The sequence below is a fragment of the Canis aureus genome, chromosome 3, assembly GCF_053574225.1.
Source record: "Canis aureus isolate CA01 chromosome 3, VMU_Caureus_v.1.0, whole genome shotgun sequence".
NCBI classification, from domain to species: Eukaryota; Metazoa; Chordata; class Mammalia; order Carnivora; family Canidae; genus Canis; species Canis aureus.
In genome coordinates, this window is record NC_135613.1 from 74923203 (window position 1) to 75063797 (window position 140595).

The window sequence follows — 140595 nt, forward strand, 5'->3', positions numbered from 1 at the left end:
AGGCAGAGACACAGGCAGAGGAGAAGCAGGATCCCTGCAGGGAGCCCGATGTGGGACTCAATCCCAGGACCCGGGATCACAGCCTGAGCCGAAGGCAGACACTCAACCGCTGAGCCACTCAGGCACCCCTGATAGGGACCTTCTGACCATAGAGGCCAGGGCACCCCTGGGGCCGTGGCTGGGGACAGGGAAGGGCAGCAAGGCTTCTGGAAACCAGCAGTGGCGGCCCCGTAGCCCTGTGGCCTCAGCATCAAGACTAAGGTCCGAGGCCCCCCGGGAACTCCTGCGGGGGCCCCACCTCCCTTCCCACGCGTGCCTGACTGTGCATTCCAGCTCGCTGCAGCCCCTGCATCTGTCTCTCTTTCCTCAGTTCCGTCTGCCCAGGTCTCCAGGCTGGGTGGCTGCTGTACGATCACACTTGGAGGTTGTAGAAATCTCCTCTCCCTTTGCCCAGGAGTGGACATAACCCTCTCTTCCCTACGTCGGGGGGTGGGGGGGCACCTTCCCCTGAACCAAGGTGGTGAGGGAACCCACCCAGAGGCCTGAACTGATGCGGCCACCCTGCAGCGACCAGGCTAGGGTGGCTCGGCCTCAGGGTGGGGCTTCAGGTCAGATCTTCTCCATCTTGGAAATGAGGTCATCACAGATTGGGGTTAATTCTTCATTTTCCTTAGTCTTCTGCTTTACTGTCTTCTCCAGCGACTGGATGCGCACCTGCTCCTTCCTCAGGCTGGCCTGGAAGGCCAGGGCCTCTGCTTGGACCTTCCACGCACCTGGGCGATCTCCTCGCTGGCCAGCTTGAGCATCTCTTCTGCGTGGGCCTTCAGGGCCTGGTACCGCTGGCCCTCCTTCTCAATCCTCACTATGTAATCTTCGACACACTTCTTCAGAGATTCTTCATTCGTGTGATACCCCTCGATCACTTCCTTCTGTTTCTCAAACCGCTTGAAGAGGTCAGAGAAAGACTTTTCCATGGAGCTCAGGTCTGTAGCCAACTGGTCTTTTTCCTTTAGAATCTTCTGGATCTCAGCTTTTGCTAGTTCCTTCTGTTTCTGAGCCTCCTCCATCCCCTGATACTCGATCCCCTCAAACTCGTCCATTATCTTCCCCATTTCCAGATTCTTCGCATGGAGTGTGTCACACCTGCTCCTCAGCAAGGAGTTCTTCTCCAGCAAGGCCTCTGCCTTCTTCTTCCCTTGGGCTGGAGAGCTAGGGGGCCTGAGTCTCTAGTCCACAGCCTGGGGTGGCCCTGGGCGGGTGCTGGGGGTCAAAGCTCTGGACTGGGTTGTGCTTCGAGCCCATCTCTTCTCTTAGAAATCAGCGTTAGTGTCAACAGCCTTTTCTCTTTGGCCACAGAATTTGCTTAGGCTCCAGACTCAAGTAGGGGTCCCTTTGCAGTCACCTGTTCAGACCTCCTGGATGGAGATTGAAGGCTCCAGGTGTGCAGCCGGTCCTCCTGTCTCCCTAGCCCCTGACTTCTGTTCCATTTGGCTTGGGCAGATGTAGATTCCGGAAGGGGCCTAGCACAGCGACTGGCACATAGCATGTGTAATAAATGGCCACTCTTTTCGTCACTACTATTCATTAAGTGTAAATCGATGGTGGTGATGCTGCTGCTAATAATGGTGATGATGCTGGTCCCCGAAAGTTTGGCATCTCTCGCTGAAGTGTGGGCCAGGGTCCACCTGGGGCCACGTTGTCATGATATCACTTATATCATACATGTGCTTTTACCTAAATTATCTCACTTGATGCCTGCACCCCTTTGCCTGTTGGTCAGATGGGTAGGTGGAGGCTCAGAGAAGCTTAGTAAAATGCTCAGGGCCACACAGCTCACTGGTGATGGAAAGGAGACAGGAACTCAGCCATCCCGATCCTCAGTGCAGTGCTCTGACCGGCCCCCTTGAGGGCCCTGCCTGGGGGGTTTTCATGTCCCCTGCTGCCTCTGGTTCCAGGGTCATCTGCAGAGGAGGACAGGCCAGCTCAGTCTTGAGTTTACCACTTAGGTAGCTGTGTAATCCCCAGCAACTCACTCAAACCCTCTGAGCCTCAGTGTCCTCATCTGTAAGATGGGACTAACAGCAGGGTTGTTGTCAGGTGTAAATGAGGTGAGGCGTGTTCGGGTATTAGCATGGTGCCTGTGCTTAGTCAGTGCTTAGTAAGCATAGTTTCTAGCAGGTCAGGGACATGACTGCTCCTTGGGCAAATCCCAGGCAGCCGGGGCTGGGGCCCCTGCCCTAATCCTTCCTGTTGGTCTCTCAGCCTTCCCTTCAGCTTTTCCTAGTCCTTTGCTGGTTGTGATCCATAAAGCCCAACTTGTCTAGACCTGCGTGAGCTCTGGGACAAGGGGTCAGGGTCTCCCAGCATGTGTGTGTGTGCGTGCACGCAGTGTGAGAGGCTATGACACTATTTTGCACAAGGTGTTCTGGCCATCTGGAATGCTCTCCCCGGTGTCTCCAGGCCTCCCAGCCCCTCCCATTGGCTCTTCACACTTTGAGTTGTTAGGAGAAAAAAGGATCATAGAAGAGGCTGACTTTCCCAGAAGCTCTCCCCCTGCCACTGGATTTGTTTCAGAGCCCCCTCCAAGGTCAGGCCCAGCTGGGGAGAGTTACAGGATTTCACGCACATTCCTGGAGGGGGAGGGACTATCTCTCTGATGGGGATCCCTGATGGGGATCCAGGCAGGGGCCTGATGAGCGAGGGGTAGGGGTATCCAGCCCCAAGTAGGGCTGGGGGCCTGGGGAAGCCATTTATCTGCCTCCCCCCACAGGGCATGGTCTGGGGTGTAAGTGATTTCACCAGCCCTCCCCCACTGCAACATGCACGCTGCCCCAGGTCTCAGAAACAGCTTGTCCTCTGAGCCCCCTGCTGCCTGCTTAGGGGGGGCCATCACTCCCTCCTAGTCTCCATGGTGCCCAAGGAGACCCTCACCCACCCTAGCAAAAGGCCAGGGCTTCCCCTGGATTGTTTGAGGATGGCCTATGAGGGGTTATGCCTCCAGTTTTTATAGGCTCTTGCCCTCCTTGGTGCCCCTCTCCACAGGCTATGGCTCAGTGTCAGGGGTCAGGGAGGGGGGCGTACAGGGGTGGAGGCAGTCCTCAAAGCAACCCCCCCATCACCCAGTATGTGGCCCTGCTCTCCTAAACTTCTTGCCACACATCAATCACTGTCCATAGGGCCAAGTCATTCTTCCACTTTATTTCACTGGGACAAGCCGAGCATTTTTCAAAAGGAACATGGCTAAGAAAATAAGAACAGGCAATATAAAAACACAGGAGTGGCCGAGTTCATGGAGAACCTATTTCTTATCCTAATGCCATTTGTCATCCAGTCACAGACTCCTGAGAAATCTCTTGAAGGTCAGCACTGCAGGCAGAAAGCTTGGGCTTCCCTGGAAGGAAGTGAGGTCCCTGTCCTTGGAGGTATTGAGGCAGGGCTTTGGAGGCTCCTTGGTGGGAGATGATTCTGAAAGGTCATTGCACCATGGTGATTCTTTATAATCACATAGAAGTTCGGGCTTTACAAAGGGCTTTCACCTGTGTTCTCATGTCTTTGGTACAATCGTGGGAAACAGGCAGACTGCTTTACAGGTAAGAAGACTGAGGCACAAGAGACAAGTGGCTTTTCCCAAGTGTCCTCGAGGTCGTGACCACCTTGCTGGGATTCACATTTCGAGCCCCATGGGGGCAGAGCTGCTTCAGCTTCAGGGCACCCATGGTCCTGCCCCGACTAAGCAGGAAGTAGATTTGGCTCACACTCGCAAGGCACCTAGGAGGTGGCCAGAGGTGATTCTGGAGTCAATGGGCCTTCAGCCCTGGACAGCATCACCCCCACAAGGACACATTAGCATGAGAGGCTGGGGGGGAGGGTGTCCCAAGGGAATCAGAAAGAGTAGAAATCCTAAAACAAAGGCAGGGCGCTGAGGGGCTGTCTCCCTGGGAGTGGTGAGTGTTGATGGCCTAGCTGGCTGTCTATCCTGGGCAAGGGGCCCTCCGTCATCCCAGGACCCCACATCAGGGCTTCTCCCTGTAGAAAATCTCCCAAACCAAATACATATCGAGAGTAATCACAGCACAGTCTGGAGTTATTGAAATGAGAGGGGATTTAGATGTGAAAACGCTTATGTTAAAATGTAATGAAACTTAATGGCTTTTCTCTGGGCCTTGCCAAGGTGGCAGGTGCAAATCCCCTCCACTCAGGAGGGGCTCTGATTCTCAGATGGGGTGTGTGGGGGCGGGTTGGCAACGAGCTTTAAAACCCAAGGGGGTGCAGAAGACTCAAGAATTCTGGAAGACTTCAAGACCTAGACACATCTAGGGAGGGGAGGAGGAGCGGGGCAGTTTAGTTCTGGCAAGTTCTAGGAGCAGCACCATGGGATGCCTCAGAGAGAGGATTTGGTTCATCTGTTTTTCCCTCAGGGGAAAACAATCTTAAGAGAAATGGGGACACCTGGACTCCAGGTCCTCCCCGGAAGGGGTGCCGGAGGACGTCTGATGGGGACAGGGGCTGAGCATTTAGGTGGGCGTGTGGGGCTGGGTGGGGGTGGTATGGAGATGGTGTGTCCTGTGCACAGGCTCCTCGGTTGTGCCCTACTCGCCCCTCTCTGTGGCCCTCGAAGTAGGCGTTATTGTCTCCATATTACAGCCCTGGCCTCAAGCACCAAGCCAATGAGAGACAGATTTGGTGGCTGCACCCAGGCCTGCATAGCTCCAAAAGGGGGACCGCCCACCAGTGTTCTGGGTGGGGAGAGGGGGTGGTCTGGGCTAAGCTTCAAGACTCCGGAGCTCTACCTCACACGGGGCTGTGTGTGTTCAGTGTGTTTTGCAAGTTATAAACCATTGCGAAACTGTGAGCCGTGGTGGCATTTTGGTTCTTTTTAATAAGAAGTTCGCTACATTGCAAAGAGCACTTGGCTTGGAGTCAAAAGGCCTGAATCCAAGTTATGAGTCTACTCCTCACCACCTGTGTGACTTTGGGCAAGACATTTAGCTTCCTGAGCCTCTGGTTAATCATCAGCTAAATGGGGCCAGGAAGACCTGCCTCCTGCTTACCTCCCCAGCTGGCCGTGAGAATCCTGGGGCACACAGCTTCCCTTCCTGCAGCCCAAGGGGCCTGGCCCAGTCTAGTTGATTCCTGCTGCAAACCTTTACATGGACGTCCTCTCTGGGTGCTGGGTTTTCAACAGGCTTTTCCAGATCACTTCCGTTTTACGAAGTCATCTTTGATACCATCTTTTCCAGGAAACCTTTCCCCCCCGGGAGCCCCACCTGTCTCGGATGACTCTATCTGATACCAAACGAGGTTCCCACACGCTCAGTTGTCCCCTGCCTGGGGCACTTGCTATTTCATGGGCATACTGAAACTTGTTTCAGGCCCAGGGTCTCTCCACCCCTCTATGAGTGAGGCTGGTGTGGCCCCTCTCCTGGCTCTCTTCCAGCCCTGTGGTCAGGACATAGCTCTGCTCCTTAGAGTCTCTATGGTTTCAGGCAGTGGGCAGAGGGTACAGTGGTTAGAGACACAGCTTCTGAAGCCAGGCTCCTCCCTACCCCTAAGTGCTAACTCCATGACTTGAGCAGCTCTCTTCATCTCTTCACTTCTCTGTGTCTTGGGATGGTGATAATAATACTGCCCACCTTCTGAGACTGAGGTGAAGATTTATTTTTTAAAAAGATTTTATTTAAGAGAGAGAAGCAGAGACATAGGCAGAGGGAGAAGCAGGCTCCATGCAGGAGCCTGATGCGGGACTCGATCCCAGGACCCCGGGATCATGCCCTGAGCTGAAGGCAGGCGCTCAACCACTGAGCCACCCAGGTGTCCCAGTGATTTGTAATTCTAAAGCAGGCAGGTGAATGTCTTGCTTGGGAGCTGCATGTGTTGTGCCGTAGGGCCAAAAGCTTTGGGCACTGGGTGTGACACCCAAGGGCCCAGGCTTGGGGAGGGAGAACCTGATTGCTGGAAGGTGATGGCAGAAAACACAAAAGAGGATGGGCAGATGTTGGATGGTGAGTTTTCCCAGCCAGGCTGTGTGCTGTCTCTCTCTAGAGCCTGTAGGAAGGCTGGTACCAACCAGTGGGGGGCCCTAGATCCCTTAGAGGGCTGGGATGCCTCCTGAAAGAACTCTGTGTAGGGATCAGCACTTTTCATTGATCAAAACCCCCAATTTTTCCTTCTCTAGAGGAAAGCTCTGGAGACAGCAGCCAGTCTTTCCTGGGGTCTGGCCATCCCCCTACCCTGGGACTCCCTAAGTGGCCTGCCAGAAAAGACATTCTCATTGTGATCTTACCTATTGGGGACTCCTTCTCTGCTCAGCCCATGTAGAGGCTTGGATCTTTGTTAGTGGGACCAGATTCTTCACTTCTGTGTGGAGGAGGGCAGAGTGGGGGGTTCTCACCAGTAAGCGGGGTGAGAACGCCCCGACAGGCCGCTGCCCGCCCTCCCACACAGCCAGCCAGGCTCCTCTGAGAGCTGCTCTGGCCACTGTCACCCCGGACATCTAGTCTCTGGATCGATTGCAGTAGATGGAGGTGATGGATGGGGTGTGGTGACTCATCAGTATTGGGGCTGCTGAGGAGCTCCGGGGGACCTCCTACTCCAGCCCCACTTGGTGTCCAGAAGCAGCCCAGGAGAGGCCAAGGCTCCCAGCTTCCAAGCTCTTTGTCCCACATGCTGATAGGGACCGACTGGGAGGTGAGGAGCCTTGCTTGAGAAGTGGCTATGATGGAAGTAGAGCCCCGATTCCCAGTCTGGCCTCTTCCCAGCCCCTCCCTGCCTCCTGCCTGCCATCCAGCTCTGACCACCAGCCCTTCCCTCCAACCTTCACAGTCCTCAGTGAAAACGGCAGCTGGGTGTGGCTCACCGTCCCCTGCTCTTCTTGTGAAACCCTAGGATACGTGCATTGCTTAAGTGTCAGTCTGGGCAGCAGTGGAAGGTTTCCCAGCCAGCCTCACCCAGTGTGGCCACTGTGGTGCTCCACACCTCATTGAACCACAGGGTGTTACTCTGTTTTGTGTCAGGATGTGACTCTCCTGACGGCTGGCCCTTCCTGAGGCTCTGGGACCCGTCCAGAGCGCATGCCGTCCTCCCTCCTTCTCTGGCTCTCCCCAACCCATCCTGCCTCCCCAGTGCCTCCTGGGCCCCCAGAACAAGGACCTGTCTGAGGAGGGCCATGGCATAGCTGGATGGACACTAACCCCTCCTCCTGGAAGTGCATGACAATGGGCTTTCAAAATTTTCTTTAAAGCCTAGGGTCCTTTCAAAACCCCAAATCTCAGTCAGTCATATGAAGATGTGTTTGACATCCTTAGTCATCAGGGAAAGGCAAATGAAGTCACAATGGGATGCCACTCTGCCCCCACCAGCACAGCTACACCTGAAGGAACAGATGACAGCGTGCATAGGCAAGGAAGCGGGGTAAGAGAACCCTCGTACCCTCCTGGTGGGGGCATGAGTTGGCACAATCACTTCGGAAGACCGTTCGGCTGGATCTGCTAATCCCCATCCCACTCCCAGGTTTATGCCAAACAGAAATGAGTGTTGTGTGCCGCAAAGTTACATATGAGAATGTTGTAGCAACCTTAGTCATAACTAGCCCCAACTGGAAACACCAAACACATCCGGGGAAAGAAGCAATGCATCGCAGCAGATTCACACAACGCAGTATTACACAGCAAGCAAAAACACGCCTCATGGGTGCATCTCACAGGCATCATATGGGATGAAAGAAGCCAGACACACAGGGAGCTTGAGTGAGCATCTGTGTCTTGATGTGGGGTGGGTGGTGGTGACATGGGTGCATGTGCCGCTGCACCCTTAAGGTCGGTACACTCTATTGTTTGTACAGTGTTCCTCGATTAAAAATATATGTGAAGGTAAAAGCAACAAAATACTAAAATCTTACACGGAATCCTGGTAGGTAAAACAGATGGAAGCTGAGACCCATCCTTTTGCTTTCCACCTCAGGAGCCTCCTGGGGCATTTTGGCAGATGCCACTCTGGAGAACACATTGGAAGCCTTTTCCTTGGGGTAAACATGGCCTCAGGGATCTCCATCAGGACCATGCCTCAGAGGGACACATCCCAGCTCCTCTACACCTGTGTCCCTCCCACCGGATGGGGGGGTCTTGTGGGACAATGCGAATCATGGTGGTTGCTGTGTAGCCAGAAAGGCACAGAGCTAAGCCCCTAGCTGGGACTTGGCAAGTGTCCTAAGGCCTGATGTCATTTCCATGACAGGTTCCATTTCCCTGCCACAGTTTGCTGCGTAGGGCAGATAGGCAGTGGGGAAAATAATAGTAAGAGATAATTCTAGCCTAGCTTAACTCGACAGAGCCCTCGCTCTGTTCCAGGCATTGTGTTAAGTACTTTACAAAGGGATGATTCGTCTTTAATCCCTACAGCAGCCCTCTGTGGTAGGTGCCACTATTATCTGCTTTACAAATAACTTTCTCTATATACAACTGTTTTTATTCATCTCAGCAGTCTATTCTTACAGCTTGAATTATAAAGCTCAGGGAAGGCAAGCAACTTGCCTTAGGTACACACAGCTGATAAATGGTACAACTAGGGATGGAATCAAGGTCAGTTGGACCCTAAAGTCTGCCTCTTTCCTTTCACCAGGGTTTCAACAAATGTCTGCTGTGAACTGAACTGTTAGAATCATCTAAAAGGACCGCAACGGGCTGAAATACTGACCCCGATCATTACGATAAATGGATAGCAGAGAAAAATGAAAATTACCACATTTAGGGGAAAAAATTGACAGCTCAAGTACTGGGTGAGGGAGATCTGCTTAGTAGTAGCACACATGATAAAGATTTACACATCCACCCACCCACCCATCCACCCACCCATCCATCTCCACCTATCCTTCCATCTACTCATCCATCCATTCATCCATCCATCAACTCATCTACTCATTGTCTCATCCATCTACCCACCCATCCATCCATCCATCCATCCATCCATCCATCCATCCATCCATCCTTCCACCCAGAAATGTAACCACCAGGACTGAGCCCATGCCATCAGGTGTTCCATGTCACTACTGAGGTCAGATGGGGTGGCTGTATCCACCGTGTAAGAGAGAATAGGGCAGGTTCAGGGAGGACATGCAGGTAATCCTCCCACCCTTCCATCTTCCATCCCCTGCTGGTCAGATCAGTTCCAGGGAACAGTATTTTATCCCTGGTCCTCAGAATGAGAAGGAGCTGGTTATGTGTTGTTGTTTTTCCAAACAGGGACTTTAAAAAAAAAAAAAAAAACATTTTTAAGAGCAGTTTCAGGTTCACAGCAAAATTGAATGGAAGGCAAAGATATTTTCCATATACCCTATGGCTCCATTATGCACAACATCCTCTACTATCAAAATCCCGCACCAGAGTGGTTCATTTCTTACAATCCATTTTGTTACATTCAACAAACTTCTGTTGATACATTATGACCACCCAAAGTCCATAGGTAGAGGGGGTGGGGGAAGGGTGAAATAGGTGATGGGGATTAAGGAGCACACTTGTGGTGATGAGCTCCAGGTGATATATGGAGGTGCTGAACCACTATATTGTACACTTGAAACTACTAACACTGTATGTTAACTAACTGGAATTAAAATAAAAACTTAAAAAAAAAAAAACCAAAGTCCATAGATAACTGGGATTTTTGATGTGGCTTCGAGAGCTTGCTCTGTGCTGGGCATTGTAATAATGCTTTTCCATAACTACTGGTCAACTGAGCCAAGACTTGAACCCAGGTTTGCTGGACACTCAAGTTCAGGCTCCTAACAGATGTGTTGCTAAGAGAGCAGAGGAATAAATATATGAAGAAGAGGTTTAGCTTGGACCAACCATCTCCAAATATTTGAAGGACTGTCCTAGGAAGGTCAAGGAATTACCTAGACCAGCGAGTGAAACTCAGTGGGGGGGAGTTTTATCTGAATAGAGGAGTTGCCCTATAATGGTAGGGCTTACCTCGAGAGGTAGTGAGCTACCTGGGATGCTTGAAGGAAAGCCCTGCCTTGAGGGAGGTTGGTCCATTCCACCTGCAAGGTCTTTTGACTCTCACTTTGATAAATTTGGTTTAAGCTTTATTGGGCACCCACTGCGTGTCTGCCCTGGGATAGGTGCTGGGGATGAATTAGACATGATCCCAGCCTTCAAGGGGCTCACAGCAGAGTAGGGAAGGCAGCTTGTGTGGTTCTAGTACCTGCTGACTCTTGTTGGCCCTGGAGGGCTCAGGGTCCTGGGAGCATTGCACAAGGGAAAGGAACTGGCCCCTGAGTGAGGGGAATGGGTGTGATGAATTCAGGCTGAGGGGACCCCAGTGTGTGATGTCTGAGTCAGCCATCCCTTCCTCAAAGGACTGCTCCCTGTGGAATAGAAGACCTTCCTCAGAGAGGCCTCTATGGGTCCTTGTGGCCGGTCCTCAGACAAAGGGCACAGGCCTGCCCTTCTCCCCTCTGCCTCTCTCAGAGAGTCCCATTTATCTAAGAGGACTGTTAGTGGCCTTCACTAAAAAAAAAAAAAAAAAAAAAAAAGCACATCTACTTCTTCCAAGGTGGTAATACAATGGAGCAAGACTTTCCACTGGAGGAGGGCCTGTTGGACCTCTGGCCTGGGCTTTTTTTTTTTTTTTTTTTTCAGATTTTATTTATTTATTCATGAGAGACACACAGAGAAAGGCAGAGACACAGGCAGAGGGAGAAGCAGGCTCCCTGCAGGGAGCCCGATACGGGACTCGATCCCAGGACCTGATCACGACCTGAGCAGACGCTCAACCACTGAACCACCCAGGCATCCCTGGCCTGGGCTTTTAACTCAGAATCCCGCTTTGCCTTCTGGCATGTACCTGGAGACCAGGTGCCCAGGAATGGCCTCAAGCCAGAAAGCCTGCCTCGTGAGGGCTACAGGTATTGCTCCATCCTGGCTCCTCCCTGGCCTCCACCGCCACCACCAGCAGCCAGGGTCCCAGGTGTCTGAGGTGATGGTGGCGGCGATGGCAGAGGTGATGGATGGGGAGCACAATAAACAGCACGTAACCAGTGATGTATGATTTTGCCAGATGACATAGAATGCTATCACTCATAAAACCGTTCCATTTTGTGGTTAAAGAAGATGTGGCCTATGTATACAATGGAATATTACTCAGCCCTCAGAAAGGATGAATGCCCACCATTTACATCGACGTGGATGGAACTGGAGGGTATGATGCTGAGTGAAATAAGTCAGAGAAAGATGATTATCACGTGGCTTCACTCATATGTGGAATATAAGAAATAGTGAAAGGGGCCATAAGGGAAGGAAGGGAAACTGAGTGGGGAAAAATTAGAGAGGAAGACAAACCATGAGAGACTCCTGACTCTGGGGAACAAAGGATTGCAGAAGGGGAGGGGGTGGGAGGATGGGGTAACTGGGTGATGGGCATTAAGGAGGGCACACGATGGGATGAATGAATACTGGGTGTTATACTGTACGTTGGAAAATGGAATTTAAATAAAATTAAGAAAACAACGACAATAAACAGCATGTTTGGCACCCCAGCTCTTACTTGCTTAAGCTGCCAAGTCACCCACCTAGCCACCCCTCATTCTAGTTTCCTATCTCAGGGCCTGCTTCTTCCTCCTGCTAGGCACCTGGCATGACCTCTGCTCCACACCACTAGAATCTCCAGGGTAGCTTGTTGTGCATGCATCTGTCCCTGTCTGGGTCAGCACCCCAGAGGCTCTGATTCTATTAATCCAGGGTGGGGCCTGGGTATTTGATTTTTTAAAGTCCTAATCGATTCAGCCGTGTGTGTGTCCCGGGTTCAGTTCTCTGACTCAATGGAGCCTGTGATGTGTGTGGATGATGCCCTGGAACTGGTTCTCCAGCCAAGCCAGGCTGTTCTGTGCCCTTCCTGGAGGAGCTCAAGATGAGCTTAGATGCACCGGCCGGCCTGGAGGGGCCGGCTCAGATGAGGCCCCAGGCAGTGGAGTGTGTGTGCCAGGGGGTGTGTGGTTGGCAGAGGGGAGGGAGAGGAGGGGGCAGTGCCTCAGCCACCCATCCAGTTGTTGGTGGCATGGAGGCAGAGTGGGGAATGGCCTGGCTCTGCCATCAAGGCTGTAAACCAGCAAACAGTCTGGGGGCCACAGAAGCCAGTACCAAGGCGGAACGCAAGGATTGCTCCCCAGAAGTGTCGGGCCATGGGGGCAGGGCCGAGGTGCTTCCAGGAGCAGGGTTCCCCCTCCGGCTTTCACAGAAGCCTTTCCTTGTGCACCTTTCCCTCCCCGCCCAACACCTACTTCCCATTCTTCAAAAGCATGGCGGATACCACCTGTGATCATTGAGATTTATAGTAAGAAGCATGTGTTCGGTCTTTGTCCTGGTTCCTGGCACAGAGCTCCTAAAACCCTTGGAATTTCCTAAGTGATAAGAGCTCTAAAGGTGGCTTGATACTCATAAGGAATCCTTTCAGCCACACCTGGGTTTAAGTTAATGAAGTTTGGAAAACACCTAAGAATGGAGGCTGGCTGCCAGGGGAGCCGACTGTGTGATTAGAAGGTTAGAACTTTCCGCCCCACCTCTGACCTCCAGGGAGAAGTGACAGGCTGGAGATTGAGTTCAGTTACCAGTGTCGATAATTTAGTCCATCACACCTGTGTTCTGAGGCCTCCCTAAAAGCCCAAAGGGATGGGGTTTGGAGAGCTTTCAGCTTGGTGAACACACGCAGGTGCTGGAAGAGTGGCCTGCCTTGAAGAGGGCCTGGAAGCTCCCAGCCCCTTCCCAGGTGCCTTGATCTATGCGGCTCTTCCATGAGTTATATTCTTTTTATAATAAATAGGTGATCTATTGAGTTAACTGTTTTCCTAAGTTCTGTGAGCCACTCAGCAAATTAATTGAACCCAAGGAACCTCTGATTTATGGTCAGTGGGTCAAAAACACAGGTGACAACCTGGATGTGACCCTGGCATTGAGGTGGGGGACAGTCTTGTGGGACTGAGTCCTTAGCTAGTAGGATCTGATGCTCCCTCCAGGTCAATAGTATCCGACTGATTTATTACTTGGTGGCATGGAAGAAAATGCACATTGGAACTGGTATCTGAATCGTACCATCTTTTCCACTCAACTCCAAAAGTGGCTCCCACAAACCCAATTTATCCCCCACGGGGGTTCACACTGCTCCATGGGTGAATTGAAACCCAGAGGACACCTGAGTGGCTCAGTGGTTGAGCGTGTGCCCTTGGCTCAGGCCTTGATCCCTGGGTCCTGGGATCTGCCTGTGTCTCTGCCTCTCTCTGTGTGTCTCTCATGAATAAATAAATAAAATCTTAAAAAAAAAAAAAAAAAGAAAAAAGAAAAAAAGAAACTGGTGTCAGGTCTTGCATTCTCCAGAGTTAGGCTGGCACCACCACCTTCCCTGGCTTCCTCCCCTTCCTATGGCTCAAGACCTGCCTCTGGCCCTGAGCATGTTGAGCGCATGCTTTCTGATGGTCTGGTTGCTAAGCCTCAGTTTCCTCACTGGGCTTCAGTTCTCATTGTGCTGAATAAGCATTGGACTAGAGTGATCTCTTATAGAACAAGTGATATAAGATGCTAAATTCTCACGTTAGCCTGGGGTACTCTTAAATGCTTCTGGTCTGGAGAACTCTTACGCATCCTTCAGGCCCAGAGGAAACACCACAAGGCTTTCAGACCTTCCCAGGCAAAATGAGCCATTCCTGTTCCGTGCTGCTGCCACAGTGCTTTACGCACAGCTCTGCTTCAGCCTGTGGCCACCAGGCACTGGTTATTTTGGAATTCAGGACTCCTGGAGGCTCTGAATTCTTTGAAAGCAGAGACTCTGGGTGGGACCATCACAGGATCTCATGGAGCGTGGCCCACAGTGGCCAAATGAATGAATGAATGAATGCATGAGTAAAAAAATGAATCCCTCAGTTTGTCAAGTTCATTCTCATCACCATCTACGATCAGAATGGTCAAGGTAAGGAGAGAGACCTCTGTGGTATCCAGAAGGGAGCTCTGGCTGCCCAGCTATCTTAATCCTGGGCTCACAGCTGAGGTAGGGCAGTGGCAGGCATACCCCAGGGGGACCTTAGCCACTCAGATGGGTCCTGTCCCCAGGCCATCCAGCGCGTTGTGCTGTGCTGAGGGTGGGGATGCGGGGATAGGGTGGAGGGTTGAGGTTTGGGTGGAAGGAGCCTAAAGGGGAAAGTTCTTGCTGAACCTAACTCAACTAGCAACTAGAAAGCTAGGTGTGCCCTAGGTGTGTCTCCTGGGACCCTGGGGGAAAGGGGCCAGGTCTGGCTGGTCCGGCCCGGAGAGCCTGTGCCTGGGACTAATTGGCTGGCCCTCCTTCTGCTGCTGGAGAAAGTCTTGGCTAATTTGCCGGAACGCTCTAGTTAAATGCCAATTAGGACGTTCTGTCCACTGCTCTCTTCCAATATATTAATAATATAATTAAGCATTTATTGCCTGCGCAAATTAAAAATTAACTTAAACGGACAGCCTGGAAAACTGAGGAAGTGACCACTTACGCCACCAATTTGCATCTCATTCGAGAATCAGCATCCAAACAGTCTAGGGTGCTGGTCTGGCCTCCCAGTGAGGGGCCCAGCCAGCTGCCAACAGCTGCTGGCTTCTTCTCCACGCCCAATTCCCCGATTCCGCCTGGCCTCCCCTCCCCACCCCATCCTAGGTGTGGAGGATGGGCTTCGCCCCAGATGAGTAGGAGGGCTTTCTGCTAAGCGGCCACCTTGGCTTCCAGCATCCCTACCCCCTTTCCTCAGGGGCGTATGGTATGGATTTCAGTGAAAGGAGATGCTACTGGGGGTGACGGGGGGAGGTGAAGCCCCTGCCACTCCCACCCAGGATCGATTTGTCCTGCATTCCAGCCCAGGAGATGGGAAGCAGATGGTGCTGGAGTGGGGAGGGGAGGTGAACAAGGGACCAGGAAGGAGCCCTTCCCTGCAACCAGCCCTCTGGAGAGATGAGGGGCCGGGTCTCTGGGAGAGAACTGGCAGGGGACAGGTCCTGGCAGTTTCCTGGAAACAGGAGATGAAAGGATAAAACTCCCCATCTCTTCTCTGTCCCCAGTGTGTCTGACACGACAGGTGTGACACTGCTGGTTTTCTTCTCCAAACAACCGCAGGAGGGGACTTGGCAGGAAGGAGCAGGACAGCAGGGAGTGGGCGAGAAGGGGGAACTGGAAGCAGCCTGAGCTGAGCTCTGCTGCTGTGGGGCAGGGAGGCAGGGACTCGGGCCAGCTGGGGCGGGGGGTGGGGGGGTACTGTCTCAGTGAGCCCCCCACCTCCCAGGCCGCCTGCCCTGAAGCCCTCCCTGCCTGTGCTTGCGGAGCCCAAGCCCTCTACTGCCCACGGTCTTCCGGTGTGCGGGCGAAGCTTTGTGGCAGCTTGCGAGTTGGGGTGAGGTCCCAGGCAGGACCCTCACCCCCCACCCCACCCCGGGGCGAACCCCTACAGGCGTCTGCAGGACTGGGGGACCTGGGCACAGGGTGGAGGCTCCCTTCCCTTCCCCACCATGCCGGCTCCACCCTGTCCCCGTGCCCACAGCTGTGAGAAGGGCACAGCGACTGCGGGGAGATGACGAGTGACGCAGGCAACCAGGGTTGTTTTAAACACTTTATTTATAAAAAAGTACATTTTTTTTCCTCAGTACATTTTTCAACCCATCATTTTTTTTATACAAGTAAAAGGGGGTGATGCAAACACCCCCTGGGTCAGAACCAGGAGAACCTGCGCTGGGCTGTCCCCGGGGACCAAAGACGAAACGGTGACAAAGAAACCGAAGCCAAGGTAGAGCGTCGCACTCAGAGGTGAGGGGTGGCAGCTTCTCCTGGATTTTGTTTCCATTTATACAAAAAGAGAAAACCTTTTTTTTGTTTGTTTCTGGCCAAGAATCCCATTTCCTCACAGCAGGAGTTGGAAGAGCAGCAGGCTGGTGGCGCAGGAGCCCCTCTGGTCTTCCAGTCGGGGCCATGAGGGCCCAGGAGCCCCGGGCCGGGCAGAGGCACAGGCCTGTCCCCCAGGTGCTCAGGGCCGGTGCAGGGCTCCCTGTGGGTGCGGGGACCTGGGAGGGACCCACCTGCTCCGCAGTAGGAGAGGGCTCCTGGTGGCAGTCGGCCTCCAGAACTCTCTCTGGGCCCCCAGAGGCCTGCGAGCGCTCCCTCCCCCCAGCGAGCTGCCCATATCCCCCAACACAATTCCCCCGATTCCTCTGCTTGGAGGATGGCAGAAAAATTATTGCACCAGTGGCTTGGGCACGTGGGAGGGGGTTGGCAGAGGGGGCTCACACCCAGGAAACAAGGCCCCTGTGAGTCTCTGTGGTGGCCTGGGCATGGGGAAATCACCTCTCTCCTGTGTTCTTCCAGCAGGACCAGCCCGGTCCTCTGCTGGCTGTGCGTCTGCGGGTGCGCACCTGGGCTTGGGTCTGCGTGTGTGGGGGTGTGCCCCGTGGGTGCGTGGACTGGGCCTGAGCTGGCCGCGCTTGCCTGCTCGTGATCACCGATTCCATTCTGCTGCTTTTCAGCTCCTTCTGATGAAAGGGGACTCGGGTGGTTTGTGTACACATTAGAACAATATCAAAATCTTAAAGAAATGGGGGTGGGGGGTCAAGGGAGTTGGGGGGGCCAGAACAGGGAGGGTAGCAAGAGGCAGGGGGACAACTGGGGGACGCCTTGGCACGAGGAATACCAAGTTTATTTCATTTCCAGCAAAGGCAGAAGCTCAGCTCATGCTGGGGGCGTGAAGAAGCGAGACGTCCTTATCTCTCTTCGGGGCCAGGCCTCCCCTCGGCCAGCTGGGCTGTGTCGGAGGGCCCGAGAGCACAGTGCCCAGCTTCCCGCAGACTGGGGCGCCGAGAACCCCACCCGCCCCGGGCCGGAGTGCCACCCCCTGCCTGCCTCACTGCTCTGCTGGGTGTGCTGTTGGGCTCCAGGCTAGGCAGGAGCCTCCACATGGCCCACGCTCGTGGCATGGACTCCACAGTTTGTGCTTTGCTTGGGGGGAGGGTCTGGAGGTGTCTGAAGGGGGACTCAGTGCTTTGGCTGGGCCCAGGGGCCCTCCTAAGTACATCATAGAATGAGGAATAGCGGGTGGCAGTGGGGGATGAGGGAGACACAGGAGGGGAGAGTTCTTTCAGTTTCATGGTTTCAAGGAGACAAAATGCCTTTATCAGGCAGGCCCCTGGGATTTCCTCCTGCCTGGGGGCAAGGAGACCAAACAGAGGGCCCAGAGCGCTGTGAAGTGGGACTGGATGGGGCAGTGATGTAACATGGGAAAGGTCCTCTGCCCTGGGAGGGGAGACACTAATACTGCTAAGAGAAGCAGCCCAGATCCTCTGCTCCCCCCCTCTGCCCTGTTGGCTAGAAAGACCCCAGAATTTTCTCCCCCAACTCCACCCCATCTGGTACCCCCAATGCCAAGAGGGGAGAGCTGCCCCAGGGCTGGCATGGCTTCAGACTTCTGCTACGTGGCTACTGGGCAGCCAGGGCTGGGGCTAGGGCAGTGGGGGCCAGGGGAGGGTGGCCCAGCTGCTGGGCCCCGGGGTTGCCAGGGCAGAGACAGGGCTGGCTGGGGATTCAAGAGCAGCACCAGGGCGGGGAAGAGTGGGGCTGGAGGCTGGGGCTCCCTTGGGAAGCCTATGGCAGGGTAGGTCAGTGCCCGTGGGGCACAGAGTGGTCTGCTTCCCCCCTCCCCCCAACACTTGCCATCCCACAGAGCCCCTGACAGCCTAGGTTGAGTTAACTAGAACCCTAATGGGCAGGCATGAGCCCGCCTCTCCCATCCCAGGGTCTTTCCTATCTAGAGTGCTGGGGGGGACAGAGTGAGCAGATGGAGAGACTGAGGCACTTTGAGCTGGGGAACGGAAGGGGCTGGGAGGGGCCTTTCCCCCATTGTACAGACAGGAAGCCCTCGTCTTGGGGGACTGATGGGAGCCCAGAGCCCCGTTCAAGGAGGGAATCTATTATAACTCAAAGGGAATGCTTCCCCAAGGGTCCCCTCCTGCTGCCCCCCCATCCCAGAATGGAAACCAGATATAGCTGAGCAAGGGGTGGAAAGTGGCAAGCAGGAGCTTCTGAGTCAGGATCCCTGGCCCCCCCACTCCCCTTGCACTTTCTGGCAAGCCCAGAACATCTACATTGGCCTTGGCAGGTGAGGTGCCACCCGTCCGCGCTCTTCAGCATCTGTATTTGCCAAGCTTCTGTGGGGAGGACTCCCTTCCCCATTGCCCTCCGTGGTGGTACTCGGTCACCTTGGACACCTGGACATCTAGGGAGCCCAGCCCTGACTCCCCAGGAGAATCAAGAGCTGCTAGCACTTGACAGATAAGGGAGAAATCTTGAGAAACTCCCATGCTGAAAGAAGCAATTTAGGGCCAGCCCGAACTCCTAGGATAGGGGCACCAGGGGGCCCTGGTCTCAGCAGTCGCTGGAAACTTCTGAAGGCTGGCCTCACCCTCAGCTGGGAGGGGAAGAGGTGGAGCAGAGAGGGGTGGGCCCCGGCGGTGTGCAGCCTGGGAGGGCGTGTGACCCCAGGGGAATGAGGGGTGGACATGAGTGGGGAGTGTGCATGTAGGTGTCTGTGTTGGTAGAGGTGTATGGGAAGTGTGGGCCAGAGTCCACCCGGAATCCCACTACGTGGGGAGCAGACAGGGGTCAAGAGGAGAGACACACCAGAGCTGGGCCAACTTCACTCTCTGTTGGCCAATGAGGAAAAAAAATGTAAAACCAACCTCACCAGGAAAATACACTGCTCAAGGCCCTGGGTGGGGACCTCCACTCGATTCACTTTAGAAAGGAGACAACCCTGGGTGCTTTGGAGAAGCCTCTCCCTGCCTCTCGGGTGCAATGGCTGTCTAGACTGGGGGTCCAAGGCCCCGGCTGCTCATGGCAGGGGGTGCTGGGGTCCCTCTCCCTGGGAAAAGAGGAGCAGCATCTGGGGGTGGGGTGGGGCTTTCCCCTTGGAGCCCCCGGGCCCTCCACCCCCAGTGGAAAAGACACAAACAAATTCCAGTGTTGGGGGCGAGGGAGGGCGGGCTCCCCAAGCCCTGCTGGGACGCCCAGGTACACAAGACGAGAACAGGGCTCCCCGCACAGAGGGCAGGCGGAGGGTACAGCAACACCAAAGCCACAGTGAACACAACACCATGGGGAGGACAGGGGTGGGGGGTAGGGGGGAAATTGTAACAAAGCCAGGTCGCACCTGCCCTGGGCTCCCCGCTCCCCAGGGGTGTGGGGCTGGCTTTGGGCAGCTGGGTGAGTCTCTGTCGAGCTCCTGGGGGAGCGGGCTGGGGGGGCGGGGGGCGTGCGGGTGGGGGCTCGGGGAGAAGGGCGCAGACGAGGCTCTGGAGACGGGGCGCTACACGTACCACTCCTTCTTGGAAATGAAAGACCCGTCGTTCTGAGAAACCATGTTCTCGGCCAAGTCCAGCTGCTCGGGGTCGTACTGGTAGCCCAGGGTCCGGTCCCCGTAGCCGTCCTGCCGGGCCTCGGCCTCGTCCACCGTGAAGTAGGGCCGCTTGGCGTCCTCGTCGTACTTGGGGTGGGGGCCGCCCACCTTGCGCTCGCCCCCGCCGCCCCCCTCCTCCTCCTCCTCCTCCTCGTAGCTGCTCCCGCCCAGCGGCCCGGGCTTCTTCTCATCGTCCGAGTCGTCGGGGTACTGCAGGTTCTGGGCCATGGGCGGGTGGTGCTGGGGGATGCCCGCCTTGCTGTAGCCGTTGCCGTACACGTGCTTCTTGGTGCTGTAGTCGCCCTTGAAGGTGTGCCGGCGCCGGCGCAGGGCCACCACGATGCCGCCCACCACGATCGCCACCAGCAGGATGCTCCCCGCCACGCCCCCGATGATGGCCGTGGGCACCGGCCCGGCGCGCCGCCCGTGCTCGGGGGGAGACGGGGTGTAGGGGAACTCTGGGCGAGGAAAAGACATGGAGGGGGACAGTGTCAGTGTCTGCTGGGGGGGCAGGGGGGCAGGGAGGCAGGGGAGGGAAAGGCCAGGGCGTGGGCAGCTCCAGATCCGCAGGCCCCTCCGGGAGCCCCCATCCCCTCCAGGGCCCCCCACTCTAGGGAGCCCTCAACCCCTCCAGGAGCCCACACCGCGGCGCCCTGCCCTCTGGGAGCCTTCACCCCTCCAGGAGCCCCCTGCCCCTCTGGGAGCCCCCACCCTCTCCAGGGGCCCCCCACCCCCTCTAGGGAGCCCTCAACCCCTCCAGGAGCCTTTACCTCCTCCAGGAGCCCCCTGCCCCTCCGGGAGCCCCCACCTCCTCCAGGGACCCCTACCCCTCTAGGGAGCCCTCAACCCCTCCAGGAGCCCACACTGTGCGGCGCCCTGCCCTCTGGGAGCCTTCACCTCCTCCAGGAGCCCCTGCCCCTCCGGGAGCCCCCACCCTTCCAGGAACCCTGCACCTCTTGGCGCCCCGCCCCTCCAGGAGCCCCCACTCCCTTCAGGAGCCCTCACCCCTCGGCGCCCCACTCCTCCGGGAGCCCCTACTCCCTCCGAGAGCTCCCACGCCCTCCAAGAGCCCCCACCCTTCAGCGCCCCACCCTTCCTGGGTGCCCCCTAACCCACCCTCTGGGAGCCTCCAACCCCTCCAGGAGCCCAGTGCGCAGTGGTGTTGTAGTGGAAGTGCGAGGAGAGGCAGAGCCCTGGAGAGCCTCCATGCTGGCTTTCTCCTTGGCTGTGGTGCCAGCCCACCCGGGTCCCTGTGTCCCCTAGCCGCCAGTCACTGTCAGGCACCCGGGGAAGTAAGTGTGCTATTAATTTCTATTCAACACACGAGGGAAGGAGGCTTAGAGGGGTTGAATAACTTGCCCGAGGCCACCAGCCAATGATGCAACGTTGGTTCTTTTGCACGGAAAACCAGTGTAAACGTTACCCCTGCCCCTCTGCCCGACCCTGCTGCTCACTGGGCGCCCCACGTCTGCTTCCACCTGCTCCCCAGTACACAGGGAAGAGGATGGGTTCCCAGAGCGGCCCCGTTGAAGCCCTGTGAGTCTCAGAAACCAGGGCTGTGGTTCTTGGCTGCCGCCTGGACTGCAGGGCAAGGTGGGTGCCCAGGGTGCTGGCAGCCCGGGCTGTGAGCAAGATGCTCAGCATGGCTGTGCAGGAAGGGGGCACGAGCACGCGTGAATCCATGGCAACAATGGTGTGTAGGGAGCACGTGCCGGGGCACACCCTGGCCGTCTCGGCCAGCCCGCATGCCTATGCTGATGGGCCCGATGTGTGTGTACCAACCTGCACCCTGAGGACAGGGTGGAAACCAGGAGGCAGGAAAGGTGGAGAGAAGAGAAGGGAAGTAGGTAGGAGAAAGGGAAGGCCGGGTGGGTGAGTGCCAGCCTCTGGTCAGTGCTGCCCCTGACTCTCCCTCTTCCTTCCCAGCCAGAGGCCAAAGGACACCCTCCTCCCCCAAGGGGAGGGTGAGGGAGGCGGTTCCCAGCACCACCACAGGGTGGCACCGGAGACCACGGCTGACCACGGTCAGGGCAAGAGTCCTGGTGGGCAGGCCCAGGGGGAGCCTGGGAGGGCTGTCCGATTGTTCTAGGCCCTCCTCTCTCAGGCCAAGGCAAAGGTGTACGGTTTGGACATTCCTTCCGGTCTCTGGGAATCGGTTTCTGTCAGCTTACTCCCTGAATGAGCATCACTCACTCCAGGGGAATCCTGCTCCTCCTAGAAGCCCATTCCCTCCTCCCAGAGGTGAAGCTAGCCCCGTGTGGGAGCGGGTGGGGTGCTGTCTGCAGCAGGCAGGAGCAGCGCAGAGACTCTAGAAGAGGAAAGGACTTCTGGGAGTCCGGGCTGGGAGGGCTAATGAAAACACGGGGGCCCGAAGAAGGGATGGCGATCTGCCTGCAGGCACATGGCTGAGCAGGGACCACCCAAATGCTCCTGTTCCTGGCCTCTCCACATGCAGGAGTTGGCAGAGCGAGCAACAACTACTTGTCACCACTGTGTCCTCAATGCAGGTCAGCGAGTGGCTGTCCAATAAATATTTATTGAATATTTGTCCTCACCGCCTACTTCCAGAAGTTTCCCTGAAACCTCAAGCTTCTCCTGCTTTACCAGGTCCCATCTGTTTACTGCCTTTAAAAAGCGCTGCACACCTGCTCCCCACGAAGTGGGAGCTGCCTCCACAAGGCGTGCCCCAAAGGGCAGCTAGCAGGAACCTAGCCTCTGTTGTTTTTACCCTGCCTGCTGCCTCTTCAGTTCTTGCCCAGATCTGAGTGCTCTCCTCTCTAACCTGCCTCATCACTTCCCCCATCCACCTACCCATCTACGGATCTATCCATCCACCGATCCATCCGTCCATCCATCCATCCACCCATCTACCCATCCATCCATCCATCCATCCACCAAGCCACCCACCCATCCCTCTACTCCCTACCCAACTATCCATCTATATACCCATCTACCCGTCTACCAATCCATCCATCCATCCATCCATCCACCTATGCAATCAAAAAACATCTACGGAGCATCTATTTTGCTAGTCACAGGATACAAGAAACTCATAGCCTATCTGGGGAACCAAATGACACCCTTAGGGACAAAGCAGCACACAGACATTCAAGGGCACTGGCAGAGAAGTGCCTCAGGATTCAGGGGAAGGAGAACAGTGTGGACTGGAGTTAGCCCAGGCTCCTTGGAAAAGACTTATGCCATGCCTTGAAAGATGGCAAGGACTTGGAGAGGCCAAGAGAATAAAACAGGCATGCAAATGAGGGGACCTACCTTTCCTTTCAAATCTTTCCATCAAATCTTGTTGACTCTTCCTATTCAATATTTTATCACTTCATGCCAGATTTTACTGTCTTTGATTCCCGACTCTCCCACCTCCATCTGGTCTCTGTCCCCTTTCAGTCACTCTATCCATGGTCAGGAAGTTAATTTCCACTGTGTAGACACTACCACTCCCTTTCTCAAAGATGAGCAGTGATGTCCCCACCGCCCACTAGACAGTGCCAGTCTGGGCTTCAGAGCTTCCATCATGCCACTTGATCTTGGCTTTGGCTAACTTGTCCGCCTTGTTGTCCAAGTTCATTCTTTACTGCAAATCTTTGCTCATGCTGTTGGCACTGCTAGAAATGCCCTTCCTCATTCCTTCCTTTCCATTCTTTCAGTTTTCGAATGGCTAAGGTTCTCCTTTTCTCGAAGGAATGAGGAGAGGGGCTGGGGAAGTGGCAGCCTCAGGATAATTCGGAACTGTTTCTAGTCAGGGTGTTACGGCTGTGTGCAGTCTAAGTTCTGATGCATTTATTTTTATGCTTTCTGCGACAGCGGAGACCCAATGAAAAAATAAAGCTCTCCTACATCGTACTCGACTAGATTGAATTTTGGGGGCCCCACTAATCAAAGTATGGTAGAGTTTGCTGTATTACCTGTTTCATGAGAGTGGCTTGTGTCCCAAATTAGTCCATAAATTCGAATTCAGAGTAAATCCAGAACCTGACCACTTTCCACCATCGCTCTGCCCCTAATTGAAGCCACCATCACCTGTCACCTGCATTATTGCAGTAGCTGTATAACTGGCTTCCCTGATTATAACCTTTTCCTTTTATAGACGATTTTGAACACAGCAGCCACAGAGCCCTGTTAAGTCTGGAGAGTTTAAAATGGCCTACATGACCTGTGCCTCCACTCCCTACCTCTGATTTCATCTCTTGCTTTCTTCCTGGCTCACTCTGCTCCAGGCTTACTCAGGGCCTTTGCACTGGCTGCCCTCCACCCAGAAGACTCTTCCCCTAGGTGTCCTATGGTCCCTCCCTCACCTCCTTCAGGGCCTGGCTCAAACTTCTGAGATCACCTTCTCACTGAGGCCCTCCCTGACTGCCCTATTTCAAACCACAGCTCACGAACCCCACCCTGGCACTTGTGACCCTTTGATCCTGTTCTTCTTTTCTCCATGTCACTTTTTTTTTTTTTTTTTTTTTAAGATTTACTTGACATGGAGAAAGCACAAGCAGGGGAAAGGGTAGGGAGAGGGAGAAGACTCCTTGCAGAGCAGGGAACCTGATGCAGGACTCAATCCCAGGGCCCTGGGATCATGACCTGAGCCAAAGGCAGATGCTTAACCACTGAGCCCCCCAGGTGCCCTTCCATGCCACTTTCAAAATGATCATATATTTTTTCCAATGTATTTCATCTGTTGGTTGCCATCTGTCCTTCTGTATTAAAACATAAACTCTAGAGGGACAGGGACATTGTTTGGCTCATTGATATATTCCCAAGCATCTCCCTGCCTGGCATGTGGCTGGAGTTCAAGAATATTTGTTGAACGAATTCTGTTAAGGCAAAGCTTGTCTCAGAGGTGAGCCTCTGGGTGTCTTTCCTCCTCAAGGTCTCTTCTTTTTCTTTTTCTTTTTTTTTCTGTTTAACTCCCCCCCCCACCCCCCCCCACCCCCCGCTAAGAAGGTTTACTCTTCCCTGGGGATCTGTTGGGACCCAAAGGGAACGCTGGTTATTTTGGCTGTTTTAGGGCCAGGCCTGCCCAGAGGTAGAAGAATGGCTAAGACGACCTTCTGGCACTGTGGATTTCAGAGTGCAGATGCCGAGTGAGGGTGCAGGAGGAGAAGACAGGAGGGTCTCATTCACTGGCAAGTGGAGGTGGCTGTGTGGTGTGGAATGGAGCACCTCACTCCCCACCCCCCATCTTATGAAGGGTGCAGCTTGGCCTCCATTCCTGAAAGACCATGGCCTCCCCTCTGGGATGGCAGGCTGGTCGGGCCCCTGGAGGTGGTGAGAGTTTGGCTTCCCCTTGGGGGCTGTGAGTGAGGGGGTAGGCAGGTACAAGGGCTGTGGGCAGACCAGCTTAGGGTTTTTGTTTGATCTAGGATCTGGAGGAGGTTTGGGGTCAAAGAGAATGTATGGGCTTGCTTCCAAACCAATGTCTGGGGCTTCCCCAGGCAGGCATCCTGAGATGAGGCCAGGAAGCTACGAGAACTACACCTCCCAGTGTGCAGTGCTGTGGCTGCAGGGAGGGTAGGAAGGCCCGAGGTTGGACTCTGAAAGCCTTCTTGTCCTGTAGGAGCTGCGGCAGCTGCACAGCGAGTCAGGCCACTGGACAGGGCCTCATCAAGCTGGAGCAGTACTGAGTCCTCCCAGGGGCCAGGATGCAGCTGCCTTCACACAGACTCCGCAGCACACTGCCATTCACCAGCCTGGAGAAAGGCATGTCTGCCCATGGCACGGCCAGGGCTCCCGTTTGCACACTCAGTATGCAGACAGGCGCCCGCCTGCTTGCCAGTGCACATTTACACACTCAGGACCACACACCCACACTCATGCCCCGGTGTGCATCGTGGCAGGTTCACACACACCCTCCCTTCCAGATGGACCCCGAAGCCTCACTGACACTTGTTCCTGAGAATTCCCAGTCTAAGAGAGAGACCTGTTACCCTCACCCTCAAGTGGTCATCCCCAGTGGATGAGCCCAGGACTTCAGTGGAAATAGGAATTGGGGCAGACACCCTCCCTGCTCTGCTCCCTGAGTGGCCTGGATGCTCTCTTCCCCACAGCCCCAGTCCCAGGGATAGATGCTGTCCCATTTGGACCCTTTACTCTGGTCAAGGCCATACCCTGAGCACCTCTCCCCACTCTCTACATTAGAGGGAGAAGGGAAGGGAGCTCACTGGTTTGTTTTGTGACTACTGGCCGGACCCCATGAAATTGCTCTTGGCCACTTGGATCTTGGAAATGGGCCTCTCTGAGGGCCTCAGGCCCTGAGGACATGTACACACAATTCTGGTGAGTCTGTCTCCTTGTCCCCATGGCCACAGCCCAGGCCTGTTACTTCCCACTAGGGACACCCTCACTATACAGCCCCTAACTGGTCCCCTGGTGCCATCCACACAGCCTCCCAAATGCTTGGTCTATATGACCTGCCTCGCCACACTGCTTCTCCGCTGAGAACCCTTCAGAGACTTGCCTTTGACAACACAGAGAAAGGCTGGTTTCTCCCATTCCTGCCCACCTGGCTCCCAACATCTCCTTCCTATGAGCTTCCCTTGCCTGCAAACCCCACCTTCTATCATCCTCATAGGAACAACTCAAACACCACCTCCTCCACCTTGATCCGGGGCCCCAAGAAGCCCGTGCTAAAGTGTGTCTGTGCAGGTGCAATGCCTCGCATATGTGTGCCCTGCACACACACGTATCTTTGGCACACACCCCACCACACGCCTCCTCCCCCTCCTGCCCCAGCTGCTCCTCATTTTCCTCTCCAGATGCGCCCAGGGCAAAGCTATTACCCGAACGGATGGCCAGAATGAAAAATTAAATTTCCACTTATCCGTCTCACTCATGCATTCCCTCCTGACTGGGGGGCTTGGAGCCTGGGGCCTGGCCGTGTCCCTTGGACTGGGCCCCCAGAGACAGACACGAGGTGAGGTGGGACTGGGGCTCAGACGTTGTCTGTGAGCTCAAGAACACACAGCTCTGCAAGGCTCAGACTTCCTGGATGGGCTCTCCAGGGGGGCAGAGAGAGCTTCCCCCCTTCCCTTGGGACGGGCTGGCTAAACCGCTCCTGGGCACATCGATGATTCAGTGAGCGTCACGCCTCTCTGGCTTCTGCCTCACTGGGCTGTCAACAAGAGTGGCCTATGCAAGGCCCTTCTCACCACCCATGTGTGTGACTTGGTTACCACCCCTGTCCCGCCCCGTGTCTCTGGGAGCACAGGAGGATATGCCGTGTGCCTCTTCTAGCTGGAGCCCAGGCAGCGTGGCCTACCTGCTCACAAGGCCAGCTAGGCCTGACCACAGACCCCATGCAGGGTGCCACTGCGGCCTCAGCCCCAAGGAAACAGCCCACCTTCATGGCTGGCTTCTTTCCTCTCTGTTTTGTAGCCTGGGCCTGGGAAGTGCCCCCTTCCCTTCCTCCCTGCTCCTGGACCTGATGTGACTCCCAGATGAGCAGTCCTGGACTCTGGTCATCCAGCGTCCTCCTGAGCTTTGGGAAAAGGGAGGCCCTGACTTGGCTCTTTTGACCCTGCCCTGAGGGCTGGGTAGCACCACCTGGCCCCATAGGCCTCAAAGGGCCCCTTACTGGTCCACTCATGCCAAGGGTAGAATCATGGGGGAATCACTGCTCCCAGTTTCTTGACCTCCTCCCTGATTTCCCGTCGCCCCCCAGTTGGGGGGTGATGCAGCAGTGGTGTTGGTGGCCCACCACTGGGGAAGGTACCATCACACAGGGGGGCTCAGTGTGTGCAGCCAGTGGCCCATGCCCCTGGCCGGAGGTAAATGGGATTATTTCTGTGTTACAGGCTGAGAGGTGAAGGCCACAGAGCCAGGAAGAGCCAGGATGTGTGCACAGTGAGGCCAAGTGTGTGTTGTCCCTTGTAGGACATGCCTCGCAGTGGTGCGGTCACACTCTAAGTCTTATGAATACTTCTCATCCTGTCTGCTCCGTGGTCCCACGGCCAGAGCCTGGGCACCCATGAGGCTCCTACTGAAATCTGGCCCAGATTTTCTCCAGGAGGGGACACGTGTGTGACTCTACCCACTGCCCCACCCCGTTTCCACCCCAAAGCCTAGCCTGGAGGATGGGTGGCCTTAGCTTTTCCCAGGCTCCACCTCGGATGCTTCTACTACTTTAACCAGTCAGAGGGCCAAGGGCAGGGGGTTGAAGAAAGTGGCCAATGACCAGAGACTCCACCTTCCCTGGGTGAGGATGGATGGAACAGCCCCAATGGCAGGTGGTGCAAATCCTGGACGCCTTCAGGCGGCTCATTTTGCAGCTGTGCCTTGGACGTACCCACAAACATGGTTGACTTCTGAGACGCTGGCCCAGAGCTAGTGCGTCTTCAGAACTGTGCTTGCCCTGCCCAACTTCTGATACTCCAGGGCCTGGCTTGACGTCTCCCTAAGGTCACTTCCTGCGCATGACACGTACCCTGGACACCACACTTCCTGTCCCGGGTGGTTCTTTCTGTCACTTTCTTATCCTGCAGCCAGCTCAGCTACGATGCTAAAGACACTCCCTCTTCCAGCTTGTGAACTTGTGATGGCTACTGTACCCCTCTATTGGCTTGTTGCGACCTTTCCATTAATAATGATAATGATAGAGATCAAGATGATAATCACAGAGCACAGGCTATTTGTTGACAGACTGGTCTGTGCTAGGTACTGGGCCAACATGATGCAAATTCTGACAACAAGCCTTTAAGGCACCTTGTCTCATCCCCATTTTCACAGGAGGGCTTGTCCGCGTGCCAGCTGCCTGACAATGAAGCCTATGCTCCTTTCGTGGCCCTGTGCGAAGCCTCTCCCAGAACATGCTAGCTCCTGTGCTCCTTCCCTTTGCCCTGAGACGTCAGGTGGCTGATTCTCCTCATCTGCACTGACACAGAGAGAGATGCAGGGAAGATAGGAATTCAGTCAAGGGTGCACTGCCATGGCTTTGGGCTGTCTCCTTGTTTTCCCCCCAGGGTCCCCGCTTGGGATAAGCCTCGCCCTTCTGCCCACGTGGGGTTCCTGAGCTGCAGGATTTGAGTTCCACCTGCAAGCCCCCCACGCCAAGCCAGCATCACAGGATGCGGGCAGGCTCTAACACCTGTCCTCCACCGTCCCCCGCTCCCCAACCCCAACAGCATCCTCCCAGATAGCTCTTCCTTCCTCCCTGCTGGAGCCTCCCTCTGACCCCTCTTTGATCGGGGGTCACCCTGTTTCACACACAGCCTTATAACAGGGGAAAGAGAAAAGCAAAAGCAAGGCCAATGAATGGCCAGAGCTCAAGGGGGATCCAGAAGAGGAAGAGGAGACACAAACTTCCTGCAATAACAGAACCCGAAGGTTGCGTTGCGTCGACAGTGGAGGAAGCAGTGGTGGGGAGAGAGAGGCAGGGCCGGGCGCAGCCTCCTACCTGTGATATTGACCTCCACCTGGCCCGAGCGCGTGCCGATGGGGTTGGTGGCCTCACACACATAGGTCCCTGCCAGGCTGTAGTTGATAGGCCCCCTGAAGAAGAGGGTTCTGTTCTGGGCCTCCACGCCCTTGGGGAGAGAGCCGTTGAGCCTGTAGGGATGGGGAGACAGGCCAGATGGTTATGACTCTGGCTCAGAAGCTGCCCTGGTGTCACCCACCTGCCTCCAAGGGTCCCCACCCTTTGGCCGAGTTAATAATAGGCAGGGTCTGTCTTGGGAGGAGGAGAAGCAACCACAGCAATAACCTATTGCATTTCACAGTTTCCTATTATTCAGCGTTTCATGCTTGATGGTCCCAGCACTAAAATGTAGACAGGACAGGAAGGGACTGGTCCCACTGAACAGGTGAGAAACTCTACGTTCAAGGTCAAGGAACACAGCCTCTATGTGATAGAACTGGAGCCTTAGCCAGGTCTTGGACTCCTGGCACGGTGCTTTTCTGACCACTCTTTGGTTTCTTGGGTTGCTGGTTCATCATAGAGATGTCTGGGTCCTAACCCCGGATCTACTGAACCTGGACTGCTGGAGCCATGGCCTGGAAATCTGTATTTTGACAAGTGGCTCGGGTAACACGATGTGACCCATGTCGAGGAATCGTGTTCCATTTCACTACCTCATTTTCTCAGTGGGTGTTATCACAGGCCTTTTTCCTGGGGAACATCCTTCTGATCCCCGAGGCCTCGAAGCTATTATTCTCTTGGACCTAGCAGCTCCCAGGCACACTGCTGAAATTGGCAAGCAGGCCCTGGACAGCCACTTGCACCTTCAGAGGCACTTCTGGTTCTAGGAAGTGGATGGAGGGTGAGAATTAGCTAGGGCATGCCAGCACCTTCCACTTGGACAAAGTGGACAGAGACTATAGACACAATGTGGGCACAAGCTTCTGGCCATCAACATCAACCTGCTTCTTGGCTTCCCTACGCCCATCTTTCTATGTGTTCCATCCAGCTCTTCTCTGGGAAGAACCTTGGCTCAGGCCATCAGAGCAGGCTGGAGGGGCAGACGGGACCTGTGAGAGCCAGGCTCAGAGACTGTCATCAACAAGATGACAGGATGTGGGGCAAGCACTCCATGAACACGGGTGTTCTGGGCTGACGGCTGCCCTCTCCTTGAGAACCTGGGGGTGCCGGAGAGAAGGAACGGGAACAAAGAAAGATCTGGGATGCTCCAGAAAGCCAGCTTCCCTGGGGACACCTCGATAAAAATAAATAGCGGGGGCTGGGGTGGGAGTGACTCAGACTGAATCACCAAAGGGAAACGATAACATTCTTTATTAGGGAGAAGGCAAGTGGATTATGAGGGAATCCCCCTCTGGCAGAATGGTTTGGCCCACTGACCCTGATGCTGCCAGACATGGGGTGTCTGTGCCTGGGATCTCCCCATCTCGCTGAGAAACCTGAACCAGGATCCTCATTTCCTCCTGACACGATGCTCCTGGAGGTGGTGGGGGAGGGGTGGGTACCTCCCTGTGACCAGCCAGCCCCAGAGCACTTACGTGGTCCAGTGGTACTCGGTGGCAGGGGGGTTGGCATCGGCTTTGCATGTGAGCTTCACATCCATCCGCTGAAGGTACCAGTTCCCATCAAACCCCTCGATGGTCACTTCGGGCTCATCTGTGGGGCCGGGGATGATGTTTGAGAAGGGTAAGGGCAGCCGTGGCAGGGTGAGGGGACCTTGGCCAGGGAAGGAATAGGAGGTAGCAGTGACGTGGAGACAGCTGGAGAGGGGGAGAGGGAGGAGGTGGATGGGGATCACGGGCCCTCAGAGCAGAAGGAGCGAGGAGGATGAGGAAGGACAAGGACAGATGAGCCAAGGGAGATGGAAGAAGAGAAGAGGGAGGACAAAGCACCCCCAAAAAGCAAGAGGGAGGGGGAAGGTCAGAGGGGTGAGGAGGAAGGAGTGGGGGGAGTGGCAGGAGGAGAGAAGCAGAGGAGGAGGGAGGGCTGGCATGGGGGAGGTGGGGGGAGGGACAGGGGTGCCCACCCCGGGTACCCGGCCCACACCGCGCCCTGCTCACACTGCACGTTGAGGGTGAGGCTTTCCCGGAAGCGATCCATGTGGTAGTTGACGATGCAGGCCAGGGACTGCTGGTGGGCCTCCCGGCTGGGCACCAGGCGGTAGCGGCTGATGACGGTCACCGTGCCGTTGGGGTTCCGGATCTCTTGGTACTCCGCTTCGCCCTTCAGGCGGGTTTCCCAGGACACCACGCTGGGAGGCTTCCCATTGGCGGAGGTGCAGGTGGCCACCAGGACCTTGTCGTCCTGCCCCTTCTTGGCTCGAAGCACAGCCTGGGTACCCTCCACCCAGTTGGTGGGTTTGGCTGCGGGGAAGCAGAGAGAGCCATGGCACCAGCTCTACCGCCCCGCTCAAGGTGTGCAGGCCCGGGATGTGGCCCTCGCCATCCTTGCCTCTCAGCTGTGCTGCACCAGAGTGGCTCCCATCGCTTCTCATGGGACTGCTTCATATCTAACCTACGTCCTTCCTGCTCTACGACTGGTAGCCGATCTTGTCAAGCCGAAGCCTTCTCAGAGCCTTGGCATGCTCAAGGCAAGTGGCTCATGCGGCCCTTTTCCTTACCTGGTGTCTGAAGCTTCTGGCTACTTCCCGGTCATCCACGAAGTACCCAGGTGGGCCTCCAGCCTGACTCCTAATCCTCAGCTCTGTCCACAGCTAAGGCCCTGCTCCCGACCCCCAGTGAACTGTGGGACAGCCCGGCTGGAAGGGACTGGAAGCACCAAGCCCGGAGCTTTGGGAGCATGTCAACCCAGGGAGAAGGTCTGGGGCCACTGAGGCACACGGTGAGGATGGCCAGGCCCCAGGCCCCAGGCCCCTGCACAAGCAGGGAGGGAGGGGTCGGGCCAGCTTACCCATCACGGTGAGGTTGAGCTGGCTCTCCCGATTGCCGGCGGGGAAGGTGGCAAACTCGCAGATGTAGACCCCCTCATCGTCCAGCTCCAGGCGGGAGAGGCGGATGGTGCCGTCGGTGAAGGAGGGCCGCAGGAATTCCACGCGCTCGCGGTAGGGAGCCAGCACCGAGACGCCCATGGCTGGGTTGTAGATGGCCACGTTCTGCTTGGAGCCATTGGTGGCCTTCTGCCAGGTGACCTGGGTGATCTTCACGCTGGGCAGCGGGTTGGTGAAGCTGCAGTGCAGCACCACATCCGTGCCGATGAAACCGTACATGGAGTCGTTCACCTGGACCACCTGGGCGTCGGTGCCTGGCGGAGGAGACGCGGGGCTGGTCAGTGACAGGCTCGGCCCCCCGCCCAGGCTCCCGGGGCGCTGCCGCTTTCTTCCTGGCGGCATTTCTCTTTTGATTCTCATCATAAAGATAGTACTCTGCTTGTAATAAAAGCACTCTAGGCAATACTGAAAACTACCGAGAAGAAAAGGCACCACCCATGATCCATCCCGCTGCTCAGAAATCTCACCGCTAACCTCGTAGGCGGCATTCCTCCTCTACTTCCTTCTCTCTACATCCTTTCTCTAGATGTCTCTGCATGACCGTCTCTTCCCTACACAAAGTCAGAATCCTATTGCACGTATTGTTTCCTACGTTGCCTTTTCTCCATGGCAGGAATATACACCTCCACCCCGGTTTCTGAGGAGGCTCGAGGGCACTGCTCTCCTAGGAGCCGCCAACTGCGTCAGCCTTCCTGGGCCTCAGTTCCCTTTTGGCAAATGGGGCATAAAGATCCAGTCCTCCACCTCACCGGGGTTGCTAGGAGAACCAAATGGGACTAACGAGAAAGTGTGTCAGGAGACAGGAAGCGCTGCCCACATGGCTCACAGTGGCCGCCATGATGGCCACCCCCATAGGTCTTCTCCCTTAAGACTGGGTGCCCACGCCCTGGGGGCACCGGCTCCGTCCCTGCCACCCAGCCAGGCAGGTTGAAGTAGGTGCTGTGCAAGGCCCTACTGGCTGGCTCCTGACTGCCTTACCGACCTAGCCTAAAAATGTCTGGACATTCGACATCCTGGTTATCTGGGCCCTGCCTCTTGGTCCACGTCTCTCCGTACATGATGCCTTCCAACTGTGTCAGACGGGGCCCCTCCTCAGAACACGCCATGTTCCCGTGTTCCCTTCCTCCCTCTCTCCCTCCTCCTAACACTCCTACTAGACTCTTGCTCATGCAGCACCCTAGAAGGCCCTGGAAGGCTCTTCCCCTTTTCCACCGAAGGATCTCCCACTCAGGCCACCTCTTTTAAGAAGCTTCCCAGACCTTCCCCGCCACCTCTGCTACAGATCTTTTCTGCCTCGGCATGTGGTTGTTCGCGCCTCTGACTTCTCCACCAGAGCAGCATCTATGCGCTGCCCAGCCCAGCCCAGCGTCTGGCACACAGTAGATGCTCAGTAGATCTTTGTTGCCAGACAAATTGCAACGGAACCCGTGAGAATAGAGATTTGCAAGAAACAGGGAGTGATCAGTGGCATCGGATGAATGAATCAATTCCCCCCAGTCTCCTCACCGATTGCTTTATTCCCACTAGAATGACTTGTTTGAGCTCTGCTCTACCCCGAAACTCAGGGCAGCCATCCCCTCCGGTGGGTCTCTCTGGCCCCGGCTCATTACTGAGCTCTGTTACTGGCAGTGCCTCTGCACACTTTGTTTGGTCACATCTTTACTGCACTCAATTTATTGAGCACCATTGATAATATGAATGCCAAGGCCTGTACTGACCCAGTGGCAGGGGGATGGCCTTAAGGGTCTCCCAAGGGAGACTGGGGTTCAAGACTGGAAACGTGGGGCTCACATGTCCCTCTGCACATAGGCAGGGCACACTCCTCTGAGGGGCTTGGAAGACCACAGCAGGTGAAAGCTGCTGCCCCCAACTCCTGCCTTCAGGAGGGTACACAGGCCATCTCCTAGGTCACTGTAGTATCCTCTGTGTTTGGCATACAGTAGGTACTCAAAAATGCTTGCTGAATGGATAGATCTTTGGCCCCTTTGAGCCAGGCCCTTGCCATGCTCTGAAAGCTTCCCTGATGCTCCTCACTTCTCTATTCTCTATTCATATCCACACAGCCCTGCAAAGCTGACCTGGGGTACCCCACCCCTACCCCTCCAGCTGTCCCCTCGGCTGGTCTATGGGGCTCTGACATGTCCCTGGGCAGAGAGCACTGTGGGCTGGTGGGAGTACAATGGAGGGAGCATCCATCAGGGAATCGGGAGAGCTGGGTTCTCTCGGCTCCCTCCTGAATGGACCTTGGGACCTTGGCCAGCCACTTCCCCCTCCTGAGCCCTATTTTCCTCCTCTGTAAGGGAACAGGACTCCCCCAGTTCCCATGGTCCCTTCTGGCCCTGAGTCTGTTTCCCTGAACTGCAGCCCAGCCCAGCTGGGGCCCCACCCCAGAGCGAGTCCCACGGTGAGGTCAGTGGGCCAGACAGCCTAGTGCTCCTGCTGACTGGCCAGTTGGCAAGCGGTTAAGCCCTAGGCCCTCCCAGCAGGATAAGTGGGTGCTCCCTCCCCCACCCCCCTAGTCGCCACTCACCAACCTGCTGGAGGTTGCCCAGCAGCTGAGATAATGTGGGTATAATTGGGGAACTTTCACCACACAAAGCCAGAAAACAGGAAAAGCCAGTTGGGAGGGCTTGGGCCATAGGTTGGGGTTGGGGGTTGGGGTGTGGGCACCAGGAGCTGTCTTGGGATTGGTGCCCAGGCATGGTGGGGCCCATAGCGGGACACAGCTCACCAAGCCTGCCTCGACCCCATCTCTCATCTCAGTCCTCAGCAGGTGTGGGGACGGGCAGGCTTCAGTGCCTGGCACACACGCTGCCATTCATTTGCTGTGTCTTCAGCGGTGACCTCACCCTTCAGAGCTGTGAATGCCAGGAGGGAAGATCGCTGACAGCGGCCTGGGCATGGGGGCGGGGCGAGTGCCGCCAGGGGCTCGGGCGCCCCAGCAGCCCTGTCTCGTCCATCATTGCCTAACCAGACCGAGGCAGCCCTCCCCACCCTGATGTCTGTTTTGGGGTTAAGGCCCCTCTCTCCTCTCCAGAAGCAGCCCCATGGGGGGCTAGCAAGGAGAGTGCCTGGCATGTCAGCTCATTGCACACAAAGCCAGTTCTCCTAGCCCTTGCCCCTTCTCTCCTAGTGATGAGTGGGCAGGTGAGAGTGGGGGAGGGCCTCTAAGGAGGAGGTGGACTCATTTTGATGTTGACCTCTCTGTCCACAGTCCACTGGGAACAAGGGAGCCCTCGGGGTACAGGGTTTGGGGTCATTCCCCGCTCCCAGAGTCCTGGAACTGGGAGGGGCTGACGACACTGGCAAGGTCTGAAGACCCTCCCTAAGCCCTCCACCCCACTCCAGGCTCAGAAACTCAGAACCCAGCTCCCGGTTTGGGATTGCCAGTCTTGGCCTGAGGATGCAGGGTGGGGGAGATGTGCCTCATGCTTTTGACTGGGCAGACTGGGAGGCTTTCGGAGAGGGGGGCACACCTCCAGTGATCGGAGAGGCAGGAGCAGAGTGTCGCAGGGAATGGGGGAGCGGGGATCACTGCTGCAAAGGCGGAGAAAGGGCTGGATCAGGGTAGTGACCCAGGAAGAGGGCCCTCCTCCACGCAGGAAGAGGTGGGCCATAAACCTCCTCTGGAAGGCCCGGGAGAGGGGGCGGAAACAGGAGGCCAGGCCTTTCCAAGCTTCTCCATCAACCACTCAGGCCCTGATGACCTGGAAGCTGACCCTTGTGTCTCCCCAATACTGCCTGAGCTCTTCCCCTTCTCTAAAGGGTTGTCCCATCTCTTCCCCGCCTCGGGCAGGACATGGGCTTGGAAAGAGCCAGACAGTGGGGATTTGCATCCCCCCTCTGTCACGTACAAGCTGTGAAACCTTGGGCAAGTGACTTGACCTCTCTGTGCCTCAATTTGCACTGAGATTGCACATCTGTAAAATGGGCATAACAGTCATACCTAGACCATACAGTCGTTCTCAGGATTAAACGAGTACATGCAAAACTAGAAAGCAGCACTTAGCACAAAATTAAGTGTGCAGTAAACGGTAGTAGCCACCATCACCATCACCACCGCCTTCATCGTCATCTGTATCCCTTTAACTTCTCTTTTCCTGGTGTGTGTGTCTAGTGTGTCTCTTGGTGTTGTGTCCTGCCTGGCTTCCAGCAGATTGTGAATCCCTGTGTGAGAGGGAAGGCACGGGTTTGCCTGGGGTTGAGCTGACCGCATCATGGCTCGCTGGCAGGATCCAGGACTCAAGAGACTAGCCCTCGAACCTTCTCTGGTTCCCCAGGCCATTAGGGCTGCTCCACACAAAGCATCATCTGTCCTCTCGCACAGGCCCCCTCTTACGTGAGAAGCAGGGGCTGTCCCACATGTCGGGGACGGGACCACTAGAATGGTAGCAGATTGGAGCTCCATGGACCACATAATCTGTCATTTTACAAAGGAGGAGTCCAGGATCCGGAGGGGTTGGCTCACTTGCTCAGGGACACAGAAGAGCAGCAACCAGCCCAGTGCTGGTTGGGAAGATCCCACTCTACTTTTTTATAAGGGACTCACATTCTTCATCTAACACCCCAGGGTGCCATACTGGGTGGCATCCGTCCTTCCTGAAATGTGATCTCACAACCTCTCTTGCTCCTTTTGATAAATGGCAGGAATACCAGTTATAAAATGCAGCCACGGTGCCTGCAGGTCACCCTGCGCTGGGCGCAGCGGGCGGGTGGGGCAAGAGGTTGGGGGCCAGGGGTGAAGCCCAGTGGGAGCCTGGGTGGGGGCACCTGCAGGAGGCACAGAGCAGGAAGGACCCAGAGAGGCGGGAGTGAAGGGTAGAGAGATCCATGGGAGCCTCCGTCCTCAGCAGAGAGGTTCTGGTATCCCACGGATACCAAGGAATGTGTTTTCCTTTTCCTGACCTCAACATTTTCCCTGACCACCCTGTGAGCTTGTGCCAGGGTCTGGGATCCAGGGCCCTGCGGGCCTGGGTGCAAGTGCCTCAGTTTCCCCATCAGAGCTGGGGTTGGGCAGTTTGGACTGCCTTCATGGCTTCGCAGAAGTGCTGAGCCAGGCATCGGCCGGCCCCCCCAGACGTCAGGAACCTGTAAAAGCCCGAGCTCAGCAACAAAGCACAAAGGCTCCTCAGTTGTGGCCGACAGACCTGCTCCCCAGGGCCCCGCCCCCTGCCCTGCCCGCCACGGAGCTAATCCGAAGCTGAGGCCATGGGTTCCCACGCAGTGGGGTGTGGCCCAGAATGGGGGGCATCTGCTCCCCACACCCACCTTGAGCAGTTTCTCTTCCCACCCTTTGAAACATCAGACCCCCCCCCCGCCCCTCTCTGGCCAGGCAGGCTGGGACTGGGCCCATGAGGGCGGGTGGGGGGGCACCGGCAAAAGGAGGGGGTTCTGGGATTACTAGCACAGACCAGCTCTTCCTCTGGCCCCCATCCCTGTTCAGAGACTCGGCCTGGGTGCCCTCAGTCGGGTGGACAGCAGGCACAGACCCGGCTGGGAGGACCACTGTGGGAGGAGCTCTGGGCTCCCCACCTACGCCCTCTCAGAGCCCCAAATCCTTTGGGATCCATCCCTAGGGCTTTCCAGGGATCTCACTCCCTGCCACCACCACCACCACCCCAGAACTGGCAGAAAGGAAGAGGACATCCGGTTAGCAACCAGCTTAGTGGTAAGTGGGAATGACTCACCTGGGGAGGGAGGGTGGGCTAGGGTGGGGGGTGGGGTAGGGCCTCCGGCCGAAACCCTGCTGAGTCAGCACAGTGAAAGGTTAGAGGGCCCCTCCTCCCAGTTGGGCAGCTACTTCCCTAAATGTCAACTCCCAGGGCTGGCCAGCTCCTCACTTTCTGATGCCAAGGCCGATCGACCTGGGGGAGAGGCTGGCAAGGAAGAGGATATGATCAGAAGGGAATCCCGTTTCTAGGGTCCCCTCCTCTGGGAAGGTTTTGCCAATCAGTGTTGCCCAGACCCAGTCTGCCAGCAAGAACCCACAAGAGCAGGGTTCTCACCGAGATCCTTTGAACTTGTCTCATCTTGTATCTATGCCCCAGGGAGGTTTCCCCATTATTCGGGAGCCCCCGAGGGCCCAGGCTGCATCTCTACCCTCTGAGGTCCCTTCCATGCCCAGGACGGCGTCCAGGGTGACCCAGGTCAGAGGGCTCAGTGAGGACCCAGGAGCAGCAGCTGACCCAGTCCTTGTCCCCATCCCCCTAGGTCCCCGGTCACCAAGGCTGAGTGCCTCCTGCACTGCAGGTGCTCTGCCCGGTGGGAGTGGGCCCTGGGGGACTCTCTCTGGGAGCAGTGCCTGCTGGGATGGCTCCAGGTGTCCCGGGGCTTTGAGTCCCTGCTGCATCCACCTTGCCAGCAGAGGTGATAACATCCCACCATCCCACAGTCAGGGGCTAATTGCTACTGTCCAAACCCAGGCGCCTCCGCCCCTCATTTGGGGTCACAGAAAAACTGCCGAGGTTTTCTTCTTGGCTGATGACCCCCCTCAAACTCCCGACATGGAGCTGGTTTAATGATGGGCTGTGGGGCTGGCGCCGGAGCCTTGGGCGGGTGAGCGCAGTGCGTGGGAGAGGAGGGGGCGCGGCAGCCTGGGAAAAGCTCGGTGGAGAAGGAGCCCAGGAGCTTCCAGACAGGCTGGGCCGGCCCGCTCCCCAGCAGCCCCAGCAGCCCCAGCAGCCCCAGCAGCGTGGAAGCCCCGGGGTTGTGGTGGTGGCGGTGGGGGCTGCTCCGGCAAGTCTCAGCTCTCTCTGAAACCTAGCAGGACAGGTTGGGGGACCGGGATGAATCAGGGAGCTGGGTTGTGCCTTCTCCCGCTGGGGAGCAAGTGGCCAGGGACACCTGGACCTCTCCCGCAGGCCTGTTCCTGTTGGCTGCCCCCTCCCCAGGGCCCAGGGCAGGGCCAGGCCAGAGCAGCCCCCGACTCCCCCAGGACGTCCCAGGAACAGAGAGGCCTTCTCAGTTCTGCGGCTCTCTGGCTCGAGCCTTCAGACTCCACCTGTTGATCCTCTCTGGACTGCTCGCCCTGCACCTGCAGCATTTCCTCTGGCCCAGTGGTGGGGAGGAGTATGTGCTGGAGGTCAGGAGAGGAAGTCTCTGGTCCCCATGACCCGGTCACATGTCTCTATGTGGCCTCAGGTAGGGCTGTTCCCTCTCTGGCTTCAGTGTCCTTTTCTGTAAAATGAGAGTGTTGGACCCCATGACCCTGGAAGACTATACTTCGGACATCACCTGCCTGGTTGTCTCTCTGCCCTAGGTCTGCACCTTCTAGGATCAGACTCTAGGACTTTGTCACCAAAGGGCTGCTCCACCTCTGTCTACTGCCCAGCTCCTCCAGGAAGACCTCCCAGATTAGGCAGAATGTGGAAAATCCAGGCTGCACAGCAGCAGAGCGGGGTGGATGCTAGCTCCTATACGCTTTGGAATTCATCTTTGTTCTCCATCCCCACTGGCCCCCATCCAGACTCCCCATAAGCCTCCCCCCCTCAACTAGCGCAGTCTCTTCCCCGCCCCCCACCTCCAGCAGAGTCTCACTTCCTTATTTTCTCAACACCCTCAGATGGGACTCTAACCACCCCTACCCCCATTTAAGTAAATCCTAAGCCCTTCCCTTCATGGCTTAACTTAACACTCAGCATCTTATTCTCGCCGCTGCCACCACTGCCACCACCGCGTCCCCTCCTCCCCAAGCTCCGCCCAGGCGCAGGCCACAGCCAAGTCCACATACCTGCCTCCAGGCTCTCCTCCAACCCATTCACCACTTTCTAAAACATAAATCATTTTCTATTTAAAATCCTTCCATGGGTTTCCTGCAGCCCTCGGGATCAAGTGCAAAGTCCTTTTGGGCTCCAGACCTCATCTTGGGCGCCGGAGCCCGCAGCCACCTCCTTCCTCCCTGCTCTGTCTCTCTCCCGCCACAGGGAACATCATCCGTTGCCTGCCAAGTTACTCCCTCTGCTGCAAGCCCATACCCTGTTACCTGTGCCCCAGTCCCCTTCATCCTTCCTGAGTGACCTTACCCTTGATTTTGAGGAGGAGGTTTCCTGGAGCACCTGCCCCCCGCCGAGTGAGGGATCCAGCACCCGAGGGCCCCAGTACGATACATGTATCATAGCATCTCTCCTAGTGCGGGCAAAGAGTAGGCATACGGTAGGCAGAAGGGAGCCCTGCGTGGTTGGTGGAGGAGGCTCCGGGCCAGCTGGGGTTCCAGGCCAGGCTTAGCCACATCTTGGGTCTGAAATCGCACATTGGTCAAGGGCAGGGCCTACACAGGAGGACACAGCACGGTGTCAGCAGGTAGGGTAGGAGGACAGAGCTGGAAAGCGAGGCCTCCCATCTGCACCCAAGACAAGCAGGTCAGGGCTGGAATCTTCTTGACTGAAATCAGGAAGCTGTACCCCAAAAGGTATCCTGCTGGTCTCACCACAACCCCACATCCTCTGCTTGCTTCCCACTTGCCACGTCTCGGTTTCTTTCCTCTCTCCTCTGCCCCAATTCCTAGCACACAGCCCTGCCTCCTTCCTCACTCTAGACCAGAGGTGAAAAATATTCTTCTCACCCAAGCAAGCTGCAGAGGAGGCCCTGCTCCCAAGGTCTCAGCCCTGTGAAGCCTGCACGCCGCGCCCCCTCCAGCTCTGCACCCCTCCCAACACAGCCTGGGTTCCTCCTGGCTTAGCCCTTTGAGGCCTGGAGGAGCCTGGAAGGCCGGGCTCGAAGTCTGGGGTTTGCACAGGTCCCATCTCTGCAGCCCACGCCAACCGTGTCCACCCCACCTGCACAGACGACACACCTCCCAGCAGACAGCCACGGCAGCCAGGGCCCCCCTCAGCAAGGGTGCGTCTTTAATGACACATTTTGGGGAGTGTAGGCAGCAGCCTCTCCAGAGAGCTGGTGTGGGGGTGGGAGAGGCGGGGGGCTGCCATGAAAACAGAGGGAGAATCCCTTAGGCCTCCCCAGGAGAACCTCTTGAAAGCTCCGTATCAACATATGCATTGTCTCCGTCCTGCCGCCTGTCTGGAAGTGGAGTCTCTAGATCTGCCTCTTGCCAGAAGGGACTTGTCGGACCACCCCAGTGCCCAGCTCTGCCCACGCCCTGTCCGGCTCCAGGCGGCTGTCTGTACCCGAGCCTGGGGGCTGGGCCTGTGTGGGGAGGGGCAGCGAGGGGTGGGCATGGGGCAGGGATGTCCTGTCTGCTTCCCGGGAGGCTCATTCTAAGAGCGGAGGGTTGGGTGGGAGACTGACGGCCTTAAGAGGGCCAGGGTGGGGGTGCAGAAGACAGTAACTCATCCACGAGCACTGACTTAGAGTTCAGACGGGCCTGGGCTTGTGCGCACTCCTTACTGGCTGGGTGACTGCATCACCCTCTCTGCGCCTCAGTTTGTCATGTATGAAATGGGTACAATTATAGTGCTGTTGCCTAGGGTCGATTTGAGGATTAAGTGAGATAATTCATAGAAGCTCTTAGCACAGTGCTTGGCACATAGTTATGCTACATAATGGGTTGTCTAATTGTTATTACAGGCTCGGGGAAAGAAGCCACCTAGAAATCAGGCAAGCTGGTTTCTATTCTGGCTCTGCCAGCCTCCGCGTGATCTTGCGCAAGCCATCGCTGTGATGAGGCCGCGGTCCCGGGGCAGAGGTCCTTAACCTTGGTGCTATTGACATTTAGGGCCTGATAATTCTCTGTCGTGGGGGCTATCCCACGTGCTGCAGGGTGTTCAGTGGCATCGCTGGCCTCTGCCCATCCTTCCTCCGCTGGGACAGCAAGAAATAGTTCTAGAAATCGCCAAATGTTCCCTGTGGGACAAAACAGCCTCCAGTACAGACCACTGGCCTAGAGGGAAGGGCGGGGAGCTCAGGCAGGGGTGCTGCAGGGTGTGGGGATGTGCAGGGCAGACCTCGGCGTGGCTGGTGGGCTCTCAGGAGGGGAACTGTCCTGGGCCCTGGGGCCCAGCGGCGGGTCAGAGCCCGGGTGCAGGCCTTCCTGCCTGGAGAGCCTGCTGGGGGCTGTATAGGAGGAAGGGGGTGCATGAGGTGTGTTTGGGGAAGGCAGGTGGAGAGGACCAGAGGCCCCCGGGGAGCCTGTAGCCCACCGCCCTGTGCTGTCAGAACACGGTGATGGAGCAGTGGGGGTCCTCGGAGGACAGAAGGGCAGCGGAGACACAGCAGTGGGGGTGCGGCTGGGCGCCTCGCACAGGGAGGCGGAGAGGCTGCGAAGACAAGGCAGCGTGTTCCTACGAGCGGAAACGAGGTCGGGCAGCGTCTTTCTCCGGCTGGTAAACCGCTATCATTTCGGAAGGTTTGCACCTCATTTGGTTTCTGCTTAAGTGAAATCCACAACATGTGTTCCCTGCATTAGTGGAGTGTTTGTACTTAATTAGTGGCAAATTCTTTCATATTAAAGTCATTAAGTTTTGCCGTTTGCTCTTCTCACCCCGGGTCTGGCTCTCTCCTTTTCCCTTTTAATGCAGGCGGCCTATTGCCGGTCGTTGGGCCGCAGGAGGCGCGGTGCACGCACCTCCCCTCCCTGTGGCACTAGGACCCTACGACCTCAGCCCCCGTGCCCGTCCAGCCCTGGGCTGGCATGTGTCGCTCCTAGCCCTCTGGTCCCCGGGCCAGGCCCCTCCGTGTGGCCGGCAGCTCTCTCTCCTGCCTCTGGGGCTCCTCCTAGGGCTTGACTGTCCCCAGCCGACCGGGCTTCGGGCTGTGGGCCGGGGCACCGCTGCTGGCCGGGCAAGGAGCGACCGTGGAGCTCAGGAGGCCGCCCTCGCACATTCGGGGGGAAGATGGGATGGGGCGGAGACCGCCCTGTGAGCCCCCTCCCCTCACAGACACAGGAAGGCCTCGGTCTCAGTGGTCCCTCGGGCTGGCGCACACGCTCTGCAGCCACAGCACAATGGGGACGCTGGCCCTTGGGCAGGAGGGCGGGTCGCCCGTGATCAGAGGCCAAGACAACCTCTCCTCCACCTGCATCCGATGCGGCCTATGAAGCAGCCGCCGGCTGCAGGCCCCACACCTATTTCACTTTTAGGTTAGATAGAACATTCCCGGGCAGGGCAGGAAGGGCTGGGTCTTCCACGCTGCCCTTCACAAGACCTTGAAGCAGCCCCGACCTGGACTCCTGGGACTCCTCCCGCAGACTCTGCAGGCGGCGCTGGGATGGGGGCTCGGGGCCTGGCCTCAGGAGGTCCGAGATGGGGCAGGAGCCCTCCCCTGCTCAGTGCCCCCTCCTCCATGAAGCCCCTCCCGCAGCATCTCTAGTTGCCACAACCTGGTCCCAGCCCTGCTGTCTCCATCCCCCAGAAAGCCTTCCTTGCTGCCCTCTGAACTCTGCTCCGGGCTCTGGGCTTTCTCTGCACTCCAGGCGGCGGCATTCAACCTCTTTACTGGGCACGGTCCGGGGAGCCCACGAGGGGACCAAAACTGGCAAAGTCTCGGGGTCTGTCACGTTTCCTCTTTGACCTTCTGCAGCTAGTGACACCCCAGAAGCCTCACCTACGGGGTCTCCAGCAGGAGGCTGGAGGTGGGCCGGGGGAGGCAAATCCTTTGTGCTCGAGCTCCCTGGGCGGATGGGCGAACCCAAGCCCTGCAGATGAGAGCATCTCCCAATGTCTCAGAAATTCAGGTTACGTCTGGGTGGCCTCCCGGGGGGGCCTGGGGTGCAGTGGATCACAACAGAGGCGAGCGAGAGCTTAGGGAAAAGGGAAGGGGGAGTCTTGCCAGGGCCCTTCCATCATCTTCAGAACCCGCCTCTTTTTCACACCCCTACACTCAGCCCGCTCTGGCTCGGCTGCCACCTCCGCCCCGATTCTCTCCGCAGGCCAAGGCTCAAGCGGACATTTTTCTTCCAAATAGAAGCCACAAGGTGTTGAACTCTTCAAACCCTTCCAGCCTCTTGGATAGCACCAGCTTTAGCTGTAACACCCCCAGCTCACTGTATCAACCCCAGTGTTAACCCCGAGAAGCATCCTCCTCAACCACAGTGTAAACCCCAACATAAGCCCCAGTCCGATCTCAATGTCAATGCCAACCTAGACCACAAGACCGGGGTTATGACTCTACTCCCATGCTAACCTCTTCCTGGTTTTAACCACAGAAGGCAGAACCTTCCATCGTTTCTGTCCTAATCTCCTAATCTGCCTCAGCTCCATGGCACCCCAGGAGGAAGCAGTTTTTTTTTGTTCTACCTGACAGTCCTCCCCCTTGGGGTGGCCACAGGAAGAGGGGTCTCCAAAAGATCCTGACATCATGTTGCAGGGTGTGGCTGGCTCCCCTGTGTGTGTGGGAGGGTCCACCTGACAGGGGCACCCAGCTTCCCACGCAGTCCTGCGCTTCCTGCCGTGCCTCCCACGGCAGGGCCTTGTGGACATATGCAGTCCCTGGAAAGTCTGCCCTGGGCTGTGCCTTTGCCTGGCGCCCGGGAGGCTGAAAGGGGATGGTGGGCAGGCCCACGCTTTGTAGCTTGTCCTGCTGCTAATTTCAGCTTCAGCTCTTACTAGCAGTAGGACCCACAAACAAGTCCTACAACCTTCCCGAAACCCAGCCTTCCCACCCATAAAATGGGCCTAAAGCGAGGCCACCTCATTTGGTTGGGGTGAGGAGGGAGGGAGGGCATCTATATAAAATGACTTCCGTGGTCCTGGGGTCTTCGGGGACATGTCCTGCCTGGCCTCACTGCTCCTGGCCTCAGGCTGTCACCTTGCCTTCCCTCCTCCCTTCTCTCCTTTCTCAGCACTGAAATCATCACCCTCTTCTTGGCAAAATGCTGAGGGGCGCAGGTCCCTGCCCTTGCCACAGCCTGTCTTCCTGCTCCACAGGGCAGGGGTGCAGCGGCTGAGCGGACCTAAGAGGCAAGAAGGGGAAACCCCAAGTCCTGGCCATTCCTCCCAGCCCTGCCCACTCTCCCCCAGCTCCTTTGCCACCAGGAGTGTCCGAGTTTTGAGGAAGGGGGGGTGTCTTTCTCCTACTATCCTCCCCTCCTCCCTGCCATCCCTTTACCCAACACCAATCTATCAGGAGCCACACCCAGACCTGCTTCCAGCTCAGACTTGTTGGGGTTTCAGAGACTTGTTGGGGTTTCAGGAGTCACTGGGTAGGGGCCCAGCATGCCAGGACCTGCTTCTCGTCCTGCCTTGCAGAGAGTGCGCGCACGTAGGCAGCGGGGCACGGCGCCCAGCTGCAGGGATGCAGCCCAGCCTCCCGGCCACCTGCTCCCCCCCCTTCCCTCTCCTTCCCATTCTCATGCCCTGGTGGCCCTGCCCACCGCACTGCTCACAATGGCCCCTGAAAGCTGGGGAGCAGCTGGTGGCAGAGGTGTGGGGGTTCCACTGTCTGAGAAGGGTGTTGCCTGCCTCAAGATTGGGTCTACCCGCTTAGCAGCAGAAGCTGGGCGTCCCACGCGCTCCCCTCCCTCCCTAGAGGAGAAAGGACAGAAGGATGATGTTCCTTGACAGACCTTTGCCAACGGATGGCAAGAACAGTAAACACATGTGTATAGCTTAGGTGTTCCTGAATGTTTACTTATATTAACTCACTTAATCCTCACAACAACTCCGGGATCTGGGTTGCATTACTGTCTCCATTTCAGGGATGAGGAAACAGAGAGGTCAAGTCACCTGCCTAAGTTGCACAGTCTATGAAGCCGATTCACCACGCGCAGCCTCCGTGAGGCTCTGTTCAGGGTGAGGATATGCTCCTCACCACCACATGGGCTGCCCAGGGCCCCCCTTTCTCCCCTTCCTGGGGGATGAGCGGCCAGTACACCCTTACCAAGCCCCAGAATCACAGGTAAAGGTGAGACTCGATACGTGGGACCCTTGCCTGTCGGCAGCCAAGGTGATGGGGTTGGATTGGGTTCTTTTTTGGGAGGGCAGATGCCATCCCCTCACCCTGGCTCCGGGTGAGGGTGAGGCTGAGCCCTCCATCCCTACACCTGTCAGGATGACAGGGCTGGCTGGGACCAGGGCATTCCCAGCCAATGGGATGTTACTGGGCATCTCAAACGCATCAAGCCTCCATTCTTCCCTTGTTCCCTTTGCCTCCCGATCCAGGAGTTTACAAACCTGACCCCTAGTCTGAACTCTGCCAATCTCCGGCTGTGGATCTTCCTTCCTCTTTCTGTAGCTGGGATTCTCCAACTAAGAGATGCTGGTGCTCACATCGACCCCATTGCCTCTGGGGCCCTGGGGCCTGGGAGGGCCAGGTATGCCAAAGCTCCAGAAATGCAAATAATGGCTACCACCACTAAGCACCTATGGCGTGTCAGTCATTTACATAGATAACCAGCCCACGGTTTTTACAACCATCCCATGAGGGGAGTCCCCTCAGCTCCAGGGCCAAAGAGGAGAGGGACTGCCAACCTCTGTCTTTTCCCCAAACTCCAGAAATGGATGGTTATTCTCATTTTTCATCCCTGCCCTGTACCCCCAGCCCAGCCCCCACCCCTGCTCTGGGTTATTAGCTACCTTGAAGCCCAGGAAGTGGGCAGCAGGTGCTAATGAAAAATCTAAGGAGACTCTTCACACCCCTCCCTGAGCAGGGGACTGGAGGCCTGGAGGGGGGGTACTTTGGGGCCCACTCAGTGCCTAAGATGTACAGAGAACTCCCAGCCACCTCTGCCGGCGGGCTTCCCACCAGAGGCTGCCGGGATAGCATGTCAAATTAGCTTAATGAGCAAGGCCCCAGCTTTAATTGGGGCCCTCTGCTTTGCTGTGCTGTCTCCTGCTTTCATTTTTAATGCTGGGAAACGGTGGGTTTTCTTCCTCGCGCCTATGCATTTTCACCCTGGCTAATGGCTCCTCGCTCAGAAAGGCCCCTACAATGCTAATTGGGTTTAATTCCCAGGGTAATTAATGATTCTATTGGAAAACTGAAATATTGTGGGTGAATTCTGTGTATAAATAGATAGGGAAGTCAAAGGGACAGAGAACTCAGAAGGAGACCTTGGGAGAGACCGGGGCTGGAGGCAAGGCGAGCCTGAGAATCTCAGCTGCTGGATCCCTTAGATGGTGACCATCTGGCCCAAGAGCTCCCCGTTTATAGACGAGGGAACAGAGGTGCAGAGAAAAGTAGAGCAGGGACGCCTGGGTGGTTCAGTGGTTGAGCGTCAGCCTTCGGCTCAGGTCGTGATCCCGGGGTCCTAGGATTGAACCCCCATATTGGGCTCCCCACAGGGAGCCTGCTTCTCCCTCTGCCTGTGTCACTGCCTCTCTGTGCGTCTCTCATGAATAAATAAATAAAATCTTTAAAAAAAAAAAAAAAAGGCAGAGCAACAGCAGGTGGCCAAGAAGTTGGTAGGGATGGGGCAGGAGCTCGGCCCCAGAAGAATAGGGGTGGGAGCGTGTGACTTCAGCCTTCGATGGTTCAATAATGTGATAATGGACGTGAGCGCACCTGGGAAACAGCTATCAGCCAGACGCCAGCCGTAGAAATGTACTGTGGTTGTTTCTCTTGTTGTAGTTACAAAGGCCTTGCCTCTGGGTCAGTAGATAAGCAAATAGCTCATCAAGCCAGGAGGCAGCCAGGTGTAGAAAGGCAAAGGGGTGGGCGGGTGGTGGAAGGCCCTGGAAGGCCATGGCCTCTAGCCCACCTCTGGCTCTAAATTTTTCTCCTCTCTTGTCCTAAGGGAAAGAGCTGGATGGGGCGTCTCTTGAGGTACCATCTGTATCTTTCCTGCCTGGCCTGTACCCACGAACCTGATGGGGAGGAGGGAGAGATGGAGGAGATATCTGCCCCTTGAACTTCACGGTGACCTGGAGGTTTGGCACCAGTCTGGGGAGGGAGGAGACGGGGTTGGAACAGGAGATGAGAAGCGGGTGGGAGAGGACTGGCTGCTGGGCTGTAGGGTGGGTCCACATGCCCCACGGCCTCGAAGCCGCCTCCGCGTCGAGAGCCCTGAATCCAGCCTGTCGGTCTGCCAACTGGGCACCTCACCCTCCCCGTGCCCCACTGAGCTCTTCTCCTTCCAGCTCCTCCCTCACCCCCCTTCTCTTCCTGGGCTGCACTGCATCAGTCACCTCTTTCCATCTCGTGGCCTCCCTCCTCTGAGTTTCCAGAACCTAGCCTTGGCCTCCCCATTCTTACAGCCTCTTGCCTGGGAGGTTAGGCCCGTATCAGGTCCCATCTGGAATCCTGGCACCAAGTACACCAAGAAGGGTGAGTTTTTCATGAGCACTTACAATCTAAGCGGTATTGTGAGGCAGCAACTCTCCTTTCATTCTCATAAAAATCCTCCTCCAGGAGACAGGTCTCAGTGGTGCTGCTGGGAAACAGAGCCAGACCTGGCCGAGGGTCTGTCCGTGCTGCTGAGTGGGTCTGAGCACGAACCTGATCCTGTCACACATCTGAGCTATTCATCAACCTTCACCATGGGTCCCTGTCTGTGTCCCCAGCTTCCTCTCCTGTCCCTCCCAGGTCCCCGCCCTCCACACCAGCCACCGAGGGCAACTCCCACCCACACGGCCACCAGCTCTCGGGGGTACGGGTGAGGGGATCTGCAGGAGACACACTATCTCTGAAGCCCCAGCGCCCCGCACGGGGTAGGACCTCAACCCGTGTTTGCTCAGCGACCTGCGAGCCAGGCTGCAGTCAAATCTCAGAGAGCACACTCGGGGGATGGGACGTGGGGCTCTGTCAACCTCTCCAGTCATTCAGATTCTTTAATCAAGACTTCTCAGGAAGCTGAGGATCAAAGGAGGAGCAGACTCCCTGGAGAATGCCATGACTGTGCAAAGGAGGGCTTCTCTGTTAAGAGAAATGCTGAGAGGCCCCACGCGTGGAAGGAGCATCCAGCTCCACTTCCCCCCAGTGGGGAAGGCGGGAGGCCCCCTCCTCAGCTTTCCAGTGTGGCCAGCTGGGGCTAATCCCATAGCTTGGCTCTCCCAGCCCCCTTTAACCTGATGATCCTCAATTCTGGAATGATTTAAGGAAGGGGCCACCCATTTTGTAGATGTAGAAATGAGACCCAGAACAGTGAGGTGACTTGAGACTATGCAATCTACTAACTAAAAAGCCAAGGACAGAATCCAAGTCTCTTGCCCCTTCTTTTCCTTTTCCTGGTTCCAAAAGGATGAGGAAGACAGAGTAGAAGCTGCCCCTGGCTGAGGGAGGGTAGGCCGGTGTCCCATGTCTAGTGCTCAGGGACCAGGCTGGCCTAGAAGAAGGTGAAATGGGCACCCTCCCCACCCCACCCTCAGCAGCCCCAGGCTGGGCCCCTGGGTGGGTATAATCAGGAGGTGCTCTGGAGTTCACCCCAGCCTGCTCCCTGGGAAGAGGGTAGAGGAGGGAGGGAACCCTAAAGAAGCAGGTCAAAGCAAATCCTCTCCACATGTCCCACCCCCACTGAGGGCGGGCAGAGCCGGAGCCTGTACGACCAGAACCCAGGCGTCCTGTCCTGACACGTCCCAGGGAACAGCCTGATTGGGAAGTGAGGGAGTGAGTCCAGGAGTTGGGTGGGGGGGGGGCATGCAGAGAAGGGGAGGGAGGGCAGAGAGGGACAGGCAGGGGGCTGGGTGGTCTGTGCCACCTCAGGGGACTTGGGGACAGGGGCTGGTAAGGAGCCAGGGCAGGGGTGGGTTGAGAAGGGGTGGAGGGGATGCTGATGAAGCAGTGTTGTTGGCTCAGCGGGTCTTTGGCCCAAGGCCCCCGCCTCCCTGGTCACAGGCTTAGACAGGTTCGGGAAGCAGGGCTGCCGGCTGCAGATGGGGGCAAGGTGGGAAGAGGTATGTAGCCGCACCGTCTGGGGAAGAACCTGGACAACAAGCCATAATCAACAGGAGGCCTGGCAGGCAGGGGTGGGGGGCTGCCTCACCTCCCATCTCCCAGCCCCCTCCCAGCACTCTGGGTGCTGCCCTGAGCACTGCCAGTCGGCCCCAGGAGGGCCAGTGCCCACAGTGGATGTGGGAGGTGGGGATGAGGGCGGGGAGATGCTTTGAACCCAAGAAAGCCTGGTGGGAACTGGTTCTTGACTCAAGGCAGAGAAAGGGTTGGGATGGCCAGGGCTGGTACTGCTTTGTTTTGTTTTCTTCCTTTTATGAGATGTGAACTCAAGCAATTAAAAATACTCATTTTATTTTACACAATCTGCCTTGCTGTATCTCTTCGTCTTTGCTCCATCTAGCTCTGGTGCCCTCAGAATGGCTGGCATTCCAGTCACCTTTTTCATCTGCGAAGTGATGGGACCGATGGAATGTGTCCTCAAGTTTTTACAAGGCTCAGCCCCCTTCCTTTGTAGGTTCCCTCAATCTAATAATAAACACTGGTGGACAATATCTGTGCTCCCTGCCTCCCAGAATTCCAGCGGCAAGTTATTTATTTCCACCCCTGTTGACCGAACACCTCCTCTGTACCAGGCACTGGGAAGTGTTTCCTGCTTCGGGTCTCCTACGATTCTCGCTCCCATCCTTGGGAGCCAGGATGGATATTCCCATTTCACAGAGGAGGAAACTGAGGCCCAGGGATGGAGAAGGTTGCCAAGTTGCATAACTAAAGAGTGGTTGGTCTGAACTTGAGCTGCCGTCTTCTGGCTTCCGTACCCTGTTACTTCCTTTCAGAAGGAGAACGCCCCTTGTTTTTGTCTGCTCAGTTACAGCCTCTCCTAAGACCAGATTCCAGCTTTCTATGCATGCAGTGTTTAACTCAGGGCCCAGCCAGCAAATCTGTAGATTTGCTTAAGAGGAGAGGATGAGTTTCCCTAGAGGGCAGGGCGGGCATCAGAGTTGGTAGACCTGCTGAGCCTGGGTCTCCTCCCAGCCCCTCTGGGAGCAGGGAAGGGAAAGGGAGCAAAGACTGGGGTTTTGGAAGTAGCTGAGCTCTCGCTGCAGAGCCAACTGGTGCCTGGACAGGTAGCTGGGGACCACACCTGCCCAGGCCCGGCCCTGCCCTGCCCAACATGCTGCCCAAGTTGGCAAAGGGCTACCAAATGGACTTGGGCAAGAAAGCATGTCCTTGGAAAGGCGACATCAGGCTTTACCCTCTGGGCCAGGTGGCAGCAGCAGAGGCATGCCCAGCCAGAGCTGGGGGCCTGGGCCTCTGAACCACCCAAGCAGAAGTTAGACAGAGGGGCTGGCATATACTATCCTCTGCCCCTAGCAAGGTTTTACCCGAAACAACTTCACCCAGGAGACTAAAGAAATCTTTCAAGGTCTACATAGCAGGAGATCCTGCCTGGGAAACTGCTAAGTTCTATACTCTTCCCCGATGGACAAGTTTGTCCTGGGCTCTGTCTTCAATTTCTGTTGCTGCAATAGAAGCACATTGTGTCCTGTGGTGTGCTTGGGGCTGCTGGCTCAGGTTCCAGAGGTGGAGATTGGGCAGGTCCTCCTCTTACGGAGAACATGAGGGGTAGGGAGGCCAGACAGACCTGGGCTGGGCTCATTGACTCACTGGTAGTGGGCCTCAGTGAGCCTCTATCCTCATCTGTGAAATGGACTTAAATCTTTTATTGACAAGTGGCTATAAGGATTCAATGAAATCATGTATGGACATGGTGAGTGTGACATGGGGAAGGTGATCATGAGATGGCAGCTGGTATGTAGATACCTGGGAGGTCATGACAGAGCTAACAAGCTAAGATCCCTCCCCAGGACCTGGGCAGGTCCTTTCTAGCACCCCAAAGGCCATGGAAGCTGCCTTGTGCCCTCCCACAGAAGAATGAGCAGCCTTAAAATTCCACATCAAATCTCAGTCAGCTAATTGCTTTTTGCCCCAAATCAGCACCCTCACTCTGGCCTATCATGCCTGGCCTGGTCCTGGAGTCCTATGGCAAGTAGGGACCGAGGAGTGCTCTGCAAAGTGCCCCTGTATGCTCCCTGCAGAGGGTTAGCAGTGGCGTCCCTGTGCCTCTACCAGCCGGCCTTCTGGGTGGGTGCCAGCACAGACCTGTATTCACACCATGGGCCTTGAGGATGCAGAGAAAAGAAGTACCAGAGTGCCAGAGGTTTGACATGGACCGAGGGGCTTCCTCCAACCTCCTTCCCCAGGTCTAGAAGTCTAAGAAAGTTCTGAGTGTCCTTATGGGAACTCTGGGACTTTCACCCATCCGGCCGGCAGATGCCAACTATGTCAGCTCCTCCTTCTCCCTGTGTCCTTCTCCCCATTACCCCAGGCCAGCCACACCCAGCTCTGGCAGTGCCCAGCCTGAGTCCTGGAGAGGAGAGGCCCCGATCCCAGCTGTCTGCCACACCCCTACACCCTAGTACCTCTGGCCGGCAGGCATGGCCGGGCCTCTGGGCCTGGAGTCACAGGATGGCTGGGAGGGCCTCATTCCAACAGTGCTCCCTGCTTGCTCGTCACCCACAGATGCGAGAGGGAGTGTGGCAGGAGCCTGGGGTAGGGCCTTTTGAAAGACACTGGGCGGACTCACTGGGCACTGGCTTGCCTGGCTCAGAAATCCTTAGCATGACCTTCCAGAGCAGGTGCTAGGAGACAGCTGAGGAAGTGGAGGCTCGGCAGCACCGGGGCCATGGTCATTCAGTGCTGGAGTCAGAATGAAAACACAAGTCTGTCCCCTGGCTCATGCCTCCTGGGCAAGGCCTCTGGAATGAGGAGACTGCATTTCGGGAAAACCCAGAGTAGCTCTGGATCTGTTCCCTGCCTGTACAGTGGGAACTGCAACCACTAGCACACTTGCTCTTGCAGACTTGTTGGGGACATCCACTAAGACAAGCTCTGCAAAGAGAGCCATGAGGCCAGACAAGAGGTGCCTAGCTACTACTGTTCGTTGATTAGGGTGGGGGGACACAGGACAGGACTGTGTCCCCTGTGAGGGCAAGGCCCCTCCTGAGAGCTTTGCCAGGAGACCTGGAGGGGGTGGGAGTACTGACTCGCCCCTGGACCTGGGCCTTGTGGTCTGCCCAGATTGGCATATGTCCCATCCTGCAGTGACACCGCACTGTCTGGCTGCCACCAGCTCCTCAGCCTGTTCTGGCTCTGAGGGTCCCTCATGCAACAAATTTATTTTGTGTTGATGTCACTTCCCAAATATACTAACACCAAGTTCATGAAAGGGGCCTGGGCTAGAAGTCGGGAGACCTAGATTCTCATTCTGGTGCTGCCATGAGCCAGTGAAGCCTGTGACTTGCTCTGTCTGGGCCTCAGTTTCCTCATTTAAATACAGGAACTAGTCAGTTCATGCTTCCTTCAGGTTCCCTCTAGCTTGGCCAGCCTGGGAGTCTCCAGGTGCAGGCTCCAGGTGCAGAAGGCAACAGGCTCTCGGGCCTCAAGGGGATGCTGTTGGGATGGGGGTGTTCATCTCCAGGTCTTCCCAGGGCCCCGGGAGCTGCCGATTGGCAGACGTGGAACCTCTGGGACGCTATTTCTGCACGACGGGACAGAGAACAGACTGGATTTTGCAACTCTCTGAGGCCCTGCCAACAAGGCGTGGCTGGTTCTCAAGGGCTTCTCATGAACCTAGGTGGTGCGGAGAAGTGTTTCTCAGAGCCGGTTAGTCGCTGAAATGGCAGGGCCGGGCCCTGTTCTGGGACAGGGGTGGGTGTACCAGGGAAGCCACCAACTCCACAACATGAACCCAGGCTCTTGGCCAAGAAGAGGGGCAGCCTGCACAAGTGCCTGTGCTTTGGTAGCTGGGAAGGCTCCCGGGCTGGAGCTCTTGAACTCACACCCAGGAAGTGAGGCGTCTATTAGTAAGTGAGACTTTGGCAGTGACTCAGGGGCTAGGTCCCTGCAGGGCCCGGGGCGGGGGGCACAGGCCAGGAAACAGAGCCCTTGCCCAGCCAGCTAAGTTCTGATCCTGCCTCTGCAGTGATTCATGCTGTGGTCTCAGTAAGGTACCTGCCCACTCTGTTTCCTTCCTGTCACCCATGACATAGGAATACCAGTGGCTGCTCTTAATGCTTCCTGATTATTATTGTTAGGGTCAAACCAAAATGCCTTTTGAACATGACGGAACTTGAACACCTTTACGATGCCTGGGCTCCATCTCCCCCAGTAGCACTGATGGGCCGAGGGACGAGCATCAGTGGGCAGCTCTCCCCACAGCCCTGCAGGAGGCAGGGACTGACTCGGTCTCACTGAGGTCTGGAAGCTCAGACAAGTGAGTAACAGAGCTGTGGTGCTGGGGTTGCGGGGCTCCAGCCCCAATCAGTGCCATTCGTGAGGGGACCCGGCACCCCGGGGAAAAGGACAAAGTGACTTCGTGGGGTCCTACTCAGCTGGCAGTCCCCAGATTGGGACCTTGAGGCCCCAAAGTCTGGCCTCTTGCAGACTCCTCTCCTCCTTCTGCTCAGGGGGGCATCTGCAGAGGAGACAAATCTGGGGGAGATGTTAATTAGTTCTGACAAATTAATAAAGAAAGCCTAATTTGTTCTCCGGATCTAATTTCCTTCCCTGTGCTTTCTTTTCCTGCCCAACAAGCTGTTTGCTCGGGAAATGGAGGGAAAGGTGGCGGCGGCGGGGTCATCCGAAGACGGGTCCGGCCCAGATCAAGCTGCCCCCTCCTCGCTGGCTACCCAACGGCCACCCCCACCCTCCCCTCCAGTGCTCCAGGAAGCCAGCCCCAGACACTAAGCTGTCAAACCACTCCCAATTATCTCCCTCTATGCCCGCCGGCTCCAGGGGCGACAGTTGTAGCAAGCTGGCGTTGACTCATTCTGTCACCGGCCTGCCCTGCTTGGGAAAATGCAATTTAATGAAGTCCAAAGGCAGGGCTGGGGCAGACAGGGTCCTAGGCAGAGGGCGGTACTAGCTTGGGGATGGCGGGGAGTGTCCTCTTTCTGCGGGACAGGGTCCCCGATCCGTCTGCTATTATCTCATCTTGAGTGCTCCGCCAAATGCCAGCAGGAGGGGTCATCCTACAGCTTGCCCTGCCTCCACTCACCTCTTCTGCAGCGCTGAGCAACCAAGGCATTGACCTTCTCCACAAGGGCCTCCACCCCCCTTGGCTGCCTGTTTTAATAGCGTATGGTCATGACAGCTCGGAAATTCTTCCTGCTGTTTAATCTTGATCCCTTTTGCTGCAAAGCAAGTGCATTTCCCCATGCCTGTTGATACAGAATCTGGGAGAGGGTCAGCCCCTGCCAGGCACCACCAGGCCAGCCCCGGGTTAGGGAAAGAGGCTATCCGTGCGCTGGCAAGCCAGCTCTGGTGCCCGGAGAGAGCAGGGCTCCCCTCGTCATTTTTGGCTGGGCTGGGCTTGGCCCTGGCAACTGGCACCCTTCTGGTCCTACTAATTGGTGGCATTTGCTGGAGACTCCCGTTCTCTCTAGTTGGATAGCAGAGAGGCCCTAGCTCCGGGCCCCTGGGTTCAAATCCCAGCTCGGCCGCTGGCCTGCTGTGTGACTTGAGATTTTCTGTTTCTGTTTCCTCGTGTATAAAAAAGCAACAACAGTAACTTCCTCATGGGTTGCTGGGAAGATGAAATGAACTTCTGTAAGAGGGCACCACGAGCAGAACCTGGCAAAGAAGAAGTGCTCAGCAAGCATTAGCTCGTGGAGCTGCCGCCCGCAGTGCCTTCCAGACCCCTTGAAGCACGTCGGCTCCTGTTGATGCGGGGCCCCCACACCTGCTCTTCCTTCTCCTTTTTCCTCTTGCTCCAGCGCCTCTCATCCTTTAAACCCACCTAGATGGGGTCAAAGCTGCTTGTGTGTTCCCCCCAGGCCATGCCCTTTGGGAATGGCCACACCTGTAAGAACCTGTTCACTGGCTGTCCCCTACCAGACCATGGCCCCATGAGAACACGGACGGCCCTCTCCCGCTCAGGCTGGGTCCCAGCACCCTGCCAGGGCCCACACACAGCTCCGCCAGCTCAAAGTCGACTAACAGGTGGCACGGCCGGTGGGGCCAAGGAGCATCCCAGCTTCTTCTGCCCCAGTAGAAACGGTCTGTGGGACTGAAGCAGTTTCGAGAAATGCTCCTGGCCAGGGATAGAGGGGGCCAGTTTGGACCACAACCTTCTCCTGCCTGATTCCATTCGGGGTCCTACATGCTGGAGGCCCCAGGAGCAGTTAGGAAGTGCTTTCCTGCTGGATGCCAAAGGGGCAGAGAAACGTCTCACCGCAAAGGCAGTTAGGCATCTCTAAATCTGAGAGAGCAGCCGTGGACCTGACCCAGTGGTGGAGTGAAGCCATGGGTCCTGCATGTATGTGTCCACTGTGCACCAAGGATGGGCCAGAAGGGACCACATGGGAACAGCTGATCTGACCCTCTTGGAGCACAGATAAGGCTACTGGGGCCAGACACTGCCAAGGAGGCCGAGGCAGGACTCCTAACTCTGAGGCTGACACTCTTTCCCTGAAAGCATGCTCGGCTCATGGTAGCAAATCTGCTTTCTGTTTGAGTCCCACATTTGATTCCTGTCACCCTTGATGACTGTTAAAGTTTAAAGTAACCGCCCATACGATGCTCTGAGTGAGGTCCCCAAAGGATCAATCACATGCGGTGTGAGGTGTCTCACTGCCAGGTGAAAGAAATGTGTGCTCGGCTCTTCCAAACCATCCACTCCACTGCATGCACGCCTCTTCTCCAAGACTGGTCACTGATCCCTGCCCCCCAAACCTCCCAGACTCTGCTCCTTCAGGAAGCTGGCGCCTGCAAGTGCCACCAGCTCCTGGCTCGGGGACCCTGCCTTAGCACCCAGAAGGAGTGGCTCACTCAGGCACATAGCTGGTTTTCCTGGTTGCTATCAAGTTCCTGCACTCATGCTAGTGGGCAGGGCTGTCTCCCTCCTCCCTCTGGATCTTTCTTGGGACCACTCCAGTGTTTCTGGAGATGGAGAGAGCCCAGAGACACGAGAGAAGGGCTTCCAGAGATAGAGGGTCATCCTCGGTGTAAAAAGAGGTCCCTTGGGTCCTCCCAGCTTCTACCTCCCCATCCACAATTTGGTTTACTAAGCCTTGTGAGGGCTCAGAGAGGGTCTGAGCACTCGCTGGAGTAAGGGCAGGCTCTGGAGGTGCTGGGCATGTCCTGCCACACGCCCAGCTGGGTGGACGGATGCAGAAACAGGGCTGGAGATTCAGCTGTGTCCATGTGCAAGCCAGGGAGGGAGGTGAGGAGGTGGGAGGAGACCCCACTGAGCTGGGACACGGGCAGTAGGCGGTCAGCAGGAGCCAGGCCAAGACCCAGACTGCCCTTGACTGTGGGTGGAAAGCTACTCACAGGACAAGACAGCATGCATCCTTGGCCTGGTGTCAGACCCGAGGCTGGGGGAGGGCTCGGACTTCTTCCACTCCCAGCCTGGCAGGAGTTTCTGTGGCAAATGTGGACAGCTCTGGCTAAGAGCCTGCCCCTCCAACTGGGATTCTCCTCGAACTTTCCTTGAATGTAAAACAGGGATAACCACCCCTGACCCCTGGAGGCTGCAAGGGGATGAGGTGACCACTTCATAGATGCTATAAAGCCCTGCAAGAAGGGAGGCACTGTCAGGGGGCAGGGTGGCTGGTCAGCATTAGCTCCTGGAGCAGGCTGTGGCGAGCAGGATTTTCAAGGAGAACGTGTGTGTGCGTGCGCGCGTGCATGAGCAGAGGACTATTTAAGATGAAGGGTGGCCAGGAAGGCCTCAATGAGAGGGGACTTCTGAGTCAGGAACCAAATGCCAACCGTGTGTCTTGCCTTGGAGAAGAACATTCTAGGAGCAGAGGCGTGAGGTGGGGGTGTGCCTAGGAAGTCTGGCCGGCAGCTAGAGGGGAGGGGTGCAGGGACCAGAGCACCAGGGCCCAGGGTCCTCCGAGCAGGATGGGAGTAGAGCCCTTGGAGAGCACAGGAGGAACATGGTCCAGGCTAGGTTTGAGCGAACCTGCTGACAACTCTTGAGAAGACGCTGTTGGGACTGGAGGCAGAAACCAAGGTCCCACGGGGTGGGGCAGGGGGTGCAACCAGGTCTCAGGAGCCCACTCCTCCTACCTCTCCAGGTGAGACAGCTGGCAGCTCACTCCCTCTACCTGCAGACAAGCTGTCTTCCCACCCTGGGCCTGGAAGGGAGGTGGGGGGTGGGGGGCAGGGCTGGGGAGGAAGCCCTGCACAAAACAATGGCTTTGAGCCAAGACAAGAGAGATGCTTGTTCCCCTTTATTTATGATAGTTGTTGGGAGAAATAAAGCCAGCCCCCACCCCCACCTCCACCTTTCTCTTCCATCCGCACCTCTTCCCTGGGCACAGGCTTTCCTCTGACACAGAGATCAAATAACTTTTCACTCAAAGGGAACGATATTATCTCCCCATACAATTCAGCACCAACACCAGCAGACCGACATCCCCAGATTAAAAGGCAATTAGGCAGCTTTGTTTTTGCAGGGGCCGAAGGTTTGCTTGGTACCCTCCTTGGGAACCGGATCCCACTGCAGGGAGGGCCAGCGACTCGGGTGACTCCCCATGGAGGAGGCGGCTGATGGAGACCTGGGTCCCCCACCCCCAGCCTGGCCCCCAGAGACAGGAAGGACCCCCAGCAAGGCACTACTGTAGTTTTCCTCTGCGTACCCTTGCCTTTAGAGAGTTAAGGCAAAGTTTGTGTGATCCCCACCCCGAAAATACCACACTGATGGCTTTCAGGCCTATTTCAAATAGCATAGACCTGCCCTCCCCCCATCAGGGTTTCCAATCTTTTGGAAATGACCTAAAAGGCGGGGAGAGAAGGGGCTCGGCTTCTTCACTTGGTTAACTGTGCTGATACCACATGTGGGGTTAAGGCCCACACAGCCCCTTCAGAGCATCCACAGTCCCATCTCATGGAATCCTCGGAGTGGGTAGTATTTATTACCCTGCTTTTATGCCCAGTTGTCCTATACTCGCAGAAGCAGAAACAGAGGGCCAGAGAGGCAGAGGAGGTTCTCCAAGGGCACAAAGCTAGTAGGTGGTGGGGAACCCAAATCCACCTCGCTCCTCAACTCCTCCCCATGGGGCTGGCTGAGGAAGGGGAGGGTTTTAGAATCCATCCTTCACCTTCCAGTAGTTTGTTTGATGAGGACGGCAGGATCACTGCCACCCCTGCCAGCCGGGGTGGTCAGGGAAAGTCCACCCATCCACAAGTGGCCCTTGAAAGACGGGGGAGGCTTTCATTAGACACAGGTGCAAAGGCCACCATCATGCTTAGCTTGTCGTAAAGCTCCCTGGGCAACTGGGCTCTTGCTCCCCCCACCAGCCCAAACCTCGTGCGCCCCCTCCCTCTGCTTCTCCCATGCTGAGCTCTCTTCTCCAGGATATTTTAGGCTCTCTCTTGCCTTCGGGTCTTTGTACAAGCTTTTTTTTTCTCCTCTTTACGATTTTATTTATTTATTCATGAGAGACACAGAGAGAGAGGCAGAGACACAAGCAGAGGGAGAAGCAGGCTCCCTGTGGGGAGCCCGATGTAGGACTCGATCCCAGGACCCCAGGATCATAACCTGAGCCAAAGGGAGATGCTCAACCACTGAGCCACCCAGGTGCCCCTTTGCATAAGCCCTTGTGTCTGCTCGGGGCACTGTCCTCTCCTCTACCCATCACTCCCCTTTCTAGCTAAGGGTCACCCTCTGCTCTCCTCCCTGCCCCTCCCCCATCCTGCCCCACAGTTTTGCCAAACCTTCCACCCCATCTCTCATGCTAGCGACCATGGAGGTGCTTCACAAGGGCTGTCTAATGGAGGGAACGACCCCTCCCCACCTTCTCTCACCTCTGAGCATCCATAAAGGCAGCTCTCAGACCCAGCCATACCCACCCAGTCTCTGCTAGGTCAGATTGCTGAAACCTCCCCTCCTTTCCAGGCCCTTCTCCGGGGTCACCTCTCCCAGATGAAATCTGCTGGCCCAGGTTTTCCTACTTTCCTACTTTCCATCGCCGAGTGAATACTGTGAGTCAAGCACCGTGCCAGCTTCTCCGGGCAGAGGTGACAGGGGTGGTGGTGAGAGTGGGAGAGCAGAGGGATAAGAAAGAATAAGGCATTTTCTTTTTCTCTAGAAGCTCCGTCTAGCAGGAAACTCAGACATGAAAACAAATAATTACCGAGTTAAGTTTGGTGTTTCGTTTGTTTTTAAAAGTATGAACCCAAAGTGGCGGGAGTCCAAAAGGAGAAGTGGTCCTGAGAGTGATGGTGGGATCAGAGAAGAGTGGGATTTTTAGCTGGGTCTTACAGGATAAGCAAGAGTCCCTCAAGAGAGAAGAGGCAACAAGAGAAAAGTGTCTCTTAAAGCTCAAGGGCCTGGGGCATCTGGGTGGCTCAGTGGTTGAGCACCTGCCTTTGGCTCAGGGTGTGATCTTGGGGTCCTGGGATCAAGTCCCACATCAGGCTCCCCACAGGGAGCCTGCTTCTGCTTCTCCCTCTGCCTGTGTCTCTGCCTCTCTCTTTCTGTGTCTCTCATGAATAAATAAATAAAATCTTAAAAAAAAAAAAAAGCCCGAGGGCCACGAAGCGTTGCCTATTGGTGCAGAGGTGAATGGCAAGGGAGATGTGCACCAGTTTAAAAATAGCTCTGCCTGAGACAAGGGACTGCATGTCCCCCTGTAGCGCCTGGGAGCCACCGACATTCTTTATTTAAGCAGGGTGGTGACACAGAGCATGGCGCCAGCCACAGAAAGGCCACATGGTGTGATTCCATTGATATGAAATGTCCAGAACAGGCAAATCCAGAGACGCAGAAGTAGATTAGTGGTTGCCAGGGGCTGGGGTGGGGGTGGGGTGGAGAGAGGAATGGGAGTGGCTGCAAATGCATGCAGCGTTTCTCTTTGGGGTGAGGAGAATGTTCTCTGTCAGCAAGTGGTGATGGTCACCCAACTCTGTGAACATACTAAACCCCACTGCACTATATACTTTAAAAGGGTGACTTTTATGGTGGGTGCATTCTATCTTGAGGCCCATGGAGAAGGATGGATGGTGGTGAGCCGGAGCCCACCCCTGCCCTGATGAGGCGGGCTGGCCACGGAGGGACCTCTCCAAGGCTGCAGCACCCCCAGAGGTGGGGGGACCCTCCTCAGCACAGCTGCTCGAAGTAATGACCTATGGCCCCAGCCTCTCATCTTCCTCCTTGCCTTGCTCAGGATGGATTCTGCGGGGCTGGAGGTCATGGGAGAGAGCCTGGGACCACCTTCTCACCTGGAGCAGGCTCCCCACCCCCCCACAAGGGGCAAGGGGCGTGGCTGGCATCTTAGGCCTGGGACCTAAGCGGCAGACAGGTCACCTGACAAGGCACGCCACTTATTTCTGAAGACAGGCAGGTCCCCTGATAATAGAGCAGGCAGGGAAGAGGCTTTGCCATAGACGGGGAAATTAGGGCAGAAAATAACACCATGAAAACAGAAGTGTCCAGAAATAGGAGAGGAGGAGGCTTGCTCACATCCCAGTGTGTGAGGGCCTGTCTGAGCTCCTGGGCACCCAGGGACTGTCCAGCTGCAGGGCTGCCACAGTTTCTCTGCTGGGTTCCCAGCTCTTTTAGGTACTAGGCATGTGCTGGGGGCCCACTCTGTGCACCAGGGATGGAGGGAGAGTCCTCTGTGTGGGGTCCTGAGCATCCACAGCAGGGCTGTGAGGGAGCATGCATTCCCAAGGACCCCATTCTCAAAGCCCTGTCACCTGGAAGGTCTGGGGACGGAGATTCCCTGGATACTGGCATGGGGGGGCAGTGCACCGGCGATCACAAGTGGGTTGAAATTTCCGAGGCTTGTACAGTGGTGTGTGCGTGTGTGTGTGTGTGTGTGTGGGGGGGGGGGGGGGTCCTTGGTTCAAGATTTTGAAATGCCCGGATGGGGTGAGGAAGAGGCTTGGAGGCAGGGGTGCTGAGGCTTGAAAGTATAGGCAAACACTGCAGCCTCTGACGTCCTCAGAGTTCCCTTCCGGTCCCGGGGAGGGCAGAGGGTAGGGCCAGCTCCCCAGGTCTACGCGGGCACAAGTGCTTCTGAATGGAAGTGGGTGGAAGCCCAGAGCAGCCTGGGACGGCAGGGCTGGGACAGCAGGGTGATGCCGGGGCTCCCAACTCCCCAGTGGGCAACTTTATTCTTCCTCTGGGCTTGGGGACCAGGGCAGGGCAGAGAGGAGAAGGCGAGGCAGTGCAGGTTTGAGGGGGAGGACCTCACTGATTTTTCCCAGCATCCCCCAGGCCACTTCTCTCACCACAAACCTCAGTCTCAAGCCACTTGGTTGTCATGGAAACAAGCAGAATAGAACAGATGGTCTCCACTAGCCAAATTCCAATTAAACAGGGCAGAGATGGATCGAGAAGGGGTTGTGATGTGACTAGGCCACTGAGGGCTCTGTCCCCAAACCCAGCCTGACCACCCTGGGCAGCCCAGCGGCCGGGGTCAGAAGGACATTCTGGGAGGTGGGTGGAGAGCTCTGCAGAGGAGCGTCACCACCCAGTCCCCTCTTTCCTTACCCCTTCTCAAGGTGGAAAGTGGAAGGCTGCAGGTTGAGGGAATGCCACCTTGGAGGGCAGTACTGGGGACACACTTAAATCTACAGAGATACCTCAACAGAGACACACGCATGCATTCATGTTCACACGACTACACATGTGCAACCCAACAGTGCCGTTTGTGTGTACACACGTGTACGTACGTGCCCATCTGCTGGCACAGAAACACATGAGGGCACGTGCAGAAAGGTTAGGCAAAGCCATTAATCAGAGGCACACTCTTAGAACAAAGCAAAGAAAATGCTTTGAAAGACAAAATAGGCAATTTATTTCAATTTATTTAATAAACATGTATTAAGAAAATGGGAATTATAAACACACACACACACACACACACACACACAGACGCATGCACAATACAGTCCCAGGCTCAAGGACACACAGGATACATTAACTAATAACACGATCACTGTGCTACGGCAGGAAGGCTCACGAGTGCCGTGACAATACTGGGGAGGAAATGATGAATTTGGGGCGGGGGATTAGAGAAGGAAGGGTCTTGAAGGATGAGACGAAGCTTGCCAGGCCGGGAGGGAGAGCAGGAACAAAGGCCGGGTGGGAGGAAAGGTGAGAAACAGCGTGCGGAGGGCACAAGCCCAGCGTGAGTGGGGTCCGGATGCTACACACACAGACGTGTCAGCACACACCTGCCTGTGGAAACCACACACCCAGGCACAACTTCACACGCACAGCCACAGAGCTCCCCTGGTCCCTAGAGCTCGATGCATAGGAGATACTTAGTAAGTAAACGTGAACTACAGAAGAAAAGATGCTTTTGTTTGCTGCAAACAACATGAGGTGGATATGGGAGGTGTTGGGAGAAAGGGAAGCGTCACAAGTTTGCACATCTTGGCTACGGCAGTTACACAAGGTGCCAGGAAAACAGAGAGGTGTGCAGAAGAAGAAACCTCATAGCTTATGAGGGGCTGAGAAGGAGGGAAGCCGGCCAGCTCCCATCAGCTTACTGTGCACTTATGGAGCACCTACTGTGTACAAGGTACTGAGCTAGAGCCTGCAGAGATCCTAAGGCTGAGTCCTCTCCTTCAATGAGCTGTGTCTGGGGTGAGGGGAGGAGAGAAAGAAAGTACTAGACAACACAGTAGGTTCTGGCTACAGTGAGACCCTAGTCCAGTGGTTCTCAACTGGGGGTAACTCTGCCTCCCAGGCAGGGGACATTCAACAATGTCTAAGGACATTTTTTATTATCACGTGGTGGGGGTGGGGGAGGATGCTGCTGGCATCTACTGGGTAGAGGCCAAACACCCTCCAGTGCACAAGCTAGCCCCACATGAAAAAGAATGATCTGGCCCCAAACGTCAATAGTGCTGGCTGGGGTTGAGAAGCCCTGGCACAGAGCATGGCGTCTGCACTTAAGTGAGCAGCACTCCGGACCCTGCGAGAGCTTCAGACAGAGCAGGTGTATGACACGCTCAAACCTCTTGCTCTGACAGTGGCGTACGGGCTACGCAGGAATGGGGAGAGGCCCCCAGGGTGGCTCAGAGGGTGATGGTAGTGGGATGCGGAGGGGTCCCACAGATATGGAACCACTAAAAAATTGACAAGCCAGGTACAGAGGATGAAGGAGAAGGAGTCCCAGCTCCAGAGAACAGCAGAATTGGGGTTCTGAGCCCAGCGAGGGCTGCCCTGGGGGGTTGGGGGGGGGCGAGGGTGGCTTTGGGCTGCACACAGGGCATGAAGCAGGAAGGCCCAGAAAAGACAGCCTGGGGTGCAGGCGAGGCTGAATTTGGATGGAACAGATTGGGGGGGTTGTTCCTTAAGTTCAAAACCCTCCATGTGGCCTTCCCAGGCCCCTCCATGGCCAAGGGGTCCCATTCCCCATCCAGGAGACAATCTAGAAGATGCCATCGTCCTCCATGGGTGCCCATGTGTGGCCACCCTCAGGCTGCCCTGGTCACCCTCTGCCACGGCAGCCACTTCTGCTCCAACTCCAGGTCTCAGCCTCAAGGTCACTTCCAGGGAAGCCTCTCCTAGGTTAGGGCCTTGCTGGCCCCTTCACAGCCCTGTGAACACTTGAATCGCCCAGAACGTTCTCTGGACCACTCTGTGCATCAGTCCAAAGAGCAGGGAGGACCTGTTTTGGGGACAGTGCCTCACTGCCAGCTCGTGCAAAGAATTAAAACAGGGACAAGAGGCTCCCCGTTTCCCTGGCTTTGACCCTGCCTCCTTTCCCATCTCCCTATTTCCTGACCACACGACTTATAAAAACAAGTCTAGAAGGAACTGTTCTGGTAGCCATCAGGGTAGGACAGCATCAGGGATCCTGAGGGAGAGGCATGGAAGCTTGCACAACACAAGAGCAAGTTTCCTAGCAGTCAGGGATGAAAATGTCACCCCAAAGCCCAAACTCAAGGACACATGGCCTCATCTGCTCCTCACCCTGACTCTCCAACCCTGTTCCTGCTGGGGGAGTTACCTGGTCTGCAAGTGCCCCCTGAGGCACATTTGCCTTTGAATAAAGCCTTTAGCCTTAGTTTGAGCTGCTTAAAGTACTTTTTCTCAACACAATAAAGTACCTGGCAGCTAAAGTACAGATGCAGATAAACATCTGTTGACTAACTGACCCCACCTAACAGATTAGGGAAGCATTACCTGCAGGGTCACCCTACCTGGCCAGCAGCAAGGTCAGCCAAGTGAGTCAACAGGGGTCAGTGGCATTGCCAAGGAGAGCAGCTGGGGATGCCTTCTGGGGTGGTCGCAGGGCCTGCTCTTCAGCAGGAAATATCCAGGGGCATCCAAAGAGCCTGTAGGGCGGGAGTGGGGTGGGGGGAGGCCAGCTAAAGCAGGCCACTAATCTCTCTTGAAGATTAAATACCACCCTGGCTCTGGAGACCAGAAACCAGCTGGGGGAGGGGGCGGCCCAGGGCAGGGGTGGAGGTGGGGGGTGAGGGAGCTGAAATTGGGGAAAACCGCCAATGATTAACCAGAGCTACTAATTATTAACCAGCTAGACTCTTGGACTTGAGGACCCCATTTCTGGCTTCACCCATCCGCCAGGGTCGAATCCCCAGCGTCCCTAGGCCTCCCTGCACCTCCCCCTCCCCCAGAAACTATCTCCAGCCTGGCCTTGCTCTTTATCTTCCAGTGCCCTCCCTGGTGGCTGCTGCTCCTGAACATCAACCCTACTCCCCACCTCAGGAAGGGGTCAGGGAGACACTGGGATGACAGTGATTGAAACTACACTTTGGGCTGGGTCTGGACAACCCAAAGGCAGCCTCCTCCGTCCTTGGGATCCATCTCCTCATTTCCAACCCCAACCCCCACCCCACCCTCTGGAGGGTAGCACTGGGCCTTATCTGTCTCCCTGTTCAGCCTCAGGATTTGGCAAGGGGAGGCCAGAGGAGCAGAGAAATGGAAGGGAGGGGTCTGATGGCGGGAGGGGTCTGATGGCTGGAGGGTGGCTAGGAGCCGCAAACCTGGGGGGCGTGGGGGAAGGGGCTCCAAGCTGAGCCTCCTGGGCTCAGGGCAGGGGTGCTGGGCTGAATAGGGCAGAGGCATGTTGGGGATCAGGAAAGAGCCTTCTGGGTTACCTTTAGGATAAGGAGAAGTCCAGACTCTCCAGGGGCAAAAGAGTCCTTTAAGCACTGGCCACGGAATCTGTGGCTGAGTATCAGAGCAGCAGAGTGGGTCACCGGGGTCTGCCCCAGGGTCATTTCAGTGTCTGGATGGAGTGATGAGCTGCCTGCAGGGTGGTGGACGACAGCACATGGCTGACAGTGGGGTGCCTCACCCTGCCACATGCCCTGGCTTGCCCTCCTAGTGCCACGACATGCACGAAGCCACTGCCCCGTGTCACAAAGCACTAATCGGCGATCGGAGAGGCTGCCAGGAGATCACGCCACGTGGGTGTCCCTGCGGTGCACTACCTCCCACGGGGCCCCCCACCCATTCCAACTGGTCTCCACCCGTCCCCATCAGAGCACAGGCTGCTGGAAGAATGAGGGGCTGCTCCCACAGTCTCTAGAGTTAAGAGACTGCAGGCAGAGAGAGGGTCCTGCTCCTCCACCCCTCCCCGCTGCCCCCTTCCCCCAACTGTCCTCTCTATGCCCTGAATCTGTGCAATATGCTCCCTTTCTCAGGCCCTTCTCTCCCCATCACCAACTTAATTCCTTAATTCCCACTGGAGATAAGCGGATCTTTCACTGCAATTTATTGTTAATCCAAAGGAAAACAGGGTTCGGAAGGGGTGAGTTGGAGGTAGGGAAGCATGAAGGCGGCCAGCCCGCTCTGCCCCTTCCCGGATCCCTGGATGGATGTAGTGGCTGGGGAACCCTAGACCAAAAAACCTGGGTCATTTGGGGCCCCCCTCAGCTACTAGGGATCTAGACAACCTGGTTCCATGGAGAGCACCCAAGATGGCCAATGTGGGTCAGACTTGGTCAAAAGCACTCAAGGGAGAGAAGAGTGAGAGCTGGAGACCCTCTTTAAGCGCCGAGGAGACATCATGTGCAAGGTCAGATGCGCTCCACACGATCCCAAGGAGACAGAAACACGATTAGCGGGTGGAAGCTCCAGGCATGCGGATTTCAGCTCCGTGCAAGGAAGAATCTGGGGCAGTCAGAGCTGTGGGGGCTTCCATGTAGGGTGGTGAGTTCCCCGTCACTGGAGGTACTCATGCTGAAGCTGGATGTTCAACCAACCGGTAGGGATGCGGTTGAGGGGTTTTAAGTGAATGGGTGTTACATTATTTGCTCTGCTGCCATCCCCTGCCTGGGGATGACAGCCCAGCTGGGAGGCTCTTCCCAAACCAGGGGATGGGAGGGGAACAGATGGGCTCAGAAGCTTAGCCTGCCTTTAAGGGTGTAGGAGAATGCAGTCCCGGCCCTGTCACACCTGCTCCTCCAGAGCCAAGCAGGGAAGCCTTAGGAAGTGACAGGTTTACTTGGGCACAAGCCTACAAGGGCCCCAGCTCCTCTCGACATCTCCTAGCCAGGCTGTTGTCCTGCGGGCATTTAGAGATGGCACCCTCAGCTGTCACCTACTGTGTGTGAGGCTGGAGGACAGATAACATCCCACATCGGACTGGAAGCTCCAGGAGGCCAGGGAAGTTATGTTCACTGCTCAGCCCCTGCTCCCTGCTCAGTGCGGGGCCCACACTGGTGAGTGAGTGCAGGAAGGAGCCCGTCTACCCCTCCTGCCCTAACACACCCAGGGCAGTGGGATTCCCACAAGTGCTGGCACCCAGAAGCCTACACATGGGGTTCTTTGGTTGAGGGCATAGAACTCTCGCTTCCAGCTACTCTTTAAAAAGGGAGCATGGGACGGCTCCAAAGAGCCACTGGGCATCTTCTGGTGACCATCTGGAGGTGGAGATGATTTTCCAGGAGCCCAGGGGTGTAAGTGGGTGATGCACCCTGTCCAAGTTGAGAGGTGACAGGACCTCAGCTGAGGGACGCCCAGCCCCAGGGAACGGACCCTCCTCTAGATGTCGGCTCCCTGGGCCAACAGCTGCTGATAATAACCAAGTGGTGTGAAGACTCCCTCCGTATCAGGCACTGTGCTCATCACACACACACGCACCATTTACCTCTTCTAAACCTCTCATGATCACGTGCCCGCCTTCCAGTGGAAGGAACCAAAGTTCAGAGAAGACGAGACACAGACATACACATGGGCCCACGTAAGTAATAAGAGACAGAGACCACTTGGCTTCAAAACAAACAGTGCATTCAATTTGCCGGGAAAAAAATAGTCAAGCCAGTTGTTTGTGATCCTATAGACAAAACAATTATCTAAGATTGACCTTCTGCATTCTGTAACTGGCGGCTGGGGGGCAGTGTAGACCCTGCCATGGACAGTCATCATCTTTGATTGCCTGCCTCTTCCCCCCCCCCGCCCCCCCCCAGTACCCAGCCTCTGCCCCTCCCGCCTCTCCCAACTGGGTGAGGGCCCCCCACCTCCGTGGGGGAAAAGATGGCAATCAGAGTCTAATCAGGAGCAGACACACACACACACACACACACACACAGCACAGCACCTCTTGCACACACACACACACAGCATGTGACCTCATGTTCTCTCTCTCTCTCTCTCTCTCTCTCTCTCTCTCTCTCTCTCTCTCTCGTGCGCACGCACACACACACACACGCACAAACCATAAACCTCTCTCATACACACACAGAGGACATAAAAACACTTGTAAAGAAACACATAAAGCAGCACAAATGATCATTACGGCTTGAGCTGTGTACACAAGTGCCGAGGGGGTAGGAGTGATGGAGTGAGGATGGGAGAGGGGAATCGAGCCATTTCCCGGGCAGGGTGCTTCTGGGCAGAGCAGGGGGTGCTGGTTCCCAGGCAAACTGCCTATCGGCCCCTGTTCCAGGCTCCTTGGAGGGAAGGGGGAGCCACAGAGACTCTTCCCAGTTACTGCCACCACCACTGCCGCAGTGCCAAGAGGTGGGTGCTAGGGATGCTGCAGGCTCCCTCCTCCCCCTGTCCCCCACCCCCACCCCAGTACAGACAGGAAGGCCCATCATCTGACTCCTGGCAGGTGATTCAGATTGGAGAGGGTGCTGGGTGTTCAGGAGCAGGCACAGGGAGCAAGGACTGTCGCTTAAGTTCCCCAAAGGCCCATCCATCAATCGAGCGGAGATAATCAGAGTGCTCAGCCGGCCCAGGACACTGATTACTCTCTGGGCACCATAAACACAGGGAATAAATCTGGGAAGGGGCCGGGTAGGAGGGTGTCTCCGTAGCAGGGCTGGCCACCCTGCCTGGGAAGGGAGAGGAGGCCCATCCATCATTCTGAGAGATGTAGCTATCTAGGCCAATGAGATGAGGACAGTTCGGGGGGCGGGGGAGGTGGGCAATCATAATAAAATAATCCAGTGCAGTGTGGCTGTTCTGCTCTGATCTTATTTACACTCGGGAGAAGCCTGTCCCTGCCTCTGCTCCAATTTTTACCCAGGAGCCACTGCAGAAAGCTTCTGCCATTGACTCAAAACTCTTGCAGGGTGCTTGACCCAAGGGGCAGGAAAGTGGCTTGGCCCAAGAGCGCGGGTGGGCATCTGTAGGCTCTAGGCGACAGGGGACCCTTTGTGCACTCCTTAGGTTTGCACGGGGGGTCACATGGGTCTTAAGTCCTCCATTCTACTATTGCTTCCGAGCACTTCCTGGGCGCGGGGCAGACTCCAGCCCCAGGAACCAATCACAGAGTTTGGCCTGTGTCTGGGCCGCAGAGGCTCCACCGTAATTCAAGCTAACGGAGCATGGATAATCTAGAACAGCAGAGGGTCTAGGAGGAATTTCTCTTTGGCGTCGAAACATATCAGATGACTGTTTTGCAGCCCAGTTACCCTCCTAATTAAGCAAGTTTGTGAGGCCCGAGCCCGCGTGGTGACCTGCAGGGTCAGGGTGTGCTGAGTGGAGCATCGGCCCTGGGTCACCGTCGAGAGGACAATCCGCATGTGGGCCATCTGGAGGTCACTTAGTCCTCAGCCACAACACTGGAAAGTGTTTTTGATCTTTCTGCTCCCACGACCTTCTTCCCTGGGATAGTTCTTTACCCCTGCTGCGAGGCTGCGTGGCTGCGTGGCTGGCACGCCTCTGTCCCCAGCTCCCCGTTCTGAACCTGCCTGGGGCAGAGGAAGCACCAGCCCTTTCATCCCAGGGGATCAAAGAAGCCAGTACAGGTGAACACCCTATATCCTCCTCACCTCCCCAGATAAGGGCCCCTCCCTTGCCATCTTTTGGGATCTCCGGGTGTGGGCAAGAGAGGCCAGAACCTTCCAGAAGCTGAGGATGGACCCTGGCAAAGGATCAAGCTTGCTGAGCTCTGGACCCGCCCAGGACCCAGGAGCAGCCTGGGAATGCCTGCTGGGGGTAGTTCCAGGCGGCTTTCTTGGGAGAAGCTATTACACCTGGCCCTAGTCTCACTGTGAACCATGGGAGGAGGCCCCCACGTGGCACCAGTGATCCCCCAAAGCTCAGGGGATGAAAGAATGATGATATCGAGACATTTCTCGCCAAGATAGCCACATCAATACTCCCAAGACGAAACAGTGACTGCAGTGGGATCCACCAGGAGTGCAATGATTGCACTTCCAGTACCTGGAAGGATATAGTGGAAAGGACCACTGAGACTCTGATGATAAGCTCTAAGAACTCCCCACACGCTCTAGGGGTGCACCAGGTTACCCCACACCATCAAAGGGAGGAGTATAAGTGATATATGCAGGGTGGTGGGCATTCTGGATGCAAAGTCCTATGCTTTATTATTTTTTTCTAAGATTTTATCTATTTACTCATGAGAGACACAGAGAGAGAGGCAGAGACACAGGCAAAGGGAGAAGCAGGCTCCCTGTGGGGATCCCAACATGGGGGTTCAATCCTAGGACCCCGGGATCATGACCTGAGCCGAAGGCTGACGCTCAACCACTGAGTCGCCCAGGTGCCCAGCAAGGTCCTATGTTAATCCACGCTTGGTAAGCTGTCTGTCTCCATCGCCTGTCCACACAGGAGAGAGGCTGCTTAGCTAAGTGGGATGATTATGGACACTGGGCCCGACTTCCTGGCTCTGCCACTTACTAACCGTGTGACTACCGGCAGGTTACCTAACCTCTGCAGGGCCTCATCTTTCCACGTATAAAAAAAAAAGGGAGACTAAGAGTTATTATGAAAATTAAATAAGTTATTACATGTAAGATGTTTACAACAGTGTCTGGCACCCAAGAGCTCTCAATAAAAGTTTGTTATTACTATCATTGTCATCAACTCTCCAAACAACCAACCGTGTATTCAGTTGGCATGTACTAGCAGCCCATGATGTGGCTAACCCTATACTAGGCCCCGGGGACACTGAGATCCATCAGTAACAGACCCTGTCCCTCTGGAGCTCTCGGTCTCAGGGAGAAGATAAATCCCAGGCCCAAATAACCATATAGCAAGACGAAGAGTGGTTAGTGCCACGGGGTGGCACGGATGAAGTGTGAGGGGGCTTTGAGATGGGAGAGGTTATCCCCAGCTGGGGGGGTGGGGGTGAGTCAGGAGGCTTCATGCAGAAGTGGCTCTCACCTCAGTATGTATGTACTTATTTATTTAGATTGATTGGATTGATTAGATTTATTTAGATTTTTTTAAAGATTTATTTATTTATTCGTGAGAGACACACAGAGAGAGGCAGAGACACAGGCAGAGGGAGAAGCAGGCTCCATGCAGGGAGCCCGATTTGGGACTCGATCCCAGATCCTGGGATCACGCCCTGAGCTAAAGGCAGATGCTCAAATGCTGAGCCACCCAGGCGTCCCAAGACTGATTTATTTATTGAGAGAGAGAGAGAGAGAGAGAGTGAGCAAGAGAGAGCACAAGAGGGGGGGAGGGGCAGAGGGAGAGGGAGAAGTGGACCCCTCTGCTCCCCATGCTAAGCAGGGAGCCCAATGCAGGGCTGGATCCCAGAACCCTGAGATCATGACCTGAGCCCCAGGCAGATGCCCAACCAACCGAGCCACCCAGACATCCCTCACTTCCAGTATTTAGATATAGGAAGTATGCAGAACTTTGGGGGAGAATGCTGGCATTTGCAAAGGCACTGAGATGGGAAAACATGGGGCATAAATACAGGTGTGCAGCTGGGCAGGCCTGGCATGCGGGGGACCACCGTGAGATGAGCCAGGCAGCGGGCAGCCATCAGGTGCTCCTGGGCCTGTGAGTGTCTTTCTCACACGGACTTTAGGCACGTCCATCTAAGAAGCCGTGTGGGCAGATGGGAGCCAGAGAGCCGCGAGTCAGGGGCCGCTGCCATGGTCCTAGGAGCAAGGGCGTTGCAAGCAGCCCCTCCCGAGGTGGGGCCCACATCAAGTGGTGGCAAGGCTGGCTTGGCTCTGAGCACCTTCTCTAACCTCCTTTGTCCTGGCAGCTGCCAGCATTTGCCCAGAAGCCACCAGGACTGAGGGAGGGGGTGCTTGGGGCACTGCTCAGGGCCCAGAAAATGGAGCATGTAGAGGCGGCCCAGCCAATCCCTCTTGGGGTGTGCACTCCAGACCAGCTGTAGACCAGGGCCTTACCGGGGAGCTCCAGGAGTCCGTGCAGGTCTCCAACCCCTTTCCTCCCAAGCAAGGCTGCCTCGCGTCGGCCCAAACAGATTGGCCCTCCCATCTCCCCTGACTCATCTGGCGGGCACACTAGCTCATGTGCCAAGCGTGGGCTGGCCTGTGTGACCTTCCATGGGAGCACACAAGTGAGCTCGTGTGCCCTTAGAATCAATTATTTAGGCCTGTTGCTCACTTTCCTCCCCAAGACTGAGGTCCAAGAAGGGGTGAGCTTTCCTTTGCTCTGGTCTTGTTTTTCCTGGTGACATCCACTGAGCCCTGGTGGTATTCTGGTGACCAGTGTATGCAGGATGGTGGGGGAAGAGAGATAAAGCAGGAGGGGAAGGTGCAGGCAGAGAGGAGACTGGCTGTTAACCAACAGGCACCAGAATCTGCTAAGCAAGAAATAATCCCATCTTTGGTGGGAAGAGCCCCAAGATGGCGCCCTTGGCAGTCCATCACAGGGACTGTGGGCAAGTTATTCCACCTCGGCAGGATGTGAGACCAGCAAGCCCCTGCTAAGGCTGTCAGCTGGCACAAAGGCATCGTTAGGGGCTGAAAAAGGTTTCTACCATGAGGTCCCCAGGTCACTACCCCCACCTTCCAGGCAGAAAGATGGGCCAGGATTCAGGCCAGGGTGGCTGTGAGGAGTCCAGACTCCGCTACTAGGATGTGTCTCTCAGACCTAGGGATAAGAGAGGGCTGCTGTCCCCCAAAGTCCCTCTTCCCCAGAATGCTGGTTCGCTGAGCTTCTTGGCCAGCTCCTGCCAAACAAAGCGGACTCCCATGAAGAGCCCTGGAGGGAGCTGTGTCCTTCTCCCCTTCAGGCAGGGGATAGAACTGGGGGTTCAAGTGGGCGGGAAGGAGTGTTTCCAGCCAGCTTCGAGGAAGGGAGCACACTTTCGAGGCGGGACTCCATTTAAGCCCAGAGATGCAACTCAAACTCCCAATGGGACATTCTTGTGCCCATGGCTATTGGCCTGTTTAGCTTCCTGGGCCACGCCTGCAGCTGTGTCCCAGTGGAGCTACCAGCCAGCGGAACTAATGTCCTCTAATGAGATCCGGGCCAGAGTGGCCGGGCGGGTTTTATTGTCTGTGGCTTGGTAATGAGACTCCTCATAAACTGGGAATGAAATTGGGGTCTGTGCAGACCAGAGCCGGGTGGGGAGTGGCCCAGGAGAGGGAGTCAGCTCTGCCTGCCAAATCTCTGCCTCCCTTCCCCCTCTGTGGCCCAGTCCAGTCCACGAGCTCTCTCTGTGACTGCCTGGGCCCTGGGGCTCCGTGCTCACCCCTCAGGGCCCTGCCCATGTCTCGGGCCAGATCTCCAGTGGGTGATGCTCTAGGTTCCAGAAGGACATCCTTCCCCCTGTCCCCCTCCCTCCCACAGCTGGGCGTCCTGTACTGTGGTGCGAACCTGGGCTGCTCCATGGTCAGCTCTGGCTGGGCCACCCTCCAACCTACATCCTCAACTTATCCCTCGCTTCCCCAGGGAGCTCCAGCTTGTTGTAGGGGGAGAGTGGTGGTAGCTGGCAAAGTGAAGGACCATTTCACTGGACACATTTTATCCCATGGCCTGGCTCAACCTCTGCTGTATGTGTCCATCTCAGCCTGTTTCATCTCTCTCATGGACAGGATTTGGAGTCAGAAGACCTGGCACCTGACGTGGCCACACTGGCTTGAGGTGGTCAGCAAATTACTAAGCTGACTCACTTCCCTCCTCTGTAAAAGGACCAGGAATACCATTCACATGGGGTTACCGGGAGGATCGGCTGGAACCATGAGCTGTCAAGAGTGCCACAGACATTTTTATTATTAGTGGCAAAAGGATCCCATCTGCAGCAGGAGAAACTGGAAGAGGGTTTTCTAGCAGCAAGAAGGGGGTGACGCCAGGAGGGATTCTCGATCTGGCTGTGCCATCCTGCCAGATGAGTGGACTGCTGGAGAGAGGGTCCCGTTGCCCACCCTTCCCCCAAATGCGGAATTCTGAAGGGAAGCAGGGGCTGAGTCCCAGGCCCTCCCTGCCAGCCCCGGCTTCTACCACAGCCAGAGCTCCAGATGGGCAATGGAGCCCAGCTGGGCCATAGCCAGGGAGTGAGGCGGGTGCCTGGGAGAGCCCCTGGTGACATGCTGCAGAACAAAGGCCACACAGCACCTGCTGCTCGAGAGTACACGACCACCAGGGTCATTCTCCTGCAGGTGCCTGGAACGCACCAGGCCACTTGAGCCCCTGGGACGCTGCGGCCTCCTCCACCATTTCCAGGTGGAGGTAGGAGCTCATGGAGCACCTCCTGGTCGGCGCCAAGGGCAGTGAGGTCAGCACCGGGCAGGCAGCTGAGTGGCACTTTCTCGAGGGAGTACAAAGGTGGCACTGCCCAGTTGGCAGAGGCAGAGGGGGCCAGGATCACTCAGAGGAAAGGCATAGAGCATAGGAGAAACTATCACCACACTGCCCATTTATCACACGCCTGGCGATGCGCTCAGCACTTTTCACACATTACGGTCAATCTGATCTTTACAACCTCCTTTGAAATCTGTATTAACAGAAACCCATTTTACAGATGGGAAAAACTGAGGCTTACGAAGTAAACTTAACCAAGTCTGCTCAGCTAGCAATTTGTAGAGCTGGGAGTCAAACCCAGTCCACCTGGTTGTGCTCTGCTGTCTCACTTTGTTGGGCGGCCAAGATGGGGTACTCTCCAGGCTGTAGGGAAAGGAACCAAGCTGTCTGCCATTCTCTCTTGACTAGGGCCTGGGTCCACTGCTGCTGCCCCGCCCTAGAGACCATAAAAGCACAGATCCCATGAGCAACTGAGAATACATACCAATGACCCCCACCCCCCTCCCCACCCCTCGCCCCAAGGATAAACCTTGGGATTATCCATTGGCCTAAGGAGCCTATAGCCTGTTGTCAGGAAGACTTTCTTTGTGTCCTTGCTGGGTGTCTCCTGTTGCACTAAGTTCACCCTTCCTGGTGGAATGGGTCAGGGTTTGGATATTAGGCTTCACCTGTCTTCTTCCCATCTCTTCTGTCTCCCCATCTCCCAAATCAGCACAATGGAATCCAGAGCTTCAAGGGTTAACTGGTCTAAAGGGTGTTATCTCCAACTCAGGGCATTCCCTCTGCAAGGTGATCCCTGCTCAGATCTTAAATTACCTCTTGCCCCAGCCAGCACATCTGCTGCTGGCTCTGCAGACCTGGTCTCTATGCAGACCTGGTCTCTATGGAGAGGGGCGGGCATTGTGGGGAGAAATAACAACCAGCCATCCTGGGGCACAGGGTCTTGGGCTCTTCCACGCCCCTCATTCCCTCTTCCTCTCCCACCAAGGGGGCTCCTGAGTTCTGCCGCACAAGCCAGGGTGTTTCCAGGCACATGTATGTTGCTGACCTGGACACACATAAGGTTCTACAGGGCTATCTACAGGGGACCAAAAATCCACGCTCATGTCCCTTTTTAAATGCCTGGAATGTGCCCACCTTTCCCCCTAGAAGATCGCCTTTCCCCCAGGTACTCATACAGGAAACAAAGATGCCAAATCAGTAGCTGAAAGCCTATCTCCCGGGGCCCCTCCCAGCCTTGCAGGGATCTTGAGAAGCCTTGGGGCAAGCCAGGCCCCAGTTAGCACGAGGTCCCAGATGCTCTCTGCCAGGGAGACAAGAGAGCAAAGTCTCTCCAGGTGAGCATCTCCCTGTGAGAGTGTGGAGACCCAGTCTAAAGCCAAGGACAGAATAGGAAAAGCAACCAGTGTATAGGCTGCCCCCCCCCCGCCCCGCCCCGCCAAGGACCCAACAGCCCATCTTGGAAGGAACTGGCCGAGGGTGAATCCTAGGTCTCTTCCCAAAATCACCTCTCGGACACTCTGACATCCACACAGGTATTACCAAGGCTCAGTGCTACTCACAAAATCCTAGTTGGAAAGACGTCAGAAATCAGTTATATGTAAATATACACTTGATATATATTTATGGTCCCAGTCCCGTGCTGACCCCACATACCAGTGCACAACCCCTCCTTGCCCTCATGCCCATGGGTCTGCAGGGGCACGAGGAACTGTAGATAACCAACAGAAGCGCACAAAGCCTTGCACATGTGTGTGAGTGTGTACCCACTCGACGCTGATGGCGAGACAATATGCAGACTGTCAGAAACGTTATAGCCTAAGTCCCACAGCTAGCTAGTGTCCATTTCGGCCTGGCACACTGGCTAACATTCAAAGTTCAAAACAAACAAAACGACACCACACAGCATCAGTAAAACAGGGGAATATACAGGCACCATCTCTTGTCTCTCCCCCAGGTAGGGAGCCATTCAAGTCACCAGGTTAACCAGGAAAGATACAATCAGGAAAATCGAAGGTTTATTCACACCTCCCTTGGGTGTTTTCTGTTTGTGCCGAACAATGAACATTAGTCAGCTGCTAAACAATGGCAGTATCATAGACAGCGGCTGGGGCAGACCCACTGCCCGTACCCCACCGCTCTGCGCCGGGCCTGCTGGCTCGGCCGTCAGCACTAGGGTTCGGCTGGCTGGTGTGACCATCCTGGCAGCATTCAGCTGGGTCCTGGGTCAGGAAGTGGCCAACGAGGTGGATCCATTGTGCAAAACTAAGTGGCTTGAAGGGAACGGATGATGGTCTCGGCCAGCATCGGGCAACAAGGGGCCACCCGGCCCCCTGAGCCACAGATACTCAGGCTCAGGGATGCTTTATAGGCTGCTCGGCTGGGGCTGCTGGGCCCAGGCTCTGCAATATCTTCTCCCCTCCAGCTGACTATTAGGCCTCGAATCTGATTCTGAGACACTCTCCATAGCGCAGCCTCCAAAACGGGCACTGAGATTGCTGTTCACACATGCTGTAATCCCCAGGCCAGCAGAATTGGTTCTGCCATAATGTCCTGCCCAGCAAGCCTGAGCACATCACTGTCTGAGAAATGCAGAGAGGGAAAGAGCCCAGCAGCTCTGACACTCCGAGTTTCGAAGGAAACCACCTTCTGCGAGCTCTGTACAGACTGCAGAGAAGGGGTGTGCTGTGGCCCGACAGGTATTCTGAGGGTGTGCACGACACCTGGGGTGTGTGTTCTCTTTCCAGACAAAAGGTTTGGGGAAGCCAATTAGGGAGGGTGTGGTGTAGGTGGGACACCAGTTCTGTGCACCTGCTTCTAAGGCAGGTTCCCTGCCTCCTCCCCAGGGCTCCTCCTGGCCCTCTTTAGGGCGCGGTCCCCAGGCCCCACTGGCCCTCTCCTCTGGGGTGACCTGTAGGAACCACAGACTGTTATCTCAGAAGCTTGTGGGGCTTCACCATCCAGCCTGGTAAAATCTGTGTTGTAAAAACACACTTCTGTGTTTACGCGTCAACAGCCAGATTGGGAGGCTTTTTTTCTTTTTAGTCAGGGGGCTATCACACACACTGGGGATTGCCCCCACCTGCTTCCCCCAGAGAGGTCCTCTGCTCACTGGTCCATGCTCCCCGACCCGGCCCAGGAGAACGCAGAAAAGAGCATCAGGCTGGCAAGTCCCCGGAGAGGAGCAGCAGTGAGCACTCAGGAGCTGGCGGGTGGTGGAAAGCCGGGTGCGGGCAGGCAACTTCTGGGCCTACCAACCTCCATCCAAGTGTCATATGGGCACCACCTCACCCACCTGCCTCCCTCTCCAGGGGCACCAGGGGAAGAGGCACAGGGTACAGGAGCCTGGTGAGTCGAGGAACTCTGGCTGCCCCTGATGCCAGCCAGCCATAACAATGACAGTCAATCGAGGAGCGCTCATTAAGTGCCTGTCTGAGCTGTGGTTCTTGGTCCGCATCCCATCTCCTCAATCTGGATTTTTGGTGGCAGGAGTGTCTACACTTGAGCCAGGTGAGAGTGCCATCTCTCCCTGACTCCACTTCCTGAGTGGGGTGGAGCAGAGCTGGCTTCCAGCCCCCCCCCCCAAAGGAATTAACCACTATGTATCACAAAACTGGGGGAAGAGAATAACAAAAGGAGGGGAGGATGGGGGTGAGTGCATTCTTTTCCCCCCAAACCTTCCCACTCTGTCCGACCAGAATTAGGTTAACCCCTGGTGTGCCACCAACTAGAGCTCCCCTAAAGCTCTCCTTTTTCCTAGAATCCTGGTGTGGACACTGTGCAATTAAGGGTTCCCAGAAGCCCAATCCCCCAGTGGTCAGAGGAGTCCTAGCTAGGGCCTGAGCTCCCGCTGGCTTCCCAGGAGGTCCAGTGTGCGAGGAAGACCTCTCGGTCACCATGACCACCCTGGCCAGGGAGGGACTCAGTCAGGCCCCTTGAAGTGGGCAGTGCTCCCTGTATGCCCCGTCACCCCCACCTAGCAGGACAGGACCCCACAGGCTGTAGGGGTGGGGGCACCGCTGTGCCAGCTTCCACAAAGTGCTTTCGATGCCATCTGCCACTCAGTGAGATCTGTGGAGCCCTGGCAGCGAGCTGCTGGCGGAAGGGGTATAGAATCGAATGGGGCCGGGTTCGTACCTTCCAGGGGTGCACCCCAGCCCCACAACTGGGCAGCCAGGCTGGCCCCTGGGTAACACACTAGCCCGGCGGAGTCTGCAGCATCGCAAGCATCTCCAACCCGCGGCTGCCAGCGGCGCTGGAGATCCGATATTCTAGCCCCACTGGGAGCTGGTCTCTCTGTACTCCGGCCCCTAATTCGGCCACCCTAAGGCCAGACCACGTGCTCCAGCCAACCCCCTCCCTCCCCCTAAAAGCCCCATCTAGCCCGGGCGGGAGACCGGCTCAGGTTTCTTCCCAGAGGGCTGGAGGACCCCCACCCCCACCGGTCACCAGCCGCCGAGGGAGCAGGGCAGCTTCCCGCCGACACAAAGGGTTAAAGCCAGGCGAGGGGACTGGGTCGGATTTGCCTCCTAAACGCATTTTCCAGTTCATTCCCCAGCACAATACGCCGGGCCGGTCCCAGCCTCCGCCCCCACCCCACCCGTCAGATGGGCCACCGCGGGCCACCCCAGGGTCGGGCGTCGGGTTAACCCCTCGGCCGCCGGCACCTCGAGGAAGGACACGCGGGGCACCCTCGGGAAAGTGGGTCACGCAGCCACCTGGCTGGCACCAAGCCCCGGCGCCTCCTCGGGGGGGCCCGCGCCGGGAGCGGAGTTCCGAGGCGAGGTGCAGCCCGCGCAGGGCCGGGGCGGGGGGCGGGGGGCGGGGGGGGGGAGCCCGCGCCGCCCGGCCTCACCCCCTGGGACAGCGACCGCAGGTGAGCGAGGAGCTGCCTCTGACGCAGGAGCCGGCTCCCGGCGGCCGCGTGGGGCTGCGTGGGGCGGGCGGGGGCCCGAGCGCGCGAAGCCGTCTGGCAAGGGGGCCGGGGCCGGCGCCGAAGCCCCCCAGCCGTGCCCGGCACCCGCCCGCCGGCCCGAGACCGACGCCCCCCCCCCCCCCCCCCGGCTGTCGTCTCCCACCCCGGGACCGCGACTGCCGTGGTTCTTTTGCATTTATGTAACATGCGGGGTTTCCAAACTGCTCCCCGGGCTGAGGGCCGGTTATTAAATAAATAGAACGCGATTACATATTATTATCTTTGTGAAAAACTGAGCGGAGAAAGTGCTTTCTGGCTACACGGAGACGAGCATCCGCCTGCTTCCCTGCAGGGCAGGCAGCTGGGCTTCCCATCCTTTCTCCGCCGAGCCTCCCGCGCCCCCTTACCTAAGCCGTGACCCAACTTTTCTGGCTCCTTTCTCCGCCGATAACCCAGCCGTGCCCGCCATCCAGCTCCCGGCCCCGGGAAGGCATCGGACGGGGCGGGTCGCGCTTACCTGGGAGGAAGAACGCGGTCAGGCCGAGAGCGAGTCCCCACCAGCGTCCGGCGGCGCCCGCAAGCCCCATGCGAGCCATCGGGGGCCGGGGGTCCGGCGAGCGGGGCGGCGAGGACGGCGCTCCCCGCGCTCCACGAGCCAGCCCGGAAGACGGAGGCCGATCGCCGGGGCCGGCGGGCGCTGCGAGGATCCAGGTCAGCCGCAGCCGTCGGCCGGGCCGGGGCGGGGCGGGGCGGGGCGGTGGGCGCGAGCGGCGCGGCCGCAGTCCGGGCCCCGGGCCGCCGGCGGCTCAGAGGCTCGGAGGATGCCCGCCGCAAGTTGCTCGAGTCATGCCCCTTCTCCTCCTCCGCTCTCCTCCCCGCGCCGGTCCCCGCCCTCTTCTTCCACGCAGAGCCGGGCTGGGGAGAGGGACCCACCCCCGGCGCGCCCGGCTGCCCGGTGCCCGGCTGCGCGGCGCGGGCCCCCGGCCCCCGGCCCCCGGCCCCCGGCCCCCGGCGCGCTCACACCCTCCCGCTCGGCTGCAGGTCGCCGGCGTCCATGGCCGGCCGTCCTCGGCGGCGGCGGCGGCGGCGGCGGGCGGCGGGCTCGCGGCCCAGGCGGCGGGAGGGCGGGCGCGCGGTCGGCGGCTCAGGCGGTGCGGCTCCGCGCGGAGGGCGAGCCCGGGGCGCCGCGCACCCCCACCCGCCCGCCTCCCGCCTCCCCGCGCCGCCGCCGCCGCTCGCGCTGCCCGGCCCCGCGCCCCGCGCCCCGCGCCCCGCGCCCCAGCCCCGGCCCCGGCCCCGCGACGCTGTGGAGCTGCCCGGGCGCCCAGCCGCGCCGCGCTCGCCGCTCTCGCTCTTTCTCTCACTCGCCGAGCGCCAGCCTCTCCGCCGCTCTCCCCGTGATGTCAGACCGAGGGGAGGGGTTAGCGTTAACCCTCCTGCCTCCGACGCGCCGCCCGCGCCCCCGCCGCCGCCGCCGCCGCCGCCACCCCCCGCGGCCCGCCCGGACGCGCGCCCCTCCCCGCCCCCCGCGGACGCGCGACCCCGGCGCGGACGGCGGGGGCCGCGGCGGCTGGCGGGCTCGGGAGGTGCCCCTCGGCCGCCTTCCCGCCCGGGGAAGGGCCGGAGGGCCAGCCGCCCTGCTCCTCCTGGCGAAGGCAGGCAGTGACCCCTAGCGGCCGGCGCGGGGGGAGGCTGCCGGTGGGGGTGGGGCTGGGGGTGGGGGTGGGATGGGGCGGGGGGGGCGCCGGAGGGGCGAGCGCGCCGCCGGAGACTGCTGGATCCGGCCGAGTCCGGCTGCACCGGCCTCCGCGGGCCCTCTGCCCCGGCCTTGGCCCCATTTTACAGATGCGGAAACAAAGGCCGGGAGGAGGCGAAGGCCGCTCGCCGGGGGCACCGGGGCAGAAAGTGGCCGACTTGGACTGCAGCTCCCCTCTTGGCCGCGTCGCCTGAACGCTGGATGGAGAGGCAGCTGTGCGGGACCGAGCGGAAGCTGCGGGGAAGCCGGGGATGGGGGCGGGGGGCGCGGTGGGCGACAGGGCGTGACATGGGGGCCAGCCACAGAGGCGAAGGTCTTTTCTGATCGCCGCTCCCTTTCAGGGTTTCCGACCCCCCCCCCCCCAAACGGAAGCTCCCTCCCCTCCTGAAATCAGCGGGAAACCGAGCTCTGCTCCCTTTGCCAGAACCTTGGTTTTGTGCGATTTGCAAGAATCCCGCGAAAGTGACCCATCCAGTCAAGTGTCCTCGCCAGGGCAGGACTCTCCGCCCCATCCCGTTCACCACCCACCACATCCGGGTGTGGCTGGCCTCCTGCCAAGGCGGCTGGGCCCTTCGGGGGGCCCTTGGCAGCCCCAAGCCTGCCCGCTGCGCCTTCCCTCTGGATCGCCTGCCCTCATCCTCCACCCCGGGGAGGGGAGGAGGCAGACGGTTTCCTACTAGGGAGATCTCCCCAGATACCTGGCCAGATAACGCTCCCTTTGCCCATTGCTGCCATTTGTCCAGCGGGCGGGAGCCGAGGGGAAGGGCCAGCTTCTGATAACACATACATTCCAGTTTCTGGGTGTAGGAGGAGCAGAAGGAGGACGGGCAAGGGGAGGACCACTTTCTCACCATTGGGGATCTGGCCCTGGAGTGTCTCTTGTTTCCCTGTTGAAGTGGTCTAATTTGGCACTCACATGGATGTTTGTGCACTCACGTACACATCTTTTACATTTAACACATGTAGTCAAGCTTTCTTTGTACCAAGCAGGGTGCCGGGCTTGGGGATGTAGAGACACCGTCATTGCCCTAAAGGCACACAGTCTAGTTGGGGTGCTAAGGGGGAAGACAGATATAGAAACAGATGTTATAAACAAGTATTTAATGTGTGTCGTGTATCGCGGAGGTGCGCACCCGGGATTTGATAGGTTTGGGAGAAAGTGCCCCATTCAGCCTGGGGTGAGATGGGGATCAGGGAAGGCTTCTGGGGAGAAGGGACACAGGGGCTGGGTGAGTCATCTAACAGATATGTGCTGGAGTGGGGAGGCATTCAGGGGGCTGGATTTAAGGTGGGGGGAGGCCCGCATGAGGAAAGGCAGAAAGCAGTAACTGGATGAGTAGGACCCACAAACAGGGGATAGCCTGAGCCTAGGACTTGGGGGAAGGAGAGGCCCGCAGATCTGTGAATGCCAGGGAGCCACAAGGAGGGTTTTATGCTGGGGAATGTCCGATCAAATTTGACTTGTGGTTGCCCGGTCCAGCGGCCAGGCACTTCCCCTCTGGCCCCTGAGTTAAGGGCCACGGCCGCATTGGTTCATTGCCGTGGTCTGCGACTCTGCCTGGCGCATCGTAGGAGCTGAGCAGAGGGGCTTGCAGGGGCAAATGCAGAAGCACCAGTACCCACTACTTCCTGTTCATGTTCCCTCACCTCTTCATCGTTGGGTAAGGCTTCTCTGATCTGCTCTTAAATGAGATTCCGGAGAGGGCGTCTGGGAGGTTGTCGTGGCTGCCTTGGGATGGGTTGGATGGAGAAGATGAGAGCAAGTAAATGAGATAGTATGGTCATTCACGCATGACCTTTAAACAAGCCCTAAAACATGCAAAACACCAACATAGGTGCCAGCTCTGGATGCGTGTGTGTGTGTGTGCGCGCGCGCACGTGCATGTGCGTGCGTGCACGTGTATGTGTGTGTGTGTGTGTGTGTGTGTGTGTGTGTGGTGGGTTACAGCAGATAGGAAAGAGAGTCAGGGAGGCCACAAAGGAAAATAAGATAGAGCTTGTTTACTCAGAGAGTAAACAGATGTCTTTTTGAGTATCTACCATGCGAGTTCCTGAGGGTACAAAAGTGAACAACCAAGACCTTACTCAAATAACTATATTAGAGCACGAAGCTTGGTCACTGCCAAAGGCAGGCCCAAGACCCAGCCATCTAGAGGAAGGAGTGAGTGCTTCTCGTTGTGGAGAGCAAGGAAGGCTTCTGGAAGAGGTGTCATGTGCCCGAGGCCCTGAAGGGTGGATCATATTTGGACCAAGGGAGACCAAGGAGAGAATTTTGGTGGAGGAAACAGCTTGTACGAGAACATGGAGATGGGAGAGGCCGGGGGCCTGTGTGGGGACGGTGGACATTGCAGGGTTTTGTTTTTGCATTTTGGGGATGTGTAGGAGAAAGCGACTGCAAAGTGCAACCAGAATGCAAAAGGCCTGAAAGGTTTCCTCCAGTGGCGGGAAGAAGCACAGGACCAAGGGTCAGGAGATGAGACTCTGGTCCCTCCTCTTAAGCTGGAAGCCTAGGAATCATTCTGGCTTCTTCTTCTTCAGCCACCATCTTCTAACCCAAAAGCAAACACTGTTCATTCTGTTTCCAATAGTAAGTCTAGAAGACTGCCCTGTTTCTACTGTTAGCACTATCCACATGCTCATAATTTCTGCCCAATCCTTGCAACACCCCCTGGCCATGGATCCTCTGTACACCGAGGGGTGGGGGTAAAATGTCACGGTCAGGCACATGGGACTCTGGAGCAAGACTGCCTAGATTTGGATCCTTAAACCCCCGCTTTAGCTGTGTGCCCTTGGGCAAATGACTTAACCTCTCTGTGCTCAGGTTTCTCAACTGTAAAATGAAGGGAAATAGTAGCACCTGTTTCATGGAACTGTGAAGATTCAATGAGTTGAGCAACAGGAGGTGCTTGGAACAGCGTCTGGTGTACGTACCGAACAGTTTAAGGGTCAGTCATCATTATACCTGAAATTTCTTTCCCCGCGTCCAGTTTTGCCCTCCTCTGCTATGGTGCCAGAGGGATATATGAATCTTTAAAAGTTTTGCTTGGTAGTAAGTTTTGGATTTACCAAAGAGTGGCAAAGATGGAACAGTTTGCATGTGTCCTCCGTCCAGCTTTCCGTGGTGTTAATGTCTTCTAGATCCATCACATATTTGCCGAAACTAGGAAATTAGCCTTGGTTTAATACTATTAACCAAACTACAGAATTTATTTGGATTTCCCTTTTTTCTGCTAACGTCTGCTCTCGGTGAGGGGATCCGATCCATAGTACCACCTTGCATTTAGCGGTGGATTGTGTCCTAATGCAAATGAGCAAGTCCCAATACCTGAGAAGGCTTCCTTGGCCTGCCAGCCTGTGAGGCCCGTGGCCAGTCCTCCTCGGGGCCTGGGAGGCCTCATCTCACCCAGATCCAGGGCTTTGAGGAGGAGCCACGGGGCTTTCCTGAGGTTCTGTGAGGCCATCGAACTCGCATCCTTAGCCTTTACCTATGGTGTTCAATCTGCCCTGATGTTCCTCTTCTTTCTTTTGGCCAGACACTTATTTTTGAGGGCTCAGTTTACCCGTGTCACTTCCCCAGAGTGACCCACTGTGCCCTCTAGACCAGGCGCGCCCCCTCCTGTCTGCTCTCACAGCTCCCTTTGCGTGCTTGTAACCCTTCCATAATTGCTTATAAGGCTTGATTCTTTCCCTCCTGGGCTCCTTGCCTGCTCCATCCCCCACACCTCGAATGTGCCTGACACTTGGTGGGCACTCAATGAAAATGCGTTGATTGACTAACTCGCACCCTGTGCCACTTTCTAGCAATCGCTTCTCCTCTCTGGGCTTCATTCGTCTCATCTCGGACTGAGAGTTGAATCTGTTCAGTGGCTTTCCGACTGCATTTTGAAAGCCCTAGAATTGCCTGCATTCCCCACTCGCTCTCTGCCTCATTAAGAGCCATGTTTAGAGAGCACTTTGTTTTCATGCTCTTTCAACATGGGACTTTTGAGGAAGGTTCTTCTTAATGGATTCTGCTGCTTAAAAAGTTTGACCCCCCCTGACATATTATTGCATTATATATTCTGTACTGTGCACACAGTTGACCCTTGAATAACACGGAGGTTAGGGGCGCCAACTTCCCGCATGGTTGAAAATCTGCATATGACTTTTGACTCCCTCCAAACTTAACTACGGATAGCCTCCTGTTGACCAGAAGCCTTACTGATAACGTAAGCAGTCGGTTCACACATTTTTCATGTTCCACGTATCATATGCTGTATTCTTACGATTATGTAGAGAAAAGAAAATGTTATTAAGGAAATCATAAGGAAGAGGAGATACATTGGCAGCCCTGGACTGTATTTATTGAAAAAAAAAATCCATGTATAAGTGGAGCTGTGTAGTTCAAACCCGTGTTTTTCAAGGGTTGACTGTAGTTGCATTATTTCAAACTCCGTGATTTATTTTTTTCTGCAGGCTGCAGTGAGCCATGGAAGGTCTCTGAACAGAGAACCACTTATTGGGGAGCTGCTGGAACTGGGCTTTCAGGAGATGAATCTGGCAATATCGTGGGTAGGACAGGCAGAGGAGGACTGGTCAGGGAGGGAGGAGGGGAGCGCGGAGATAGGGTTGTCATGGGAGCCAAGTGAGGAGAGAATTTCTTGCAGGAGGAGGTTGCCAATGGTGTCTGATGCTGCAGAAAGCAGGCGGGGATCGGGAGGGGGGCTTTGGAAATGGTGGCAGAAGCACGGTTGACCTGTGAGAGTGGTGTTGGCAGTAGGGTCGGGGCAGAACCCAGATCAAAGTGGCAGGAGGAGCAAACGGGAGGTAGGCCAGGAGAGGCAGCAGGTACTTTTGGAGAAGTTTGATGGTGGACAGAATGAGTAAAAGAGTGAGGCTTAGCATAACCGAGACAGAGGGGCTACTTCCCCCCCCTTTTCTGGGAAATCAGAAGCTACTGAGCATTTTGCAGGCAGAGGGAAAAGAGCGAGCAAACAGTGAAATCTGGAGTAACAAGTGTAAGAACATGAGAGAGTGCCCTTCACGGAGCAGGCCCCGGGAGGGGGCATGGTGGTGTGACACAGGAGTGGAAGTCAGCCTGGGGAAAAAAAGGACCTAGCCTTTCTCTGAGCCTGGAGGGAATGTGAGGAGGGAGGTGAGGATGGAAATTTTGGAGTGGAGATCAGAGAAGTTAACGATCTGATCGGGTCTTTGCAGTGAGGTTGGAGGTGAAGTTACCTGCCAGAGGTGAGAGAGGTGGCTTCACACCTTGGGAAGGGGAAGGGCCAAAGGAGGCAGAAAGGAGGTGGAAGGGAGGTGGGAATAGCAATCTTCCCCACCCTGAAGGAAGAGGAACCAGCCTAGTCTGTGTGCCTTCCTCAAGGAGAAGCAGTGCCAGTGGGCATATGTATGGGAGAAGGAGATTTAGTTTAGTCTGGGAAGACTGTTGATGGAAACGTCAATGGGATAGATTCCCTGTCTCTTTTCAGACTGAGACCCTGGGGCCACATATTGGCGTTGCTGGCTGTGGGACTCTTGCCCTGGCGTGGACAGTGGCCCACATGAATTTCATGTTTCCTCCTGGCTCCAAGGCCTGATGACTGCAGGAAATGACAGCCCGCTTGGAGGACAGGCACATGGACTCCCTGTTCTCACTGACCCCATGGCTGGGGGCAGGGACCAGACAGAAATGAGCCCTGAGGAGGGTGCCATCCCCAGGAAACTGTCCCAGAGCCCTCCCTCAGCTTCCACGGGCTCTTTGAGAGAGGCAGCTGTTGGGTTTGGACAAGACCCAAAGTCAATACAATAATGACTTCCCCTCCCGGCCATATTCCAGGCCCCTCTGTGTCATTTAGTAATTGGTTAATAAAGCTCACTTTGATGTGAAGGGAGCCCTATTAAGACGTCCCCAAGATGTCCCAATAACCAGAAATCTGCTGATAGAAGAAGAGAAACTTGAACATATTTTAGGGTGATATGGTCAATGGGGTCACCCTTTCCTGTGATCCTGGTACCCCGTCTAGGGTCATTGGAGGATGAGAGCGAGAAGAGAGAGAAAAGGAGGAGGAACCCCCTAGAGGAAGTATGGCCAAGCCCCAGCCAGTCCCAGAGAGGACTCACTGGCATGGGTGCCCCTTTCCCTAACCTGACAGGCCAACCTCACCCCAGGCAGTGGGAAACCACAGCACCTAATTACTGTTATCATCACCTTGGTAGCTGTGGTGATTATGATGGTGCCTGTGTATCCCACAGTGCTTAGCAACATTTAATTATTGTTATTCTTACAGAGATCACTGCAGAGCCTCCCTATTGCCCTGGCTGCCATTGCTCTTGGGGACGATGGATCAGCTGAACACAGCTGCACCCCAGATACAACGATCTGCCCTATCAGAGTGGTACCAGGATGGCTAACAGGGCAGCCAGCCTCTCCCTCGTGGACCATGGTGTCCCAGGGATCTCCATGGCTCTGGGAGCGGGAGCTCTGAGTGATGATAGAAGGCCCCAGTTCCACCTTGAACCAACCAATTCTCCAGAAAGAAAGGATCCAGAAGGCAAACTAGTCTACACCCTGCCTCTGGTCAGAAGGTCCTCAATGCATCCCTGCAAATCATCACATCCACAATCCTTAGGAGTTCTGGATGGGAGTGGAGGCAGCATTCCTGATTTGGGAATATTAGAAAACTCTACAGTGCTCTGGGGAAGAGGGTTCTGCCGAGGACCTGCATAGACCAGAGAGCTTAGACCGAGACAGGGCAGGGGGCTGGGGAGGCTTCCGCCTACAGTGTACCCAAGGTGAAAGGGAGGAGAGAGAGGAAGAAGACGCTCCCTCGGTGTCCCACCCCCACTCCCTTCCTTTCACTGGTGCCTTCAATTGGGAGTGGGCGGGTGTCGTGGTCAGGATAATTATCAGGCTGCACTCCTTGTCTAGAGGAACCAGATTTTTTTTTTTTTTTCTGGTGGGGGGAGGACCACATGGAAGTCAAGAAATGGAGTTGATTGTCAGGGAGGAACAGAGATCGGGGGTCAGCCCCAGCCATGCAGAGAAAGGGGGTGATGGACGCTTGCCCCAGGACCGTGGGGGATGAGGCCTCACGTTTTTTCTCTAGGGCGCTGTGGAGCTGTAGGTCTTGACCTCTTTGGGCCTCAGGCCTTTTCAGGATTCGATGAAAGCTATCCCCCTCTGCACATGGCACACATGCACAGGATAGTATTCACATGGCAACCCCCCAGAAGCCCCACTGGGCCCCTGAGTTAGGAAGTCCTGCTGAGGAAGGAGTCCTGGGGGAAGGAGGCAACCCTGAGCCCAGACTCCCTGTGATCTGGGCTAATGAGGGATGCTAGTGACATGGTGGATCCAGAATGAGGAAAATCTTTTTAGTGTGAACTAAAAAGAGGCGTGATATGTACACTGCATTGCAATTCTGTAAAAAAGATGTACCTGTAGAGAGAAAAGTGGGAGGTCAGCGTGGAGAAATGAAAACAATTTGCGAGTGAAGTTTTTTCTATTTTAAAATTTACTTACCATCATTATAAAGTTACTTTAATACTAGATTTACTTTCCCCCTATATTACGTAAAGTGCTTTTTCTCCAGAAATGAGCTTCTGAATTATGTTTGATTTAGGTTAATATTAATGTCCTGCACTTCTTAAGCACATGTTTCTGGGGACAGCTGCTCCAACAGGATGTCAAGTGGCCTAGATATGACATCCAAAGGGTAGGCAATGCCCATGCAGTTCATTGCACTTTGAGGAGCCTTGTGGGGGGCAGCCTTGCAGAGAGGAGATATATGATTTAGAGTCAGGATTCCCAGGTTTGCATCCTGGATCTGCCATTTACTAACTGTGGACAACAAGGGTGACCAGTTTTCCCAGTCTGCCTGGGACTCAGGGGGTCCCCAGGGCCTGGGACTCTCAGTGCTAATCACTGGGAAAGTCCTGGGCAAACTAGGGGGATGGTCATCGTATTCGTGAGCCATGCCGCCCTGTCTGTGCCTCAGTTTCTTCATTTGTAAAATGATCTTGATCACTTCCATTTGGAAAAGTGAGGTTTATTAATGAGGGATGGAACAGAGGAGTCAGAGTGGGGAAAGGGGGCAGTTCTCCTCAGCCTTGCAGACCAAGAGCCCATGCAGATGTACCCTGTGATTTAATGTGGAGGACTCAAGGTGACCACTGTGCCCCACGAGGCTTTAATAATGATTCATTATCAAATGTTTATGGAGCACCTATGACTGGGTGCCATGCTAGGGATTGGAATAAAGCCATAAACTACTAAGACATGCTCTCTCCCTCCTGGGGCCCAAGTCAATGGGGGAAGAAAGGCTCTATAAGGAGGTGGCATAATAGGGGAATCTAGGGATCTCTAGGGATGTCAGGGTTGTAGGGACCCTGCCCTACTCTAGGGGGTCAGGAAGAGTGAGGGAAGCATTCCTGAGGAGGTGAACTGAACCCTGAGGGGCAAGGACTGGCTAGCCAGGGATATTATATGGAGAAATAAGACAGGGGGAAGGCAACAAAAAGGCCCAAGGGTCCAGGTGCATTGTGGGACTGTGAGCAGTTGGGTCGACCTGGTGCGTTGCCGGAGGAAATGGGGAGAAGGGGCCGGGAGGTGCATGCTAGGTCGTGTGCACTGTCTGAAGGAGTTCGGATTCAATCTTCAGAGCAGCAAGGAGCCCCGGTGGGGGTGCAACAGAGCAAGGGTGTTTCACCCCACATGGAAGTCAACTGGTGTCATGCTAAGCCGCAGCTGGTATTATGCTATGACGGCATTCCTGAGCCAGTCCCCAGCTTTAGCTTGTTATAGCCAGGTCGTCCGGACCTAAAGGTGCCAGCTCTGTCTGTCCTGCTCCCAAGGTCCCTGAGCCTGGCCCATCTGCCGAGGGCTCCTGCGGCTCCAAGTCCGGTATAGTCAATCTGTACCTTCCCATAGCCGAAGGCGGGGGTGGGGGGCACTGCCTGGCACAGACTATGACTCTAGAGAGCAGAGTGGCGCCCTTCTCCCAAGCCTGCTGCTGTCACCACAATGTATGTGTGGGCTTGATGGCTGCGTGGCAATAAGCTCAGGGCACGCGGGGGGGCTCACATAGCCCAGGCAGCTGATAATACTGAACAATTACACCGATCCGTCCAGGAACAGAGAAGTGGGTGTGTACCCATATGGGTGTGCATGCATACACATGCAGGCATACGTACACCCAGATTCACTGACATTTATGCCCACACTATCACTGAGACTCAGGCAAGCCCACGGAGAGATTCCCTGCTGCCTGCATGAGATGAAGAGGCCTACATTACATTACATTCATCCAACACTGACACACATATGTTGCAAATGCTCCATATACAGCCTCACATGGGTGCCCGCACACCTATGCTGACGCACACCCTATATCAAGGTAGCATATTATTATGTGTTAGTGTGATATTATATTAAGACACTGGGATGTGTGCCCATGTCCCCATTTACTCATAGACACCCATACATTGCCCCAGACACTCCTTTCAAGGCAGGTGCAAACACAAGAACTCCTTTTGTAAAACTGGTACATACGCTCTCATGTACAAAAGCAGGCTCACTCTCTTAGACGTACAGGTTACTCTAATTTGCTCTCCCAGTTGCACCTACACAAAATCACAACAGCAACAACAACAATAATAATAATAATAATAATAATAATAATAGCAAAACCAGGTTGGGCGATTGCTTTATATTTTTCAAAGGGCTTTCAGGTCTATAATCTCATTTGATTCTTACAGCAGCCCGGTGAGGTAGGTGGGTGGAGCAGGCATTTTTACCTCACATTTATGGTTGAAGAAGCAGAAGCGGGAGAGGTGAAGTACACCATCTGGGAGGCGGCCTGGAACCCAGATCTGACTGCTCTGCAGTGAGCTTCGGGGGGGGGGGGGGGGGGCGGCTATTTGACAACTTCCAGCTCCCACTGCACCGTACAAAGCAGCAAGCAGGACATCGGCTTGCTGCTGGATTCTGGATTCCTGGTCAAAACATTTCCCGGAGTCAACTCTGGCTGAGAAGTGGGAATTGGAGGCTGATAAAGGGAAACCGCCATCATTAGGAATCCCATAAAGTCTCATTTACAACTTCAGTCAGATGAAAGGAGCAATTGACCGCGTTGGAGGGAAAAGCAAATACCGATGTCCTTTAGGGCTGCCGCTTCCGACAGCTGATCCTGGGAGGGCACTGAGGTCCTGGGGTGGGGGGAGCCTGTCCCATCTGTATGCTCCCCAACTCTGTGCACTTCCTCTCCCCTCTGTCTGGGTGGGCCTCAGGGCCCATGAGCTCTGGTTCTTGGAGAAGGGGGAAAAAAAAGACCAAAGAAAGTTCCCCCCCACCCCTGCCCCAGCTCCTCTCTCCTCCCAGAGCTCCTCTCTCCTCCCTCCTTGCTCAGTCCTGAGCCTGTGGGACTTCCAGCAGCCTGCCTCCAATTGGCTGGGGCAGAAACAGGGAACAGGCTGCCAGTCCCCTAACACCTGGCCTACCACTTCCATGGGGGCCAGGCCTTTTAGGCATGAGATCCAAGAACTCTGAGGTGACAAGGACAGCTTTCTTCAAAGGCCTGTGCTCTGTGGGGAGGTGCCTCGATGGTAGCAAGCATCAGGAAGCGTGATCTTCCTTCTTTTGCTTCTGCTGCTGTTGTTTCACTCGGGGTCTATCGTCACTGGCACCTCAGTTTCTGCATCTGCCAAATGGGGGCATTAAGACCACCCTTACACTGCCACAGTGAGGACCAGATGAGATGAGGTGTGTGAAGCCTCCTGTACCAAGCCTGGTGCGCTGCCGGGCTCCACGGAGTCAGTCTCCCGAGGAGGGCCTCCTTGCACCTCGGCCAGGGCTGGAAGGGTGGCGTGGCAGGAGGCGCTCCCTCAGCCTCTTGGGTGTGCCCGCTCTGGCTGGGAGGGAGGGAGGGGCAGGGAGGGGACATCTGTTTGACACTCTTGTCAGCATCCGTTACCTGGTGTGTATTTTCCCAGGAGCTGATTACATTACAGCATGTGTTGATAAACATTTGGAGTTGGAGCGGAGTGGAAACTGAGCAGAATGTTAAGCGGGTGGAGGTCTGGTCAGGAGATGCTGAGAAAGGGCTGGCTGTGAAGAATAGGGGGTAGTGGGGGGACAATCTGGTGACTTCTTAGCCTGCTCTGCCCCTTTCTCTTTCTTTCTCCTCCTCTATGCTCCCTGCTTTGGCCTTTGGCAGGGCATCCAGACAGGGTCCCAGAGGCAGCACTTTATAGCAGAGGAGGTGTGGGGTTTGGACTCAGGCAGTTGTGGGTTCAAATCCTCGCTCTGCCACAGACTAGCTCTTGGCACTTTGGGCCAGTTCCTTAACGCCCCGAGACTCAGTCTCCTCCTCTGTAAAGTGGGCTTCGCATACACTTCACCGAGTAAAGATGGAGAGGACGCCAGCCATGCCTGGCACGTAGAACTCAGCACTCAGCGAATGTTGATTTTTTTCTCAGTTTACCTGGAGGGCAAAAGGCTCCCTGACCTTGATTGTGCTTTGGACGTTAGGCAACTGTCTTATGTTTACTTTGGACTAAGGGGAAGCGGGCTCATGTTTTTCATAATGCAACTTCCCTACCTCTAACCCTGGTTAGGACTGGTCAGGTGACCCAGGGTGACTGGAATATTCCGCCCTAAATCTTTAGATACCTGTGCACTTGGAACAGCTGAAGTCAGTTGATTATTTGTTTAGTTATCAGTCCGATGTCTTTCTCCCTCACGAGTCCACAAACTCTCTGAGGGCAGGGGTTGTTAGGAGGCCACAACTGAGTGCTCAGAGCCTTGCCCAGCGCCCAGCGCCAGAAGGAATTGGTGACTGTCACCCACCTGATTGGTTCAGATAACCCCTCTCAGAGGTCCCTGCTGTCTTGTTCCGTGGCTGCTTCTGAATTCAGAGCACTGGCTATGCTTCTCATTGGGCCTTCGGAGTAACTTTTCCTGGGAGCATCTCCTGTGTCTCTGAGCGTGAGTTTCTCCAGGACTGGGGGTCTAGCCCTTCAAGATGCAAGAGGACGCGCCACCGAGTGTGGAGGAAATCCGACAGACGTGCCCAAGCGAGGAGGGACGCTGCTCTCATTCCACCCCCTCCCCCATGCGGGTCCCCGCCCAGGCACCTGCCACCCCAGCCCCCCTGCAGGTGCCCGGGAGGCCTCGGAGGCGGCCGGGACTGCCCCAGGTTGGAGCAGCACGACTGCCCAGCGCCACCTAGCGGGCCTGGGGCCGGGGGAGAGCGCGTCCCGGTCTTCCCGGGTCCGGCGGGACGACCACTGTCCTGCTGCTCAGAGTGGGGGCGAGGGGGGCCGGCCACCGCCCCTCCGGCCCCTTTCTCTACGTGCACAGAGTGTGCAGCCTCCGGGGAAGCGCGCTTCTGCTGGGTTCCGGGAGCCCGGGCCCCGACGGCAGCCGCGGGGGGGTGGGGGTGGGGTGCGCGCCCCGGGCGCCCTCGAGGCGGCCTCCCGCCCCTCCCCCCCGCACTTCGCGGCGTCCTTCCCGTCCTTCCGCGGCCACAAAGAGGCCATTGATTGGGAAGAGTAGCCGGGCTGTGGTAGGAAAGCTGGAGGGGCCGCGCGGACACACACACACACACACACACACACACACACACGCACACACACGCGCGCGTCCTGCAGCGCCCAGCACTCTGCGGGGGGCAGGGGTGGGGGGGCGGCGAGCCGGCTGCGGGGCCTGGGGAAAGCTCTGCGCCTCGCCCCCTCCTTCTCTGCCCCCCCAATTTCTGCAGCCACCACCCACCTCTGGACTAATCTGCTGCAGCGAATGGCTCATCCCAGAGGCTGGCCTCCCTCCCCATCCCCACCCCTAAGTGTGCTCTCCTCCCCCCCGCACCCCCGCAAAGATGTGCGTGGCACTTAGGGGCCCTTTTTAATACCAGGCGAAGCCAATATTGTTAGGGACGAAGAACCGCTGTCGCAGCTGCTGCAAAGACAAATACGGTGCAGCAACGGTGCAGCAACGCATCCCGGGCTGATAGGAAGGCTCGCGCCGCTGCCGCCGCTGCGCTGTCAGCCCCCATCCTCTCTGTGGGATGGCTAATAGATGGCGCAGGGCACCCCGAGGACGTGCTGGGGGCCGGGCGAGGTGGGGTGGGAGACCGGGAAGGCAGGGGCGCGAAGAGTTCTGCTGGCCAGGACTCCCCGAGTCTCTCTTCCTAGCCTGCTCCTGGAGGGTGGAACTGGATTTGAGGCTTGGCGCCAGGCAGGGCTCTGAGCCTTCTACAAACTCCAGCTCCATCGCTTCTGTGATCAGGAAACCCTTACCTCTCCCAGCAGCCCTATTCCCGGCCCCCTGGCCCTCGAGAGGCCAGCGCCGCCCAGGGCTGCCCTGGGTCCCTGGCCCTGCTGGGTCCCTGGTCCCTGGTCCCTGCCCCCATCCTGTCTTAGAGTCCTACAGCTGGGACTGGTGCAGCAGTGGGGACTGGGGCGGGGGGGTAGGTTTGGCAGTTGGTGCCTGTAAACAGAGAACTGGGAGTGGCAGGAAACCGTCTCCTTGAAATCCCACTTGGTGCCTCCCTCAAAGCTCCTGCTTGCCACCTGGATACCTGTGTGTACACAGGAATTGGCTGGGCCCTGGGGGAGGGGCCGGGCTGGGCTGCCGGCTTGCTTGGTTTGAGAGGCTCCTGCTCCTCCGCAGTCCCCAAAGCTGATGTGGAGAGTGTGCACTTGTATGGGTGCCCCCATTTGTGGGCAAAGCTGTGCCATGTGGGTACCTAGAGATGTGGATTTATTTCCAGATTCAGTCCATCTGGGTTTGAAGGGATTTTGGAAGAGACTTCTCTGCCCCACCCTTGCCCCATTTCACTACATCTACGCCAAATGCTTATCTGAATTCTCTTTGATTGCTCCCAGTGACAGGGAGCTCACTACTTACCAAGGCAGTCCATCCCTGCTCTATCCATTGGAATAATGAGCTGGAGACTGTGCCAAGAAACCTAGACCCTTCCCCACCGCCCTTCCCGCCCTGGATTGCAGGAAAACAGGGCCAGGACAGAGCATCAAGAAATAGCAACGTAATATAGTTACGGCCAATGTTTGCTGAGTGCCAGCTATTAGCCAGGCACTGTGCTAAGTGTTGCATATATATCCGCGCTCGTAATCTTCATAAAACTCCATGAAGTCATGTCTGTTATCTAATTGTAGTAAAGAGGAAACTGAGACACGGAGAAATTAAGGCACTTGCCTAAAATCTCACAGCCAAGAAGTGGCAAAGCCGGGTCTCAAAACCAGGAGGTCTGGTTATGCGTGAGCTTAATGGTCACATTATAATTGCAAGCACCACCCAGAGAGACAGACAGAAAGAGCGCGCGTGCGAGTGTGTGTGTGTGTGTGTGTGTGTCTTCACCAGCATTTCTGGCTCAGTAGGATTAGAGGTTAGTGGGAACTCTGGACAAGAAATGAAGACATCAAGCCTAGATGGACATAGGGGACATGCTCACAGTGAAGTAGCACAGGATAAATGTGGTCGGTGGATGGGAAATAAATGGGGATGATCTGTATTTACGTTGCACACCATCCAAGGGTTAGGTGGTACACGGTTCAGAGAGTTTTATGTTCAATTTTATGTCTAGACAGAGTTTGAGATGAGGTTATCACTTCTCTTCTAATTAGTGCAGGAAGGCTTCCCCAGGCACCTCTTTCAGGAGCTCTCCTGCTGTCTTGGCTTTGCCATCTGTCCCCAAGAGTGAGGCACGGGTAGAGTAGCTGAGGGAATAAGCACTCTACTGGGAATCAGGACACCTGCATCTTTGGCCTTGAGTCTGCTACCAGCTTGGTGTGTGACCTTGGATAAATTACTCTGCCCTTTTGGGTGTCCACGTCCTCACTTCTACACTTGATCTTAGCCAAAAGGCCGAGAAGTGATCACTTCCTCACTTCTAAAATGAGGGGGTAAGACTGGGTGTGTGGGGGTCTATCAGGCCCCTTCAGTGGGTATACTGTCTGCAGTCTGTCAAACAGGGCTGCTGTGCACAGGTGGACAGGTTGTGCATTGTGCAAGGACCCTTGGTGAAGAGGTAGATGGGGGCTAAAATCCAGCCTAGGCTCTTCTCACGAGGCCATGCACTGGTGGGGCCTGTGTCCACCTGGGGAAAGAGGTACTTTTTCCTAATTTGTGCAAAGGTACCACAGGGGTCTGTAGTGACCCTGCCAGGTCTCCACGCAGAGCTGGGGTGGTGGTGGTAAAGGGAATCTCTTTATCAAAAAATGAGATTATAGGTTGGGGCTGGAGGGAGGAAGAGAGAAGTTCGCTGGTTGAACAGGGGCAGTGGGAAATCACCTGCAGGAAGCTGATCTTCAGACAGAAAGGGAGGTGTCAGTGGGCAGTGGGCGACCACAGGGGGTGGGTCCTTGGGCTGAGGTCAGGGTACCCCTGGGAGTGGTGGCTCTCCCTGTCCCCTCAGCCTAACTCACTCCTGTCTCCAGTCACCCCCCAAAGCAGCTGGTCTCTTTGAAGTGGCTCTTTGTGCCAAGCTCCCCTTTCCAGGGAGATGGGAAGGGTAGGATTTTGTTTTTTCCAGGGCCCTGTGAGAGGGCTGCAGACTTTTAGAGGCATTCCCTTACCCAGCGCATGGAGGTCCAGCCTGGGCCTGCCCCTGTGCTCAATAGACAGGTGTGGACCCTGTCCTCAGGGAGCTTATTGCCTCACAGTGCTTTTGTCCATGGCTCTAGAAGGAAGTGACCCTCGTTGCCTGAGAGGGAGCAGTCTGTGGACAATGTTGGGCAGCCTGGTGCCTATACTGGGCTTAGTCTGGCCCAAGGCTGAAGACTTTGGGCCTCATTGGCTCTTGAGAAGAAGGGGATCTGGTAGGGATAGATTTCTGAGGCCTCTTGGTACCCAGGGACACTGTGGGGTATCACCGAGGAGGAGAATGGGGGTGGGGTGGGTTGGGGTGGTGAGACGGATGGGGAGGTCTGCAGGCTGGGGGTTCTGGGAAGGGGAAAGCCTCACTTTTGCTGGGTTGGGTGAGTGACAGAGCAGGAGGGGACTCAGGGATGAGCCCCCACGGGAGCTTGTTCTGTGAGGGGGAGCCCACTGCTGATCACAGACCAGGCCTCTGGGGACCATGCGTCCTCCTCGGCCACCTCGCCTCTGGCCCACAGCTGCTCAGGAAGTATCGTCATATCTGGCATTTGATGCTCTTTCACAATGGAAAGTGTCCCCTGCCGTCTAGCTAGCTCAGTCATTCCCCCCACTTGCACACAGCACAGCAGGGACAAGTTTTGGATGCCAGACTGTTAGAATGGCCAGGCCTGTCCTGGTGTTTGTGGGGATGGAACAGGCACAGGAAAGCCCTGCCCGGTGTTGTCATCTCTGCAGTGATGACTGCAGGTGTGCCCTCGTGCCTGGGCCAGCCTGGCCCATCCCACACTCCTGGGGGTACCCACTGGTAGAAAGGCATCACAGGCAGGCCAATCTTGTATCTCTTGCTCACAGGGTGGCAAGTGATACTGTGTTTCGAGGCTGTTCCCTACTCCCTAGCTGCCGTACATTTACTCTCCAATGCTTAGTTGAGCGTGATCCTGGCTCAGAGAGGCTCACGCTGGAGAGGCAGCTGCCCCGGGGGTGGAAGGAAGCCACAGGGTGTCCTCTGCCTCGTGTTGTAACAGTGGTGATGATGATGACAATAATACTGGTATTGCAGAGCTGACATCGAGTTCTGACGACATGCCACACACTGTTCTAAGTGCTCACACACGAGGATGTGTGAGTTTCCTGTTGCTGCTATAATAAGTGAACATAGATAGCTATAGTGTTTTTTTTTTAAGTTTTATTTATTTATTTGAGAGAGAGTGCACATGAGAGAAGGCACAAGTAGGGTGAGGGGCACAGGGAGAGGGAGAAGCAGACTCCCTGCTGAGTAGAAAGCCTGATGCAGGGCTCAACCCCAGGACCCCGGGATCATGACCTGAGCCAAAGGCAGATGCTTAACCAATCGAACCACCCAGGCGCCCTAAGACTTAGTGGTTCAAAGCAACACAAATTAGTCTTGTAGTTCTGTAGGTTAGAAGTCTGTCTCACTGGGTTAAACATTAAGGTGCATGAAGGGCTGCATTCCTTTCTGGTCATTCTAGGGGTGGTCCCATTTTCTTTCCTTTTATAGCTTCCCTGCATTCCTTGGCTTGTGGTGCTTTCCTCCATCTTCAAATCCAGCAATATTGCATCTCCCACGTGCTTCCTCCACTGACCCATCTCTCCCCAGCCCAGCCAGGGAAGATTCTGTGCTCTTAAGGACTCGTGTGATTATATTGGCCCACCTGGATAATCCAGGGTAATCTCTCCATCTCAAGGGCCATATCTTAAACACCTCCACAAAATCCTTTTGCCATGGGACATAACAGTCTCAGGTCTCAGGGATGAGGGCATGGACATCTTGGGGACCTATTTTTCTGCTAGCAGAGCATACTTGCACTTTTTTTAATATCATGGACTGGTGAAGTAGGGAGTGCTGTTACCCCCATTTTAAAGAGAAAGAAACCAAGGCATAGAGAAGCTAAATGATTGTGCAAGATTACCTTGCCAGTATTAATATGTTTGGGATTCAGACTAAGGCAGCTCACCTCCAGAGTTGTACTTGAGTCACTGTGACAAAAGTAGAACCAGAGAGGAAGAGGCAGATGTGCGGGTTGGACAGGGCATAAGGTCAAGTCCCCCCAGATCAGCCAAGCGGTGGAGCAACACGTGTTTGTGGAGCATCTACCCTGTGCCGGGCCCTGGGAGGGGCTCTCAGGAGGGTGGCACAGATCTCTAGTCTGAGCCCGGGTTCAAAACCCATTCTCTTTTCATATCCCATCACTGCGTGTGTGAGGGGATGGGCCTTGTCCTGCAGCGGTTAACTGGGAGAAAGGATCGTGCTCCTGTGGGCCTAGGGCTCGGGGCTCTGGGTGAGCCTGGCTGGAGGACTAGGTTGCCCTGCACCCCATAGGACCCCGCTAGATCAGCCCAGAGCCCGAGGGGGCTGGCTTACTGGGCTGACTATTCCTGCCCATCCATCATGGTGGGGAATGGGCCTTCCGTGAGCTGGGGACCTGCAAATCATGGAAATTAAGACCAATTAGAGGGGGAACCAGCAGCCCCTTGGCAGGGCTTCCGGCCACAGAGGCGGCTCAGGAACTTTATGGATGTTTCCTTCTATTTTGTGGTCCAGCTGGGAGGCAGAAACATGCCAGCTCAGCACAAGGCCTCGTCTAGATGCTTCTGAACAACTGGGAGGCAGGGCATCACCTCAACAGGATCCGCAGCCTTCTCTCTAACTCCCCACGGGCCCTGCTTTCCCATCCCCAGGGACGCTGGAGCCAGGATCCTTCTTGGGGCCCTCCTAGCTGCATACCAGGCTCCTTTCTCTTCCTGCTCAGCTCTGACCTCCACACAAGGCCTCTGGAGAATCAAGCGTCGTGGGTCTGGGGGAGGGAGAGCAACAATGGCAGGTCACCTTGTGGAGTGGGCAGCAGGCTGCTGGATCTGCCCCCTGGCTGTTCCCACCTCCTCTCTGGGCTCCCACAGCACCCAGCTGGAGGCCAGGGCTCCCCACTTCCCCGCCCCCGTGGGCAGCTCCTGAACAAACCCTTCCCTTTGCTTTCTCCCAGGGAAGAAGAGAGTAAGATTTCAGAAAGTGTGCGGACCAAGGTAGTAGAGACCTCATGGCATCTGGGCAGGGAGCAGGGTGGTGGTGGGGCGACAGGTTGGTGCTGAAGGCACAAGGACAGATGCAAAAATAATTCTCCAGCTTCTTGGGTCCTTTGTGAGCTTTAATCCTTGCCCCCTCACCCTTGTCTGTCCCCCCATGCCCTGTGATGAAGGCAGAGATGGGCCTGTGCCCTGCAGAGAGGGCTGGCCATGGCCGATTGTCCCTTTCTCTGGGCCTTCAGTGGGAGGCTGCTAAGGCTGCTCCCAACTCCACCATTCTGTGACTCTTATCTTGGTGTCTCTGCCTCGGGACTCATCCGACTGGCCTTGGGGACCTGGCTTAACCTCTCCATGCCTCAGTTTCCTGAGCTGTAACATGAGATTAACAATAGCACCTACTTCGGATGGTTATCATGCAGGTTGAGTGATTTCAATTTACCATGACACCTGCCACGTAGTCAGTGTTCTATAAATATTAGCTATTACATGCATTATTATTACTCATGTTATTAAAAAAGACAGTGTTCTGTTGCTTTCAAACTGCAGTCTCTGGAGTCAAGCAGGTCTCCGTTGGAGTCCTAGCTGTTCCACAAATAATGGTGAATGGCTTTGGGAAAGTGGCTTAGCCTTTGGGAGCCTCAGGGTCTTTATCTACGAAATAGGTACGATGATGATAATAACAGTACTGGCTTCCTAGAGATGCCACGATGGTTACATGATAGCCCAACACATTTGCGAATGAACTGTAAAGGACTTGGAGCGATACACTGCTTTGTCTTCCTGGCTGAAGGTCAGATTTAGGACCGTCTCTAAGGGCGAAGGGAGGATTCCTGACAAATGGTTGTGACCTTCAGAGTGGCCAGAGTTCGCCACGAAATCCCACAGGGAGGAGTGTCTGCTCCTGGCTGGAAGATGTGAGGAATCGGAGCAGGACTTGTGGTTCTGTTCCCAGGCCACTCCAGGTCCAGAAGTGGGGTGGTGGTGATAGAGGGTGAAGGGGACTCGGCCCTGCCTGGGCTTCTCACATGGAGAGTGAGTGGATACCACACTGCAGCCAGACCCGTGAAGGGCACAGGTGGGCTCCATCCTTGGTGGGCGCCTGCTGATGGCCGTGGTGGTGCCAGGGTGATCAGGCTCAGAGGAGAAGCGAGAGGTAAACATCACACCTGAAAGAGCCTTCCCTGACCTGCAAATCTGTTGGGATCCCCTGTTACATGCTCTCAGAGTTCTCTATCCTTTGCCTTTATGACTATTATTACAGTTTGTAAATACTCATTTCAAATTTTCTTTTTCTTTTTTTTTTTAAGATTTCATGTATTTATTATTTATTTGAGCGAGAGAATAAGTGGGGCGAGAGTCAGAGGCAGAGGGAGAAGCAGGCTCCCCTCTTAGCAGGGAGCCCGATGTGGGGTTCCATCCCAGAACTCTGAGATCATGACCTGAGCTGGAGACAGACACTTAACTGACTGAGACAGCCAGGCACCCTGTAAATATTCATTTAAAAAAAATATTGATTGATTGATTGATTGATTGATAGAGAGGACAAGTTGGGGGAGGGCAGAGGCAGAGGGAGAGAGAGAATCTCAAGCTGACTCTATGCTGAATGTAGAGCCCAAGACTCAATCTCATGACCCTGAGGTCATGACTTGAGTTGAAACCAAGAGTCAGATTCTCCAGTGACTGAGCCACCCAGGCACCCCTCTTTTTAATTTTTGTTTTTAGTAATTATTGAATATTTGTCTCCCTCCCTAAAATGTAAGTTCCCTATGAGTGGAAGCCATGTTTGGATGGCTTACCATGGGATCCTAGGGGTTTTTGTGAAATTTTTAAAATTTAAATTCACCAAGGGTTTGAAATAGTAGTCAGTGCTCAGCAACATTTTGCTGACTCAAGAAATAATAAAAACATCAAGCACTTATTTAGCCTTTATTATCTGCCAGCCATTATTCTAAGTACTTGACATATATTAACCCATTTAAACTTCACAATATTCTTATGAGGTAGTTATTAATATTATCCCTATTTTACAGATCAGGAAACTGAGGTACAAAGAGGTTAAGTAACTTGCCCAAGGTCATGCAGCTGGTGGAGCTGGGATTCAAGCCATCCAGTTTGGCTCCAGAGTCCCTGCTTTTAGCTCGATGCTGTACTGGCTCTCTGAAGAACGGATGGATGAGCCACGTTACATATTTATAATGTATACTACATTTGGACAAATGGGTCTTGGGGGAGGGAGTGAATGGCATGACTCCTGTAGATGTGGCCACGTGGTCCTGAGGAACACGACATGACTGGCCCCTGCTTATCTGCAGAGGGACAGGGGATCCGTGAAGGGCTTTGTTCTTTAAAAAAGATTTTATTTATTTATTCATGAGAGACACAGAGAGAGGCAGAGACACAGGCAGAGGGAGAAGCAGGCTCCATACAGGGAGCCCCACGTGGGACTCGATCCCAGGACCCCAGGATCATGCCCTGAGCCAAAGGCAGGTGCTCAACCACTGAGCCACCAGGGGCCTTTGTGAAGGGCCTTTTGGTGGAAGTCCCCTCCTGTTGTCCACTCCTCCTCAACCAGGTCAGGGGGCGTCTGTGCACATGGGGCCTCTAGCTTGCCATGCTTCCTGGTTCCCTCTGTCTAGGATTAAGGAAGTGCCAGGAGACGGGCATGGACATATGAATCCCGAATTCCCTGTCTTGATCTCTGCCTCCTCCCAGGCCTCCTCCATCCCTGGAAACCCTGCTGACGGGGTCGGGGTCTGGGGACTGTTCTATCACTGCAAGGAGGAGGTGCAGAAGGTGAGTGTGGAAATGCTTCTACCCATCACCCCCCCACCCCCCGCCATACCCACTTCCAGCCTGATATCCCTGCATCCCTTCAGCATTCCTTTTCCCAGCTGCTGGCTTCCTGGCATGTCTTGCTCTCTCTTCTGGCCAAACCTGCCCCTGCCATAGTCATCTCCTGCCCATGCACAAGTCTTCTGTCCAAGGAACCCTGATGAACAAACACGAGAAATGTGACTTCTGGTGTTCTTTTGACAGCCAGCTTTAGCTTCTTTTCTGGGATTTCTGTCCTCTAGGAGGGGGCATATTTCAGCACAGTCCAGCCGGCCCTAGCACTATTGATCTTGCTGGCCATGATTTAGGTGTGATAAGGACACAGAGCTGGGATAAAGGGCTAGGTTTGTAGGCTCCTTGGCACCAGTCTGTGCTACAGAAATATCATGAGGTGGAAAAGATATAATAACTTGAGATCCTTTCTTTTAGGGAGAGGACCGTGTGTGGTTAGGGGAAATCCTTTGATCACTTCCTTGAGGGGGCTACCCCCCTCGAGAGACATATGGGAGGGACCATGGATGGACACTAAATTGCCTTTAAGAGCCAGTGTGGTGAGGATGCCTGGGTGGCTCAGTGGTTGAGCACCTGCCTTTGGCTCAGGGTGTGATCCCAGAGTCCCAGGATCGAGTCCCACATCGGGCTTCCTGCGTGGAGTCTGTTTCTGCCTCTGCCTGTGTCTCTCTCCCTTTCTCTCTGTGTCCCTCATGAATAAATTAAATAAATAAAATCTTTAAAAAAATAGCCAGTGTGGGGAGCAGGGAGGGGATTCAGTTCTCTGCAGAGCTTCAGCTTTACTAAGTGGGAATGCAAGTCCGGGGCCAGAGCTGAATTGCTCAGGGCTCTGGAGGGAGGCCTGACTCTTTTCTGTAGCATCCTCCTCCTCCTCCTCCTCCCTCTGCTCTGCCCATACCTCGGGTCTCAGTGTCACCTTCAGACCAGCAGGAGCCAAACTTCCAAGAATACCACTGTGAAATCCTCTGTCTCTGGCTGAAGGCAGAAAGCTGAAGGCTGATGGTAGTGAAGCAGGAGATCTGTATTCTGGTCCTGGATCCATTATTAATACATGTTACACCTCTGTGAGTACTGTGGGCATGAGGTGGTGCCTGGACCTGGTGACTTCTAAGGTCACTTCCAGTTTGAGGATTTCAAGAAGGTGATGCCATTTGGGAAGTCCCTAGAGCTCTGAGGCAAAAAACCTACCCCTGGGAGCATGAGCCAGAGACACTGGAAAACATTGGTAACTACTTTATGGTTGGCACAGTGCCAGGGGCTTCACATATGTTATCTCCTTTGTTTCTCACCAGAACTTTATTGTTGTTGTTGTTTTTTTTAAACTGAAGAAAGTATAGCTTAGAGAGGCCTAAGTAGCTTGTCCCAGGTCACACAATATAAGAGGGAGAGACAAAATCTAAAGGTGGGTCGTATAACTCAAGGCCTGTGTTTGGTGCTGGGAGACAGAAGTGGGTGTGTGGAGTGGGCAGGTGTTTGGTGGTTGCTGTACGGAGAGCAGAGAGGCTCGTCCCAGGCTGGAGACTGTCATATGCCAAGGACATTCATGCCTGGGGAGGAAGAAGGAGACTCCTGAGCAGAGGGGTGGGGTGGTGAGAGGGGAGGTGAGGGCAGGAGAGGGCCTGAGCAGCCACAGGGGAGGCTGTCCAGGGAAGGGCTGCCCCCCCCTCCCCCCGGAGGCTGTCTGGTCGCCAGAAGGGTGAGAGCACCTCTGAGCGGTATCCGGTCCTGCGGGCTGCTGGCTGTGCAATGCCATGGCTGCTCTCCTCATTGTCCCTCTAGGTCCCTGGGGCAGGTCCCAACTGCACACATGCACAGACACGCTCCATCGTCCTTTGTCACACACCCCATCAGACACAAAAAGGCCTGCACCCTGCCTCACTCGGAGGGCTCTTCACTTCCTGGCACTCACCTTGGCTCTCCTGTTCCCAGCCCCCACCCACATCCAGTCTGTGTGTGTGTGTGTGTGTGTGTGTTCCACCTCAGCCTGCATAGTGCACTGCTATCTGATGGCTTCTCTCGGGTTTGCACAAACATACACACAGTATGATGATCTTTGTTGAGTGTCTACACACACACACACACACACACACACGTGCGTGCACACACACATACACACAGCCTTCTGTCTCTCCCCCCTGCTTCTCAGCTGGTCTTTCTCTCCAATCCATGCACATCTCTGGGTCCCGGAGAACCCCATTAATTTTTAATGGGTCTGGGCTCTTTTTCCTCTTGTTTTTCTCCTCACGGTTCTCTTTGCAGACTCCCTACCACCCCTGAGGCTGCAGGGCTGGGCAGACCCCCTCCTGCCAATGGCATCCCCAGGAGCAGCTGGCTGAGGAATGGCTATGTGGGTGGGGGCAGGCAGTGCTGGGAAGGGATTTATTTGCCTTGGATTCTTTTCTGTGAACATTTTTGTCCATTTGCCACGATGTTTCATTGATTTCAGCTGATGTCATTCTGGTGCGTGGGAGAGGCTTTGACACCCACATGGCGGGGGGTGAGCACTGACCCAGGAGTCAGAGAACCCTGGTGCTAGCTCCAGAGGAGCCTCAGTTTCTCATCAGATGAGGGGTTTGGAACTGATGGTCTTTAGTTTCATTCCAAAATGTTGAGATTCTAGGAGACTTCTGCTCTATTTAGAATCTGTCTACACCCTGATCATTTCAATTAAAATCTCTTTCAGTTTAACTCATTTGTATGCACAGACATCATACATGCAAACATGAAGACACACACACATACACACATCCAAGTGCAGCTTAGCTACTGTATGTTTTCCAGGAACTTCTCCAACTCATCTGGGCCTCAGGCCCTTTGCAGGGTGGGGGCTGCAAGCACAAGTGTGTGTGTGTGTGTGTGTGTTCATGTACATGTATGCACACACACATATCACACCATTTTGAGCTGCATCTCTGGGTTGAAATGTGCCTCCCGATGACAATGACCCGTGCACCCATCAGCTTCCCCACCATCCCCACAACCCTTTCCTAAGAGTTAAGACCCAAATCCTCAGCCTTGCTCTTGCTGCTCCCATCCTTGTAAGAAGAAATGAAAGGCCTACATAGAAATAGAAATAGCAGAGACCTGAAAGGGGGCTTGGGATGAGCTGGGGACCCTGGAAAGTCAGTGCTGGAAGGGACCGCCCTGACTGCTTAATGTAGTGGACAGGTCTTGAAACACTTCACTTAAAGCATGGAACCTCGGTTCTTTTTTTTTTTTTTTTAATTTTATGTATTTATTTATGAGACACACAGAGAGAGGCAGAGACACAGGCAGAGGGAGAAGCAGGCTCCCCACAAGGAGCCCCATGTGGGACTCGATCCCGAGACTCCGGGATCACGCCCTGAGCCCAAGGCAGACGCCCAACCACTGAGCCACCCAGTTATCCCAGAACCTCGGTTCTGACCAACTCTTACCTGGGCAGGCAAATAAACAACACTGATAAGCCAAACCGCTCAGGGCAGGGTGGGTGGGGGCTGGCGGCCAGCCTCCTCAGCATCCCCCAGCCCCCACCCGCACTCCCACATGCCCCTTCAGGGAGCGAGCTTGCCTGCAATCCCTTGGAGCTTTGACAAATACAGCTTAAAATCCACCCATCTACCGGTGAGCTCTCCAGTGCCGTCCAGAAGCAGCAGCACCACCTGCAGCCTTATTAGAAATGCAAATTCTCAGGAGGCCCCACCCTGGTCCGGCTGAATCAGAGAGCTGAGGGGGGGCTAGTGATCTATGCTTAAACCCTCAGGTAATTCTGGTACGTGTTCCAGTGTGAGGAGCACTGAGCTAGCCCAACCCCCTTGCCTTCCAGACTGGGGCATGTCTTAGCCCAGATCTTAGAAAATGGCATTATGGTCAGGCTATGACTCTGGGTGACCTATCTGTAGCGGTCTGTATGATGAAGCTCTGGAATATTCCTGCCCATTTGTTGCCTCTCCTTCCCCTGGGTTGGCGTGAATACTCAGGGTCTGGCTGGCGTAGAGCTCTTTTTCTTCAATGAGGCTGCACAGAGGGGTGGGCGGTGAGGGCAGCCCCCAGGCCTGTATGAATGGGGAGGGGTGTGTAGGAGGACCCCGATGAGAGCAAAGACTTAGAGTGCAGCACTCGTGTGCTACATCTAGGGTGTCTTCTTGGAAGAGGCGGACCTGGACTCCAGAGGACAGGACTTGAGGACGCAGGGGTGGTGCTCTTGCACAGGCCGGTGTGATGGGGTTGGGAGGAGGAGGAGACCCAGGAGGGCCCAGGTGGGGAGCACGCTGGCAGGGGAGGGGCTGGCTCGGGGTTGGGGGGGGAGTGGAAGTACTCAGCTTGCCAGCCCTGCTACCAGTCCCCCAGAAGCCTGGGGACTTCTCGGAGGAATTAGGGAGCGTTTAACATCTCCGGCTAATTAGCTGCCGCTTGCTACCGAGGAAGGAGGAGAGGGGAGTTGGAGCCAGGCAGCTTTGAAAGGCAATGCTGCTCCTTGACAAAGCCGGCCTGGGGAGGTTTCAAAGACAACTTCTGAGCAGCCCGCACGTTTCATGTTCATTAGATCCTCGCTTCCCAGGCTCCAAAGACAAACAGTGGGATTTCAGGGTTTTCTTCCCTTTTTGGAGACATTTCATTCTGAGCCGTGAGCTTTCAGCTGGGGCGGAGGCAGAGCCACTGAGCTCCTGCTCCTCCAAATCCACATCCTAAGCAGAGCCCAGCTTCATCTACTCTGCACACTAGAAGCTTCCCAGGGGCCCCATGGAGCTCTGCACCAACCCCTCCCACCAAGGTCAGTTAAGCAGGTGCCGTGGGCACGGAGGGGGACAGTCCAGGGACTGCTGGGCTTTCAACTCAGCAGGGACAGGACCCAGAATTCTCATTTGTCACTATCTCCCCACCACCCAGTGTTCAATCAGTGTTGACTGAGTGAGTGAGTGAGTGAGTGAGTGAGTGAAAGGATGAATGAGTGTGCTGGTCATTTGCCTGTTGCTCCCAGATCCGTTTCCTGCCTTTCTGGCTCCTGTGTTGTGGCCAGGGAGCTCCATTTCCCAGACTCCCTCACCTACTGGCTTCTGGGTAGATCCAGCCAATCAGAGGCAGTGGAAGGAGGTGGAGCTTGGGAGGAGGGGAAATGCAGGGGTATTTCTTCCCTCTCTATCCCCAGCCAGGGCTCTGCAGCACCTGTGTCTCTTCTTTGGCTGCTGAGGAAGAGCCCCCTGTGGGCCAGCTTCCTCTGGCGGTTCTGCGGTGCTTCCAGCTTCTGTCTGGTGGCTTCAGCTCCTGGGCTCCTGGAACACCGCCTTCCCCTTCCAGAAGAAGGTGGTGGAAGGTGGTGGTTCCCCACTGTTGCTCATCTCTGGGTTGTCCCGCCTCTTCTGTTACCTTCCAACCAAATCCCTGATTTCAATCCCTCTGGTTGAAGGCCAAGAGTGGCTTCTGTTTTCTCCGTGGGCTCTGTGAGATGAATGAGTAAATGTGCTGCTTTTTCGTTGTTCAGAAAGAAGACTCTAAGAGCAGCCAGGTTTGAGCGGGTTTGGTCTGCCTGGGACCTGGGGTCCTACGGAGGACCTGGATGCTCCACCCCGCTGCCGAGCACATGTCTCGGGCACGTAGGTAGGGTCGTAAGGCCAGGAGACTGCTCCTAGCCCAGCGTTGCTCTTTCCCTCCGAGCGTGGCTCTGCTGCTTCGTGGAGGCTCACGGTGACCTGCTGGGTGGACCATCTTATCCCCATGTCAGGTGGGAGAGGCCGACTCTATGAGCTTACGTGGCCTCTCTCTGCTTTCCCAGCCACACGGGCACTTACTTCTGTACATGTAGTGTTCCTGCCCACCTGCCCATCCTTACTGTTTCTGCTGCCTTTGAACACTCAGCATCCTTCACCAGCCTCCTGGCCAGTGGGCCTGCCCCAAGCTCACCTGCTTCCACATGTTCTCCACACCCCTGCCAGGGCTGTTTTCTAGAACAGAAGTTAACCCATCAAGTACCCCACTGCTTAAACTCTGCCTTGTCTCCTTGCTGCTGAAGGAGTGAGGCCCAGTCTCCTTGGTGTGGCAGCAGTGCCCTCTGAGATCTGGTCCAGCCCCCCTCAAGCTGTGTCTCTGGTCTCCCTCCCCACTCCCACTCGCACCCATAATTCAGCCTCAGTAAGCCACTTGAAGCTTCTCAAACACAGCTGGTGGGCCACACCTCCATGCTTTTCCAGGGCTGTGCCCTCATCTCCGAGGACCCCCATCTTCCTGGGAAGCTCCCTCTCTTTCTTCAAGACCTGGCTGCAGGATCCGCCTCTCTGGGATGCAGTGCCCAGCCCCCTGCTCCAGGAGGATGCCTCCTCCCTGCCGCCACGCACCCTGTGTTTTCTCCTTCCTGTTGCATTCATTGCACCGAATTGCAACCATCTGTCTGCACCTCTATTTCCCCTCCGAGGCTACAAGTTCCTTGAGGGCAGGAAATAGGTTATTTAGAAATGCTCACTTACTTATTTAGAAATGCTTACTGAACACGAACTTTACGCTCAGCACTGTGCCAAATGCTGGGATCCCTGGTTGTTTGTGTCGCGGAGTATATGGTCTAGTGGGGAGTTATCTCTCGTGCCAGTAGCACTAGCAATGTAGAGGGCCCCACCTACACGTATGCAACTATAGCTTATGAAGGCAAAGTAAGAGTGTGATAACACTGGTGTCTGGTACTCGTAGGTGCTCCATAAAGGCTACTTTTTTACCCCAGCCTCAGTCCCAGGCTCCAGGATGTGCATTTATTGCTGTACTTGAAGCTCTACTCCCACAACGGCCATGTGTGTTCCTCCCCGTGGGAGGGACTCCGTCTCTTCAACTCCTGTCTCCAGGGCCTCATGGCACATAGTAGGTGCATGACAAATGTGAGTTGAGTTAAAAATGGAGTTGCTTCCCTGTGTATGAGTTGGGATGGCTTTCCTATCTGGAGGAGCCCAGGACACCAGGCAGTAGGGTCAGGGCTCTGGACGTCGTAGCCCTTCCTATCTCTGAACATGGAAAACAGGAAAAGGGGAGTCCTTTCACCTCTGTTACTTCCAGGCTGTGTGACCTTGGACAAGTCACGCAGCTGCTCTGAGCCTCATTTTCCTCCCCTGTAAAATGGAGATATGTCACGAGTTTGCTATGAGGAGGCTTCAGTTAATACACAGAACGTGTTAAAGCTGCGCCGGCATAGAGTGGGTGCTCTGTACGTCTGCAGCATCATTGGTATTATTTATTACTATTACCGTTTTTATGGCAGGTTCCCTGGGAATTATTTGCGTCTTCTGCACGCATCTCCCCTCCAATCCCACACCCAGCCCAGCCCCCTCTGGCCCGGCACGCGACTGGAGTCCCATCTTTCCTCTTGCTAGGAGGCTGTGGGTAACTGGGGCTTAATTAAGCATGCTTGACTGGGGTGTGATTAGCGGCTGCTGTGAGTCAGCGGAGGCCCAGGGTGGGGGGGGACCGAGGGGGGTGAAGAGAGAATGGAGCAGAAGGCTTCTGGTGCCTGGGGCTGTATTTCTAGCCTCAATCAGCCCACTTTGTTCAACGATTGAGGGGGACAGGGTGAACAATCCTTGAGTCTCTCTGGTTCCTCTGGTAGCTCTCACCAGCCACCCCACGCTAGCCGTAGCTCTGCGGTTGTCATTACTCACTCATTCATTCAGCAAATATTGCTTCCTGTCTGCCAGCCATTGTCCTGGGTGCTGGGGATGGGGTTGTGAAGAGCACGGACAGGTCACTGCCCCCATGTGACACACTGACCTGGCGGGGAAGGTCATGGAAAAGTAAATAGAGATTAATGTCCACCACCATGCAGGGTGGGGTGGGGTGGCGGGGCACACGAGAGCCCCTGCTCCAGATGATCTGTGCGGCACAGCCTCCCATCACATTGGAGGTGACATGAGTTCCTTAGCTGTCCGTCTTACCCACCTACTGTCACCAACCTTAGACCGTGGACTATGTGACATTCTCTGTGCCTCCAGCTCATGGCATGGTGCTTGGAACATAGCAGGTGCTCAAAGAATTGATTGGTTGGTTGGTTGATTGAACCCCAGCTCAGGAAGCAACTGGATGTGTGATCCCCTAGAACAGGGGTTGGCAAATGATAGCCTGCGGGCCCGATCCTGCCTGCAGCCAGCCTATTTTGGATAGCCCTCAAGCTAAGAATGGTTTCTACATTTTTAAAGGAGTGGGTTGTAAAAAATAAAAAATAATCAAAGAATAAGACGCTGTAAAGACATATGTGGCTGCCAAGCCTAAAATACTTACTCTCCCGGGTTTTGCAGAATATGCCTGTTGACCCTCGCTTTCCTCATCTATGCAGCGTGGGACCCCAGTTGAGACACTGCAAAAGCCCCTTCCTGGTGTTCAGTGGTGTCCTTCTGTGCTGCACTGCTGCACGCTTCTTGCTCTGTCCCCGAGAGCCTGTGTTGCATGCATCTTCGTATCACGGGCAGCCCCAAGCCCCCATGCCTGCACCCCTGCCTGAGCAGGAGCTCAGGCGGTCTCGGCTGATTGGTTAGTTATGGTGGCAGGAGAGGGAGCTCGGAGTTGGGCTCCACTGCCACACAGCTGTGTGAGATTGGGCAACAGTTTGAGTCTCAGTTTCCTCACCTGAAAAATGGGGATAATAACTTAGCACCGACTTCCTAGAGTTGCAATGAGAATGAAGGAGGTCAGTACACGAGGAGGTGCTTTGTGAGGTCGGGAGGGCTGTCCAAATGCTCGTAACTACTGTCACTGTTACTACTGGACATGTTGTGAGTACTTAGCTTGGTTACCTAGTTCCACTTGGTATGTTTTAACTCATAGGATGGTTTCCCTGAGAAGGATGGTTGGGTTCTTGAAGGTCAAGGTGATTCTAAAGCTGCCCATCAGAAAGGTCCCTGGTGAGTGGTCTCAGTGATGGGTGTCTGTGGCCCTGGGGCACTCCATGCCTGCTCACTGCTTGCTCTTTAGTTGTGAGGGCTGAGGAAGACTATGGGAAGGAACAGTGTACTAAGCCTTGGGGAGGGGGCACCTGGTGGCTCAGTGGTTGAGCTTCTGCCTTAGACTCAGGTCATGATCCTGGGATCCTGGGATCTAGTCCCACATCAGGTTCTCCACAGGGAGCCTGCTTTTTCCCCTGCCTGTGTCTCTGCCTCTTTGTGTGTCTCTCATGAATGGATGGATAAAATCCAAAAAAAAAAAAAAAAAAAAAAGACTTGGGGAGGGTGAACCCCCTGGACTGGGGATGGAGCCAGATGGGCACAGCAGTCTCAGCCCTGCCCCCATATCCACCTCTGTTCATTGGGGTGGAGAACTTGGCTCTCCTGCCTAGACTGGCTGTCCCCTACCCTGCCACTCATACTGCTATAGGACCTAGCTTCATCTCTTCCTAACCTTGACCAGCCTTTGTTTAGCATTTTCTTTTCAATGAGCTCTCCCATCAGTATCTACTTTGTCTTCCATAAGAGCCCTACATGCTAAGGATATCATTTACCCCCTTTATAAATGAAGATACTGAGGTTCAGGGAGGTGAAGAGACTTGCCCATAGTGAGTGTCCCAGCTGGGATGAGGTCTAGGTCAGTCCAGGGCTCTATCACACCAAATGACCTTTCTTCACCTGCCTCAGTTGTGTCAATGGTCCTGTCTTCTCCTGGTCCCTCTCCCGCTCCTGTGCGGCTTTGTCCCAGCTGACCCACGGGCCTGGGAGAGTCTCCGTCTCCACCTCCGTGCCGGCGCAGTGGCAGGCCTGCTCCCACAATGGAAACCTGCCATGACAGTGGGGCTGGAGGCCCCCTTGCCTGGTCCTGACCCCTGGGTCCAGGGCTAGAGATGACTAGGGAGCACTCGTTGGGGGTGCCAGAGAGGAGATGTCAGATTCAGTTACCATGACATAGAATATTTATGCTGCCATGGGGCCCTGGGTGTCATAGTGCATTAAGTGGGCTTCTAGGACCCACTCCCTCCAGCCAGGAGCCTGCCCCTCTCTCCCTTCCTCCTGCTGGATGCCATAGTCATGGCATTTCTGAACCCTGGGGATACAGTTAGGGCCTCCTGGATGCCCAGCCTTTAGGGGATGCCACTTCCTAGGGGCTGAGGGTTTGACTGAGGGAAGGAAGTCTTGACCCCTTAACACATCCATCTGGTGTTCCCAGGGGGCCAGGCTCTTATTTCCTGGTTTGGTGGGGAGACTCCAGGCTTTGAGCACTCATCAGTCCCTGTCTGTAAGCTCAGCTCAGAGGTGATGCCGAACCGAAGCCTGGATAAAAGGATAGGCTGCAGTGGGGCAAAAATTTAGACCTTGTCTCCCAAAAGGAGAAGACCCCATTAGTCCTATAGGGATGCCTAGCAGCCCCTGGCCCATCAGCAGGGTTTTCCTTCTGCTTGGCTTGGTTTCTGCTTTGTCTCTGCACCTCCCCCTCTTTCCTCTGTGTAGCATGAGGTTGAGGACAGTGGGGTTGGGCAGTGAGGGGGTAGCAGAGAGGGCACATAGCCACATCCCTGAGGAATAAAGTGGTTTTTGGGGCATCTGGCTCTGTGGGGTACTCAGAATAAGGAGAGGCAGAGAGCATGAGCTGGGTGCGAGCTGAGCCCCAGGGTGCGGGGGCTGGCTACATGCCCTCCTCTCCTCTCAAGGCCTTCCTAACTCTGATCTGTGGGTCTGACCTGAGCCTTTCCAGCTGCACTACCCTAGACCCCATCCTTGCTCATCCAGACTCTAGTCTGCTCTGTCTGCCTACATCCTTGTCCTCCTCCCTTGTCCCATGAAGCTTCCACAGGCTAATGCTGACCATGTCTCCTCCCTGCTCCCAACCTTCAAACTCCCCATAGCTAACAGGGCCACATCTAACTTTTGAGCTTGGTGCCTGTGGTCCACCCATGGTTCAGCCCTGCCTTGCCCTGCTCCCTCCTCTGAGGCCGTGCTCTGGCCATGGGAACCAGTGCAACCCCAGACACGCCGTACTCACTCTCTTCTTGGACCTTGGCACATGGTGACCCTCTGCCACGTTAGACTGTTAACCAATTTCATCACTTAGAGAGATGCTCCTCGTCCTTTGTGTCTCCTCTCAAGATCCACTTCCACTGTGAGGCCTCTCTTGGCCTCTCCTTCCACGGAAATGCCACTCAGTGAGGCACACATCTTCATTGTAACTATTATCTGCTTTTATTTCAGTTGTTCATTGATGTTTCTCTCTGACTCTTGACAGCGAGGAACTGAGGGTTGAGACAATGTCTTAATCACCTCGAGACCCTTGGCAATAGCTCTGTGTTTGACCTACATTGCTGATTTTAATAAATGGAAAATGCACGCCCAAAAGAATGTTTGGAAAATGCACAAATTAGTAAACTAATCAATGGACTCAAGGAGTCTTCCCTGATCCCTGTTCCCTCCGCAAGGCCCGTCACCCCTCCCTGGGGGACAGGGTGAGACAAGGCTCAGAGCCCATACTGCTCCATCCGAATTTCTGTCATCCATGCCTGAATCCAGCTTCAGAGCCCAACACACTAAGCCCATCTGAGGAGCTGCATTTGCTGTGGCAGTGTCAACCTCGGCCAGCTCCAAACTAGGTCAGGCTCTGCTGCCGGCCGCCAGGAGTCAGCCAGCACTGACTGCCCGGTGGCCTGGCCACGTGGTTGTCGCTTCTGGGTAGAGAGAGAAGGCGGGGGTGCTGCTGAAGTAGAAGGGTGGTAGCTGGGGGTCTGCTGGGCCTGGGTTGGAAGACAGAAGGTCTATTAGCGAGGGAGGCCAAGGCAAGTTGAAATGTTTCCCTTGCTCCACACTCATGAATTAATTAGTGAATTCACCATTTATATATTTACTTACTTATTTATTCAACCAACATTTATTGTTCACCTGCCCCATGCCAGGTATTGTACTAGGTGCTGGGGTTGGAGGAGGAAATCTCTGTCCAGAGAGGGGAGGCTGATATAAGCAATCACAGTAAGATGAGCTGGAGTGACATCAAGTTTGTACTAGACACGCTGGGCTGGCCAGGTGAGAGAGAGCTGACGGGGTGTGTGGAGATCAGAGAGCCACCACGTCCCCAGGGCCAGCTGCTTGCACGTAGGCAGGAGCCAGCCTCCACCTCACCACCTCACACCCTGCCCACGAGCATGTGCCCTTGACCCCTTCTCCATCCTCCCACCTGTGTGGCTCCTGCCCCAGCCTGAGCCCTTTCTGGCCTTTCACCATTAAATAGGATATCCACTGCATTATTACTCAGTTTTGGAGGCTTCCTTTGTCAATTTGAGGAAGTTCCTTCCCAGTCTCTAGATCACCAAGACTTTTTATCAAGAACAGATGTTGAGGGGTGCCTGGGTGGCTCAGTCGGTTATGCATCTGCCTTCAGCTCACTTCATGATCTCAGGGTCCTGGGATTGAGCCCCACATCAGGCTCTCTGCTCAGCGGGAAGTAGGCTTCTCCCTCTCCCTCCGTCTCTCTCTCTCTCAAATAAATAAAATTTTTTTTTTTTAAAAAGAGAAAAAAGAAAGGGTGTTGAATTTTTGTCAAATGCTTTTTTCTGCATCTTTTGAGATGATTATTACGGCATTTCTTTTGTAGTCTAATACCTTGGTGAGTTACATCAATTGATATTTTAATTTTAAACCAACTCCGTATTCTTGAGATATTGTCCTCTTAGTTGCAATGTATTGTCCTTTTACTATATTGTTGGGATAAATTTCCTAAAATTGGTTCAGAAATTTTGAATCTATCATCATGAGGCATATCGGTTTGCAACTTTCTTCTAGTGTCTTTGTCTGGTTTTGGTATCAGAGTAATGCTGGCCCCATAAAATGAGCTTTGAATGACTCCCTCCTCTTAATTGTCCAGAGGACTTATGTAGATTTGGTAATATTTATTTCTTCATTGTTCGGTAGAATTTACCAGTGAAGCCTACTTGCCCTGGATTTTGCTTTGCAGGAAGATTTTTAACTACAATTTCAATTTCTTTCATAGATAGAGGGCAATTCAGTTTACTTCTTTTTGAATGAGCTTCAGTAGTCTGCTGTCACTCTATTTTTAATTCTTTGTACAGCCATTTACATTATATGATATGTTCTTGTTTTTTCCCTTAATTTTTTTACTTTGTTTAGGCTTTCCCCCCATAAAACTGAGCTCCAGGAGAACAGAGAATGATTTTATGTTTGTTTGGCTCAGTTGATAATTGTGGAACGAATAGAGGTTAATTTTAATCTTTCTAAGAACACTGTAATATGGATGTTCCCATTTTATGCCTGTGAAAATTGAGGTGAAAGAGGTTAAGTAAATTGCCCAGCAACTACCACATCACCTAATAAGTGGATCAAACATCTGATCTTGCTCCTAGATGGTTCTCTTTCTGGGTAAGTATTCACTTACCATTAATGGTGGTACCACTTATCATTAATGGTGGCTTATAAAGAGCCCACCTGCAATTCTGCCTTTCTCAGGGGTTTGGGGATAGCTGTCCTCTTGGCAGATTCAGGGGAGGGGCATGGGAAGGATGAAGAGACTATAGGCCCTAGGAATGCACCATAGGATTTGCTCATCACCAGAAGGTCTCCTGACTCACTGTCAACCTGCATGCGTCAGGGAAGCAGTGGGGGACCTGTAGTGGGAGGGGTGCTTGCATGAGGGGAGAGGGCCTGCCCCCATCCTCATTCCCTGGGCCTTGGAATGGCACATTCCAAAGCCTCAGCTGGGTTCCCTGTCCCCCTGCCCTCTGGTGTCACATTGGATGAGGCTTCCACTGCAGTAAAGCAGCAATGGCAGGCAGAGGCAGCAAGTGCTGGTGCCCTGTGAGGCAGGCAGAGAGGGGGGCACGGGGGAGAGCACAGAAGGAGGAAGGGCAGAGGGCAGGCACCTGCACCAGGTGGCAAGGTGTTCTGTTATGGGGGTGGGAGTGAGCACCCTCCCGGAGGCAATTTATATAACGCATGGCTTGGCTGTCAATTGGCCTGGAAGCTGATGGAGTCATTTGCATGCCATTACCAGATTGGCTGGGAGAAATGGAAGGGCACTTGTCCCCTGGGGTGGTCTCTGCCATCCTGTGTTGGCACTGGACTGGACAGATGTCATCCCCTTCATATGGGAGAAGGCAGCACCTCCCTGCATAGAGTAGCCACTTGTCTTTGTGGCCTCATCTCAGCGACTGGGGTCAGAGGGCGGGGTCTAACACAATTGCCAGACAGCAGGGTGGGCAGGCAACTTGTGCCTGGCATGGGAGAGAGATCCAGGCAATGCCCTGTTACCAGGTGCTGGTGTGAAGTTTTATCTGGTTAGATATTTCTATTCACTTTTTATTGTAGGGTAACAGACTTCCACGAACCCAGCAGCTCAAAACAACATGCGGTTTTATCATCTTGCAGTTTCTGTGGGTCAGGAATCCAAGCCACCTTAGCCGAGTCCTTTGCTCAGGGTTTCATGGAGCTCAAATATAGGTATTGGCTGGCCTGCGTTCCTTTCTGGAGCCTGGGCCCGTCTTCCAAGCTCATGTACCAGAATTCAGTTCCTTGTGGTTGTAAGACTGAAGTCCCATTCGCTTGTTGGTTGTCATCCAAGGGACTCTCTTGACTCCTAGAAGCAGCTCACGGTTTCTTGACATGTACCGCTCACACGGGCTCACTCACTTCACAGCGGCTGACTTCTGTAAGGCCTCTGAGCGGTCTCTCTCTCCCCAGGAAAGCCCAGTCCCTTTCTTATGTGCCTTCACCGAATTAAGTCAGGCCCGCCCACGATACTCTTCCTTTTAAAATTAACTCAAAAATCAACTTATTTGAAACCTTAATTATCTCACGATACCCACGAGTCCCTCTCACACTGAAGGGAATTATACAGGGTGGATACACAAGGAGGTGGGAATCTCGGGGTTCCTGAATAGAATTCTGTCTATTGTAATATTGAACGGGAAGGGGTGCTGGAGAGGGAGAGAGCCAGAGAGGTATTTAGATGTTCAGAGATGAGAAGGAATGATGAACACAGAACAAAGGAGTTATAAAGAGCCCACCTGCAATTCTGTTCCGCTGGGCTCTGCTCTCCCCTTCCTTGCTTATAATGAAAACAGTTGATAATTCAGAATTTTAATTATAAACAGTGGCTGTTGCATGGATAGGAACCAAAAAGAGCATTTGCTGTATGTGCTCATTTCTTACAGGGAATTGGTGGGAACCAGCTCAACCAATAACTATTGCTATTGGCCATCTGCTGGGACGTGCAGATAGCTTATAGACTCAGAGAATCACAGACTATTAGAGCCAGAGGGGACTTTGGGGATCTTGTAATCCAGCCCAGTCATTGCACAGATGATGGAACCGATGCCCAGAGAGGGGATGTGAGCCGTGCGCGGTCACACAGCTAGTTGGTAGCAAGGTTTGCCAGGAACCAATTGATGCCCACTCATTCAGCAAGCAGGTCTTGTGTGAGGACTGAGAGAGGGCAGATGGGTCCTCGGTCACCTCATGCACTTTCTACTATACCAGTTTGCCTCATTACACAGTCCCTGCCCCTCTAATGCACCTGGCTTCATAGAATTCTTAACGTGTAAAATATTCAATAGCGGTTGCCTTCCTTGTCCTGCTTGGCCATGGGGAGTAGACAGAGGGGGCTGCAGCCTGAGCACAGATGGGGTGGCAGCAGGAGGAGGGGGCTCTGCAGCCTGCAGAATGGCAACGTGTGTGTGTATGTGTGTGTGTGTGTCTCCAACTGAGATCAAACCCTGAAAGCAGGAATCCACCTTGCAGTCTCCTCCCCCATGCAATCACATCCTGCGTATGACTGTGTCACCTCCATCCCTCCAGCAGCCTTTATCAGTGTCACAGGTGCTCAGTCACAGGACACAGGCTACCGGGGAAGGTGATTAATGATGGCAGCTGTGGTCCCTCCTACTCTCCCAGTCTCCCTGACCTTGTCCTTCCCCTCCTCTTTACGGTTTCCCTTGTCCACACCATCCTCTAAGAAAAGAGATAAACATTCAAGGTATGAGAGTGGAAGGGGGGGAAACTGGGCTCTTCTGGAGTAGCTGCTCTGGGTCAGGCACTGCGCCAGGCTCTTTCATTTGTTCTCATTTCACAGTGTGTATGGGGAGATGCTGCGGGGTGTCCTGGGCTGCAGGGGAGGGCTGTGTTCTTCCATGTTCCCATAGAGGGCAGTGCCAGGCTGATTTCCTATAGACACATTTGCCACCCTTGGGCACATATGTTGCTCATGTTGGCTCTGATGTGCATGTTGTCAGTGTGCCAGGCTCCAGAAGACAAGCCCACGTAACCCTGGAGCCTTCAATGTCAAAGCTGTCAGGGACCTTAGCAATCACTCACTTTCCTAGAATGGTAAGATGGAGCCCAGAGAAAAAATGACTGGCTCAAGGTCACACCAAGCTGGTCTTTCCTGATTCCTATCCCAGAGTTTGTTCTTAAATTAGCTTTCATTTCTCCTGCTGCACTTTTCTTCTCCTCTGCAAGCAGGGACATGGTCATGGAAGGGTTCAGAGCTGTAGGGTAAAAGGTAAGGAAGGGTAAAGGTCTTTAGTGAAGGATATTTATGGCATGAGAATGGTCTCTCCCAACACCCAGCTCTGAGCAGCTTCACCCAGCCGCCTCCATGAGTGATGGGTCTTGTTGTCATAGTGACTGGATGGGGCTGCCAGCCTACTGACAGGGCCTGGGATGTGACCGAGCCTTTTACACGGAGGCAAGCTCCGTGCAGTGTTCTGTGTCCTTGGACCTTTCCATTGTGTCCATGTGTATGTGTGCATGGCAGGGAGAGGGGTAGAGAGCTGCAGACTGTGTAGGGAGGCCTCTGGTACTAATACACATAACCCCAAGCCTAGTTTCTGACTTGTGGAATATGACAATGGGTCTTCATGTCCCCTTATGTTTTGGGGAGTCCTAAGCAGTCATGTAACTCAGGAGGGTCAAGGTTGCTTTTTCCTGCTTCTGGTGGCTTCCTCTGTGTCAAGCTGGGAGGTTCAGAGAGAGGGCTGGGCCCAGCCCCCATCTTTTTGCCCTCTGTAGCCTGGTGGTTTGGTGAACTTGGCTGAGGGGGGAGATTAGATCAGAGGAGAAAGGACTGGGAACTCAGGTCTGGCAGATCTGAGAGCATGAACTAAACTCCACGGACCCCATTTTCTTGAGAAGTATGTGAGTAGTAGAGTCAGGTGGCATCTTCTCCCTTAGGAGAAGACAGTCCTCTCTGTGAATTCAGCACCTTGGACAGGGTTCACCCCTGGGTTTGGGGGGTGGGCTGTGAAGGTGGGAAGGTCCTTCATGCCTTTTAGTGCCCCCGCTCCCCCAAGGTCTGTGAGTCTGGTGGTCATGGGTGCCAAACACCAACAGTTCCCAGTAGACCCAAGCCTGAGTCCCTGGGCTCCTGGGTAGACTGGCTTTCATGCCTGAATATTAAGAAGACTTGACTGTCTAGGAGTCCTGGAGTTTGGGCTATTCCCTCCGGTGGGAGTGGGGTAGGAGGAGGGGGGCTCATGGACATGTGGCCAGAATGGTAATTGCTAGAATTGGATTTGGGGAGGCCAGTGCACAAGCACTGGTAAATTTTGCCCATTTGCTTTCTTGACGGTAAGCTTGAGGACAGGAGCCAAGTAACTCTGGTTCACTGCTGTGCCCCCAACACCTCGCCCAGGACCTGGCCCATGGTAGGCACCCTTCAATGATTAGTTATTAACTACGTCTTAAAGGAAGAGAGCACAGAGAATGAAGCCTGGAGGGGGAACTCGAGAGGAACAAAGACAGGACCCTGGATGGGCCTCTGCTGGGAGGCGTGTTCCCTGCCCTGATTCGTTTCTACTGCTCTCACTAGGAAGCTCCTTCCTTGCTCAACTGTGCCGCTCTCCCCAGTGTGCCTCGCTTCCCCACACCACGTAGGCCTCGTCCCTCTTTTTATTTGCCGACTTCTGACCCATCCTCCAGGGCTTTGCCCAAGGCCACCATCCTACCCCTTCCCAACCCTTCCTTCAGACTGCAGACAGCTCTCTCACTCCTGAACTGCCAGAGCTCTGACTCTCTGGACCCCTAGCACTAAGAAGGACTTTGTATTCTAAGTATGTGTGTCTTGGTTCTGTGTTCTGTGTTCGGGTGCCATAGTTTAAGCAGTTATTTTTTTTAATTTTTATTTTTTTAAAGATTTTATTTATTTATTCATGATACACAGAGAGAGAGAGAGAGAGAGGCAGGGACACAGGCAGAAAGAGAAGCAGGCTCCATGCAGGGAACCCGACGTGGGACTCGATCTCAGGTCTCCAGGATCAGGCCCTGGGCTGAAGGCGGCGCTAAACCACTGAGCCACCTGGGCTCCCCAAGCAGTTTTTTTTTTTTTTTAATTTAATAAGATACTTTATGTAACCCAATAGTGTCATTTCAACATGTGCTCAATATTACAAACTTATTAATGGGATGCTCTACATTCTTCTTTTTCAAATCTTGTGGTGTGTTTTATGCTTTGGGCACATCTCAATTCACACTAGTTGAATTTCCAGGGCTCAGTAGCCCCAGCTAGAGTGGACAGCACATTTAGCCAACTTTTGGCACTGAGAACAGGCCACCTGAGTGCACGTGGCATAAAGCACCACCCAGGCCACTTCACTAGATGTCAACAGGATAGACAGCCCCTGAGAGCCTGAATCTGGGTTCCTACTCCATCTCTCCTGTTCTTTACTCAGCTGGGGCTGGTCCTCTGTGCTTCTGTCACCTGCTCCTGTAAAAGTGGGGGATAATTTCTGCTTCCTCTCTATAGCAGCAGAAGGCTATAACCTGCTACCTCAGGCTTCCCACAAATAGAAGGTGCTATATTTCCTTCTGCATGAAAGATTTCAGCCTATATGGCCCTACATTCTACTTTGTATCACCTCTTCCTGTTTCCACACCTCATCCCGTCCCCCACAATCTGTCCCAGAATATTGAGAAGCTCTTGTTCTAATGGAATCGCCCACCTACTGCTGGCATAGGTGCCTTGAATGGTACTGAGCTCAGCATTAGTGGAGGGGTAACCAAGACTAATGTGCTCTTGCAGCTCAGCTGATGCAAAGGGGAATTCTGCAGGAGTTAGAAGTCAAGCAGGAGAATGCCAGGGAGTCCCTTCCCACTTTGAGATTCCACAATCCCCTTAGAGGGTTGGATGGTGGGAGAGCAGAGAGGCCTGAGAATAGCACAACGTGGAGATGAGAGGAATGAGGACTAGTGTTGCCCCCAGAACACTTGCGGATGCCCAGGCGGCTGTCTGGTGCCCCCAGCGCTGTCCCTGCACACCGCCTGCACCGTAGGCACCCCTATGGCCTCCCACTCTTGGGTCTTCTCCTCTGCAGGCTAAGGACCCCCGTTTCTTCTCAGCTGTTTCTATAAGGGAGGCAGCAGAGCGTTGGGGTTAGAGCAAGGATTCTGAGCCAGATCTCCTGGGTTCGAGTCCTGACTGCACAATTACCTGGGGAGTGATCTTGAGCAAGTTGATCAAGCTCTCTGTGCTTCGGTTTCCTTCTCCCCACAGGTGGCTGCAAATAGCACCTGCCACACAGAGTCCTCATGAGGACACAAGGAGTTAGCGGTGTGCTGGGGGTATAACGCTACAGAAGCGTTTGTCAAATTAACTATGTGACAAGTTCCCCCCCCCCCCCCCGCACACACACACTCTGATTATCCTCTTGTGGAGGTGACCTGGTTGTCAGGGTCCCTTCATGATGGGAGACCAAGAACTGAGCACAGAATGTCAGCAGCACGAGACCGTGACCTTCCTCCTCTGGCCACTGCTCTACTGGTGCGGCTCGGCCCAAGACACTTACATTTAGATGGTTCAGTGGCCTCATCACGCTCTTACCTCCTCTCAGGTTGGTTTTCAGAGTCTGTTTTCCACATTCTACTGAGAAGCGGGTTCTATCGTACCTTGTATTCGTGCAGCCGAACTTTGCCATTAAAACCAGAAACGTCTCTTTCCCCTCTATCTGATACCACAGGAGGTGCAGGCTACTGCCCCCAAAATGTCCAGGTCCTTTTGGGGTCTGGGTCTCCATACTGGACATATGGATGATGTCTTTCTGCTCAGGAGCATCTGATGCCACTGTGCTTGCCATGGTGTCCAGGAGGGAGAGGCTTCTGGGGTGGCATGACACAGAAAACAGACCTGGCTCTAGCACCTTCCCTTCAGCCTTGGTGGTCTGGCTCTTCCCTTGCCTTTGCCCCAAGCCTTTGCTGGAAGGCTCTATATCACTTGTGGATCTTGTCCTGGGAATGGCTGGGCCTCAGAATGTTCTGGTCCCCACAGGGTCTTTAGGGCAGGTGCTTCTCCCGTCTGCCTCTCTGCCCTTGTCTTGTCTTGGGCCTTGTCTTGTCTCTGGGCCCCATGCCAGTGTGAGCTTCCTCTTTGCTTTCTGGATGGCTCTTGTCTATGCCGTTAGAAAAGGAGGTCCCTGTGGGCAGCAGGCAGGTCCCCTCTTCTCTTCTCCCTCTAACGGTTTGTGCACAGCGCCAGTGACCAGCTCTGTCCTCTCTACTGAACAGATCCTAGTTATTAGCCAGTCTTTCAGAATGTGAGCCCTCCCTTCTTTGAATCCACGAAGGGTTTCCCTACACAATACCCTCAGTTGGAGCGGCCACCAGAGAGGGGCAGAAACCAGTGGGCCAACGCAGGAGAAGGCAGAGAAAGATGACAAAACAGGTCGACTAAGGGATGGTGCATGAGCCCGGGGAGGGCGGGAGGGAGAGGTTGGGGATGGAGTTGTGGCCTAGTGCTCTTCCTTTCCAGACTGACAGAGTCAGGGCTGGGCGGGGCCTCTGGGATCTCCTGCTTCCATCCCCTTCTCCTCTCATTCCCTTGCTTTGTGGGTGAAGACAAAGGCTGGGCGGGGAGGTGACTCTGGTCCATGCAGCTGGATTTTCCCATTGCGTTTTCCTGAGCAAGATCATACAAGATGGAGTTTATTTGGGGGGCCTCCCACATGGGACCCAGGATGTCCTCCTGCTATCTTTCCTACAGACTTTCCAAGACTCCTTCACATGGGAGACCAGCGGCCCAAGGCAGAGGCACCCTGCAGGGCATTTCACTGCAGAGGAAGAGCACAGTGGGGCAATTCTTCACCCACATGAACTGCATGGGACTGCCCACCCCACTGTCTGGGGGCTGGGGCTGAGGCTGCTTGCTGGTCAGGGCTCTTGGGGAGGACAGGGCATGAACTCACAGACTGGAGTGTTTGATGGTTTCACGTCCAAATCAGGGATGGGGTTTTCTTCTGGGTCTGAGCACTGGCTGTGTGATGGTGGCCCAGTTGCTCAACTTCTCTGAGCCTGTTTCCCGTCTATGAGGCAGAGATAGTAATTCTTTCCTCCTAGGAGGTGAGAATAGTGAGAGTGCTTGGGGTTTCTATGTCATTATGGAAAAGATGGGGGCAGTATTACTACCCCCACCCCCTCTCTCTTTCCCATCCCTTTTTGTCCCACCGCCCTCCTGGGGCTCCTCCCTGTCGGCTCTGAATGCTTCCTTGGCTTGGAACGAGGTGGCTGCTCCTGCCTCTTGGGAGAAGCCACTGTTCCCTTAGCTGTTTGTGGAGAGATGCCAATCTTCTTGCTCTTCTTCATGCAGTTTCTTTCTTTCTACCCTCTGCGGAGTCCCAACCAGCCCTTCTCTTGGTCTCCTACAGCCAACAGCCCCCCGGGGGGCAGGGGGAGCCTTTGAGCCCTCAGCGGACAGCCCCCTGGGACCGAGAGAGGGCAGTGGTCACTCCGGCCGGTGTCCAGCAGGCCAGCCCGGGCACAGAGGCAGCTCGGCTCCTCTATTGCTGTTCCAGGAGGCAGGCATCCCCGGGGCCCCTAGACTGAGTGGCAGCAGCAGCAGACAGAGAGAGGACCACCTGCTGTCCCCCCTCCCCGCCCCCTCTCCGACTCAGCCCAGGCATCTGCAGGACTAGGTGGGGGACTGAGCCCTCGGCAGGCCGCAGGGCCCGAGACTGTCAGACTCAGGTTCTCATCCCACCTTCTGAGCTGTTGAGGAATCACGAGCTCACCACCAGCCCACACCGTGGTGACCAGCGGGGCGTGGCCATATGCCAGCCTTGGGGTGCTCTCATCTGCACACCCTGGGTGTGGTCCTCACCTTCCAGGTGGCAGGATGTGATGCCTTCAGGGCAGCCAGAGATGAGTGGGATCAACTGGGGTGTTTTGTCCTGCCCTCGGCTCCAGGAGCCCGGGCTCAGCTTGGTTCTGGCCGGGAAGGCCACGCTCCTCATGCCCGGCAGGAGACTCCTCCAGATGCTGGACATCTGCAGGGCCAACCAGCTATGGAGTGCATTTGTCCAGGGCATGCTGTTAAGGAGACGCTGACTTGGCATGATTGTGGCCAGGGCGGTGAGGCAGGGGGATGGAAGGGATGACCTGTCAAGGTGCCTCCTTCCAGTGAGGCGCCCAGCTGGTCGGGTGTGAATCTGTCCTGCTGGGAAGTAGGGTGGGTGGCGGAGCATCTTCCTAGGACAGCACGTCGGCCTGCTGAACACTGTTCTGAGGAAGGTTGACGCAGATTTATGCTCCTACAGAATTCAATAAACTCTACAGCCCCCACGCTCCTGCATGCAGGCTGGCCGATGGCTGCAAAGCCCCACAGCCCATCTGTTGGGGTGAATCGGGGTTCTGGAGACCCCCCTGGAAGGAGCACTTGAAAGGACCTCGGATGTGGATTGGAGGGGGGTTGGCTCCTGCCTTTGGAAGTCCCATGCTTGCCTTCACACAGGCCCATGCTGGCCGGGTCGCCAGTGCTGTCACCTTGAAGGCCAGCATGTGTAAAATGAGGGTGCATGGCCTCTAGATTCCTGCTACTTTGATAAGTGCCCTGGGTTCTTGAGTTCCCTACCCATTTCCTTGTCCCCTCTGCACCCTCACAGAGTGCTCTCTGCCCCTGGGTGGGCAGGCTAATGATCCCCCACCATCCCCTGGCAGCCCCTCCTCTGGGCTCCTGTTCCGGAAGGGGTCACCAAGTGCAGCCCGTCCTTGGGGCCCCAGTTCTGCCCCGGCCAGGAGTCCCCTGCTCTGAGATGAAGAGCAGAGGCTGTGGCCGGGACCTCTGAAGCATCTGAGGTCACCTGGCCGGCTGCTGCTGCCTACTGTTGTCATCTTACACACAGAGCCACCAAGGCCAGAGAGGGAGGGTCACTTGCTGGAGGCCCTAAAGCTGTCACAGAGTGGTTTTTAAACATACCTTAAAACCCAGGCCCCCCGGGGCTCAATGTGGTAGGCGTGGTGCCCAGCTGCCAAATGCGTCCCCAGCCTGGGAGGGACAGGGCCTGTCAGGGAACCGTCAATGCTGCCCTGCTTCCTACCAGAACGGGGCGGTGGGGGACAGCAGAGGGGGCAACAGTTGGTTCCCCGATTCCAGCGGGTGGGATGGGCCATCCGTGTCCTGCCCTGCCCTGCTCCTGATGCTCCCTGTCCTCTGGCCCTGGGCCACTGCTCTGCGGTCCCTCCCCCTGCACCGGAGCCCCCCTGGCTTCCAGAGTTGGTCTTGGCAGAGAGGCCTGCAGGGAGGGGAAGGGTGTGCTGCTCCTGCTGGGCTTTCTGGAGCAGTAAGAGCTGGGGTAGAGGCAGCGCTTTCGGGGAGGGGCCTGACGCCTGGAGGCTTCTGGGGCATCACAGGTTTGGGACAGCATGACCTTAGGGCCCCCATGTGCTCCGGGAAGCTGCTCCCCCCCCAGCCCCCTGCCAGGCTCCCCTCTGCCAGCTTGGGGCCAGTAGCTTCAGATGCCACAGCTGCTGTCCCTCTGGGTGCCCCCATCCGCCACCGCTGATTGCAGTGTGCGCCATTCCATTTTTCACATCCCTGCTCGGCCCAGGCGGCCCGAAACCAATCCAGAGGCGGGCCTGATGCTGATTGCGGCGCTAAAAATACCGGCGTGGCTTCAGATGAGAGCAAGGGGCTTGGTTCCCCCTTCACCCAGCACCTTGGCCCTTGGCTGCCTTCCTGCAGAGTGCTTTGGAGAGACCCTGGAGCCTGGGGGCAGAGAAGCCCTATTTTTTTTTTTTTTCAGAGAAGCCCTATTACGCTCATGCCCTTTGCAAGCAAGCATCTAGGCACAAAGCAGAATGGGGGCCAGAAAAATATTTTTGCAGATATTCGGGGGCCAGATGGCATCTGGGGGCATTCTGATGTTTTGAGTGGTAGGTATTTTGTGCTGTGTAGACCAGTCTTCCAATGGTTTGTGATTCTAGGTGTGTGATTTGCTGCATCCTCGCTGGGAAGGAAAGCCAAAAATTTCCCAGGCTTTTGTCCCCTTCCTACCTCTGCTTTGCTTCCAACTTCTGGTCAGTCCTGTGGGTTCCTCCTCCTGCATAATCCTTCCCATCTGCTGGCCCCTGCTCCTTTCTGTCCCCATTCTCTCTGTTTGGGTCAGGGCCCCACCCACGTGTTCTCCCAACCACTAGGAGCCTCCTCTCACCCCTGATGCTGGGCCATGTCCCTCACTGCTGTCAGGAGATCTTCCTACGCTCGCCTCTCATCAACAGCTCCTCTACCCTGGAACTTAATTTCTTGGCCCTGCAAGATCCTCCATGGTCTCACCTCAATGAGTCCCTCCAGTCTTATTCCCCCTCAAGACACCCTTGATACCAGTCACATTGGGCTGCCTCTGTTCCTGGCACAAGGCCTGGGGTTACTTGTCTGTGTTTCCCTAAGGTGGTCAGGCTGTGGGAGGCTGAAACCAAACCATTTCAGGGAAATTGCAGATTAACATAATCATAAACTTTATTGCCCCCTTTGCTGAGAAGTAGGCTTTGGCACAAAATCGTAGAGCCCGTCCTGGGAGCCTGGTCAGCTGGAATAGGGTGAAGCAGCCTATTGGTGTCTTCTTGCTTTCCGACCAGTGTGAGTGACCTCGCTGGAAATGAGGAAGTCTGCCTGGAGGGCACCCTAGACCTTGCCAACGTATTTTAGGTTCTTGGTCATAAAGCACGCCATCCCTTCACGCCTGGACCCGGTCTGAGAGGCTGGCACTCAGGATTAACAATGCATTAACAGAGAGAACAAGACTGAGTCTTACCAGATGGGGCTCCCCTGGCCTGGTCTAGGGGCAGTTGCCCATCTGGCCCAGGCAAGCTGTTTGGGAAACCACTGAATGCTATCAAGCTGTGTAAAAGCCCCCTCCCCAACCCTCCCCTCCCCCCAGCACCTGCCACCATAGACTCTCTAATGCCCAAGCTGCTAAGTCAACCTCCCTTGTTGACAGATGGGAAACCGGGGTCCAGTGAGGGGTAGGGGGATCTTCTGAATGAATGACACAATCAGAACTGCCACCCAGATCTCCTGGATCCCCGTCAAGTGTTGTCTTCCCACCACGGCCTCATTCTCTCATCCAGAATGTCCTTCTCATGCTTGGAAAGTCTGCCCATCTTTCCCATGAGCTGCTGAAGGCCCCTTCCTATGCGTCATCTAATGAGTGCCCTCCAGGTAAGCTCCCCAGGGACAGGGGTTGGGTTGGTTTCAAGTCTGTACCCAGTCCAGGGCCTGGCCTATAGAAACGGCTCAGTGAAGTTTTGTTGAAAGGACTGCTGAAGAATTCAAAAGTCCATTCTACTGACCTTGCATTTGAGGGTGGATGTGGTTACTGGGGTAGGAATTCGCATTGCCTTAAAGCCAAATGCTGCACTCTCTCAGGGCAAGAGGAGCCCATGCACGTGGGAGGTAGTGTTCTCAGGCTGTCCACGCAGCCCCTCTACTTCCCACTCGCTGCTCGCGTTGCTGCCCAGGCCAGCACCAACACCAGCCGACCAGCTCCCCCTCCCCCTCTGTGAACAGTGCTCTTTCCTGCTCACCTCCGCCCGGAGGGATGGAGAGAAAAATCATTGGCCTGTGGTGTCAGACTTTGGTTCTCATGGCTGCTGGGCACCAGCCACAGGGAGCGTAAGGTGGAACGGAGATGACGGTGCAGAAGCAAACATCACAGTGCATGAGTCGAGTCGGTGTCTCGTCCTGTTTCTCTGGATTCCCCAGACTTAATGAGTGTGTGTGTGTGAATGTGACAGTCTTGCCCCAAGGCTCTTCTTGGTGGGGTGGCAACGAGGACATGGCCCCTCTGTCTCCTCCTCCACCTTCAGTTCTTAGGATTGTCTGATTGTCTAGAAAGAAACCATGCATGCTCACTTCAGGAATGGAGGGTTTATCACAAGGATGCAAGGACGCCTCCTGGGACCCCCTCCAAGAGAACATTGGGCCTCGGGAGAGGGGAGAAGTGCCTGAACCCCGCCAACTTCCCGTCCTGCCTGTTTCCCCGCTTTGATGCCATGCTGGGTCGCATCCCTGCTGCTCTCAGAGCTCCACTTTCCTGCCTTACTCTGCAGATCAGCTTTCTTCGCTTGCTCATCGACACATGGTCCTAAAATAGCTGCTCCACCTCCCCCAGCCTGCCCGGACTGCCTGACCTCCAGCTCCGGGCCAGTCCCACCTGACTCCCAGGCTTTGGACTCCTTGGTGCTAAAATCTTAAAAGAGTGTATCTGATTGGCTGTTGGTCAGCCAGTGACTTGGGTCCTGCTGGGTCAGGTGTCCACTTTTGACCCAATTGTACGATGCCAGCAGGCAGGGGTCCGTGGTACCTGGTGCTGCCCGCCCAGGGTTGTGAGCGGGCAGGTTTGGTAGAAGGGGAAGCTGGGTGAAGCAGCCTTCACCTTGTAGGACCTAAATTTGGCCCCGTGGCCAGCCAGGCTCCAGTGGAAGGCAGTTTCCTTTCCAGAGCCATGACCATGGTCAAGGGTGCACCCAGCCACCTTCCTGTAACCCCTGCAGGGTGGGGCTGGACCCTCCTCCCCTCAGCTGCAGGCAGGGTAGCCTGGGACCAGGGGTAGGTTTCCACGCCCCAATCTCTCCTTCCCCCATGTCCTCGCTCTTGAGTGTAGGGAGCTTCCACCACACTCTGGCACACCTGTCCTTCCTCCACCCCAGCTACTGCCCCACGGCACCTGCTCCCCTTGATTCACAGCAGCCCAAGCCTTTGTGGGATGAGGGCGGCAGCGGGGGGACTCTGGCTGGGGTGAGGGGGACTCTCTGGTGTGGCTGGGGCGCTTCTAGCATGCTGCTCCTCACCTGTGGGTTGTCTCCTGGGTCTCCTGAGCACCTGCCTGTCTGGCAGTCTTTCATCCTTTGTGGTGGCTTAAAATGTGTCCACAAATTCTCTAAAAGGTGGAGTCCTCCCTTGAGCGACTTAGAGATGTGTTCCTAACAAATAGAATAAGACAGAAGTGATAGAGTGTGAGTCCAAAGACTAGGTCAGAAAAAGCACCGTGACTGCCTGTGACTGTCCTCTGGCTCTCGGGAGGCAGCTGGCACGCCATGCCCCATAGGAAGGCCGTGAGGAAATGGGGAGAACTGAGGCTTCCTGCCACAGCACATGAACCAGCCACCTTACAAGTAGGCCTCCTGGTCCCAGTCAAGCCTTCAGGTGCCCGCAGCCCTTGACTATAACCACATGAGGGAACCGGAGTCAGAGCTCCTCTCAAATTCCTGACCCTCACAAATTATGATGTGATAAATATTTCTGGGCTTAAACCACTGAGTTTGAGGATTATTCGTTACCCAGCAATGGACAACTGATGCATCTCCATACTTGTCTTCCTCGGGTGTTTGACATGTTGTGGGAAGAACTTTAATTCATTTTCCCATTTCTGCTATGGGAAGAACCAATGGCCGAGGTCACTCTTGGGTCCTCCCACCGTTGACCTGCTGTATTAAGACCTCCCACCTGGGAGGCTGGGAGGAGGGTCTGGTGTTACTATCTAGCCTCCAGTGGGTGTTATCTTCTTCCTATGTACTCCTATGAGCCTCCCTCCTAAACTTCTTTGGGGGAAAATTCTTTGCTTCAAACCCAGTAGCAGCTTCGGCCTCACCCCCATCTCCTCTCCCAGGCTTATGCATTGTCCGAGGACCTTCAGCTGTGTCCACCCAAACCCTTCCCTTCAATTGGAAGAAATGGGTCCCACAAAGTCTTCAGAGTTCCTTGGGCTGCTAGGTCACACACTGGACCCAGTGGATCCCAGGAGGCAGAGATTTGCACAGCAAAGCAGAAGTCCAGTGGGGGAAACAATTCAGGCTCAATGTCAGGAGGTTTTAATTCTGGTTTTGCATATTCACGAAGTCCTGTGAGATTCGCACAGCTTCTTTAACCCTTTTGGGGTTCTGTTATCTCGTCTGTAAAATGGGGCTACAAGTATTTTTCCTGATTGTTACAGGGATAAAATGAGATGATAAATGGGAAAGTGTTTCACATAAAACGCCTTACAAATGTGAAGATTAAAATATGAGGATAAAAGACAAACTATGACAGTATTTAAGGTTTATCCAGAATATGAGCTACCATTTTTTGAATAGTTATCTTATTTAATTCCGAGGTTGGTATTCCTGTCCCCATTCTAGGATCAGGAAAGGGACTGTCAGAGAGGGGACCCAGCTCGCTGGGAGTCCTCACATCCTCCATCTGTGCTGCCACTATTCCTAACCTGCACCCTAATGTGAATATGTCCTGAAGAATCCAGAGAAATGGTGAGCTCCACAAATAGCCCTGGCTCTGGCCCCTGAGCTCCCCGAGCTGCCTCATTCCTCTGCTCAGCTGCCCCTCAAAGGCTCTGGCAGCTGAGAAGGTCAAGGTCCTGACTGCTTCCTTTGTGACATGCCCCGGCCTAGTGTGCTTTTTCTTGGGTGTATACTAAGGGGATGGGGGCGGGGGTCCCCCGGTCGGTCGCAAACCGACTCAGAGCCTCTCAAGAACTGTAAACTGCTCCCTGTGTGAAGGAGAAAAGGTTATAGAACCACAGGGGGAGGTTTGGCCAGTGAGAAGTTAAAAGCCAGATTTGCTAGAGATAAGCTCTGGGTGATGACCCCGGAGGGAGGGCCGCATCCATTAGCACCTGTGGCCCTGCAAGGCCTTCAGACCATCTCCCCATTAAGCTGAAAGCCTGTCCAACCCCTCAGGTTTTGTATTTAGGGACAGGGGAATTACCTCAGTGAGCCAGGCCAACACAGTCCAGAGCCGGAGGCCGCGCTGCCTCAGCTCCTACAAAGCCCTCCTGCCCTTACAGCAGCCCTCCCCTGTTCACAATCTGCTCCTGGGTCCGCCCTCTCTCCCCTGTGTGGGCCGAACTTCCACATGCAGAAAAAGGGATTTCTGAGAATTTCTCCCAGGGATGCTTTAGTCAGAGGACCACAGTGCCCCTGGGATCCACGAGTCCATGTGCTTCTGGCCTTTTGAAAAGGAAGGTTCCTTTGCCTCTGCGCTGTCCTTCTGGACGAAAACCATGCATGCTCCTGGGCACCCTTTCCTCCCAGCCTCAGAGCTGCACACAGCCCCTGGGGTTAGGTAAGGACAGCCACCATTCGGGGGGTGCTTGGGGACAAGGGGGCAGTGGCAGAGACAGGGGATGAAGGGGGTGGGCAACATGTCTCCTGTCTGAGTCTGAGAAATCCCTCTTGCTGTTGCTCGTGGGCCAAAGCAAAATGTTTTCCCTGGCTCCGGGAGTACCTAATTGCCGCCCCCTGCTCACTGGGGCTGGCGCATTTGTCCCCACACAAGGGAAAGGTCAAGAAGCTGCTGAATTGCATTTTCCTCTCTCCTTGCCATGTGTCTCTGAAGATGAGTCATTCTCTTTCCTCTCTTGCCTCCCTCCCTCCCTCCCTCCCCCACCCTGGTCAGTCATCAGATCTGGGGCGAAATTGCTGCCCAGCCTGGCTGCCTGGGCCTCTCTGCCAGCAATGGGCTCCCAGGCTCCTCAGCAGGGCATGAGAGCCCCGTCCTAGGCCTGCGGGCCTTGGAGCTCAGCCTCCTTTATTTAATATTCTGAAATATCTATTGAGCAACTTCTGTGTGTCAGGTACTGTGCCAGGCACACAGGGGTTGGGGGCATGGTTCCTGTACTCCCAGGCCTAGAGTTGAGTGAGGAGAGGAATAGTGAACACACACTCATGCACCATACACATGATCATGTGTAATTAACACCGTGATACGGGTCATAAGGGAAAAAGCACAGAGGGCCTTGAGAAGGCATGAGGAGCACCATATAGATGGGGCGGGGGAATGGCTAGGAAGCCTCCCTGAGACGAGACTTGAAGAACAGAGTGGGGAAAGCACTTCAGGGAGAGGAACCAGCACACGCAAAGGTCCTGTGGTCAAAAGAAGCTTGGTACTGTAAAGAAGGAAGAGTGAGGTTGACATATGTCAGGTAAGCACAGGTGAAGGGAGGGAAGATGAGGCCAAAGCATGTAGGGCCTTGAAGGCCAGGCTAAGAGACTCGAAATTTATCCTAAGGGCCAGTTTAGGTAGGTTTCTTATAACGTTAACAGGGCACTTACCATAGCCAGCGATTCTGCTCCACTTGCTGTATTTACCCAAAAGAAATAAAACTATGTGTGCACAAGACTTGCATACGACATTCCCAGCAGCACTGCTCATAATAGCCCCCAAACTGGAAACAACCCCAACACCCGCTATCTGGTGTTTAGATAAAATGGTGATGTGTATATACTGGCAAACTACAGAGCCATGAAAAAGAACCAGCGGCTGACGGATGCATGTGGGAGGCGTGTAGTGATGGGGGTGGGGGGGATTCCAAACCTGCTATTGAGTGACAGAAACCCGCCACCAAAGAGTACATACTCTTTGATTCCATTTATGGAATCTTTGAATCAATGCTCTTTGAATAAGATCATAAATGGATCATATAAAATGATTCCATTTATATGAAATTTGAGAAAAAGCAAAACTAATTCACAGTGATAGAAATCAGATCAGGGACCGCTCGGGTGGGGCGTGGGGGTGCAGGGTGTTGACTGGGTAGGGGTGTGAGAGAACTTTCTGGGACGATGCGCTGAGGGTCATGCAGGGATATGTATTTGTCAACATTCATTATCTAGACACTTGAAATGGGTGCGTTTTGTTTTAGTGTAAATGTGTCGATAAAGCTGATTTTTGAAAAAAGCGTTTTTTTCCCTCTCGCCGAAAGGAGTATGGTTTCTATTACCCAAATAAAGGAACACACCACTTGCACAAACAAAACAAGACAAAAATGATTAGATTTGAGTGTTTTTGAAAGCCCTCCAGCTTCTGTAAGGCGAACGAGGAGGGGGAGCATGTAAGTGGGGGATTACTGCCTGTGTTCAGGGAAGCCAGGATGTCGCCCCGGGATGCGACCGGAGCAGACTGTGCACCCCCTAGGCTCGCCCATGGTGCTTCCTCCTCAAGCTCCATGGGCTGTGTTGGCCTGTAGGGGCACATGGCCCCAGGGTGGAGACCCTGGTCCCCGGTGAGAGGACCCGCATGCCCTTGCCAGCCAGGCCAGCTCACAGACACTCGGGTCCCCAGGTTATTCCTGTTGCCACGCTCAGGCACTCACGTTCAGACTCACGCTCATGCACTCAAGCCCCATGCGTACCTCAGGCCACGTACCACAGAATTTTTGCAGCCTGGGGGGTGTGCGGGTTTGAATCCTGCTTTCCTCATGCATCAGCTGTGTGATCTCAGCCCAGTGGCAGCCCCTGGGGGCTCGTTGTCCTCCTCTGTAAGGTGACAATGACAGCAAAGGTGGCCGCTTTCGAGATGGCCGTGAAGACTGGCCCAGGTGAAGGACGGAAGGCAATCTGCACCGTTCCTGCACGTCCTAAAAGCTCCGCAATGATGATTCGTATTTCACGTTCACGCTCACTTCCATTCACACTCCAAAATTAGCAGAAGGTGCGGCAGGAAAGGCTAATTCATTTCTCCACGGAGTCATTCACTCGCCTCCTGCACCCCCTTCCTGTCCTGGGGTCCCTGCATCTGCTCCAGCCCTGCTGTCCCTTCAGACAGCTCTCCTGGATCTGCCCAACGGTCCAACCTCACCTTGCTCGAGTGGACATCAGGTGATCCTCCGTCCTGAGCGTGGGCAGGTGGGCAGGCCTGGGGGTACTGAGTGCAGCCTCCACCCCCTCGGGCCTGGCTCCCTCTTGCAGCCCATCCTGCAGCCTCATACCTGGTCCCCAGGAGCCAAGCCTGCTCGCAGCCCTCCTGGGAGACTGAGGTAATTGGCTCAATTAATCAGCTCAATTAGCACCTTCCGGGTGAGTGGATCAGCTCAGGTCCCACCCAGGCTCTGCCAAACGGGCTCCGCCTGTGCTGGCGCTGTGCTGGGCACAATGGCGTGGCACAGGGGACCTGGGTGTCTTGTGCTCTCCTTGGAGAGGCCCTGAGGGGGGAAGGAGGAGTAAGGGCTGGAAAGACAGAAGAAGGGGGATAATGTTCCAGCTTTCATCCTTGTCTCAAACTCCATTCCTTTGCTAAGGAACAATGTAATAGGGTTTTGAATAAGATCATTGTAGTGGGTTTGAATGAGTGGCCCCCCAAAAGATATGTCCATGTCCTAAGCACCAGAACCTATGAATGTGACCTTATTTGGAAGAAGAGTCTTTGCAGGTGTGATTAAGTTAACGGCTCTCAAGGTGAAATCATCCTGGATTACCTGAGAGGGCCCTTGATCCAATGACAAGTGTCATTATAAGAGACACACCGAGGATGGGCATGGGGAAGGCCCGGAGAAAGCAGAGGCAGGGAGTAGAGTCACACAGCCCCAAGCCGAGGAAGGCCTGGAGCCACAGAAGCAGGAAGAAGCCAGGAAGGACTCTTTCCTGAAGCCTTAGGAGGGAGTGTGGGTCTGCTGACACGCTGATTTTGGGTCTCTGGCCTCAAGAACTGTGAGGGAATGCATTTTCATTGGAAGTCATCTTGTTTGTGGCAACTTATTTATCTTTTAAAGCGTTCTAATGCTCAAAAAAAAAAAGTTTAAAAGTGGCCTATTTGGTCCAAACAGACCCAGAGGGGATAACTTGGTCACCGAACGGACAAGAACCCCCCTTGTACCCAAACTGCCACACCTAGTGGGCTGAGGGTCTTTATTCATTTCCCTCCAGGAGGGGGCCGACTTATCATGTTCTACGTGCGCCCGGCTGAGGAAGGGGCCGAGAGGTCCCGCTTGGAATCCTGATTGGGCCGGTGCTGTAGCTGGGCCCAGGCCCCAGGACACAGGCTCCATCAGGAAGGCCTCCCATCAGGAGGGCTTGATTTGGGCCCCCCTCTGGCACCTGTATTCCTTCCTGGGGTGGTTGGAGACAGGCCAGGGCTGGGAGAGAAGCTCAGAGCCTTGGGGGCGATGGCAGGGGATGGGTGTGCGATGTGCCTGGCCTCTGGGATCCTTTGTTTCTGGGTGCCTTCTCAGAGCACCTGGCTCAGGGTTTGTGTTCTCAGCGTCCCTCATCACCCCTCATGGTGTGACTACCCACCCCTCCCGCAGGCCCCGAGACTCTCTGGGCATCCGCTGTGCCCAGGCACGCCTGCCTCCTTGGTGCCCAGCTAATGGCTCCTGTGTAGGGAGAATCAGGAGGCCTGGCTGTGTTTCTGAATTGGGGGATTGTCTGAGGGCTAGAAGAGGGGGAACAGGCACTCATCCCCCATTGTGCCTTTTAGGGTAGAGATACCTGTGTCCTCCTGTTGAGTTCCTGATTTACTCTGTCTTCTCCCAAGAAGCCTCTCTTCTGGTGGTCTTCTGGATTAGAAAAATCCAGGTTTCTGGGGAATTTAGTGAGAAGGTCATCGTCTACCCTTGGGTAGGCTCAGGATGGCAGCTAGCTCTGAGCAGTGATCAGAACATTGGACAAGGAGCAAGAGCTCTGGTCTCAGCCATTGGTTGATATCTTGAAGGATGTGTCCCAGCCTCCTGATGGCTTTCATCCCGCAGCCCTGGCTCCATGTCGGGTTGCCTGGTTGGAAGCACGTCTGCTTTCTCTCCCCAGAGATTTACAACAATATAATAGTAATAACCATTCATGGAGCGTCTGGGGGGTGTTTTGGGTTCCTTACATGCACTATCTCTAATTCTTATAACGACGAAACAAGGTGATCATTACACCTCCATTTCATTCACGGATAAAGAAACCGGCTCAGAGATGTTTAGTGTCTGCCTGACTCCGCTTCATTAGCAAGTACCATAGAGACCTTGCTCCTTGCCTCGCCACACACAGCTTCCTGCTCCAGAACATGTGCGAGATAGGGTGGGGGTGGGGGGCTGCAGGAGGGGAGGCTGGTCTTTGGAATGTTCCAGAGCCCAGGTGGAGGCTGCCAGGATCTCTGGTCAGCCCTGGGCTCCGAGCACTGCCCAGCCTCCCCCTGGTGGGCTGCTCACTAGGCAGGCTGAAGAGCGGCACGGAGAAAGGGGAGCCAGGGCCGCTGCCTGGTGGGAGGTGGGAGATGGGGCACAAGGGAGAGAACCCCTTGGGGGGTTCAGGAGCTACTTCGGGAACCTCCTCCAGGAAGGCTTTGCTGGTTCTAGCAGCCCTGGGGGCCCCTCCACCACAGTCACCTTTGATGAGTCCTGAATGGCCACAGTGGCTGGCACTTGGCAAGACCTCCTCTTCCTTCCGGGCATGGCGCCTGGATGGGAGGTCAGCAGACACCCATTCTGGTCACCCCTCTGTCTGGCTTCAGTTTTCCCACCTAAGGAGCCCAAATGACATCTCGGCCCCTGATTCATGACAGGCATGTCACTGCACAGATCAGCTGGGCTGTCCAAAGGTGAGGGCCTTGGTCCCCAATTCACCTTACTCCTAGGCCCCACCTTCCCTTTTCTAGAAGAGCAGCCCAGAGCCCCGGACTTGCCTCATGGGCCCTGCTGCTGGGGAGACGCAGGGGAGATGCACACAGCTCCTGTGCCAGTGCTGACATTGGAGGGAGACTGGTCCCGTGGGACACCCACGGGGATGGTCTAGATGTGTCCCTTCTCTCCAGAATGTATCCTTCACCCCTAAAGCACTGACGCTTCCCGAGCTCCCGAGATCTGCTCGAGCATTAGGACCCGGAGCAGTGCAGTGGGCATTGCTGGCTGGCGGCTGCTGCTGCTTCTTTTGATTTTTCCTTTTCTTAGGGGTGGTAGTGTTGGGGGTGGTTTGGGTGACTTAGTTCTCATCTCCCATTTCCCCAGGCCCCCCGGTGCCCAGGTGCCTGCATGGGATGCTCACAGCTTCCTCGGGGGCCCCGGGTCCCAGGTTGAGCACCCATCGGGGGAGCAGGGACAGGAGGCTCCCGCACAGAGCCCCGTTTCCTGACTGACTGACAAACAGGAGCGATAGCATCTCTCCCAGCCCTCCCCCGGGGCCTCCTTACAGACGAGTTCAGCCCGAGTCATCTCTGCCGTCAGACGCACCTCTCTGTCCTGTGGAGATAAACTCATCACTCTCCACGGCAGGCGGGGAGGGCCGGGAGGCGGCGGCTGTGCCCACTTCTGGGCCCTGCTCTCACGCCTGGCGGCAGGCAGGGTGCGGGTCTGACCAGGAGGCCTTCCCTCTCCTCTGCCCTTCACAGAGGCCTGCAGGATGGCTGGTGGGGGAGCTGCGTGCTCTCTGCAGGGGCGGGTGCGTGAGTGTGTGCGGGGGGAGTGGGAAGATACGGGGACAGGCTGTCACTCCAGAAAGGCAGAGAGGAGCGGGGGACCAGCTCAGCATTGGGTCTGCTCTGCATCCCTAGCTGAGGGTCTCAGCCTGTCCGCAGGGCAGAGACATGGCTTTTTGGGGGGTTCTTCTTCCTTAACTGATAGTGTAGGATAGCAGTTTGTAGCTTTGGGGGGGTCCTAGATCTTTTGAAAATCTGCTAAAGGTAACAGACTGTCTCCCTCTCCAGTGGCATGTGTGTCTGGACACGTACACGTTTGCCACTGTTTGTGGGAATTCATAGGCTTCCCAGAAGGCTCACTGTGGTCTCCAGATTCAGAAATCCTACACTTGATGGCTTTTAGTCTTGTACCGTGTGAGGGAGGCAAAGCGGAGCTGCGGCCCGAGGCCTAAGCAGCGAGGAGTCTCGGGCTGGGGAGCATCTTGGGGTCAGACCAAGATGCTCCCCAGCCCAGCCCTGCTTTTACTGCGGTCATGCATGTGACCTCGGGCTGGGCTGGCATGACTCTATGGGGCCCTGGCATTTGCCACCAGGGCTGCTCTCTCCTTCCAGCTACACACTCTTCCACCCCTCACCCTCACCCCTAGTGCCCCACCAAATGTCCTACAGGCCACATGGTGTGCATATGTGGCATGAGGGCAACCAGAGCCGCCTGGAGCCATTTGCTCTGTGCTCTGCATAAGGAGGAGCTCTCTGCGGGAGTTGGAGCAAACTGGCGTGGGGACTGTCACTGTCCCAGGTATGTCCCAGGTCTTGGCAATCCCACAGAGCTTATCCAGGCTTCTACTGTCCTACCCTGAGTTAGAGGATGACATTTTGAAAAAAAAAAAAAAAAACAAAAAACCCTCTTGATTTCTTGAGCTGGAATCTGCCATTGTCTGCATCATCTTCTGAACCCGTTACAGAGGGACAATAATGAAAAAAACCACTACCGAAGGCTCGCTGTGCACCGTGATCTCATTTAATTCTTGTATCATGCTCTGAGGCGGATCCTACTAGGGTCCCAGAGACAGAAGAGGAGCCCAAGCCCAGAGATGCAGAGACAGGTCCCAAACCTCACAGCTAGAAGCATCTAGAAGCTGTCAGGCAAAGGAGACCCAGGCTGTCTGCTCTCCCATCTGTGTCCTTAATCACATGCCGCCCCAGGAGCCAGTGTGTGGACACCAGGGGATGACTGAGGCCACACTTGGTCACCTCACAAGCTAGCACCCTCACACTGATGCTGACAAGTCAGTAGAATGATGGGATCTGGGTCGGTAAGGAGGCAGAGTGTGCTGTGTGTGTGAGCACAGGGGTGCGTCTGTGTCTGCATACATGAGTATCTTGAGTGTACAATTCTTTTGAAGACAGAAAAAGGCTCTGAGTAGATTCCATACCATATGTGGTGCTTCAGCCTTGCCCTGCACAGAGGGGGGCAGAAGAGGACCCAGGGAGGCTTCCTGGAGGATGCAGCACTTTAGTGGTATCCCCAAGAATAATTAAAGTGGATTGCCCTGCCCGGGCTGCAGCTGAGTGGTGCAGCATCTTTGTGTGTGTTGCACAAAGGCACGTCTTGCACAGCCCTGCTCTGGGACCTGCCTGATTCTATCCCAGCTTCAGTTCTTTGTTTGTCTAATCCAGATCCTCTTCTTCCTTGGCACTGTGTGTGTGTGCACATGCGGGGAGGGGCTACGGTTAGGACAGACACATGTGCGGCAACTAGGGCTTCCAAGTTCATGGGGGTTCCCTTCCTTGGGTTGCTCAAGGACATATGTGTGGACAGCACTCGAAGGCCCCTGCTCAGTCCTCCAGCCTTCTGACAGCCAGAGCCTGCATGGCCCCCACTGGGGCAGTATTGGGGTGGGGGCGGTGCATGGAGCTCTAGATTGCAGGCTACTGTCCCAACATCTGCCTAACTCATCCCCCGGGCACCCTTGATCCCCAGCAGGGCCCACCCCTGTTCCCTGGGCAGCAACCAGCTTCCTGCCCTGGGGAAGTTGATCTTACTATGTGCACACATGTGTGTGCATACATGCATGCATGTGCATGTGCGTGTGTGTGTGTGTGTTTGCAAAAGGGAGAGGGAAATGGGAAGGGTATGGGGACACACCAGGAGAAAGCATCCTGTGTGCCAGCAGTGGCCAACATGGATGCTGGGGGCACCTCTGTTTTCCCTCTTTTCCTGGTCTGGACTCTGGGTGAGCTTGGGAGCCCTGCTTGGCCACATCCCAGGTTCAGCCCAGCCCTGAGAAGCTGATTCATGGCCCCGGCCACTGGCAGGACAGCTCTTTAACCAACCCCCAGTGGTCAAAAATCCACCAGATGCCCCCACACCCCCTGCCCACCGACTGATGACGCTCCGTAACCTCTCTGGATGCACGTGCGGCAGACGGAGGGGCAGGGGGCCTCTGCGGGGCTGACCTAAATCCCACAGGCCACAGCCAGGGAAAGCCTTTCCCCTGGAGGCTCTAGGGCCCCAGAACGAGGAGCAGGAGTGTGGGTCTCCTGCCTCCCAGGCCCCCTGGGTCTGCGCGGGAGGCTGGGGC

The 140595-nt window shown here is 55.4% G+C and overlaps 2 protein-coding genes and 1 non-coding gene across 3 annotated transcripts; 1 reads left to right on the forward strand and 2 right to left on the reverse strand.

Annotated features, from left to right (window-relative positions):
- Positions 1–580: 580 nt before the first annotated feature.
- On the reverse strand, positions 581–3716 carry LOC144304700 (transforming acidic coiled-coil-containing protein 3-like). Its single transcript, XM_077883235.1, is given in 3 exon segments — positions 581–767; positions 770–1226; positions 3654–3716. Coding segments are annotated over 3 exon segments (678 nt in total). The 3' UTR covers positions 581–609.
- A 7311-nt stretch (positions 3717–11027) lies between these two features.
- LOC144311617 (small nucleolar RNA SNORD47) lies at positions 11028–11098 on the forward strand. The gene has a single exon (XR_013377214.1). It is a non-coding gene; the product is annotated as a small nucleolar RNA SNORD47 (small nucleolar RNA).
- A 4496-nt stretch (positions 11099–15594) lies between these two features.
- Positions 15595–80185, reverse strand: LOC144311403 (nectin-1). Its single transcript, XM_077893866.1, has 6 exons — positions 80002–80185; positions 31764–32114; positions 30914–31216; positions 30392–30509; positions 28836–28987; positions 15595–19893 (listed from the first exon to the last, which is right to left on the reverse strand). The coding sequence occupies exons 1-6, from the start codon at positions 80078–80080 to the stop codon at positions 19346–19348; spliced, it is 1551 nt and encodes a 516-aa protein (XP_077749992.1). The 5' UTR covers positions 80081–80185; the 3' UTR covers positions 15595–19345.
- Between the last annotated feature and the right edge of the window lie 60410 nt (positions 80186–140595).

Bases quoted from the DNA above. Each gene is read 5' to 3' on its own strand.
- LOC144311403 (XM_077893866.1), bottom strand. From the start codon at position 80,080: ATGGCTCGCATGGGGCTTGCGGGCGCCGCCGGACGCTGGTGGGGACTC. The intron at 31,217-31,763 runs GTAAGCTGGCCC...GCTTCCCCGCAG, and splicing joins GCTCAACCTCACCGTGATGG to CCAAACCCACCAACTGGGTG. The intron at 28,988-30,391 runs GTAAGTGCTCTG...CCATCCCTACAG, and splicing joins ACCGAGTACCACTGGACCAC to GCTCAACGGCTCTCTCCCCA.